The sequence below is a fragment of the Acanthopagrus latus genome, chromosome 1 (genome assembly GCF_904848185.1).
Source record: "Acanthopagrus latus isolate v.2019 chromosome 1, fAcaLat1.1, whole genome shotgun sequence".
Taxonomy (NCBI): Eukaryota; Metazoa; Chordata; class Actinopteri; order Spariformes; family Sparidae; genus Acanthopagrus; species Acanthopagrus latus.
In genome coordinates this window covers 12,205,193-12,347,559 of record NC_051039.1, presented here as the reverse complement: position 1 = coordinate 12,347,559, position 142,367 = coordinate 12,205,193, and the positions used below count along the sequence as shown (strand labels likewise).

General features: G+C 42.0%; 9 protein-coding genes and 1 long non-coding RNA gene across 15 annotated transcripts; 5 read left to right on the top strand and 5 right to left on the bottom strand.

Annotated features, from left to right (window-relative positions):
- Positions 1-6,497: 6,497 nt before the first annotated feature.
- Positions 6,498-14,248, bottom strand: mogs (mannosyl-oligosaccharide glucosidase). 3 transcript variants are annotated; one of them, XM_037079776.1, is made up of 5 exons: positions 14,137-14,248; positions 11,763-12,126; positions 10,743-10,966; positions 10,442-10,635; positions 6,498-9,376 (listed from the first exon to the last, which is right to left on the bottom strand). In XM_037079776.1, the coding sequence occupies exons 2-5, from the start codon at positions 12,109-12,111 to the stop codon at positions 7,606-7,608; spliced, it is 2,538 nt and encodes an 845-aa protein (XP_036935671.1). In that variant the 5' UTR covers positions 12,112-12,126; positions 14,137-14,248; the 3' UTR covers positions 6,498-7,605. The 3 variants fall into 3 exon arrangements, with proteins under 3 accessions (XP_036935671.1, XP_036935843.1, XP_036935759.1); XM_037079948.1 differs by lacking the exon at positions 14,137-14,248 and adding an exon at positions 13,912-13,999; XM_037079864.1 differs by lacking the exon at positions 14,137-14,248 and adding an exon at positions 13,807-13,930.
- A 730-nt stretch (positions 14,249-14,978) lies between these two features.
- Positions 14,979-32,631, bottom strand: pdcd4a (programmed cell death 4a). Of its 2 annotated transcripts, none has more exons than XM_037103647.1 (11): positions 32,158-32,631; positions 24,032-24,334; positions 23,848-23,945; positions 21,117-21,230; positions 20,772-20,993; positions 20,473-20,570; positions 20,171-20,285; positions 18,302-18,409; positions 17,322-17,432; positions 17,062-17,201; positions 14,979-16,170 (listed from the first exon to the last, which is right to left on the bottom strand). In XM_037103647.1, exons 1-11 carry the CDS (start codon positions 32,201-32,203, stop codon positions 16,119-16,121), a joined length of 1,407 nt encoding a protein of 468 aa, XP_036959542.1. In that variant the 5' UTR covers positions 32,204-32,631; the 3' UTR covers positions 14,979-16,118. The 2 variants fall into 2 exon arrangements, with proteins under 2 accessions (XP_036959542.1, XP_036959551.1); XM_037103656.1 differs by lacking the exon at positions 32,158-32,631 and adding an exon at positions 26,588-26,729.
- A 6,638-nt stretch (positions 32,632-39,269) lies between these two features.
- Positions 39,270-49,372, bottom strand: LOC119019640 (proline-, glutamic acid- and leucine-rich protein 1-like). Its single transcript, XM_037098463.1, has 6 exons — positions 48,881-49,372; positions 44,709-44,753; positions 44,239-44,283; positions 43,341-43,485; positions 41,924-42,085; positions 39,270-41,796 (listed from the first exon to the last, which is right to left on the bottom strand). The coding sequence occupies exons 1-6, from the start codon at positions 48,929-48,931 to the stop codon at positions 40,700-40,702; spliced, it is 1,545 nt and encodes a 514-aa protein (XP_036954358.1). The 5' UTR covers positions 48,932-49,372; the 3' UTR covers positions 39,270-40,699.
- A 23,245-nt stretch (positions 49,373-72,617) lies between these two features.
- On the top strand, positions 72,618-96,103 carry mxd4 (MAX dimerization protein 4). The gene is made up of 6 exons (XM_037107420.1): positions 72,618-72,868; positions 73,500-73,599; positions 77,222-77,251; positions 89,522-89,636; positions 91,315-91,477; positions 92,706-96,103. Exons 1-6 carry the CDS (start codon positions 72,805-72,807, stop codon positions 92,873-92,875), a joined length of 642 nt encoding a protein of 213 aa, XP_036963315.1. The 5' UTR covers positions 72,618-72,804; the 3' UTR covers positions 92,876-96,103.
- Positions 96,104-98,327: 2,224 nt separating this feature from the next.
- Positions 98,328-110,026, bottom strand: LOC119018217 (PRELI domain-containing protein 1, mitochondrial-like). Its single transcript, XM_037095734.1, has 6 exons — positions 109,817-110,026; positions 108,297-108,503; positions 107,181-107,406; positions 105,104-105,217; positions 104,493-104,571; positions 98,328-99,867 (listed from the first exon to the last, which is right to left on the bottom strand). The coding sequence occupies exons 2-6, from the start codon at positions 108,386-108,388 to the stop codon at positions 99,746-99,748; spliced, it is 633 nt and encodes a 210-aa protein (XP_036951629.1). The 5' UTR covers positions 108,389-108,503; positions 109,817-110,026; the 3' UTR covers positions 98,328-99,745.
- Positions 106,156-107,290, top strand: LOC119018236. The gene is made up of 3 exons (XR_005074686.1): positions 106,156-106,517; positions 106,804-106,986; positions 107,151-107,290. It is a non-coding gene; the product is annotated as an uncharacterized LOC119018236 (long non-coding RNA).
- A 1,430-nt stretch (positions 110,027-111,456) lies between the features above and the next one.
- ndufb6 (NADH:ubiquinone oxidoreductase subunit B) lies at positions 111,457-113,767 on the top strand. Its single transcript, XM_037095744.1, has 4 exons — positions 111,457-111,734; positions 112,997-113,089; positions 113,387-113,431; positions 113,633-113,767. Exons 1-4 carry the CDS (start codon positions 111,555-111,557, stop codon positions 113,696-113,698), a joined length of 384 nt encoding a protein of 127 aa, XP_036951639.1. The 5' UTR covers positions 111,457-111,554; the 3' UTR covers positions 113,699-113,767.
- Positions 113,768-114,338: 571 nt separating this feature from the next.
- Positions 114,339-118,937, top strand: toporsa (topoisomerase I binding, arginine/serine-rich a). Of its 2 annotated transcripts, none has more exons than XM_037095724.1 (2): positions 114,339-114,527; positions 115,867-118,937. In XM_037095724.1, exon 2 carries the CDS (start codon positions 115,870-115,872, stop codon positions 118,318-118,320), a length of 2,451 nt encoding a protein of 816 aa, XP_036951619.1. In that variant the 5' UTR covers positions 114,339-114,527; positions 115,867-115,869; the 3' UTR covers positions 118,321-118,937. The 2 variants fall into 2 exon arrangements, with proteins under 2 accessions (XP_036951619.1, XP_036951612.1); XM_037095717.1 differs by having other exon boundaries at positions 114,339-114,534.
- Positions 118,938-120,432: 1,495 nt separating this feature from the next.
- On the top strand, positions 120,433-133,625 carry LOC119021268 (methylthioadenosine phosphorylase). Of its 2 annotated transcripts, none has more exons than XM_037101463.1 (8): positions 120,433-120,590; positions 121,515-121,601; positions 122,012-122,070; positions 122,332-122,499; positions 126,429-126,531; positions 127,313-127,552; positions 131,201-131,323; positions 132,875-133,625. In XM_037101463.1, exons 1-8 carry the CDS (start codon positions 120,567-120,569, stop codon positions 132,911-132,913), a joined length of 843 nt encoding a protein of 280 aa, XP_036957358.1. In that variant the 5' UTR covers positions 120,433-120,566; the 3' UTR covers positions 132,914-133,625. The 2 variants fall into 2 exon arrangements, with proteins under 2 accessions (XP_036957358.1, XP_036957350.1); XM_037101455.1 differs by lacking the exons at positions 131,201-131,323; positions 132,875-133,625 and adding exons at positions 129,513-129,630; positions 129,956-130,041.
- Positions 133,626-133,979: 354 nt separating this feature from the next.
- On the bottom strand, positions 133,980-137,503 carry cdkn2a/b (cyclin-dependent kinase inhibitor 2A/B (p15, inhibits CDK4)). The gene is made up of 2 exons (XM_037101473.1): positions 137,054-137,503; positions 133,980-135,883 (listed from the first exon to the last, which is right to left on the bottom strand). The coding sequence occupies exons 1-2, from the start codon at positions 137,174-137,176 to the stop codon at positions 135,632-135,634; spliced, it is 375 nt and encodes a 124-aa protein (XP_036957368.1). The 5' UTR covers positions 137,177-137,503; the 3' UTR covers positions 133,980-135,631.
- Positions 137,504-142,367: the final 4,864 nt, after the last annotated feature.

Genomic DNA, 142,367 nt, shown 5'->3' with positions numbered 1-142,367 from the left:
ATCCATCCAATCGTTGTTATATGTCTTAACTGTCTAATTTGTGCCAACTAGTCAAATGCTGACATTATGGAATGGTGGGCGACCCATCATACAATCCAAGTGTCAGTATTTGACGAGCTGGAAACAAGACTCAAAAAATCAACTTTCTTACAAATTGGACCTTTAAATATCGTTATAATATCTCAGTCTGGACCAAAGTATTGGCCGATTGACAGGGCATTACTTGAGTCACACTGCAAGCATGGATAAAAATTCTCTTGGGCAGCAAAAACAACCCATTTTCACATAATATCCTGTATTTTGCTAAGTAGTTTAGTCTCTAGATGCTTTAGATATAAATGTCCTGACTACTGCAGACCCACTCTGACTCAACTGTCAAACAGAAAGTTTTCCCATGTCTGTTTACTAAATTGTTGATTACGTTATTCCAGCTTTACTGATTGTGTGCATGGTGCCTAATTACTCTCATAACTGAAGTGAAAGCTTCGCGACAGGTAAATATTTGTCTTTGTTCTGTATATGTAACCCCTAGGCCGTGTTATTTTCAGGTTCTCTCTTGGACAGGGTGTGGGAGTTCTGCTTACAGGTGGGTGCCTGATGGAGTTGAAGAGGCAGCGAGGAGTGACTGCCCTCTAAGATCGCTGCCTGCAAGATGAAGGCTCGGGTGGACAGTAATGTCTGTTCTATATTTTCTCATTTTTATTTTTTATATCACTCTTCAGTGTTCAGTAGTGTTGTAAAAAGAAGAGCTGTGGTTCTGACCATCATAAACTAATCTATCTAATATTGACAAACCGAGTCGTCTCTCGCCATATTTAGATTTTTAACAAGACACTGCACTTTTCAGATACACATCTAAGGAAGAAATCTACAAGCTGTGACGTGTTGATTTTGCAGAACTCTGCAGCAGTCAATCTATTGACTAAGGCGCATCAATGGACTGTATTAGATCTAATGTGGGATCAGGTCATGTTAGTTTTTGGATTAAGACCTTGAGCATGAGACCTCAAGTCTCAGCCAGGGCCCAGAGGTGACCAGTGGCCATTCAGCAGGAATAATCATTAGTTATTCTCATTCATACCATTATTGCTTTTATTCTGAAAAGCAGATTGCACAACTCCTGTCAGCTAAATCAAATAAGTGGAGGACTTTCAGCTGCTATTGAAAATCTTTGGCCGGTTTCTGTTCATCGATGGATTTGTAAAGAAAATTTTTAATTTAGAGGACCTTATAACTCCAACACTTTTTCTCAGACCTTAACCATTTGAAACCCAGACTAACGTTTGTCTTCATAAGAACTGAAGTGTTACATCCACATTACTACTCAACAGCACACAAGATGATGATTTAGCGCTCCAAAACTCTGTCTTCAAAATGAAATGCATCTCACTTGATGTACAGTAGCTCCTCAAAGTCTCAATGCCTTGGCATTCTGTCAACTAACTGTGCAGCCCACACTGTTTGAGAGTAAATAATAGAAGAACCTGATCCATACCAGGAAATCCACTGAGATGCAGAGGCTGCCATTGCTATTTGAAACAAAAAAGCACTTAAAACCTACCATGATCTAGAGAGGTTATGCAGGAAATACCGAACTGAATCTTCAAGGCAAATGCAAAAAAAACTGAGATTTAAAAAAAAAAAAAAGAAAGAAAGAAGGTAGGCTACAGCTTTGCCTGCATCCATGTAGTAATGAAATGCATGTATACATGTATTTACATTCAGCCTCAAGTGCTGTGTTGTACTTTTGACTAATACCTTTTTAAGTTTGTGGATGCAAAGCAGATTTTCTTCGGAGCAATCCCACGAAAGCCAGGGTTTCACAAGAGCCGGAGAAATCCATCTGCCTCCCCCAAATCACATTCTGACATGTCTCACAGTCAAATCTCCCCCCAAGGCGCTAGATGAGGGAACATCTTCAATCTAAACCTGGATACAATAGGGCCTGTAAGACACCGCAAAAATGGATTGGGAGTGCTAAAACCACAGAAACCTCTGCCGGAAACACGACTTTCTATAAATACAAGATACTCGCCTCAGCTGCCAAGTTCGTTATTTTCTCTCTCTCTCTCTCTCTCTCTCTCTCTCTCTCTCTCTCTCTCTCTCTCTCTCTCTCCCTCTTTCTCCCTTTCTCTCTCTCTCTGTCATGTTGGGCTCTGCATAGTTATATATACTACATCATCATTCAAACACTGGGCAATTGAAGGGAAAATAGAACGAATAAGAAAAATAAAAGCAGCGGAAGCGTGGTTCTTCTTTTGAAGGAACATCTCTCTCCTGCTCTTCCTCCGAGAGTGGGAGTGGGTTAGGGAAGCCCGGTACCAGGCCCCGATGCTGCTGCTGCTGTTGGTGTGGCAGGTTTCCCGTGCGATCCAAAAATACTTTCGCACTCGCCCACTTTGGTCCCCAGCCGCCTGTACTCTTTGGTTCTCCAACAGGGATGGGTGAGAATCATATTCAGCTCTCCAATCGTGATTGCGGAATGCCCCAGTGTTTCTTTAACCGTGCCCCCAGACTCCTCCACACGCATTGCACTTGCATGGCTCCCACCTTGCCCTCTTCTCTGCTGGATCCATGCTTGCAGCACTCTGACAGTCCAATTCTTGGGCCTGATCCAGCTACTGTACCTGCTGTTACCTAACTGCTTGGACATTTTAAAGAGAGAATCTGTGCAAACACAGCAGTGGATTTTTCATGCTTCTTACAACATCACAACTGATTAAAAAAAATGTTATTTTCAAACTAAGGAATGCCTTCAGACGTCAGATAATAGCAGATTAACTACGAGCATCTAGGTTATTTGCTTGACCAGATGCAGAAACAACCCCCTTAGACTGAAGCTCAATAACATCTACTACACTAAATCATTATCATGCAACATGGGACTAATTGCATGTACTTTTGACCAACAGAAGTTAATACGTCTACATATTCTAGTCTCTGACTCATCTGCACCCACACTGATTTCTATTTGTTGCTCTTTCCCCCAATCCATTGCCACCGCAGCATGTAAAAGATATGAATGTTAATAATCAGAAAACATTGTCTCCGTCACTGCTTCATCGATGCAGGTACAGTCATTACGGGGACGTGCAATGCAAACCGTTTCAAACAAATAGCTAACAGCAGACATGTGAGGAAACAGATGAAGAATGTTAAGAGCTTGCAGCTAACAAAAGTAACTATGGAAACGGCCAGCTCTACATTGCACTAGCTTCCACAGCTCTCTCCAGAAATAAAAACTGTTGGGCTAAGAGCGAATCAGGTAAAGACAAAAGATCCCGGGTGAACCTATTTATAGTGGGCCTTACATAACATACATAGACCTATGTTGGCTGAGGCAAGTTTGGTGCTCAACAGCAAGCTTCTGGGGGGCAAAGGCAGGGTACAGAGAGCCAGAGATGCTGGATCCTGGAGGGTATTTTACAGAGAGACATCTGAGTATAAACAGCAATTAGGCCAGTGTGGATGATGATGATGCTTATGGCAACAGAATTAAATAGAGAGAGGGAAAGGCTCGCTGTTCTGATGTGAGGGAGAATAAACACTGTTACACTGTCCTGGTAGGGCGGTGATGTCAAAGCTGGAGTTTCCGCAGAAAATTAATATGCGGCGGGCTAATGAAAAATGACACATTAAACAGGTCATAGCCACAAGGCCTTGAGGAATACACAAAGACAGGGGAAAACAATGCACACGTCACAAGGAGCATTAGTTCATAGCCAGTTTACCCAAAAGCCTGCTTTGTTTGTATGGGAGGCAAAAATCTTGTGTCATAGTAGGCCACACAAACTCACTCACACACACACACGCACACACACACACACACGCTCATATTATCATGTGGCCTGAGGACAAAACATCTGACATCTCAAGTGAGATGTTATGAACATACAAGCCCACATGCGCACAGAAAAACCTGTGTGAGAGCGGCTGTAATGCAGGAGAAGTGATCATCTAGAAATACAGCCTGCCACCATATCTTAAATCCAAATTGAGCCATTAGCATAATTATCCACTTATACTGCTTTAATTCTAAGTAGCTCTCCATTGTAAGTAAAATGATAGCTAAGCTGTATTCAAAAAGCCTCTTTTCCCACTCACAAATGCCTTATTAATTAGCTCCCTCTAGCATAAGTTCCCAGTAATTACATTCAGCACAGGAGTGAGCGCTACAAGGGGGGTATTTCCAACAACTCTTAGACAACTTTTTTTTCCCATCTTTTTTTAATTACTCTGCGGACGTATAATGATTTCAATCGTGAAAAAAAGAGATCCTATTTCAACACTGAGAAGCAGACATTTGGAGACCGTATTCGCACCATGTTCACCGCACTCACTAGCCAATTCATTGGCAGCAGGCAATCTCAAAAATATTCACTATATAGAAGCTCTGATAAGGCTGGGATGATATGCAAATGAATACTCCCTGACTCATCTGTTTATTATGCAGTCACATTAGTTAGCTCTGATGCTGTTTGGCTATTATCCCATCTCACTGTGAAAAAAGGGTCTTGGGTGAGGGGGATGGATTGCGCAGTGAGTGCTTTAGTCACACAGATTGTCCGCACTCTTCAAAGAAATAAATGCATTTCCAACTGTAGTTGCATTGAGGGGATGTGGAATCCATTTCCTCTGAGAGAAACAGCGAAAAAGGCAGGGGATATGGCTCATCTGTGTCGAAATCCCTTGATACCGAGCCGTGCGTTAACGGGTCAAAGGGTCAAATGATGAGCTTGCGTCTCCCACGAAACGGCCTGAAGGCGATTATCACACACTGATACATCATACGCTAATTAACAATCGTACAATTTTGTCAACTTCTGCAATGCAGAAAAAATACTACATGATGATGAGATGCACACAGGTAGGGACTTTGTGTTTATTCGTGTTTGCTGCTCTTAATTTTCACAATCTTCTTGTTTCATGAATAGAAGAACCACAGGGACATGCTGCATCTTCCAATAAACACGGTGAAACTACCGATCTGTGGTTTCACAGCCTATCTGCTGTTCTGCTAACTGATAGAGGCACTATTTTTAGCCGTGCAACCTTAATGCACCATGCTAAGCCTTCAACTATACAACTACACATCCAGCCCATTCAAAAGGATTCATACAAGTGCAGAGGTTGGAACCCTGTGGGTCATGCACACTGACTGAGAGCTCGTATCAGTGCTCTTAGTTCCCCACGTTTTATATTTTGGTGTCAAAGTATTAATAAGAACATTGCCACTGTGTGCTCTGCTGTGTGAATGTATGCCAGCATATGTCAAGGAGTGAAAAGAATTTATGTACTCCCCATCCCTTTTGATTTTAGCTAATTAAGCACCTAGCACACAGCAACTGCGCTCCATGGAAACCATGCAAAAAGGCAGACTGACGTCAGCTAGAGGCCTTCAACAGTGCCATCTGACAAAAGAAAGAGGACAGGGCTGCTATACTTAAGGTCACAGATTGTTGAAGCTACTGTCTGCTTTGACTGACAACAGGTTTCCTGACATCTGTACTGAGCTTGTGAAGAATGGAAGAAGTATTGTAATTTTAATTCTTCACATGCGTGAAAAACAGCAGTTTATGTCAATAGCAGGAACCATTTGAATACCTCCCATTAAAGCTGTACACTGAGTGTGAGGTTAAAATACCCTTAAAATACACTGTTAGATCTTAGGCTTATTACATTTTTTTTTTTTTTTTTGCACAACATGCACGCTAAGGCTTTTTAGAGGTACTGGAAGGATTTGAGAAATACAAGAAAAATGAGCCACAGTGGCATTTCACCTACTGGGAAAAAGAGCAATTTTAGTGATCCAACAATATACTTCGCATCCGAGTTATGGTATGGTCAGGGGACGCAATCAAAACCTACGCATGCAGACCGTTAATAACAATAATAGCAACAATAATGCATTATTTAAAGGCGCCTTTCAAAGCACTCAAGCACACCGCACATAGGAACAACAGCACAACAAAAACAGGAGACAATTTAGTGCAAATGAGGATAAATAAATAAATAAGAAGAAGCAATTACATAGTGCCAGGAGTTCGGCACAATGTGTTGTGTATTTACAGTATGAGAAAGATTACGGAGATGCCCGTTCTATTTATGAGAGACTCGACTGATTCTTTCACCCACAGAAACTCGTGAGTAGTGGAAGAATAATCTTCAATTACGAGCCACCATTGTGAAGTAGTGTCGGGGTCTGAGTAGTCTCACATAGCATGATCTATCTTCACAGCGTCGGCAACAATCCAGATTCACGCTAAGGCTTCTCTGTCTTTTAACAATCATCAGCTTGTTTATGTTAGGGATAGGGTAGCTTGCCATTTCAGCATGTAAGTTACTATCACAGAGGTTGTTTTCCATTGCATCTGGGATTTGGGAAAGAGAGAATAATATCACCTGAAGTAGGCGCCCAAAGGTAGGCTTATACCGACAGTCTGAATGCCGTGAGACAGGCTAGGGTCTGAGCCACAACAACAAACCAAATCATCAAGTACAGAAGAGCAAAAAGTATTTTTATAGGCTCAGATTCAATAAATCATTTGCTTACATGAATGAAACATACGGATATTACAAAAGAAAGTACAGTATAACAAAAACATATTGAAACCATTTATTGTTCTTAGCAAAACAAATCAATCTCACAGTCAGTGTTGATTTCCCTGCCAGTCAAAGGCTGTGTATTCAAAATATGGCTGCTTTTAGAAGCAGTAATTTTAGAAATGTTCAGCAAGACTGTACAGAACTTCTTTAATGATCAAACAATTAAATATCAAAATGACAAACCATTAAGACAAAGAGTTGAGGACACAGGATTGAAGAGAAATGGCACAACGAAGAGTAATGGCCTTCAAGTGAACGCACAATTGGCTCATTTAATCAATTATTTTCCAAGATAGAAACCGGCAAATCTGATGAGAGTTATTCACATACATCATCACACGTCAGAGAGGTGGTTGAGGTGTTTCCTGCATCTTGAAGAAAAACACTGTAATCACCCGTCTTGATATTTCCATATTAAAACACTGGTCTGGAAGCAATGAAGTTGCGTGTGTCTGAAGTTGTGATGGATACGAGTTCATTAAGTATCTTCTAAATGCATCTTAAGTATTCAACCGAAGCACTAGACTGTGCTTGGCTCCGCATACAGCGAAGACAAGGTAGCTGCACTTGTATAAAATAACCCTTCAGAATACCGGTGTGAAACCTGCTATTCTAATTAAAGGTTTATTGAGGAAATGTGATCATAAATTGCTATTCTTGAGGTGGTTCTTGCAGTTAAGTTTTTCAACGCTGAGTGGAGTTCTATCAACCAGACGGCATATTACTATATTTTAGCTAGAGCCCGACCAATATATCCATTGGCCAATTTTTTTGCCCAATATTTATTGGCCGTCTATAAATAAAATGTGTGTCAGCATATATATATTGTAAAACATGCTGATTTGACTTGATTTGAAGGATCATTGCAAAAAACAAAATATGAAACTAATATCAGTATTGGGGGGCTCTAGTCTTGACACTTGTTCTTGTTGTTGTATTAATGGCATCCAGATACATGAAGGCCAATATCTTAGAAAAGATGAGATGCATTCAACAGTGTCAGTACTGTTCAGCCATCATTAATACTGTTAGTGCTGACCAGCCAGTGAAGGGGTGGCTTCCTTGGCCCCTGCCGCTGCTGTCACTGTACTGTTCCCAGATATACCCTGTTTCAATGTACTGTCTATAAACATTATTGATGATGTTAGTCCTGAGTTCCTCATAAAGGGCAGTGGCCTTCTCTTGGTATGGCCCTTCTGTGTTGCTATAGTGGTGGAGGGCCCTGACTGCCAAGTAGTTGATGTTAATCCATATCGGTCCCCTCCAGTATGGGGCATCGTGTTCTGTGTTTCTCTGCATATACAGTTTATCGGCCTTGGAGAGAGAACGCAGGCCATAGGGTGTCCATAGCTTGTTAGAGTCTCTCATGTCACGGAGGATATGCTCTAGTTTGGGAGAGTCCGGTGACAGAATGTGCAGTAAGAAAGGGAACAGGCTGACGTAACCCAAAGCGTTAACATACTGCGGCTTGGGGGGCCGGAGGACTGAGCGCACAAGGCGCGCTACGGGGAACTGATGACGAGGTTGTCCAGGAGGCACGTAAACCTTCTCCTTCTGCAAGGCCACCATGTGGGTGTGGTTCCCCCAGTCACTGAAAGCATGAAGTTGTTCTGACCAGTGGAGCTCATTCAGCAGGTTGTTGTCACTGAGCACCTGATGGGAGAGTTCATAGTCCTGATGGGGCTCGCCTAGAAGCTGGGCTATACTTGCCATGATGCCTGAGGACAAAGCCATCCAGCAGTGTAAATCCACATGGCGCTCATCTGCTGACGGGTGTGAGGCCCGAGGGTAGTCATCCAGCCCAGAAGTCAGCGTTTTGGGATTGAGGAAAAGATTTGTGTCCTTGTCGCGTCCACGCCAGCGATAAGAGTTTGGTCGCTGCCCTTTCTGTGTGGTGTTGTACCATTCAAACCAGGTTTTCAGTCTTGGGAAGAGCCGTCGCAGGAAAGGCAAGGTCGGCTGAGATTCGACCTTCTCTGGATTTGAAGAGAGCTGCTCAATAAGTTCCTGAAGGGCTAAGAAAAGAGTGGGTGGGTTGGCATTCTCATTATGCTGAACAACAAACTCTGCTGGGACTTTACTGCGAGCCTCGTCACCGAGGATCTGCTCACGGGGGATCCAGCCCTCGATATTGATCAGGTCTATCCAGTGGGCAATGGCCTCCCTTGTAACCTGGGGATCCCATTTGCTCAGCAACAGCTGATGAAAGCCCTCATCCCAAAGGAACCCTCTGGGAAAAAATGAGCGTGACGGTACAGCGGTGAATAAAGCACCTTCAGGGTACAAGAGTGGGTATTCATTGTAGACTGACTGTACCACTGACTGGCCATAGAAGTAGCCCATTCCACCCAACATGTTGCTCAGCGCTGCCTTGCCAAACTTAACATGTGCCGGGCTGAAACCTTTGCTCTCAAGCCCAAAGGTCTTCTCGAACCTTGCGTCAAACTCAGCCTTCTGCTTCTCCAGCTCCTGAGTCATGATGGATCCCACAAGCTGGTTAGGACGGTTGTGAAAGCTCCCCGATTCAAACAAAACTTCGATCTGGAACGGTGTCTGGACAGTCACCTGGTAAACCACAAAATCGCTCTCTTTCCTTGTGTCAGCGGATTTCTGCTGGTTTGGGTGGTGAGGGGGCTTGTAGGTGTCTACAGCTATGTAATGCCTTTTCTCACCAGAGGGAGGGCTGTAGACAAACCTGCGGTTCAAACTGTGCTTCACAATGTCAGTCAGCTTCTCCAAACCAGGAGATTTAGTCTGAAGATAGTTGTAACTGAAAAGAGAAGGAACTATTGTTAACGCAAACCTCACACAAACGCTGAGAGTACTCTGAGAGAATTTAATGACACACAAGTGATCTTACTACACTAGCTATGTTTGTGAAGCCTTAGCATGCTTTGTCATAACCTGAAACTGGAGCATACTGTTTTGATGACTCAGAGGTTGTCACAGTAAAATCCAACTTTAAGCTCCCACTTACTCCTCATCATCCATCTTCCTACAATAGATCATAATCCGAACAGTTCTAATCCTTTCTATCAGTGCATACTGTACCTTAATGTTATGCTATGCTGGTCTTCTCTGGCCCTCATGAAAGTGTGAAATATCGGTGCTCCCTGTGAGTGCTGCTAGCAGAGACTTCTGATCCAGTCAATACAAAAATGCTGCGATGACTGTTCTTTCTGAAGGCGGATAAACACCTTCAATGATAAAATGACAGCTGTGCTGTTGCAGGAAAAGACTATAAACCTTATGGAAAGGCTCTGCTTTTCTTTGGCTTTTCAACCATTACATCCATATCAATAAGTTACTCCTACTATAATGTGTACCACAACTTTTAGAATTAAGAAAACTTAATTCCTTAGATGTTTTATTTGACTGATGAAACAAAAGCTGAAAATCCTGCTTTTGCTGCCATCAAGTGGTTGGACATTATTTTAAGCACACTACTAACATCAGTGATCACTCAACTGATTCAGGTAATCAAGAGAGGCGCAACTTTTATGGTAATACAGATAGAGCTTTTCTTCTGTAAAATATTTAGTGATTCATCACCACATGCATGAATTTGAACATGGATCTTTGGCACATATGCAGTTTAAACAGCCTGTCCCCTCACTTGTGTCCCATATGAGCACTGCAAACTAAAACTATATTCTATTCATTAAAACGATTCAGAACACCATATTCTTTGTGTCAGTGGTTGCAGGCAATTCTTAATTGTCAATTTTCTTTGCTGCATATCTGGCAGTTATTCAACAGTATATTCCCTCGTCCTTGATCATTCTCTTTGAAACTGCTGCTGACTTAAATGTCACTCCTGTATTCATGCATTTACCTGGCATATTTAGCACTAGATAATTCCCCAGTAACTGGCTTTCTGAAGGTGATCTTGAAGTTACCAAGCTCCTCTGAGAAACCGGTGATGGATGCAAGGCGGTTTCTCTCCTCAACATGAGCCTCCAGTGAGCCCTGTGTGTCTGCTGCTGCGTAAAACATCAGGGAGATGACTGGAGCTTGAGGTGCAGAGCTCTGGTGGGTAAAAACAGAAATAACACATAACAAGCAATTAAACTTATTTCTGTAGTTTTTAATAAATGGTACATTTTCACCACAGAAAAAAAAGAGTCAGCACTCACATGCTGTTTGGCAGTGATCCTCCACGTCCAGTCTCCTCCATGATCCCCTCCCATCCTCTTGACAAATTCTGTGGTTAGAGTGAAATCGTTGTCTCGGATTTCCTGGACGCCAAAGGTGATCCCATCATGCATCAGCCACCCGTAGCCTTGCAGTCGATCACCTTGCTCACATGTGTGCCTCAGGTTTACATCCACGTCTGAGAACTGACGCATCCACATCATGCCTGCACAAACCAAAGTAATTACCATTAATTGTGCAGCACAAAAGATGCACAAATGAATCATTTGAAAAACAACTAGTCAACAGTGCCACACAAAAGGTAAGTCCCAAAACTCACTGGCTATGTGCAGCATGTATCCTGCCAACTGGGTTTTGAGAACAGCAGTGCTTTAACTAACTGTTATTGGAAACTGTAGTGCACTCTGTCTTCAACTAATTAACAATATTGGTCATCCAAATTGGACAGTCCTAGGAAGTATGGCCAAAATTACTTGAATTTGACGAGTGTCTGGGCTTGTTTCCCACCCTGTCCCCGATCCAAAGCAATTAAATGTTGCAGATTTGATTAACGCAGCAAAGCAAGTATTTTATGAACGCAAACGATTAAATACAAAAATGGAAATCCATCCTCAAACAGAATTTCTATTGTGGTATTCCTATTAAATTGTCTTTGTATGATCTTGACAGCAACAACAGTATAAACAAAACAGAAAACTGTGGATAATATTCACATTCGTACAAAAGTCTTCTAATTTCAAACTGTCTGTCAGTATTATATATTTCTGTATTAGCTTATTGCAACTCATTGAAACGTTATGATATTTATTCTGAGTTAGGGATGGCACTAAATCGATATTGTATCTTATTGTGATTTCAGACTATATTGTACTTGTGTCTTTTGTTTTATGTTTTTATCGAGGGACCCCTAGCACCAGAAATAACATACTCTGTGTTTAACTGTTTTGCTACAGATTTAACTGACAAATGGCTTAGTCTTGACTCTGACCGTGTCAGCCTACCTGTCACAATCGACCTTGGACTCCGGGTTTTCATCCCAAAGTAGACCTGAGGCCTGTATGAGCCCCAGAACCTCTCCGGGGAAACTCTGGCACTGCTGCTGTTGGCATCCAGGACAGGAGGCGATGGGTGCAGGGTCACCACACGTTTGGCAAGACTGGTCCGCATGTAGAGGGCATAAAAGAACCAGATCAGGCTGAATATGCAGAGGCCAATGGAGATGTTGATGAAGACTTTGCCGATATCGACTTTCTTTTTCTTTTCTTTGCGGTGAAATGCAGAGGGCTTCTCATCCTTCCTTGGAGGGGGAGCAGCTTCACCAGTGACCACCCTCTTCCTCTGCCTGCCCATCCTGCTCTTCTGAAGCTGGAGAATTGAAAAGAGGAAAATATTTTTACTTGATAGTAAACAGTACCGTACAAAAGGACAAGATCCAATAATTATTCTATTTGATATCCCAAACGTATGCAGCACTTTAGCAGAATTCAGGTACTTAACATCTTTTGAACTGAATGAAATGCCAACAGCTCTCAACCTTGAGTTTTTCATTCCCATTAGAAATTTTGAGGATTTATTATCTGATGTGTTTTATGACTCTTGTGATGGGTTGTATTAAATACAGTATTTGTCTGTCTGCTCAGTTGACATTGACACTTATCTGCCAGTTTATTAGGTACACCTAGCAAAAACCAAGAGATTCATATTTATATCTACCCTCGCTCACATAAATAGACTAAACTACCAGGTAGACTAGATATCGGAACCACCAAAACACAAAAATAAAGTCGAATCATAACAGGTTCACAAAAAGTTGCATGTTTCTCCTCTCTGGATAAAAAAAAATTAAGTAAAAACAAACACACAAAACACACCTTATCTAAATAGAGTCTGAAGACAGAGGGTCTTGTAAGCCATACATATTGTAAAGCACTTTGAGGCGCACATATAATGAGTGTTTTTGGCTTTATCATGATGATACCATACCGTGAATCTCAATCCATGATCACACCCATTCAGTATTTCAATCTGATGGTTTAATTTTTAAAATCTTTTACATTACTGTACATCATCGTAAATTAGTGCCTGTGCTCTGTAAGATCTACTTGATCTACTTGAAATTGAGTTTCTTGAGTGCTAGTTGGTCAGCTCTTGATCTCTACTCCGTGATTAAATAAAAATTACACACAGGTTCACAAAATTCTAGTTTATTTAGAGCAACAACAACAAAAAACAGGCACCAAAAAGGTTCGTCCAGGGTGTAGGCTATGCTATTCCAACAAAGAGGCAGGTGTCCGATAGGACTAGATGGATTATTCAGCATTTTCCAGTTACCAGTATCTCCAATTTTTGTGTCACATTGCCAATATAATATAAACTAATCTAAAAATGTGCTACTTCTGCTCTGATGCAACATCCTCTCACAGGAACTCCTGCTCACAACATTATCTGATTGATAACACTTCACAATTTATAGTTTGTAAACACTGAACAATCTGAATTCCCCCCCTAAAAAAAAGCCATCAGTCAGCCCTGGCTATCCAACCAAAACACCAACAGGAATACAGGTTTTACAGCTTCTCTGTTTACACTTTAAACCGTGGTTACAGTCAGTGACCAGTTTATCCACAACAGTCATCATGTCATGCACTAAACTCATTAAGACTGTAATCTTACATTTAAGTTGCAACAGTTTTAAAGATATATGACTATGACTGAAATCATGTGTGGTGCATCAATGATGTAAAATGAGGTGGACAAAATGTAAAAAGCACTTATGCCCTTTTTTTACACACTACTAAAACATCTGAACATGTTCAATTCGAAGAAGGAGGATTTGTTTGCAACGCTGTTGTATTAGACTGTTTTTAGCTTTGAGTGTAGATTTTTTCCATTAACCCTCGCATCAGGAAAAACACTATTAAAACTCGAGTGTATCGAGTATAGACTTCTTTCTGGATCATAATGACACATGAGTTTAGAAGATACGTCCGTGAGCCCTGAAGGAGCACGTTCAGTTCGCGTCACCTAGCTTAGGTTAACGCTAACCTTGCGTGGTGTGTGATGGCAGAAAAGACGTTAATGCGTCGCCGAACATTTTATAAACTGAGCCCGGATTCTGTGATAAGCCACCACTAGACACCTGTTTATTACCCTGAACACATGCCGTTCTCGCCGCTACGCCCCGGCGATGCAACGTTCCCTCCAGGCAGCACGCTACTTCGCTAGTTTTAGGGTCGTAATGCTAACGTTAGCTTTTTTTTTTTTAGCGAAACCGGCTGTCGCAGTATAACGTGGCTTTGAATAGTCGTCGGCTGTTGAAATATGGAGTCAACTCGCAGTTCTAGCGTAATGTTCATTGAGCAAATAGTTACCGACCTGTCAAAATACCCGAATCTCAGCTGCTCATTATCCGGTGCTAGCTTGCTAGCTACTTCCTGGTTACTACTCGTTACCACTGACGTGTTCCTCGCTCCGTAGTGTATGTGTGTGACGTCATCAACCCCCTTGCTGCCCTGCTCATCATACTACTACACACACAAAAAAATGTATAACAATATATCAAAATGCATTTAAGAATATATAAATATCATGAAAAAAAAATGCAAATATCACATCTTAGAGGGAAATATGTCATTTTATTGAAATATATAATATGAAGTTCTTATGCAGGGGAGTGTGTTGTCAACAGTTTGCTGATCCAAAATATGTCAAGAGTACAAAGATTGACTATAGTAATACAAAACACTGACATTATAGCCTCTATTCGACAGTGGACAGCCGCATGCATGAAAGAGTGTGTGAATTACACCACCAGTTTCAAAATATGAACCATATAACATAAATTCCCTCGACCGGTTATTTACACAGTAGGCATGATAAAGCTCTGCTATGATGACATATAGCCAAGTATCTTAGATGTACCATAAATGGGGTCAAGAGTCAGAGCCTTCGGAGACAAAAAAAATAATAATCCCACCTTTGGCCTTAAACTGCTTTTCAGTTACAGGTTAAAATTCTTACGCCTGCTCTGAACATTAGTCGAGAGAACGACGGGACATGAGACAAACTGACAGGTGAAATATACATCAAAAGATCACAACTGATGACTGATGTACGTCTCTACTACCTTTGCCCAATCACTTACCCTAGTTACCCCTTCATCAGCACCGCTGACATGAGCAAAAACTCAAACAAACAAACAAAAAACAAAAACTTCATTTTGTTTCTTTTTTTTTTCTTTTTTAATGAATGCAATATATTTCTTAGCCACATAAACTTTGGTCAACATGTAAAACGGTTACAGACAGTTGCAAAAAAAAGTCTGAATATGCTTAACAAGTCGTCTACCAAGGTTGCCATTAAACAGACATTAACCAGATTCATTCTTTCAAGCTAACTCCATAATAATTCTGCCCTCTACAGAAGGTTTGGCTTTCTATTGTAAAGGTTACTGGTTCAGGGTCATTTACTGACAATGTGGATGTAGATGAATTAACTGCAAGCAAGATAAGAAATATTGCTTTTTTTTCCCCCATACATTCCAATTTATTCTTTTTTTTTTTGTAAAGTACATTTGCCAAAAATGAAAGTTTCAAATAAACACCAAAATAATTGCCAAAACACTTGTTGAGTGCTGTGCTTCACAAAGCGAACATTTGGCGTCAGAGACCAAGAGCCAAAGAAAAGAACAAAATAAAACTGTTCACAAAGGATCGACAGAACCAGTTGAACCAGAAGCTACAAAGCATGTTGAAATTATTTTCAAATAAATTGCGGCAGTAAAAAGTGTTACATCCTTTTTGTTGAGCTAAATTTACTAAGTGCTCATTGGCTGTACATATATGCTCTGTCTTTTAAGTGCCTTTTCCATTTGTAGTTGCTTTGCATGAACAAAAAAAAAAAAAAAAAAACAGATATGGCAACAGGTGAAGCAAAGCAAGAGATAAAACACCCTGAATCATCTCCCACATTCCCCTGCCCATCCCTCCCGTCATTCTGCCGCTCTGACTTGAATTATTCTTAAGAAACCGGTACAAAGACTGAGGCAAGAGGGGCGCATCAACCCCAGAAATAAAGAATACTCTTACAAAAAGAAAAAAAAAAAAGTCAAAAACAGTGATTAACAAGATGAAGAGAACTGAAGGCCCAGGCCACTCTTCAGCCTACTTTCACCGAACGTCAACGCTGGTTTGTGTAATGACAACATTATCAAGAGAGGAACAAGGAAACGTTAGACTGCCAGCATGACCGGTTTCAGAGGACACATGCTGGAGCGGAAACAGGGTGCAAGAACCTGAAGACACCCCTCCTCCTCCTCTCACTGCTGCCGCTGTCGTTCTTGCTCTTCCTCTTGTCGACTAGTTCTTGATCACGCCTCCGTCGCCTTCGCTTACGAAACGCTTACGCCCTCTAGTGGAGGAAAAGATAGTTTGAGAGCAGTGTTGGGAAGATTTTGGGTGACCTACAATATTATACATAGATTTTTGTTATTGTGGACAAATCTAAAGTCTGTTGACCCGAATAACAAGTTGTGGGCCAAAGGAGCCTGATACAGAATATTCCTCTGTGCCATAAAGAAGACAATTAAAAACACAAATGGATCATGGGGATTTCTGTACATGTACATGAATTACTATCGCTTAGCAACTGACAATCTTAACTGAACACTGACTACAATGGAGAGCTTCTTCTCACGCTGTTAATTATACTTGCCATTACTGGCTGGATGCTAAACCCAAGACCCAAGATAAACGTGATGCTTTAAAATCCAAAAAGGACGCAGTAAACTTTCAATCAACAGAACATTTTTTTAACAATAATTCTAGACTGTGGGCAACAAATTTGCGTTCAAATTCCTGAAATCTGCAGGAATGCTAGTCAGCTAGTTAGCTGTTAACAGCTGGTGAGCTGCTAACAATCCAACAGAGCTAACAGCTAATGGAGCTAAGCACACAGGAGAACATGAAGCATTAAACTGAAGGGCAGCTCAATGTAGAGTACTGTAAGTAAACAAATGTACTGAATTAGTTCAGCTGAGTAGACATAACAAGTACTTGAAACACTCATAATTTTAGCTGAGAACGAATGATGCTAACAAAGAAGCAACGTTTATGATATAATTATGATGCTTGCCTTGCGCACATACTAAAACATGCAGTAACACGTAGACACTAAAGATGTAGATGTGTGATACATAAAATAAGAATAAAATGCAAAAAAAATAAAAAATTCCAAGGAGGGTTCCAAGGAATCTATAAGTAAAACTAACATGTTTTCAGGTGCTTATTGATGCCAACTAACCTGGAGGGACAGGCATCCCTCAGCTGTTTGGTGATGACAGCCTCCTGGTAGCAGAGGTCCACAAAGGTCTCCATGATGGAGTGGGCATGTGGCACATCAAGGTTGATTTCAGGGAGCTCGGTATAGACACGCTGGAAGCCCTACATTGAAAACACGGTGGAACATAAACTAAAATGTCAAAACACACATGAATTTTCACTTACAATGTCTGTATTAAGCTTCAGTTAGGTTAAAAACTGGTAAACGACAAAGGCACTGACCCTGTTCATCTGATCCACAGTGATGAGGCCCGTCTTCCAGAAGGACTGCAGCAGCTTTATCATCATATGACTGGCGGTGTCTCCTTTCGACTCCAGCACCATCACCACAGCCTGAAACAATAATGATAAATAGTTTAATACATGTAAGAAAAAGCAGCGTGCAGCCATCATCTAACAATAAAAAGGCAAAGAACAGTAGAATCAACAAGTACTGATGAAAAACAACCTGACGGGGACAGCTGCTCATTTCGCCACAGGGTGGCAGCGTTTGCCATTTGCCATTAGTTTAGACCCAGAGGAGAAGCAGTTGTTTCCAAATTATGAACACATAAAAAAGGTTTCTTGTTTTAATTTGTGGTAAATTTGTTAGATGATAACAAAATCTAATGAGAAAGCCAGAAAGTCCAGCTGGGTGAGTTGTTCCGTCTGTGCTGCTCATGAACAACAACAGCAGCAGCAGCTCCGAATCAACACAGCACACTGTGTACATACAAAATATCAAAATCCAACCGGACATTTGGCAACCAACTCATCATCTGTTGTCACTTACAAAAAGGAGACGTCACAGAGAGGAACGTCCATTTTCTTTACTGAAATTAGCTCAAATACATTCATAAACCTCCCTGCGCTGAATCACAGAGCAGTGACATTTGTACGGTGGATGGACAGCTCCGTGTTTTGCAATGTGATTCGCCATTTTGGATCCATTGATCTGGACGGGGCTCTGTTCATAAAACAGAGAGCAAAAGAGAGAACATCTTTGCCAGACATACACATTGTCCTTGGCAGAAAAAAGAATTAATAGTCACCAGGAGGTTTTTTTTTAACCAGTTGTCCTCTGGAGTCGACGGGACCAAGCACCAGTAGGTGAAAAAAAAAACCAACAAAAAGTTCCCTTTCCAAATCCAATGAGGTCCTTTGATATTAGTCCTGTGCGAATTGGGCTCAAGACTGATACAACACCATCAAGTCTTAAATACCTCATAGACCAGCTCGTGGTGGAAGTGTGGGACTTCGAGGTCTCGCAGACAGCGCTCTGCCTCCTCCTTGTCTCCTGATATCAGGTACTCTTTGAGCAGAAGGTTCATCTGGAACGAGGACACACACAAAAGAAAACATTCATTCGGATTTTCTGCGTGAACACAGAACTCCTGAGCACAGCTGGAATGAAGTGCGACCTGCGACGACTGACAGTGGACGGAGTTGTTCTGCCTTAACGTCTTGTCACATGTCTGAAAAATAAACGACGAATTTCTGTGAGAACCACGCGGAGAGGCACGTCAAACCATGGACACTTTCTGTTAAAGAGGAGTGATGGTTGGAGGTATGACTATTGATGAGTTAATACTACATGAAAACACAGTTCATTTTATTTAGCACCGCAGCCATCATCGAGGAGAGAGACTATATTTGTTCTAACAGACGCTGGATTAATATGTTTGTACTCACAAGACAAGACTCACAGGGCTGAACTGAGAGTTCAGCAACACCCTGAAAATACATGTCTCCTAAAACTATTCCATCAAGCCACTGTACAGATGAAAGGGATTTACTCCAGCAATAACCTGACTTCCCTGGGAAATAAAATTGGCACACATGCCTGACGTGCCTGACAGCTGGAAGGCAGCGAGAACATTTCTTCCTCTCTTAGTCGCGGCTTCATTTGCTAGCATCGTTTGGTTATGTCACTCTCGCTGATGATCTGCACACACACACACACATCAACCATTTTGCCTCAAAATGTATTTATGGCACAATTACTCATTCTGCTTGAGATTTGAGAGGCGCTTGGTTGATGCAACAAGTTAAAAAGCCCTCAAAGCGAGACCAGCACTTGACGTGAGTCAGCTCCGGGTCTAATTCACCGAGCCGGGGGAATGTGTGGTCCTCTGAGCATTAGGGGGCGGGGACTAAAGAACACGAGGGGGCGGGATATGGTAAGGCAGGGTGGCGACGAGGGAGAGGACGAGAAAAACTGAGAGGATTAGAGGAAGCTGCAAAAGAGAGCACAACAGCAGGGCGAATCAGAAAGTCAAAAATGCCTCTTGCAGTGTTCCCCCCTGAGGCTGCACACAAGCAGGCAGGAAATCAAAACTGGACAGGAGAGCCCGTGGGTCTGAGGGTTACACAATGCTGCATGACTGACGGACCACTCTCCCATTTTTTTTAAACATTTTGCAAAAAAATTCCTTCTAGTGTTGCGTAACTTACAATTGACAAGATGTGCGCTTGAAAACTCCCACACTCGCACGCCCACATCAGAACGAATAATTCCAGTAAATCAAGATCATGGAACAATAATTATAAACAAACACAACGCATGCATGCATGCATGCCACTCTGGAAAAAAAAATACCCACAAATAAAAGTTGGTTTTTTTTGCATGGATAATCGAAAATAGTATGACTAATACAAAAATAACACCACAATAGAGATTTGGTGCCGTTTAAACATTATCAGATAAAAACACTGTCCTACAGCAGAATAGACAACATCTGTATCTGCTATTTGTCCATGTCTTTGCTCACCTGGCATGGTCACAGTGCATGCATGCATGTGTGTGTGTCTGTGTGCACATTTCTGTTAAAGTCCAGGGAGTGTATCTGTGTCAGCCCCTCCTGCGAACTCGTTTTTTTTTCGCTGTTCCCATTTCTCAGGGGAAAAGAGCGCTCTGCTGACTCAGCACCATAGCAGAGGGCTGGGCCTGCTGCTCTCTACCCAGCATGCATTCCTGCCTTCTGTTTATGTGTAGGACATTATATCAATAAAGAAGCAGAGCTTGTCAATACATACGCTCCTCTCCATCGTTTTACAAAGTGTAAGGTTCTACGCGTTTGGCCTGAGCTCACCTCTTTGACGAGATGTTTGACAGGTCTCTGGCCTCCGCCCACGCCCCACACGTTATCTAGACGAACCATCTTCCTCTTCATGGTCAGCAGCACGGCAGCGCGATCCAAAGCCACTCTGGAAAAAAAAATACCCACAAATAAAAGTTGTTTTTTTTGCACGGATAATCGAAAATAGTATGACTAATACAAAAATAACACCACAATAAAGATTTGGTGCCGTTTAAACATTATCAGATAAAAACACTGTCCTACAGCAGAATAGATGACATCTGTATCTGCTATTTGTCCATGTCTTTGCTCACCTGGCATGGTCACAGTCCACTTTGCCCTTGTAACAGTCCAGGAAAGACATGGGGAGGATGTGGTCTGCTATGGCTCTGGCAATGAACTGGCCTAACATCTGGGAGACAACAGGATCCACATCATGTACTTTTTAGTACAACGCATACAGCACTGTGACAAAATTTATACATTATGAAACTCCACTTAATACTTATTTAATAGCCGTTAACTTAAAGAACACCTTTTCCTGAATTATGCTTGAAAAACTGAACCATTAACGGAAATCTGTGGCCCTGACCGCCACCCCTGCAAAGTCTACCTGTGGAGCCTCTGGCGTGTCCAGTATGAGTTCTGGCAGCTCTTTGAGCATCTTGTCGAAGGCGCGGGCCATGTCGCTCTGTGACAGCATCTTGCCCGACAGGTCCGACAGCAGGCGGGAGGTCAGCTCCCTGTGGCTGGCCTTGCCTTCCAGGGACAGGGACACAGCCAGAGAGGAGAACTCGTACTTGTGTGGGCCCAGGTTGAGCTCCTTCAGCAGCATCTGACGGGCGGGAGGACAAAGTTGACTGTATAATACACAGAGTTTACAGAGCTATACAGGTATGGTTCATCCATCCATCCATCCAGATCAACAGGCATCGACTGGAGTGCAGCGATCGCTCACCTGGACCTCTTTTGTGTCTCCGTGTTCGAAGTACTCCTGTACAATTGGGTTGACCATCTTCTCCAGTTCCTTCTCATCTACTTCTGGCACAACTGTTGCATATACTGTGTCTCCCTGTGTGAGGGAAAAAAAACACACACTATCAGTCTAAACTGTGCACAAACAATTTGCATTACTTATTGTAGTTTGTTTTTGTTTTTTTTAAAAAAAAGGACAAGGGTGAAAAGGATTTAGTAGCCACTGCAGAGGAGGAGTGTTCAGTTGGTTGCAGTCCTCAACCCCTACAAACTGAGCTTTTCATTTGCTTCGTCTTTTCATTGTCACAGAAATTTAAGCGCTACGACTAGGGGGCAGCTTATCACCATAGTAAATGACAACTGCTGCTCTTTGCTAGCCATCCTCGGTTGTAGCTAGCTGCCGTCGGAGAGTGAGGAGTGTTTAGCAGTAAGTAAACAAAGCAAATGAGCTCGTCTTAGTTTGGTAAACAGAGAAATGTGAATTCGGAGGGCTGTAGAAGATAGCGTGATTCATTTCATGTGATGCTTTGAGTTTATTTAGTTTATTTATTGCGCTAACATAAGAGTTATCGGACCACCACCTCCTGCTGGTACGAAGTGGTTTTACGAGACAGGTTGGGGCGGGGCTAGTTCGTTAGCATGCTAACTCAATGTAGAGTAAACATAGTTTGATTTTTTTTTTAAGGTTTTAAACTGAAATTCTGTCCATATCTCACAAAACTGCTCCTTTAAATGATCGATATCCATCTCTTCTCAAAATAGCAGAAAAGCTAAAATTCACACTATCAAAGTTTTCAGGTGCGGGATAACAATTTGAGAATTATTTAACTGAGATTTCTTTGATTGTGTCTGTTGTTATCGTTCCCTTTTCTACCCTTCTGTGATAGTGTAACATGGACTTTTCTCCTTCTTTCAAACACTTGCATCATCGCCTTCATCGATTGCCAGGAATGTCAGTACAAACCTGACCAGTTAACTTTTCAGGTGTGGTTTTGGTAGACCTGGAGAACAATAGTACGCACTGACAAACTATTAATCTTCGCACAGTTTAGACCGAGAATAACTACTTTGACTTTTAACGTCCTGTCAAATGAAGAGCATAATAAGGAGTAAAATGCCTTGGCCTATTCTGAAAAGCCGAAGTTCATGTAACAGGAATACAAATATTAGTAGAAAGAAGGACTGTAGCCAAGAGTCCACAACTCTGATTCACTTCCTGTTTTCTGCTCATGTTGTATGCAGTGTCGGCGGACTGTGAGGGTGATGCAAGAGAACCAAAATCTTTTATGACCAAGCACAAGCAGACAAATGAACTTCCTGTGCAAGATCTTTGTTTTTGAATCAACGCGGAGGCCAGTTAGACTGAACACAAGGATTGGTCAAAAGGAGAGCAAGAGGGTTTTCTCAAGCAAATTTATTCTTGTCTTTTTCCCCACCGAGGACAAGGCGACCTGTACCGTACAGAAAGCCTTCTTCCCTCTCATTCTGATTCAAAGAGTACCGTCTGCACATGTTACTCTCCTGTACCACTCTGACCCAGTTCCCTGATAACATACTGACCTTTTTCCGCTACGCTCCCTCAATATCCAAGGCCAAATCACACCGGCTTCTCTGAGCCGTTCCCCAAACCATTATCACCTTCTTGCAGACAGAAGCGTAATTCCCACTCCACAAGTCGGTCAGCGCGACAGGAGACAAACAAATTTCAGCATCACTCAGAGCGTTTGTTTGATAAAGGGGTTAAAGATTGAAAACGCTGTTGATTGTGATGGGACAGAGCCATCTGGATGAATCATGTGAGTAGGCATTTTTTTTTATTTATTTATTTATTTATTTTTTATGAGCTTCGGCCAGATCATGTGGACTTTGATATGAAACACATTTCTCAATCTAATAAACAACACGGTTTAATTACAAAATTGTCTTTGATCTCATGCAAAATATTTCGTTTGTCGCAAGAGAGTAACACACTGTGTGATCCATTACAGATGCAGGAGTGCATACGCTCGCTGTCTGAGTGTGGACAGTCATTATCTTGTTCGCGGAGCAAAGCCTCGTTCATATTCAGTGCGTTTCGGCAGCAGCCTTTCAACATCAGCACGTTCGTTTGACACAAGACATAAAAGCTGTCAGCCAGTCGAAACAGCTTTGATCGGTGGGCCTCTTTGGGAACAAAAGGCTGCTGCGCACACCAGGTCAGCGCAACAACAACTGCCACAAACTAACCTCTGCTGCTGATGCTCTTTCACTGGTGGCGAAAAACAGTTGGAGCAGGTGTTTGTTTGTGCATACACAGGTTGCCGATGCACAGGTAATGCAAACACCAAAAAGAAGACCTTTCCCTTTAATGTCGAGTCGTAACTACAAATCGATTAGTTGGTTAATGGTCTGCAAGTAGTTTGCAAAAGTGAACAAAACAAGCAGTTTGAAAACGTCACCTTGGAAAAAAAATAAATAACAGACCCCATGATTAATCAATTAAATGATTAATCATATTCCTTAGCCTGAGATCAAGCCCTTTCCAAAACGAGACTTTTGGTCGACATGAGCCACAACGCCACCAGATCATATCCCAGCAGGGACGTATGTTGCGTTCAGTTTCCCCATCCCTCTCTCTCACACCTTGTTTCCTGCCATCCCTCTAATTAAGAGAAAATAGATAAATTACTCTATGAAGAGCTCAAAATCCAGACCGGTGTGCTACACTCACTCACCTGAGCAGCTTCATCATAGTTCGGGTCCCGTACATCAGGCTCCTCGACTTCATATACCATCCCAGCAGCCCCCCAAACTCCTTTACCACCTGCCCCACCTGCACACAAGCAGACAAACCACCAATCAGATTCTGAAAAACTAAAAAAAAAAAAAAAAGCAGAAAGCTGCATACACCAAACATACCTTTTTTGGGAAGGCCTCTGCCTTTGCCCGTCCTGGACTTGCGGTCATTGGTGTTGACTTTGCCCTTCGGACTGTTGGGGTCACCCCCTGCCACGTCTCCCGACTCGGAGAAGGACTCGCTGGTGGAGTTGCGGGACGAGGACTTGCGCAGGCGGCGCTTGGCTTTGGCTTTGAGCCGCGCCTCGTGGAGCGCCTTCTCCTGAGGCGTCCAGTTGCCGTTCACCTCTGCGTCATTCAGCGCGTCTTCGTCGCCGCTGTAGGCATGGTTAGGGTCTGCCAGCTTGTCGTCGAAAGAGAACATCCCTGCAGTCAGAAAATTAGAACAGATGATGTTTGTTATCATGCTGCCATACAACTGTGAAAGTCAGTGGAGACGTCATTTGTACACTATGTGGCTAAATGTTGACACAACAGCAACAGTTTCGCGGAACAAATAAAAAAGCCATCACAGACTATGTTTAGACCAAAAAGAAACGTTGTTTTGGTGTGGAGGAACCCAACTGTGTGACTCACAGCGCTGACCTCCACCCCATCCAACGCAACTGAGGTTGCGGTTGTGATGAATCAGCCGCTTTGGACCTCAACGATCCTCTTGAGGCTGAATAGGAGCAAATGCTTTTGGCCACTTTTCAATCTTACGGAAAGCCTTCCTGGAAGGATGGCAGCTTTTTCAGTCAACGGGGTGTATATGTTCAGGTGTTCACATAGTTTGGGTTAGGGGTCTGGTTTTTCCCTTGTATAACTACACTGATCAGCCACGGCATTAACAGGACTATGAGAAAGCTGATCATCTCGTTACAAAGCAGTGCTCTGCTGGGACACCTTGGGATGCCACTTGACACGCAACACTCCTCCCAACACTGGAGCAGACCATGGAGGCCACACCATGGACTAAACTTGGCTCTGACCCATCAAGACCTGGACACAGGACCTCTACGGGTGTCATGTGGTGTCTAGCAGCAGGGCGTTGGTTGGGGATGCTTAAGGTCCTGTGGGTTGGGGAGGGGTGGTACCTCCATTGGATTGGTCTTGTTCTGGCACGTCTCAAAGATGCTTGATCAGAACAGGATTTGGAGCATCTGAAGGCTGAGGCCTTGGGCTCTCTGTCATGGTCTTTGGGCCATTTCTCAGCAGGTTTTTGTGGTCTGGCCAGGACACATCGTCTTTGAGTAGTGCTCTTGTCATAAGGGGTATATTTGCTCTGCAATGTCATCTGGACTGGAGGTGCATCCAAATGAATGCCAGGAAGGTTTCCCAGCAAGACACTGTATTGTAACTACATGATCACTGTTTTCCACTTCAGTGGTTAGTCCTTTTAATGTCATGGCTGATCGATGTACATCTTTAATGTCACATGGGTGACAAGAGTAAGTATGTAAATCAAAAAAAAAAAAAAAGGAAATTCCAAATGGCTTATTTAGTCAGAAGTGTGCGGATTACTCCCAGAGATCATTTTTTCTCCATGTACAAATAAGAGTTATAATTAGTGGTCAAATAAGGACTTGGATCAATACTACATGGTTTCAATTGTCACACTAAACTGACATAAAATGAAGTAGCTGCGATGAAGGTGGACTGGTGCGTTGCCTCACATCTCCTGCACCTCGACCAAAAGGCCACACGTGAACAGACTTCAAATACTACAGCTGTCGGCCAACAACGTTCGTTGTATGTTCTGCGCCTGTGTGATAAGAATGACCCCTCTGCCGATATACAAACCGTTGTTATGACTTAGCAGCGTTTTTTTTTTAAACACCAAGTTGCCACTGGCGAAGAGGCAGGGGAGGAAAATACGGACAAACCCTGCTCAACAGGTGAAATCATAGATACTTCAGGACCTTTAAACCTTCACTCAAATGTTTATTTAAGCAAAAGTATTAACATCAAAAGATACTTGCTCATCCAGAATAGCCCATTTCATAATAATGTTTGCTATGTTTTTAGATTAAATCTTTTCACGCATTAATGTGTTGATACGTGCAGAAATATGCTGACAATCGCTGATTATCGGCCCTGATAATCGTCTACCCGCATAAAGTAGCATTAAAATGAAATACCCAAGGAAACCCAAGTACCTCAAATAATACAAATACTTTTTTACTCTAACACTGCTAATAATCTTAATTATACTTCAGATGATCCAGAGAGAGATTTTATGTCATCTACACAAGTCAATGGATTTTAAAAGTTTGCCATTTTTTCTGCTTCTGAAATAATGACAACATCCTGCGTATTACTGCTGTATGTGAAACATTCAGCGCATACCTATGATGAGACAGTGCTCATTAGTGTTCAACCTGCTTTCTGTTGTTTAGCTTTGATTATCTGCACCAACAGGTCCTCTCAGCGCATTCAGCACGACTGCACAAACCACCTCCACACGACAGCAACGCTGGTTCAAGGTGTGACAACAATGCTGTCCGACCACATGTGCTCCAGCCGCCTCTAGATGTCACGGCCACGATTTGCACGCCGAGCCAACGGTCGCACAGCACCCGCAGCATAACACAAGAAGACGGCAGCGCAAATTCACACATGCGTTCTCATGACACTCACCGGCTCTTTCAGCAAGTGTTACCAGCTGGACAAATTGGCAAGTGACTTTTAACAACAAGCTAACTTTTTCTTTTTTTCCTACTCTTCTGTAAATGTGTAGAAAACACAGTATTCAGTCATGAAACGGCTACCCGGGGAGAGACACAAACAACCCCAAGTGGGACTGGAGCGCTCCTGCAGGCATGGGAGGAGGCGGGGAGGGAGCAAAGGGGAACACATGGCGCAGAAATGCTGACACCAAATTTTTCTTGCACTCCTCCGTCTTCTCGCGATCGCTCCGCGGCGGCCGGAGCGGACCTGACTACATATGGCATGGTTGGGTCCATGAGCGGTCACATGACACAGGGCTGTCGGAGAGAGAGAGAGAGGGGAAAAGCAGGGAGGAGGAGGAGGAGGAGGAGGAGGAATGTCTGAGGGTGTAATGAATACTTGCATGGGCCCCAAATGGCAGTTTGAGGAGTTATGGCCCTATAGATTACAGGACATGCAGAAAATACACAGAGCGAGGAGAGAGGGGGGGAAAGGTTAAAAGCCATGGATAAAAACTAAAAACCTGAAAAAAATGGCTGCAGCAGTCTGTGTGTGGCAAAAGTCACAAAGAAGTGTAATTAGCATTCTTCTGGTGTAGAAGAAGAAAAGTGAATCTACTCAACAGATTTCAGACTTCTGCTCTGGAGTGCGATCAACAACTGAAAGGAAGCACCTTTGAGTAAAAGCAGGACGCCTCCCTGCATTAACCTGTCGCAGTGAGGCCAGCACCACACCCTTGGCCTTCACAATCTGTAAACAGGCAACCATGTGTCATCTCCCTCCGCTCCTCCTCTTCCCACCTAAGTAGGCCACGGTGCCAAACACACAACCGGCCAATCAGGAAGGAGAAAGAAAAAAAAAAATGGGGAGGCAGAAAAAAGTCAGGAGGTGTTTGCCAAGACAAAGAGTTGCAAAATAAGCAGAACAAAATGCAGCCAAGCTCAGCTCTTATCGTGTGCCTCCGTAACGCAGAGGTCCGCGAGGGCAGAGTTGCTTGTAGCTTCTGCGACAAACTCGCTCTGCCGTCTTTAACCCTGCACGCCCACCACAGCACACCAAAATGAACACCAAACCTCACAACGCTGTCATGATGGTTTTCAAAAACCGCCCACGCGGTTAACGAGCTTTTCAAAACACAGTCAGCTGCAGACCAGCAGAGGACCTCTGGCCTATATGCCGCGTGGGAGCTCTCCACAGTGTGTCAAGGTGTTTCGCTTCAGGTCTCCGTGCAGTAGCAGTGTTTATAAGGGAGATGGAGGTCAGTGGAGCACATTCCTCCTCAGGGCCAGGCTGTAACAGTGACTTTAAGTATGCAGTATTCATTTTTGGGGCGAATTACTTCAAATTCAGCAACATTTTTTTTTTTTTTTTTGTCTCTCACTGATTTATGAGAAGAGCTTCAAACTTAAAAGCTGGAGAAGATTCTCCGGGCTCGCTTTAATAATCGAAAGCCACGTTTCAAAAGCAAAGTAAAATTAAAAAGCATCTCGTCCAATGAATTACTTTCAAGGAGCTAAAAAGTTCCTTTGGCGTCCATCTGTCACATGCAACTGGTTTGAAAACATCCTAAGAACTCTTCCACTGTTTTAAAGTACTTACCCTCCAAACAGGGATTTTTTGAGGGGTTAAATAATGTCCCTGGAACTCAATTTAGACCCTGGTCCTTGCAAATGAAACGCAACGGTTCCCTCAGAAGGTTCCCCCTTGACCTTGGACAGGTCAGACATAGTGAAATACTCAATGTTCTCACAGATGGTCTTGTTAGCTTATGTAGGTCGTACTGAGGAGTCATTATTTAATTGAGATGATTTTATAGATAGTTAATGGAGTTGAGGATTTTGATTGTTGTCCAACTCGCACAGACTGAAGAAAGTTTACTGAAGTTTAGTTTACGTAAGGCGCGTTTCAGACACAAATCTCGACCTCAGTTGAACATCCTGGTTAGAACAAGGGTCAGCGGGGCAAAACAAAAATCTAATAACAGAGATCCTGCTCTGTCAACCCACGCACAGACCCAACTTAAGTACAAACATGTGTGGTGTCCTCCGCGGTCAAGCGAGCGTCTGCACAATGATAAAGGAACAAAACGAACACAGCCCTGCTGCATGTGGTCCTGTGGTGGTTAGCTATCAAAGGAGAACAGGGTGTGGATGGGGGGGGGTTTAACTGTCATTTCGTTTAATGAAAGGAGACTTGAGACTTAAAAACAAGCTTCAGACGCACCACCTTAACTTGCGCGCATGTGGTGATAGAGCGTTTAAATACACAAGGGTAAGATGAGCTGAGGAAGTGGCCACACATGAAACAAACAATCTCCTTTTGGCGGTTTTGCTGACTCTGCTCCTGTAGCAGCTGCAAAACAACAACACCACAGATTAAAGTCCATACAAGAGATTAGAGCCACTCGGTTCTGATAACATGTTTATTTATTCATTTATTTTCGTACAATCAGCCATCGCCCCGCACGGATGATGCACTGTAAAACACTGCTATGCACGAGAGGTTTGATCGGTTTTCCCAACTGAAGAACTTCAAGCCAGCGGACGGTGTGCGCAAACATGTTTTCATGAATGTATGTGGGAGGGAGGAGGGTTGGACAAAAAGAGGAGTGGGGGGGAGGGGGGGGGGGCGGCAGAGACTATAACATAATGTGTACTCAGCAGGCCACGAACAGATCTGGCTTGACATTTACTTCCGTGGGTTTTCTTCCACGATGCTCTTAACGCATGTATTTACCGAAGGAGTTATGCAAATGCTCTCACAGGTGGGGCTCTACACAGGCTTTAAGCATTTAAACAGGCTTCTGCACATATCGCCTGTTGATGAGAGAACAGACCTGCTCTGTGTCTCTCAGAAAATTCACCCAGGCCGAAAAGGTCATCTGTGGTGAAACGTACCTCGATAAGTCACTAAACCACGTGCAATTTCCAAGGCTTCAATCTGGCGTCCTTCGAGTCAAAATACCAAATTTGCATCTAAAAAGTTAACTTTTTTTGTAGGATTTTTGTGCTTCGCAAAGAAACGTATCATAGTCCTGACCAAAACTGTCTCAAGGCACAACTGCATGTCAAAACCATGAAACTACCCACCAGGGGCTTGTTATGTTTTGACTCGAAGCAATAAAAATAAAAGTTAATTGAAAAAAGACCCGACGATCAAGCAAATGCCACCTACTGCAACACTATGTGACTGTGAGTGATTCTGAGGAAAGACAGTTGAGTCCAATTTCCCAGGTTGTGAAACGGCAACAACCCAACGCATCCCTATTTATCTGGAAATGAGACTCAGCCCTGTGCAGACCAAGCGACCCGTCCCTGGCGTACCTCGCCACCAAACCAACGTCAGTGGGGATTTTTTCCTTTTCTCCAGACGATATTTCTTATAAATCAAGGACAATGAAGACACTATAGTTGGTGCCAAACAAAAACGAAACTCTTTGTGTCAACATGCAATGGAATAAACCCGAGTTCTGTCCCTAAGAAAAATGTTTCAGGTGCTTTACACGGGTATTTCCTTCTGCTTAATACTTCCTCTACATTTAGTTTCTAGCCCCTTTGCAGATTCAGAGTATTCAGTGTTTACAGGCTATTAACTGTGACTTGTTGCCGATCAGATGGTGCCGGTGGGACTTAGTGAGAGGGTGTTGCAGCAGGGCCAAAGTAGTACATTTCACATTAGTTTATCACAGCTACTGATAATCGGAATAATGCTGAATATCGGCTAGATAATTAGCCAGGGCAAATAATCGGTCCAACCCTAGTAAATACAACAGATTTCAAACTAAACACAACAGGGAGACGGCGTTACACACACGTCCTATCAGTAATGCAGTTAAAAATATCTGATCCCTAACAGACTGAAAGGTTTAAGTGATTCCAGTATATTTTCAGAGCAAATTTAGTTCTTATTTGGAAGTTTTTTAAGAACATTGCTGGAGAAAATAATCGTGACATGGACCTACGTTTTTCAAGACTTGTAAGGTTCACACGTTTCCCACACTGTTGAGTTCAGCGTTCAGGCTTGCCCCACAACGTATGGAGGAGCTGTTTGCCCCCTTTTTTTCCCTCGTCCAGGACAATAGAGTCTTTGACAGCGTGTGTGTGTGTGTGACCACCTCATCGACACAGACAGCTTGATCAAGCGTGGGTGACCTTCCTTGAGAAACGGGCCGGTCGAGCTCGTGCATAAAAAGCCCATCTGTGCACTGAAGCATGGGCTGGCTTTTTCTACAACAACACCACCACCACACACACACACACACAATGACATCCCAGATACCATGCGGTGTGTGTGAGTGTGTGCATGTGGCGTGCACAGATTTACCTCTGTGTCACCTCAGCTGAATCTATTGTGGGGAGTTTTGTTCCCTTTTTTTTTTTTTTAAAAACGCAAACACAATCAATGGCTTAATCCCACATGTGGGACTGACACATCAGGACAGGTTTCTAACTATACACTTGTGCCACTTATGTAAGCTTTAAATACACAACAGGGCAGAGATTATGTAAGGCTTTCCCATTGGCTCTTATAGTAGGCTATACATGTCGACGTCATCGCCAGGCTGAGAGAGAGAGAGAGAGAGAGAGAGAGAGAGAGAGAGAGAGAGAGAGAGAGAGAGAGAGAGAGAGAGAGAGAGAGACCACGTACAGAACTGAGTGTGCCGTGAGCTCCGATGTCAGTCAGGAAGAGCCACAGTGTTACGGTCTTACGCATCACCCTCCTCACAGTAAAAGACCGAGTGTATAACAAGAGAATCGATCCACTGGCGATCGCTGCTGTCTGGATCGATCGAGTTCAAATCGAACAGAAAGCATCATTTCATGCAGGAAAAGGGGCGTGTGGTGTGATCCTGGCAGCACAGAGGGCTTCATGACGGCTGACGACAAGGGGAAAGAAAAGTGGTGACACACAAGTGTGTGATTGAGGAACAATAACACCCCCAGCAGAAGAAAAATGAAGAAAAAAAACAGGAAGTAAAACAGCTCAATCTCAATCTCACTCATGCATGTACCCAAGAAGTGAACACATAGGACAAGTGTGTGTGTGTGTGTGTGTGTGTGTGTGTGTGTGTGTGTGTGTGTGTGTATAAGAATGCACTCAGCGTGCGTACACACACACACACACACACACACACACACACACACACACACAAAGGCGGAAGTAAGCGCTATGTCCTCGTCCAATCAGAAACGCGAAAGGGTTAAATGTAGGAGCAGCACAACAAACACACATCGAGCCCAAAGCTGCTAAAATGCCACAAAAAACAAATGGAGTTCGGCTCCAGGTGCAAAACCAGGCGTCTGTCCGCGCGCACCGAGTGTTGCTCCAGTGCTCGATGTGTGTGTGTGCGCGTGCATGTGCATGTGCATGTGTGTTTTTTAGCAGAGCACATGGTGGAGCATGGTTAGCTCTGCAGCCCATCCCATGCAGGGACAATGGATCCTGTAGAGAGCGCACGCCAGCAGGCCCAGCGGCGGCTCCGTGACACTCCACACCGATGCGGGCTGCACAAAGCGTGAAGGCCGAGTTCAGTCACTCACCGTCGGCTTGTGGCGCGGTGGACCACGTCTCCACTTCGGTCGCCATGGCTCTCTGCTCCCCCTTTCTCTCTCTCTCTCCTCCGACGGCTCGAATAAAAAAAAAACTCACAGTGCGCTCCTCCTTTTCCAGCAACAAATCCCCCCCAGAAAAAAAACACTGCAAGTCGTCAAACGTCTGCAGAACGAGATGTTCAGAGATCTTTGGACAAAAAAAACAACAGGAGTCCTCACTCGTGTTTTTATCGTGCGGCTGAAGAAAACACACACACACACACGCAAATAATGCTCAGGTTGAACTACAAAGAGAGCAGAAATGCTAAGTGGAGGAGACAAACGCGAAAAGGAAAAGAAAAAAGAAAAGGTTTCACGCTCCTCTCCGCGTGGACGGCCGGGAGAGAGTCGAGGCTGAGGAGAGACAGCAGGTTAACTGGTCGGAGGGAGCATGTCAAACAAACAGCGCTGCAAGATAAACAAAAGTCTGTTTTTAACTTTGCAAGAAGCGATCCGAGTCACGTGGGGGCGAAACACGGACGGGGACTGGTTGGAAGAGGGGGGTGGGTGCTGGTCCCTCTCGGCCAATCACGGAGCAGGATAAACCTGTCTGCTGTAGAGTGAAAAATACCCTCAAAATGTGGAGCTCCTCTGTTTGAATGACCTCATTGATGGTCCGATATGTTTGCTTTTACACAGCATAATGCCAGTTTATGTCCCCGAACATAACCTTTCATTAATTATTGATTGGTGGAGCTGAATGGAAAAAAAAACCTGCTGTTGTTGTTCATCCACCTTGCTTTTTCTCTGAGCATCAGTGCTTTCTTTGGCAAACATGACCCCTAAAAATATCCCCCCCTTATATTTAGGGCTAAATTTGCTATACATTTGAAAACCTTGCAATCCTCATTGAAGTATTTTTGTCATCCAGAGTCTCACCACCAGGTGGCGCTGAAAACACGTGCAGCTGAGCAGCATCCAGGTGGTAACTGAGCAGCATCAGCCAACTCTTTATACTGGGAAAACAAAAACAACAACAAAAAAAACATTATGGAAGCTGGTTGGGAAGGTTTAGTCTAAAAGGTCTGCAGAAAGTTTACTCCAGGCCAGGTATAAATGGTGGGATTTGAACAGAACTCGCAAACTTCACTCGAATTCGTGACGTTCTGTGAGTGAATTCCGGACATTTGAATTCAGATATGCCACTGAATGCACCAAAAACAATGTTGAAAATACATATGGGCAGTAATTAATTCACAAAATGTGGCATAAATTAAAATTTGTGTTCATTTGCGTCTGTATTTCTTTTAATTGTGAAAATTTTCCCCCAATTTATTTACTTTCCAGTGTAATTTTCCACTTTAATTCTCAGTGTTTTCATTTTTTGCTTTCATGTCTTTATTATTTTACCTCACCTCACCCTTTGAATGCCTCTTAAAAAAAATCACTACATTTAAGAAAAGAAAAACCTCAGCAACAAGTCTGTCTTTCTCACAATAGATTCAGTATAAATCAAACTGTATGAAATCTTCCTCCGGTCGTGGTCGTTATGAAGTTGTGTTTGTTTGATATAATGTGAGGAACAGAAGAGAGTGCAACATGGTGCGGAGTGACTGAGGAGCGTGAGGCCGCCAGCAGGTGCTCCAAACAATCGTGTGTGAAATTCTCTGTTCGGGCTCGATTATGCAGCGTGGATGTTCACTTAAAGGGGCAGTATGTGGGTTTTGAAATAGAAATTCAAAGTCAAAGTTTTAACATTTACAATATTGATGTGGTAATAATACAAACTCAGAAGTATTTGTTTATTTATTCCATATTGCATGACTGAATAAACAAGCTGTCCTCAGAAAATAAGGTCCCCAGAGCAGTGTTTGAAGCTAGACAGGTGGCAGATGTCAGTTTGTTTATTTAGTTAAATTATTTTAAATGCGAGCTGTTTGTCATATTTGTGCCTCGCAGGGCTGTATGACGACTCTTTTGTTTGGGGGGAAATCATCAAAAAAGTTTCTTTAAAGTGAAACTCTCGCCAACATGCAACCTGGGCTTTATTTGTGAATGTATATGAGTCAAACCTGCATGTAAAAGCATAATTACGACTAAAGAGGCACTTTTAAGATCTACCGTATTTTTGTTTTCGGGTGCATGGGGCACTTTTTTTAAAACGCCATTTTAAAAACACTAAGAAGGCTCGATACAACATGAATGCTTGTAGTATCACCAGGGTCTCTACACATGAACACGAGCATTGAGAACTTTGTTTGTGTACACAGAGTTCGCTTTCTGAACAACTCACGTTAACGGCTGTATCTTCGGCGCGCCGCCGTCATGGCAGACAAAAGGTGTCGATCCCAGAGTGTGACCTAACAGGCAGGCTTGAGGAGCGGTCCACCATTACTCTCCTTTATGCTTTTACAAGGTTTGACTCATATACATTCACAAATAAAGCCTAGGTTGCTTTTTGCCGAGAGTTTCACTTTAATTAGAGGCCTTGTTTCTTTTCTGAAACCTGAATCTGTCTTCTTAAACGGACGAACACTAGGACGCACATTTCGGCTCCACATCCGAACAATAACTAAATGGTTCTAGGCGGCAAATTCGGGGAGTGAAAGGAACGGATTCAAACAGACGGGTGTTGTCGAGGCATCTGGTAGCAGGTTGGTATAAAATGAGAATGTAAGACAACAAAAGACGGTTAATCTTCTCGTGTTGCATGTTGTGATTGTCCTCACTGATACACACTGCGGAGACAGAACTCAATCTCATTTTTCCCGAGCTCTCCTCCTGAAAAGATGAAGCTTTCAGAGCGGCGAGTGGTGCCTGGTGATTCATCCTGAGTCACAGTGACAGCAACTCATGAGTGGGTGTTTTTTTTTTTTTTTAGCTTGTTTCCCGAGTGCCGTGTTGCAAAGCAGAACATCACCAGTACCAGCAGACGCTGCACATATAGATGTGTATAAAGAGCTGAGAGAAAAAAAGCACAGACATGTGTTTGGTAGCACTTGTTAGCATTTATTTTTGACACAAAATCCACAGTTTCTTGTCGAATAAAGTAGCGTCGATGTCCAACGTGGTGGAATCTCAGTGAAAAAAAAAAAAAAAAACCTCAAATGGAAGAAAAACCTAAATACAACCTCACCTCCTGGGAAAAAAACCAAAACCAAAAACTGAAGCACCTGGATATGTGTAACCAAACAAAGGTTTAACAAGTGTGAGAGCGTCTCGTTGTTTGGATTTTACATCAGAAACCTCTATGCTATACACCGAGATATTTAAAAAAATAAAATAAAATCAACTTCGCGAGGACATGAAAATGTTTGGATATTCATATCGACAAGTATCATGTTAACAAATACCAACGACAGTCAACTTTGGCCTCATAATAACAAGCGGCAATGATCTAACACCACGACAACACGGCTGACGATAAACTCTCTCACACATGCGCACGACACACTGAAGAGCTGCAGGTCAGAATTGCACAAGGATACCCTCAAAGAACACCACGGTTTGTAGTAATATTAATCTGAACTACTCCACGTACAATCACATATAGATCACTTTTTTTTTTTTAATATATAAATCCTGCTGCCTCGTAGCTGCAGGAGGAAAAAGGTGAACGCTTCGTTTCCCCCGGGGAGTCGAACAGTCTAGATGTTTTTTTTTGTTTGTTTGGTTTTTTTTTTCCTGGCAAAAAAAAAAACGGAGTTCAGCCGTGCCGATGTGGGCTCTGTTAGTTTTTCTTCTTTTTTTTTTTTTTCTTCGCAATTCTTCAATTCTTGGCATTACAAAATAAAGTCAGTACAAATATAGAGTAAATACTATCTGGATAAGGAGAAGTAAACAGTCCTTTGCAGTCAAAACTCAGCGAGGTAACAGTCTTATATCAGGCCTTGGCCTTCAGTGGCATTGAGGGTAGAGCTTGGGCATTTTGTCTGTACATACTAGCTGCTGACAAGGCCGAAGAAAATCAAACCGGCTCTATATACACTGAACTGGGATCAGTTTGGCTTCTATGTGAAAGCAGAGTTGGAGTGGAACTAGCCTCCGTCTGTGCCTCTTGTGTGTCGCGCTCTTTGAAAAAAAGGTGATTTAACTTTCAGACTCCTCCAGCGGCTGTTTAAAACGTCTGGATGAACAAATATTCAGTCTGCTGCGTGAGGAAAAGATCCTCCTTTATCCCTCTCCCTCTTTTTTAAGTCTAGACTTAGACTTGCAGGTTTTTCTAATGTTTAGTATTAACATTTCGTCATTATATATCATACATACATCCTAAAAGATGCTACAAATTCAATAAAGATCACCTTCATAATGCTGCTTATACATATTCAAATGATAGTCTGAAAGTGCAGCGACCAATTTGAGCTTTTTTTTTTGTTTTTTTTAAGCTTTCATGTCTATAAAAAAACAATACAAATAATAATCAAACACTGACAAAACATGTACTGGAAAAATCTGAATAAATAGTGATGAAATAATCAACCTTGCCCCCTTTTTTTCCGTCTGAGACAAACTTGACACAGCCATTCCATTTTTAATGAGCTGCGTAACTTCATAATATTTTCATGGGTTTGTGGAGCCATTTCATGTATCACTAAGACTCACAAATCTTCATAGTGTCTACAACAAGAAGGGAAGGAAACGGGACGCACTTCCCACTTCCCCCAAATAACACTACGGACTACTCAGATGTTATTTCTGAATGTGCATAAACACGACAGGACACATGACTGAGGGTCAAATGACTAAATTCTCTGTATGAAAATATAAACAGTCGGAGAGAAACACCAATATAGAAAAATCTAACAAATAATGATGCTTTTACAGTGTGGTTCACGTCCTACACATGGAGAAATTACAGGAGGAGACGTTATCTCCTGCTCGCGTCTTTGTGTGGAAACAGCTTTAAAAAAAAAAAAAAAACCTTTTACATCAGCAGAAGGATGTTTGGTTTGATCCAGAAAAAGTCTTTAAGGAACCTGAAAACACCTACAGAACAGCGGTAAGTGTTGTCCCTTCTTTTTTTGTTGTTGTTGTTGTTTTTTTTTTTTATGCTTAACTCTGTGACCTGAACGTGATGTCAACACATGAGAGGCACAAAATGAGGCTAAAGTAAAAAACCAGATCATCCGAGTTTGCACTTGGGAGAAACCTTAAGCCGAAGGCATTTAAAAATGCAGTGTTATGTACAATCACAGGCCTCTGCCCAGCACAGCTCACGGATCAGTTATAAAGAGGTAAATGTCTTCTTTTTTTTTTTCACAACAGCTAATTTCCTATCGACCAGCATCGACTAGAGTAAGGAAACAAGTGTGAATACTATTGCTAAATACCATTTTTGCAGGTCTCACATGTACTACATACTGCGTATATTTTATAAAGAGACTGCTAAAAGCACTGCTAGAAAATGTTTGCCCATTTCATGTACGACTATACACAATTTACAGAAAACCCCCACGCGCACGCGCACACTCACACACACTCACATAGCAGCAGTAAACTATAGAATGCCTAACAGAAAAGTCTATTCTCATCTAGGCACCATTTACTTTGAGCGAGAGCCAGTGAGAAAAAAAAAACCAACCAACAACTGTCCATTCTCAAGCCCAAAAGTTGTACAGGAGCCGGAAAAAAAGGCTTTCATGACGATATGTTCAGAGGATAAAGAGTCAGCGCGTTGGTCTGAGCTCTGAGACAAACCGTCAGTCAGACGATCAGAAGACATCTACGTGACCTTCATGACCCCGCAACACAGACCCATCATTTGTCGAGCATCTCGATTCAAAAGTGTCAGGACGCTGTGTGAAAACGCCATGTGCTAACTTGCCAAACCCTCTCTTGACATAAACTCTGTCACGGTCTCTGATTTCGGTTAGTTATTTCCTGTTTTATTTTGTAGTTGTGTCTCGTTCCCAGTGTTCCCAGTGTTCAGCTCCCCTCCCGTCTTCCTGTGGTCTCCTCCAATCTGAATCTCCCCCCGACACCTGTCTCACATCAGCCTTGTTGGTTCAGTTTGTATTGTTGTCCCCTCAGTCTTTGTCGATTCGTCCGTTTCCATCCACACGTTCCCCCCCGGTCCTCGTGTGTTGCCTGTGTTCTCGATTTGTTCCTTCCTTGTGATTTTTCTACTTTGCCCTCAGTTTTGTATTTCTATTCTATTCTTTCTTTTATTACTTGCTTTTTTGGATCATTAGACATCGGCTCAGTAAAGCTCACTGTTTGTTTTTTAACTTGTCTGCCTCTCTGAGTTCACATGATTGTAAAAAGAAAAGGATATTACTAAATGGGCTCAGGAACACTTCTTAAAGGTTATTTGCAAATGATTGCATTCTGTTTTAATGTATGTATTACACAGCGTCCCAACCTCTTTTTTTTTGTATCTGGGTTGTATAACTAATATAGGTGTTATGAACCAAGAGTTTTCTGTCCACACAACTCTAAATGAGTTGAAAGCATTGCCTTCAGGCATTAGACAATTAAGTCGGCTCTTTGCTGAGTCAAGGACGCGGCAAAGTGGCCTCGAGTCAACGAACTATAGAGACGCATGCACATCAATGTGATGCGAGACATTCTTTCGTTCTAAACCTTGTTCTATGCTTTGGTACATTTTGTACTGTGAATCAAATACAAGACAGTACATGTGTGCTATTCCCACGACCAAGACCAGGAAGCGCAGAGCATCAATCAAGGGCATATCGACCGGCTGAGGCAGAGACTTCTCTCTGTGCGAAACAAACCGTAAAACTGGACATCGACTGACACGTTATTTCACATCCAAAAACAGGATCAACCAGGACGCATTTGGAGCATGACCACACCTTTAGCCACAGCGAGAATAAACTGCATTATCAACTCTTTAAACCCTCACTCCGTACATTTCGCAAGCGTTTACTTGACTCAGACAGACATTACAGTGGGCACTTCATTTCAAAGTGTCTGCTCAAAGCCTGCACTCGATGCAGTTTTTGGACACTTTTCCAGAGGTTTTCAGTCCAGCGTCATGCTATAAAAATTCTCCGTAAACGATTTAAGAATATATATATATATATATATATATATATATATATATATATATATATATATATATATATATATATATATATATATATATATATATATTTTGTTGCTGCATATATATATATATATTTTGTTGCTGCAATGCATAACCTTTTACATTCATTATCAGTGATGAGATTAGGCTTAAAGTTTCTGCCTCGTAAAAACTCAACAGTCCGTCCGTGAAGGAATCAAGATTTACATTGCCTTGCAAAAAAAAAAAAAATGGCAACAACCAACCAGGGAGTGTGTTCAGACACCATAAATCCAGAGTCAAACAGTCAGTTAATTAAACAGCATAATCATGTAACAATCTGATACAACAACGTGTAATCATCACTCCATCGTAAAGCTTTGCCACCTACACGTTTTAATCAGTGTTTGCACCCCCTTTTCTGTAGGGAGCAACGTAAGACACAATGTATAAAACACACTTACAGTAGTTGCCTTTTTCTCATGATTCCCTCTGATGAACAGAGAGAAGTAGGCTGGTGAAAGCAAAAATTCACCCCACAACATCAAGAAGGTCACAGGTTAGTCCTGTGACCTCCAACCATGGAGCTGTAATCCCTTTTCAAAAGTTAAAAAGTAAATAAAGTGATCCACGCACAGTTTGTTTGAGCTGCTCTTTTGAAAATGAATTGTTCAGCAATCTTACTATATATATATATATGTGTGTGTGTTTGTGTGTGTATGTATTTATTTTTTTCACTTCAAGAGGATGTCAGTTAATGATAAACAGTCATGGTCATTTGTGATTCTTGTTAATGCTAAATCAGGTGGTGGTTCCCAACCTTGTTGCGGCGTGACCCTTTAAAACGAAAGGATATACTGATGTGACCCCATCACGCATTGCATATGTCGACGCCGTGTGAACAGATCCCCCAAAGATCGATTTCCACCTCTCAGATGATCAGATTGTTTCATTTGAGTGTCCAGAGAGGTCATACAATCCATAACTAGATTAGAGAAACATCAAAAAAAAAATAAGCATATGATTGTTAAGTTAATCATTTAACTCTGAATCCTCAGACGGGTCCTTTCCCCCAGGTTGGGAACCACTGGCTATAAGGAAAATTCATTTCAAGAGCTAAAATGCTATTTCAGCAATGTTGCGTCATGCAGACAGCGAAAGGAGAGATCAGAAGTAAACGGGAGAGGGTTTGTGGGGAGAAACAGATTTGGTTAGCATGTGGGAAGATGGAAGAGGATGAGAAACTCGTTAGCATTTTCATCACTCTAGAGAAAAAGATATGCCTTCTCCTGAATCACAAATAAATGAACTACAAAATAGGACTTTCAGGTGTCAGCTTATCTTGGAGTTAGAAGAGACAGAGGAAAAAAAAAACCAAGAGGATGCATTCCTCTTTGTTTTGAAGACCTACAAGACTTTTCCTTCAGTGATTCAGCTTTTCACCTACTCGTCTTGATCTACGTGGATGCTATCAAGCATTAGCATCTCACTGTTGCCACTGATTACATCGCCCTTGCCGCCAGCTTACGAGGACTCCACAGTGATGATGGCCTCGCCTGTCTTCTGGATGATGCCGGAGGACGAGGAGTCGTCCAGGAGTGGCGAATGAGCGGCGATCTTCGCTCGGAGGGAACAGTCCACGCTGTCGTGCAGCACGTCTACCCTCTCCGCCTCCTTCGCAGCCTCTTTCCTTCCTTTACCAAAAGGCCCCTTCTGCAGTTCCTCTTCCTCTCGCTCCTCTCTCTTCACGTGGCAGCGGCACACCTCGATTCCCGAGTCGCCCGTCAGCCGTCGATGCCGGAAGTGGTCCTCCTCCTCGTCGTCTTCTTCCTCTTCCTCCTCATCTTTTTTGTGCTCCTCTTTGTTGTCGCAATGCACGAAAACTGCCACGTTGGAGGGGAAGAGAGCTTGTTTTGGGGGAGACAGAGCGGATCTGGGGATGGGACCACAGAGCGAGGCCTCTCCTTCTTGCTCTTTCTGGACGGCCACCGCTCCGAGAGGGTCCGATAGGACGAGAGGATGGATCTGACCAGGAGGGAGGGAGGACAACAGAATGAGAGGGGAGAGAGGGAGGCGAGAGGGGTGTGGGGGACGAGAGTGTAAAGGAAGAGAGAGTGGTGGAGCCAAGGGTGAGACTCCCTCGCTGCCACTTGAGGGCCGTCTCTGTACGGGTATGACATCAGGAGTCACCGCGGGTACGACATCGGGCGGAACCTGTGCCGGCGGCGGCGGGGAAGGTGTCGCGGTGAAGCGGGCCAGACCCCTCGGCAGGGCGACACAGTCGCCCCCTGCCTCACTGGGCGTGGAGATGTGGCTGCTGTCGTATGTTTCGTCTGTTACCTGGACAGAGAAGGAGGTGCTGCAGGGGGAGGTGAGAGAGCACGACTCGCAGGAGCAGCTCGTGTAGTTGTCAGAGCTCTGGGAGGAGGTCAGGGCACTTGGCCCGGGGCCCAGATAGGGAGGGCAGGGGTGACGGTGGTGGTGGTGGTGGGGGTAGGCGGAGCTAGGACCTCCCATGGCACCTCCCTGCAGGGCGAAGACGGAGCTGTAAGGCGGAGGAGGGGTGCTTGGCTGTGCCGCCACCTCCTCATAGGAGGGCAGCTTGAAGGAAGCCAGAAAACCTGCGACGGAAGGAACACGTCAGGTGAGATGTGCAGTCTGCTACTTGGCTCGTTAAAGGAACAGTTCACCCCCAAATTATATGTGAATAACTAAATATGTAGAGTAAAATATTCTAAGTGAACGTACTGAGGTCCAGCATTGAGGAAGGGTAGTTGCAGGCCCCATTGTAGGCGATCAGATTGATCTCCCTCTGTCTCTGCTGCTGTTGGATCCTCATCTTGGCCCGGCGGTGGCGATAAGCACAGAAACAGCTAAAGAGGATCAGCACCGTCCACAGCAGCCAGAACCCTGCACCAACATGAACCGTTCAAGCATTCATCATCATAAAAAACTAAATGTTAAACTGTCCAACTGGTATCTGGATTACATCTCAGATCTACTCAAGACTACATTCAGGCTAACAGTGTTTTGAATTGGCAATAACTGGTTTTATATAAGGGACAGGTGATTAATTTCAGTCCATAATTTGCTGCTTTTATTTTTTACCATATGTGTGTATGGTGGAGTTCTGGTCCTCAGTAGCCAAACAGTTGGAGGAGTGGCAAAAAAAAAAATTAAAAATCCTTTAATGTCAAACTTAGCCGTATAGTTAACATTTAGTCTTATCTGGAAATGTCTTTCTTTTTTATATGATCCTCTGATCTGACAAAGAAAAACACAGATTCAGACGTGATTTCAAAAAGGGATTTGTAAGATCTAACAATCAGTTTCAATTAGAGAGCGTTGCAACATGTAGCCTAAAACAGTTGTTTGGTGCCTCCTAGTGGTTATTGCAAATACTTGACTGTGGCAGTACAGTATTTTTTTTTTTATTATTTGCTTAGAGTTAAAATCAAACAAATCGGATAATGACAACAACCATGGTGAAGCACAAAAAGAGCTTATTCATCAACTATAACTAAATGTAATGATGCAATATTCAATATGTCAAAGATTGACAAGCTAGAAAAAAACAAAGTCATGTTACAACCACTGATGTATTTTTACACTGATGTATTTATGCTCTGTAAAATGTGGATTTCATTATAACCAAATGATAAATTGAGTTCCATATGTTCAGTGTTACATCCACTACATCTTTTCCCCACTTGGTAGATTTTGACATCGTCCCTCTCTGAAATTTCTCCTCTGCTCGTCTGCATATTATGTTTCGTATAACTGATCATGTCAACAGAGATCAAATCATGAGGAGAACTAAAACACTGTTATAACCTCTTCTAAATATGGAGTCGCAATTTAAGGAAAACATAATTTTTCTGTCTGGACTCAAAGTGTCCCCAAGATTCAAGATTCAGTTTACTTTCATTTCTTTGTGTACTTGCATTCAGATATAAAAACAGTCCTTAGCAGTGCGACGGACCAATACATATCTAAAAATGGTACCACAAGGTTGGTTACATAACAACACAACAATTAGCAGCACAGTGAGTTAAAGTGCATATGAAGTCTTGGCAGCACTGCAAGATAAATGTCACAAATTACAGCTTTAACCTCGGGAGCCCGTCTACGCTACAGAGGAGAAGAAGTCAGTCGGTCGACTCACACCAGAGTTCATAGTAGTAGGTACAGCAGCCCGTCTCTCCGCAGCAGTGCCCAGTTTCACACAGGTAACCTGGATTGTTCACCCCAGGACAGTACTTGGGGCTGACAACAGGCCGGCTACCAGAACCCCCCTGATGCTTTACCACCTGGTGGGCGAAACACAGCGTCACATATCAGCACAGTGAAGACAACAGACTCGGTGTGAGTATTAAAGTTTGTTCGTGACCGCCGCAAAAGTAGCTCGACAAAATACTCGACTTGACTTGACTGACACACTTGACTTATAATCCTTATCATCTTTTGTTTAGAGGTTTTAATCATGATAAAGCAGAGAAGGACAAAGAAGAACACAGACATTTCCTCCCTCCTCACCTGTTATCATCTGACTGAACTTATATAAAACAATATCTGCATTTACAGCACTAGAATTTATTTGGAGTCCTGTTTCTCATTTTGTGTTTTAGCTCCGTTTAGATATCTGGCTGTTAAATCCTTAGTTGGCGGCCGTAAAACCAAAACTGTAAGCTGGAAATATCAATTAATGCAGCTTTAAAGGCTCAGTGCACAGGATTTAGGGTTGACCTCTTGGCAAAAATGGAACATAATATTCATAATTATGTTTTCTTTCGTGTATTATCACGTGAAATTAAGAATTGTTACGTTTCTGAGATAGCCAAGAATGAGCAATGACTCTAGAGTGGTCCTTTTTTCCCCTCAGGGGAGAGGGTGAGACGAGGGGTGTTCAGTTGGTTGCAGTCTGCAACCTCACTGCCAGATGCCACTAAATCCTACACACGGGACCTTTGAGATTATTTTGTCAGATGACGGTATGTTTGTGTGCAGTGCAGCCACATGTTGTCGGGTAAATGTGGAAAAAAAAAAAAAAAAACATCTCACACCTTATTAACTGTGCGCATGTCAGCTTCCTTCTGAGGAACCGCCACCTAAAAATGACAAATGAAAGGACATCTGAGAGTTTTTACAGTGACATCTTAAATCATTAGCGAGTCGGCGTGAGGGCGAGAAAGCGAGTGAAGAATTAAACGCCGGCATTAAATATCAAACGTTTGACACGTCGTTGAGAGTCGTCACACTTTCGACGCTCGGGGAGAAGAGATGAGCCGAAATGAGCTCAGGCACCATAAGCTACGACAGTCATGCAGCAAGAGGACGAGGTTTCTAAATCTGTGTTATGTACATAGTTACCACACATGAGGCTGAGAAGTGCTAACAAATAATTATGCATTGCCATGGCAACCACCGTGGTTACGCTCTGAGGCTTTTTTTTTTTCCTACTCGTGTGGACAATGCTTTATATCATCCAGTGGTATGAAATGTTTAGCTGTGGCTGAAGGTCGAGCTCCCTTACCGTAGCAGCTTCAGTCACATGCAGCCCCTGCAGGGACATGGTCATCTGGTCAAAGACAAGAGACGCACAGTGAGAAAGATACAGCAGGGGAGAGAGTGAGACAAATGATACAGTGAATAATAAACACAAGATCTGCGCCAACGTGTTTCAACTGACAAGGGCACACGCTTCACGGGAAACAAATTACGCTGCTGCAATCAAGCATGACGAGGGAAAAAAAGCCCACTAAAGGCCCCTGTTCTCTCCCCCGTCTGAAGATGCTGGCTCTTCAAGGAGATGGGAAGGTCAATGGCTTTTTTAACAAAACCCATTTCTCCTCTGTGGGTCGAAGTGAGCAGACAGAAAGCGCCAATTCCCACTCAGGCTCTTAAAAACCTCGTCAGCTCTCTCCCTCTCTCTTTCAGAACTAGCAAGCTAAAAGGTACCTCACCCCTGAAACTGAATCCCACCAGTTGAAGGTTGCAATGACGGATCGTTTTTTCATGGCTGATTTGTCTCCAAACTAACCGTTTAAATCTGTAAAAATGTTTGAAAAATAGACGTGCACTATCCAGGTCCAAGATGTTGAAGTAGCTGGCTTTGTCTGCACAACAGTGGAACACTCACAGATTTTCAAAACGACAAAAAGAAAAAAAAAGAAATCTCAAACATTTGTGAGCCTGAAAAACGGATTCTGTTGGTCTGCCAATCGACGAGGCTCACACACACACACACACACACACAAGCATGAAACATCCAGTCATTTTGAAAAAGAACGGTCGTTTTCCACATGGGATTATTTTTGACATATCAGCAGGCAGTGAAACCTTAAAAGCTGTAAACGGGCTAACCTACCTATAAAGGATGGATGCTAGCACCGTTAGCGTCCAAATATCATCAGCAGCAGAGCGAATTAACACTACATGTGCTAGTCACTGTGCAGATTTTAAAAATTCTGTGTGTCACTCACACCTCTGCAAATGTCACTCAGGCTCACTGTGAGTAAAAATGGAAGGAAAAAAATGCCAGTGTGTGTGCTGCTGGCTGTGAGGCCACCGTCACAAACAATGTGAACACACACGCACACACACACCGAGGGGCTCGCTGGCTTGTCGTGCTCCAGGCCTGCAGCAATGTAAATTAGACCTCTTTTGTTAACAACTGGCTGCCGGTTGTGTACTCAGCATGGGGAACAATGTTGGCGCTGCAACTGCACACTGTGTCTGTACATGCATACAAGCCAATGCACACACAGCTATTAGCAGGTCCAGGACAAAAAAGTGTAAAAAAAAAAAAAAAAAAAAAAGGAAAAAAAAGAAAAGGGGTGCCAAAACTCAACAAGCAGCCAGATCCACATGCTGCCCTGAGGCTGGACAATGTGCAAAAAAAAAGTAGCTCTAAGTTAACTATATATACACTTCTTCAACAGCTGATGCATCCACAGTGTCACAGTTCCATATATTGATTTACATTTTGTAACCGATCGTAAATTCTATCAATATGACATTTTCAGTCTGTCCCAACATGTGAGTGCAGCTACGTTACATTTCATGAAAAATTTCAAGATTTCTTGTGTCATACTATGCATTTTCCCACAAATTCACCCTGTTGAATTTGATATTTCTGGAAAGGCTGGCGCCTTGTTTAGAATTTAAAATCATTTTCTGGGGGTTTTGAGCAACATTCGTCCACCCAACCTGTGACTGTTACGACGGAGCAGTCGTGGGATCCAGCGCGGTCAAGGGTTTTTGTTTTTTTTTTAACACTTTTGTACTTTTATTTAAGTAACAATGTCAACGCAGGACTTTAGGACAGGGATTTTAAATTGTGGTCATGTGTATTTGAATTTCAGGATTGCGTTGTTGCTTCTTTGTGTTTTAATATCTTTGAAACACATCGGAAATGAGTGTTTTAACTTGACGTGTTATCCTTCAGATTTGTGTCCTTTTCTCTGGTCATGCAGAAATAAAAACAATGACACTATGGTGGAGGAGCAATATCTAACCAAGGACATACTGCTGGTCCTTTCTGCTTAACATTGATCTGTGTAGACATGATACCTTCACAGGTAGTGTTATCTCAGCTGGGTACATGTTTCAATGCCACTGCTGATACAATACTCAAGTTTTGGTAGTGATACCAAATAAAATTAATATAATTCTTCTTGCAAACTTTCAAATTATTTAACACAAGAAGCCCACATGCTCAAATTTGGATTTCCAGGACAGAGAAGAAGCTTAATTACAATTAGGATTTTAAATGAGAAGCCATCTGATCCAAGAATAAGTGGAGTTCTGATGGTCGACTTTTAGCTTCAAGATTCACGGATCAAATCAGCTGATATTCACTTCGTTGACTGCAACCAGCTTATCGGCAAATAAGATGACAGTGGCTCCTGACGAGGCTTCAATACTGTTCTGAAAGTCAGGAGGGGAAGTGTCGATGTCGAGCTGAGTTCCTGTGGTTAAACCCACCACACGGCACTGAGGACAGGCACAGCGGTGTGAAGTGATCATTCAGACTTCCCCAGAGACCACGGGCCAAACCACGAATAACTTCCACCCCCCCACCTCCCTGGGTCCCAAACGTATCCAGGGGACCGCCACACTCATATATATACCCTCACTATACCCCTGCTGCACGAGAGAGCTGAAGAACACGATGCTTCTTGTCTGACTGTGAAACATTCGAAAAAATTCTATAAACTGTTACAACAAGACCATTGGGTCAACGATATTTCACCCAGTATTTCAGCTGCAATGGTAAGATTAAAATCAGAGCTGCAACCATTAGTTGAAAATGAACTGCCAACTATTTTGATGATCAATTTCAAGATAAAATGCCAAATATTTGCTGGTTTCAGCTTCCTAACTGTGAGGACTTCCTGCTTTTTTGTCATTTCTGATAGTCAATGACGAGTCTGTGGGTTTCTGGTCTGCTTGTTTGACAGAAGAGGCAACTTGAAGACGTCACTTCAGCAAAAATTAATCAATAATGAAGATAATCATAAGTTGTAGTCTTAGACAACAGAAGATGATGACGGAAGATGTAACTTATAAAAACTAATAGGAGTATCAGTTCATATTTTGTTTAGAGTTAAGACTGACGACTGTTGTCGTCATGCGGGTCTAAGAAATTCAATTTCAACGTCAAAATGTATTCAAGACATACAAATAAGATGCAGAAACAGCACGTTTTTGAACGGAAAAAAAATGACAAACTAATTTTACTTGGGGGGGGAAACCTCAGTTATGTCCTCAGACTGTAACTTTCTTCTTTCTTGATGAAAATCGAACTCCGACTGTAAATCTAGTACCACCTGTTTGGCACTGCAGTGCTTAATCGTGGTTATTATGCCGCTAATGCATATTTCGCAGTGCCAGAGGCTTTGTGGTCTGTGTTGTGTTTTACATGTCACAGTAACAGGCGGGACACAGATGTCTCTTCGAGAACTTTTTTAAAGTTTCCAGATCTGAGTCATCGCCATTTTTCGCTGTAGTGGCTAAATACATACAGACAACAAAAAACAGACTTTAAGTAGGAAACATTATCTTCCTGCGCTGAATCAGCAGTATTTTAGTTCTTCAGCCAGACAGGATATTGTACATTAGATGTACTAGGCTGTAATGGTCTGGCAGTAAAAAACTACTTTAATGCATTATCACTGACTTTCAAGGAATCCGCTTGAAATCAAATTGCAGCTTCAGCAACACAAATCAACAAGTCACAACACCTGAGGTCGTCTTAGGGCAGCAGTTGTGTTCATTTGGGAACAAAGTGAGTATTCCCATGATATTCTTTTGACATGTGGACGACTGTACAACTTCCTCACGTGTTCTGCATTGACTCCAAGCATCCTTCCACTGGGCACACAACAGTGCCAACACAACCCAGACCTGACTGACTGACTGACTTTACTGCTCACAAAACATTTGCTGCAGTGGTGCAAAAAAAAAAAAAAAAAAAAAAAAAAGATTAAAAAAAAATGCATCCATCGTTTCAGAGAAATATATCAACAGATTGTAAAGACTCGGAGATTAAGACGTGACAAATGGGTGAGACCACTGTTTGTCAACAACAACAACAACACAGGCCGAGGGGGAAGCGTGTTGCTCTGCAGGAGAGCTGAAGCCCAGCTGTTGGCCAGCGGTGCGCGCGTTGTGTGTGCGTGCGTGCGTGTGCAGCGCACTTACCTCCTCCGCCTTCAGCCCGAGGCAGAAAGTCAACGTTTTCTCTGGATCCATGGCGACGGCTGAATACCAAGCTACACAGAGAAAAGGATGAGGTGCAGAGGTGGGATGTTACTCCGCTGAGCCCCCATCACCGCTGTCCCGCTCCACAGACACGGTGGCCTCCCCATCCGCCATTGCCCGGACGGACAAGACGGACGCCCCTCCCCAGACTCCGCGGCGCACAGCGGGGGGGCGACCAGCGCGGTGTTTCTGACGGACGGAGGTGGGGATGTCACAGTGCGGAACGGTCCCGTCGTCGGCCGCGGTCTGCTGTGGTGTGATGAGGCTGTTTCACGCTTTGTTTTCGCGGAGAGGGTTGGAGCTGTGCATGATGTCATGCTCCTCCAGCCCCCAAACTACTTGTACGGGAGCGCTGCCGCCGCTTTGATTGGCCGGAGCTCCCAGCAACAGCCGCACAGAGGCCTCCTCCACCGGGCTGTCTCTCTCTCTCTCTCACACACACACACACACACACACACTGTTGATTTATTAACTACAGCAAGGACCGCAACACGTGTCTGTTGTGTTAAATGTAGTAAAAACACAATCATGATGTCTGATAGTGTGTGTGGCTTTTACAAACGTCAGCTTTGCCAGGTGCTGATTTGTAAAACGTAGTCTACAATAAACCCTGGATACATAAATTGCACTGAATAATAATAATAATAATAATAATAATAATAATAATAATAATAATAATAATAGTGGTTGCATTATGTACACATTTGCTGGAAGCTAAGTCTGAATATAATAATTTGTTTAAAAATAAACAATATAAATGGGGAATCAGTTTTGGATTCCTTTTAAGTATTTTACACTTGATGTACTTCAGGTATAAAAGGATTTTTTTTTTTTTTTTTTTTAAAGTTACCCTGCTGGAAAAACCAGCATAGACCAGCATCATGTTGTGTTGTGTTTTGGTGCTGGTCTATGCAGCAGGGTATCATTGCCCTCTGAAATACACATTCAGTATGAACTAGTTTCTTTAAAACTGGATATAAACCAACAGACTTGGTTGGCAGACTTTCAACTGAAGCAGTGGATAATTTAAAAAAACACTCCATCAAACTCTTGAATCATCATTAGTTTGCCAAACAGCTCCATGCAGGAAGGTCTTGTGAGCTGATGCTAACCAGCTTGTCAAATCTAGAGTCACACCTCTGATCCTAGCTCAGGAGTCATTATCGTCCTTCACCTCAGAGGTGAGCCTCCGTTCTTCCTGGACCTCTGTTCTGACCCTGAGTGTTTTTCCCTCAGACATTGGCTGTAATGTGAACTCATCATCGAGGATGTTTCCATTGTTGTGGAGTCAGTTTGGTTATTTGGAGCTTCTCAGTTTCTAGGCGGGGCTCCTGGTTGAAGGCCTCAGCATGTTGTTGTACAGAGCATTTGATAAAGCTATTTTCACAGAAATGTTACAGGTTGTATCCTACACTTTGAAACAGGGGCCCACTGTTAGTTTTTTTTTTCTAAACCTTTGCGTCATCGTCAAAGTCACTGTAAGCTAAACATTCAAAAAACAAAAACAAATCCTGACCAACTGATAGCCTATATATTTATCCACCCCAAGCCTGCATGTGTTCATGAATAATATCTGATTTTCCATGATTTATTTTGCCGTCTTGACCAGGACAGAAAATGAAAGTAAAACAAATCAATAAATCTGTGAAGTACATTCTTAAATATAGGTGTAATAGGCCTAATTATTATCATTATTTATTATTTTTGTCTTTCGTGGCATCTACAGGAAGTGGTTTACTGTCATGTGTCTTGATAGATTAGCTAAAACCCACCAGGGCAGATTACAGCAACATGCATCAGGAAACATTTATCAGTCCTCGCCACAAGAGGGCAGCAGACTACACACTTTTGCTTTATAGAGTCATTTCTCTGCACTAAGGCCCTGAAGTAGGATGAGTGACCTACAGTAGAAAGACCTGGACGTAAGAGTTACACTTGTGTTTATTTGGAATTATCCATCTGTATCTTATTAGTTAACTAATTATTGAATTATATGCCTCGGTGTGTGTGTGTGTCTCTGTGTGTACACCCCTTGACAAATAAGGGGAGCAAGGAATCTTAAGTATTTCCACCTCCCTGCCTATTGTTTTCCCCACGTCACGCTCACCAGTTTCGTTTGTTCACTTGAGTGTCAACCCATAAAACCACCTGGATTAAAAGGAAACACAAATAAACAGGGCGTGTTAACAGCTTAAAGGTGTTGTTGGTTAACTAGCAATTGGTGTTAATTGGTTGGTTAGATGTGTGGAAAAGGCCATTTGGTAGATTTTTTTTCACTGACAATCCAGTGATCAATGATTGAAATTGGGCTGATTCAATCAGCTGATGTACTGTAATTTTCCAACGCATCAGAGACGACACATGTGGTCAACTTGTCTGCTCACCCACGTAATGACACAGTGTGACAAAACACACTTCCTCTGACCCGTCTTAGCACATACACACGCACACCCGCGCGCAGACACGTACAAACAACCGACTCAGTAAATACTGTAAATGCAAGTGGGTGATGGAAGTTTCTATTTTTAAATTAGTCTTAGTTCAAGTCATGTTGACATAAATGCATTAGGCACAAGAAGAGAGCCCATTCTTTGCAGTGTAATTTAGGGGAAACTAAAAAAAAAAAAAATGAAGCTCTTGTTATGTTGTATTTTTCCTTCATGTGATCTATGCAGTCATGAATCCAGCTTTGCAATCACTCACCTGTGGCCTTAAGGAACATGTAGGTTGTGCAAATTGCATGCTGGCACTTGGAATTGTGGGATGTGGCCTTGCAGCACTTCGCTGCCTCTCTCTTATCTCACATCACAGTCATCACCCCTCTTTGGAACCACAGAGAGGGAGTAGCTTCAGCAGCAGCTACACGTCAATATATACATTAAAACGTACATGACATGTGAAGAATGTTTCATAAAGGAGGTTTGTGTGTGTTTAAGTGTTGCTCTAACACAAATACATGTTTGTCTGTTGTTGTTTTTTTTTTTTTCATTCAAACAGAAACTATTTGGGGGGGGCAGTTTAAAGTGACAGTTTAGGGGAGGCTTTGATCAAAGTTTGTTTGGCACCGAATCCTCCTGAGCCAGCAGGCACACGTGACGTTCAAAAGGCATGGTTACAACCACCAAAGCCTTCTCTTGGCACAAGTTCTCTTTTCCTCTCTCCAGAAAAGCAGACAGTGTCAAGAGCAGTTGTTAAAGTGGCTTGACATATTACGGACCTCTAAAAATAAGTCACTGCGTCCTGTAAACTGAAAAATGAAGTTGCGTGATTTTTAACTCATTTGTAGTGATATGACTCAGTTTTATGACTATGCATAATGTATTATTCTTAATTAGTTTGTAGATGTGACATGTAGTTACGTGTACATTATAGTAGACATCTGCGTCACTGTATTCCCCCTCCGCCTGAAACGCTCTGTTTTAGCTCTGTCTCTTTAAGGGCCTCCCCTCTCTCCGCTGATTGGTCAGCTCACACATGCCTGACCCAGCACAACTAACTAACTAACAACAGAGCAGCTGCGATAAATCAATTCTTAAGTGCAAAAAAACAACATAATTCTACACGTGTGACCTGGTGACGTAGTGTGATGTGCTTCCTGCAAGAGAGAGGCGCTTCAACCTTTTTTAACTTTCCAGATATTTGACATGCACAAGAACATTTATCAAGCACCGATGGAGAGGAAGAAACCAAAAAAAAAAAGCACAATAGGCATCTTTTAAAATATATAAAAATATATAAAAATGTTGCCTCTTCATTCCACCTTCTGATAAAATCTCACCTGCACAGCCAACATACTGTTAGTGCTTGTATGGAAATTCACTGTCATATCTACATCTGGGTGGGGTGGGATGACAGAACACAGGTTGTTTTGTGAGAGATTAGCGGCAGCCTGCACCTGAACTCAAGAGTTCATGGAGACTTTGACACAGCTGTCAGAAATAAAGCCCTCGCAAGACAGCGGGAGAATGTTTCCTGTGGCTGCGCTGTTGCTGAAAACCTGTCCATCAAACGATTCCCACACATGCGTCTTTACAGTGATGTCAGTCTGGAAAAGCTGATCAGTAAAAAAAAACAACTCAGCACTTCCCTTTTCTCTCTAAATGCCAAAAAAAAAGTCCACATATCGGCCAAAGCTTAATGATTTGCTAATGCCGGGAAATGCAAAGTGGTCTGGTGCTGCAAAAACAGCACGCATCTGCCTGCACTTACCACACTGTCAAGTCACATCCTGTGCCTCGTGGACATGTGACATTTAAAAATGCCACTATAAATGACAGCACGGTGCACGACGGGTCCCTGAAGGGGAGAGAAAAAATTCTGTATACTTTGCGGTATTACCAGCCATTTTCCAGGCGGTGAGGAGCACTGAGCTTTTTATGCACATCTGCATATAAAATTACAGCCACTTATGTTTGTCTTTTTTTTTGTGTCTGTGTGTGTGTGCTCGTCAGAAACCCCTCCGTATTATCTGCCGGGACGTAAGCTCTGTTCTCTTTATGTCGCTTCTTCCCCTTCGTGGAAGGCTGATTTGCACTGAATTTGACTTGGTACTCTAAAAGATGCAAAGCCAAAAGGTTAAAGAGGTTATGTATTCACTGCCAAGTGAGAGATCTCCAGATAAAGATTCAAATCAGTGTTGAACTCCAACACACCTCGACTGAGACTTTGATTGTCAGCGAAATCTTTTTCTGCATCGTCTGTTCTTGTTTTGTTTCTTCTAAATCTTGAACGAATTGCTAAAAGGCCCTAAAAAGTAATTTTCCTAATCAGCTTATAATAAATAGGCTCTCACATGAACACAGCAGTGTCTGTTTAAAATGATACCAGTTATTTTTAGATCAAATATTTCTATATTTGTATTTGTCCGTGATCCTCTCACTGGTTGAAATGCCCAGGAGCAGTCAGAATTCAACAGTACGGGAAGAAGTCAGATCTATAGATGAGGTGAGGACTCAAGATAAATCTGTCACTAGAGGATTAAAAGGATAAATAAAGTAAATTTGTGATGTTTCAGGGCATTATATGGTTCTTAGATTTCAAGTTAGAAGTAATTGAAGTGCACTATGTGGTGGACGGGAAGTGATTTCATAAGACCCATAAGCATCGGAATGTGATTTTTGTTTAGGTGAGTTGTTCTGTCTCCCTGGAGATGTCACTGTCATCTCTGATTAAACCACGCCCACACAGTACAGCGCTCACAGTACAGGTATAACTTGTAACATTTTCACATTCAAATGTCTAAAAATGACTTGAACTTTGCTCTGTACCTTGCTGAGCTTTGTACTCACATCGTCCAAAATCTTCCCAACTATGTTCAAACCCACAGAAATACCTTTATTCTGTCAGTGGTGCGGCCCTTCCTCACCAGAAACACGACTGCGTGTTGGTCGTCTTTGCCGGCAGCTTAGGCGGGCCTAAATTTACATATGTTGTCAGGCTTACAACCTCTGGTAGCAGCAGTATTTATGAGGGGAGCAAAAGAGGAAGTTAGGTGACATAGAGTGACAATGTCTGTGCAAGGAAAAGTTGAGGTTGCATACATAACCTAGGTGAAGTAACGTACCTCACATATCTTTTACGTTACGGATGAAACTTCAGCACAAACCATGAGCTTTTCCTAAACCTCACCAAGTAGTTTTTTGTGATTGAACCTAACCAAACTGTGGCTGTTTCAATATATTCACCACGTCATATAAGAACCGTCACGTATGTCATCCTGGTAGTCACTGACAGACGACCCATTCGGTCGTGTAGGTATAAGGACGTGTTGCAACGGTGTTACATTCCATTTACCCCCTCTAGTTGTTAAAGTGTCCGGTGACAAACATGAAACAGGAAAGGAAATTAGCTAGCTATCCACTCTTCTGTTTACTATCTGTCAATCAGTCAATCAATCAACCTGTGTTTGTACAGCGCCAGTTCACAGCAAGTGATCTCATGACACCCTCCAAATTTAGCAGGTCTAGACCGTACCCTTTAATTCATGTATTTACAGAGGCCCAGCACAATGTCGTTAAACTTAGTCTATTAGTTTAAATGTTTAATGTGATAAAGATAAAAAAAAAGTTCCTTAAAACTTGTCAGTGTGTACTTAGACACATCGTCATCACTTGTCCCGTCAATCAAGCCCCTGCCAGTGATACCTGACGTCTAGCTCGAGGCCTTCACATGCCCCCTAGAAGATCCCTCCACCAGCTGTCACTGGTTAAGGCGGACCAAGTCACCGGATCAGTGTCTTTGGCCTCTTTTGTTTGAAGTGCGACTGCAGTGTGTTATCATCAGCGTTGTAAATCAGCTGTGCCTGTGGTAATATCCTACAGCTGTCAAACAGAGAGGGGACACATACACAAAGCTATTCCTCTGATGTTTGTCGAAGGATCACGCATCTAATCCGGCTGCAAACATCTGACGTTATGAGGTGCAGCCCTACACAAACTGCACGCAAACCAAACACAGGAAAAACACAGCGCGGTGCTTAAGGTCAGTGCGGAGAGAGGCGCGACGGGCCTCGCCGCTCACAGGTTTGTGCTGTCCCACTTTATGATGCATCCTCATGTGAGCAGACATCATGCGATATTCTGTGGGAACCATGTTTTGGTTTTTTTTTTGGTTTTTTTTTGCTGATGCATGCCCAGTCAGTGTGCGGTATTTTGCTTCCACGGAGACACGACAGTTGTATCAATGTGAGTCACTATCCGTCCTGCTAAAAAGTGCATACTGCTAAATAATGAGCTGGCGGTGACAATCTGCTTAAGTTCTTCCCCCGACACAAAACAAAGATGTCCTCTGTCCTGACGTTTTCATGTTCCTCCCCTGAGCTTTTGCTGTTAATCAAAGTTTTGTTTTCCACACGAGAGCGGTCGAGGCAAAACGTAACATATTGCTCACGAGGAAACAAACTCTGGTTCCCACTCAGACAGAAAGCACATGTGACTGACAGGCTGTTTTGCACCCTACTCTCCTGTTCCTCTCTTTGACAGTGGATTAGACTGACTGACCCCCCCCCCCCCCGCTACCCCCAACACACACACAGCGTCTGGAACCACAGGACAAACAGAGGTTCATGACAAGTCCTGGCAAGTCATCTGTAGTTAACTTAATGAGGGTAGTAGAGACCTTGATGCACACACACACTCGCTTGCCATCAAACATGATTATCATGCCGTTGAGTGAAACGACCAAATCATATCATATGAGAAGGCTTGTATCAGGTTACCTCACGCTGCTGCTTGTAGCTGCACATCAGAGAATGATAAGCGAAGAACACAAACAAATGAGGTCATATTTACGCTGGGAAAATATGTATTTTTTTTAATCTAGAGAGCTTGTGGAAAGATGCGAGATAAAATCTCTTTTCCTCCAAAACATTACTATGATTGAGGATTACTTATATCAAAACATTCTGTCAGGTCTGAAAAAGGTGATTGTTTTTGTTTACGTCCGTATATGAATTCTGACAGCTGGTTCCAGCTTCTAACAAGGTTTGCGAGTCAATCGTATGAAGCCCTTGGTATCATGTGGTATCTGTGGTTTTTTTAGGTGCCAGTTTGTGAGAAAAAAAAAACTGACAATGGCTGATTTGTATGATATGCACCCAGCATACTGTACTACCCTAACGTTAGCTAGCCAGCGTTAGCGACGTTAGGTAGTGCAAGACATTTATCCAAAATGCAAAAAGGAAGTTTAGTTCTAGTGATAAAGATGTAATGTTTGAGAATTCAAAGGTATCTCGACAAGCATAGGTGGGCAGCACATCACCAGAGTAACCAACAACTGACGACAACGACTATCTAGCTATCTGTAGCTGTAGCTAGCCACCAACTGTTCATGGCTCAGTTAGCCATGAAGGTGGTAAGTTGTATTTTTCTGTTTAGTGAGGAAAATAGTTGGAGCAGGAAGTGGGAATATTTAACTTTCTTGACACTTTGTAAGGTGAAACTAAAACTAACACAACAACAAAAGTGGCATTAAGCAACAGGATAACTGGGGCTAGCTTGTTAGCGTGCTTACTCCTGTGGACATTTCCACATCTTCCTGTCGCTAATGTTGGTTTTCCATTTGTTGTTTTGGCCATATCTGACAAACTGCTCCAAAAAAAAAAACACCCAACAACGGTAGTGAGTAACAATGGAGGTTAGTTTGCAAGCAGCACATGCACTTGTATGAATAGAGAGCAATAATGTTTGTGACTCCCTGATGTAATATAAGGGAATTAATGGTCCCATTAGATATACGCTGCTTTTAGCCAGTCTATTTCTGATACACTCTAATGTGTACACAGCAGTGACACAAACAACAGTGGTTTACCCTGCTGAGCGCTGGAAAAATACAATATATCAAAGACAAAGGAGATTAAACCAGCCATTGGGATCAAAGCTTCCATCCCTTCCGAATGAATTATCCATGGAGGGGTCAGACTCAGGCCCAAAAGTTAAGACTCTGGTTAGAATAACTTAAACATCGGACGACATGCGGGCAGGGAATTGAAAGAACCACAGAGGAAAAACAGAGAGGGAAAAATTCATGAATAAGTTAAAAAAATAAATAAATTAAAAAAAGCCTCCATATCAGCACAGTTCCACCCTTCATTCCCCTGCTGATTCCACTCCCTCCGCAGGACCACGGTGTCTTTCTTTGGTGTTCGGCGTTGCTGCTGACACAAGGCTTTTGTCTCGGCCCGGCACAATAACAAGAGGAACCCGGAGGACCATCAGGGCCCAGAGAGGAACAGAGAAGCACGAGCAGGACAACAAGTGCAGCAAGCCAAGTTGCACCACCGACCATCAGCAGAGGAAACTCCAGCACAAGCGGAAAAGCTGGTTCCCAGTGCATGTCTGCAATCTGTCTGTTTCCCCATCTGCATGTCCTATTTGAGTTCAGTGACGCTGTTTGAAGGAGGACTAACTGATTCGAGTCTCCGTCGCCACAGAAACGCGCACGAAGAGAAAAACAAGTTTTCTGTTTCCACAGCCTGTTGCATCGTGAGAAACTGTTAATATGGCGTCTATAAAAAGGGACTGACTGATACTGAAACATGCCCCTTTGTGCTATTTTGCAAACAGCTTTTTGAGGCTTGCACTTTTCTGTGTCACACCTGTTTTGGGTGACACAAGATGAAACCCTGCGTACCAGGAGTGACGCTTCTGCAAACACCAATTTGTTATTTTCTCCCATTCTGACTCAGTAAAAGCATCTCTCAACTAATGCTGTGCTTCGCCCTCGTCCTCTTCCTCTCCTTGCAGATTTGTTGCTGCACATTTCAATCCAGTGAATAGTTGGCTGGCCGGCGTCCACAACTGACTCTCTCTCTCTCTCTCTCTCAGTTTTCCCTTCTCCCCCGCTCTGCTGCTCTCTATTTTCTTACTTTTTTTTTTTTTTTCTGAAGTCCTGAGACACAGTGACCCACTTCCAGTTCCTTCCTCTCTCTCCGTAGCGGTGTGTGCGCGTAAATGTTAGAGCTAACGGTTTTTGTTTTTGCAGCATTTTTTATTCCGAAGCCCCCCCAGCCCCAACCCCACCCCTTTCTCTTTCTCCCATACAACGCACTCACCCCCACCACTCACTCGCACTCTCTGCGTGACCCAGGGAAGCGTCCTGTTTGCAAGTGGGAGTGGATAGGGATCTTTGCCATGAGTCATTACCAGGGGACCCCTGGCACTCGGGTGTACCCCTCCTCTGCATGCAAGGAATGCTAGCTAGATGCACTCCAGCCTTAATGAAAGGGGGCACTCATTCAGATGCAGACAGCAGAACTTTATGAAAGTTTGATAGACAGCAGGGTGTTGACAAAGAGAAAGCAATTTTGAGAAGATGAGGATTTTCCGAGCGTTACGAGTCCATCCAGAGGACCAGAAAATTGACGGTCAGGCGGTTTTTATGAGCCCCCCCCCCCCCCCCCTTTTTTTTTTTTTTTCTTTTTTAGGTGTGCACAGCTGCACTTTAGGGATGTGGAAACATTCGCAGGCACACACAGAGCTCTGGCTCGCAGACAAACTCGTGTCATTAAACATGAATGCACGCCGCACAACCTATGTCAGACCCGTACCTGCAAAATCCATTACAACGTTAAAGCAGAACAAGAAAGTAAGGGGAAAAAAAAATCCTTTTTTTTCTCATCTTTTTTCCCTTGTTGTTCCTTTTACCCCTCTTGAATCCAGCCTCTCCTCCCTCTTGTTTTTCTCCTTCTTTCCCTCTACCTTCCCCCATGGCTGAGTCTAGCAGGGCCACGGGTTCAAAGACGTGCAAGCACCAGAATGTAGGTCAGCCATCGGTGCTGAGTTACCGATTAGAAACAGCTGTGCGTTTGTGGGCCATTCTCTCTGTCTGCTGAGGCCAGCAGCTATCGCAGAGCCTTACTGGGCTTGAACTGAATGCCGTTCAATTGCCCCCCCCCCTCCGAAAACCCCTGCACTCCGTTCCACTTTCCTCCTGTAAAAAAATGATGAATAAGGGGATTGCATGAGGACTTTTGGTCGGCTCTTATGAAACGCGACCTTGTGAATCCTGTGCATCACTGTTTGTCCCACTGATCTCTGTGCATGCAAAGGACTTTAAAAAATGCAGTAGCATGTTTCTGTCTTTTCCCAACATGCATTTTTTTTCTCCCTCTCTTGTTGTTCTTTCAGTTCCTACATTAAAAACACCCCTGGAGGTTCACTGCCCTCCTTTTCTCCTAGACCCTTCAAAAACAGCCGGGCATATCTGTGGTTCTGCCTATTGTTTTGCGATGAAAACATTGCTCAACTACAGAATGTGTTTCCCTCCTGCCGCTCCGAACAATAGCTGATGTGTAACATGAATTAACCAGCGAGTGCCTGAGCTGAATTCAAAGCCGCGGTGGTCCTGAAGGTGACACCATTCCAGCGTGTCTGGATTAGCCCTCGATGCCCCTCCAGACCTGCCCTAATTGCCAGCGCTGGTTCTTATATACATATATACACGAACAGCACCTGGGGGTGATTACCTGCCCCGGCCCACGGGGGACACCACCTGTCGGGGGCCTCCGCCATGTGTGCGGAGGGAAAGAAAGATGGCTTATTTTTGTGGAGTGGAGCGCCTCACGCATCAATCTTCACATTCAGTATTACACAAGAACACAAAGAGACCCCTCCCCAAAGCTGGGAACAAAACCACACAAGCATGAAAACACTGAACCACTGAAGCTGTGCGAGGCAATGGAAGAGTGCAGCAGGAAGAGAGGGCCGCGATGACTCTCCTCAGTCCGGAACCTTTAACACCCCTCCCTCCCTCCATCCACTGCCAGCTCAGCACCGGATATGAGCCAAACCCTGTACCTTGCAGCTGCGGGCCTAAAGTGCCAGACGGGCAAAATAATGCACACAGGCACCCAACTACAGTCATCCACATATAGCACACTCACAATGCAAGTGTGCGTGCCATGTAAAGGGTATAAACAAAGCATCACTTGAAGTCATTCACAATAACACATGTCACGCTATTTGACTGAGAGATGGTAGTAATTACAGTGGCGTGCCGCCTCTGACATTTGTCCCTGCCACGCCCATTTACCACTTGTGAGCTGTCTGATGAGAAGCTTAAGCTCGACATTCCAGCAGCGCAGGTATTCACTCATGCACGCATCCAGTTATTGGTGGAGCGCGTGGGCCTGTTTTCCTCTCCTAGCTAAGAAACTGAGCGATACTCTGACCACAGTTTCTCCAAAATAAAGCTACATAATTTGTGGATGTTTTAATTAGTGTTTCCCCCGTGTGATGACTGTTTTGCGTGACTGAATTGTCTTGTTTTGATGTTTTAAACAGTGTATGTAATTTGTTTCTCAGACCTGCAGCATACTTAGCTGTATTTAGGCGAGAACTTGGGTCGTGCTGCAGGAGTGGTTTGAGAAGTTTGTCACATTTTTTGCCCCCTTGCTAGCAGCATATCAGTAGAGTAAGAGCGACGGCTGCTGCTCTTTGCTAGCCCTCCTCGGCTGTAGCTAGCTACCGTTAGCTAATTATCTCATGGTCCAGTTTGACAACAGTGGATAAAGTACAGAGGTGATTTACAGCAGCTCTGACCAAGACTATGACTTTTGGGACAATTTCTGCGCTATAGATGCCACTTATGTTTTTAACCCTCTGCTCTCAGTCTCTGTGCTAAGCTAGGCTAACCCCCTGGCCCTGGCTTAACAAACAGACATGAGGGTGGTGTTGACTGTCACATCAAGTACTCAGTAAGAAACTGAATAAAAAATAATATTCATCCATGTTATATGATGAATATCCAAACTGACCACTGCTGCTGTTTTTTAGAATAACTCCAGAACTCCAAAGCCACCTTTCAAGTCCCCGGCGGCTGATACTCAAAGAAGGATTTAGGGTGGAGTAGCACGTCTCTGAATGCACGGAAATGCGCAGTAAACAAGGTTCGACGCAAAGGCACGGCAGGGATTTGTAAATCCAGACATCCTGACAAGGACTCTCAGTGGGATATCAGACTCAAGTCTTAAACCAGGACTGGGCCTTCACTTGTGCCTCTTGTTTCATCTGGAGAGCACTTTCATTTTCTAAAATTCATCCATTATCAGAGGAGAATGACATCCATTGGTGGGTGGTCTGTCACCATCCTTCTTGGCTGCCCACCCACTGGAGAAGATAGGCCTGGTTTGCATATTTATAGGGAGGATGTTTGTTGTTAGAGACCCGCTGTTTGAGTGTATGAATTAGCTTAAGTTCGCCAGTTGCCATGGTCACGGATATGGTTGTTTTATTTGAGCCCATTCAACCTCACATACACCCCCCACTTCAGACTTCAGACAGAGTTTCAGTGGCTGCACAGCTTCTTTTTTTAACACAGTTTTGGATGTTACCTCACTAGATAATCAGCACTAACAAAAAAATAAAAATTGTGTCACTGACATATCTAAATGCCCCATGCGCTCATGCTTTATCACCACTTGAGTCTCTGGTCCCATGGAGGACATATGCCACAGCAACATGGTGTTGTCATGTGGCATGTTGAGCACGAGAGGGGAAGAAGCAAGCGACAGTTGTTCTTCCGCAGAACCCATGCCAGGGGGCAGAGGGACTGAGGAACTGAGGAACTTGGGAAACTTGGGGAGATTCCAGGTGACCAGTGCCAGACCGAGAAATCGGTCCAGGCTAGCGCCACAGAAAGAATTCTGGACGACAAGACTGAAACGGTATTGTATAGACGGAGAGTTTGCCACATTTCAGCCTCTTGCTGTGTGAACAGCCGTCAGCTCTGTGGGCAGAACCACACCGATCTCGAAAAGCAGAACAGATGGGTGTGAGGGGAGGAAAGAGTCTTTTAAATGGGCTTTATGCACATGTACAGGCTTGGAACACGCTGCTGTGAGGGTGACAAGTAAATTACAAACAAAGAGATCGGAAGATGCTAAATCAGCTGTATGCAAATTGCAGAAGCAAAAACTGCAGCGCACGAAAATTGTCAAGGAGGAGTCTCCAAAATCACAATATCAAAAAGAAAGAATAGGGGGTTGTGATTACCAACAGTTGTGTTTCCATACATTTAATTCTATGCATATTTTGAAGAATCACCAAAGAAAAGGTTGACATAAATGGCAAAATTTGAAAGAAAAAAAAATGTTTTTTACGCTCAGCTTGAGATAAAAAAAATGGTAAATGTGCTTGATGAGAGACGTAAACACATGGATGAATAATGGGAACTGGATACATCATTGGAGGTGTTGCCCTGTTCACTGCTATGAAAGCTTCTCAGTGCATGAAACCAAAAAAGTTCGATGTCATGTAAAAAATGTCTCCACATCCTCCCCACTGTGGTAGTCTATTCATCCTGCCAAGTGGCTAAGGGCTAGCTGGATAGCATGCTCACTTCAGTCGATGTCTCTGCAACCGAACACAGGGCCGTATTTGATACAATGTCAAAAAATTGTAATTTCTTCACACATATTGCAGCTCCTCTGATAATGAACACATTATTTTAGCTCAAATAACTGCATCACTGTTTTACCACGGCCTCTTTCACATTGTAATCTTATGGGAAAAACAGTCTTTTGGGCCCCTGTGCATCATGTGATGAGGCAAAGCCATTATGTAAAATCGGCTTTAAGGCCTAGCACACTTCCTGAGCTTTTGTACACGACTGATAAGCTATTTTTCATTCACTCAAGAAGAAGAAGAAGAAGTAGAAGACGAAGCTGTTGCTGCGAAAACATGGCTGCTATAGAAACAAGAACGTGTGGGCCAATGAGGGGGCCAAATGATTTCTCGTGGATGGCCAAGATAACTGGTTTTCTTTCTTGTTCTTCTTCCTCTTAAAGCTTTATTGGGAGTTGATTAAAAACTGGTTTCGATATCCGGTCTGTGACCTACTTCTTCTCTGTTCATTACAGCTTATACCTCCAACTTCTGATGAAACCAAGTCTGGCATAGCCTAGATAATCACTCCGGGACAGAAGCACGCTTAACTGAATTTTCTTTTTTGCAACATCTCAAAAGTTTTTTTTCAATATTGCCTGACAATTAAATAGAAAGATGACTTGTGATATAATGGACATGTATACTTTTACACATAGTGATAACTGTCATGCAGCCTGTGGGCATTGGTGATATAACCAGCTCCAATTTACTAAAGTAAGATCCATTTAAATTTTCAGTCTACCCTTCTATGTCACTACAAAACAAACCCAGCTGTGACCTAAAAATATCTATCGTCAGCTCATCACACAGGCTGAGATAAGCACGGTAGATACAATTCAAACCGACGAGGCAGCCAGCATGTGGAAGCCGGGCTGTGAAAGCTAACAGGGTAAATATTGTCGCTGAAACAAAGACGGCCCTCTGAAGTCAGTTGACAGGGACACCACTAAATGTTGCTGCAAAACATAAACATAAAGATCGACCACAGCGAATGTGGAAGGAAAATGTCTAGACCGACAGCGACAATATGTGCGTGTGAACGTGCGTGGGTGAACTGCCCTCATACATGAGATATTCTGGCTGAAAGAATGAAATTAAAGCCCACGGACTGAGGTTTGAAGTGCCACGACATCAAAGCTTTCAGGTCAGGGCTGAGATGAGTCTCAGGCTTTACAGAGGTTTCGGTATGTGATGCAAGCTGCCAGCTTTACCATAAGAGCGCCCTGCCTTCAAATCAAAATAACATGATGCAGTGGGACTACGCAGAACCTCTTTGTGCTCTTCAGGGCTCAAACATTCGTTCGCCGTGACAGAAAAATTTCCAAAACAAACGATGGACTTTCGAGGTTAATTTTGTGCGATAACATTTGAGCTGTTTCAGTTGAACACTGAAAGGCAGATCACCTAGCACACACAGGATCACGCAATTGGATGCTTGGATTACAGAAGGCACACACACCCCACCTCGCCCTCTAAGAACATTTCCAGACAGTTAACCTGTCGGTATTTCACTGGTACGTCACCGCCTATGACACATAGGATGCTCCTGAAAACACACTGGGGGGAGGGGTGAGACGATTCGAGGTGTAACTTCAGTGACTAACGTGTCAGTGTCTGCGATGCAAACCGCCCGGTGTGTTGCATCAAGTAGAAGCTGAATGGAAAACTTGTGGATTTGCAGGTAGTCAGGAGCACCTTTTTGTCACAGGATGTGTAATTAGTACCGAGAGTGCGAGATTGTTGCTCTGGACTAATTGGACCGCGCTCTCGTAATACGACGTGACCTCGTTCAGTATGGGCATGAACGCTGGATTTCTGATCTTAGCCTTGTAATAGGCTTTACCTCCATCAGCTCAGGGTTTTAGCATCTATTTCAATGCAGCGAGACCTATAGGCTTGATTTGTATTTAAAAGAAAATTTTTAAAAAAGCTTCAACAGTAATCTGATCATGGGCCTGTGCGATGCAAAAATGTGTCCGTGGACTTTTGCTGTTACTGCATTTACACTATAGGGGCATTAATGGGCCTAATCCTGCTTACATGTGGAGCCAAAATGGTTGATAGCAGCCTACAGTAACTGACCTTTGGCCTAATTGATGCGCAGCATATGGGAGGAAGGTAGACAGTAAACCATCAACGTCAACAAGATAAACAATCTGCAGTCCCTCCTCCCTCGTCTCTCAATGGCTTCCTTTATCACTTAACAGTCACTGGGGTCATATTAGCACACTGTACCAGAGCTTGGCATGCTTTAAAGGAGACCTATTACGCTTCTTTTTTTTTTTTTTCTCATCGCCATCCGTTCTTGAGCACGTAGAGGGTTTCGAAAGCTAAAAAGCCCAAAGTCTGCCCAGGTGGGAGCTCATCCCCCCCCCCCCCCAAAAAAAATTCCATGGCCTGAAACGCCTCATCAGTAGTCCTGCCTTTAATGTTGTGACTTCTCGACATCACTATGTGACACAGTCGCATAATTTCATGGCAGGAGTAAAGCTAACTAGAAGCTGAAAACATGACAAAACTGACCAGCGACAGCGTGAATAGTGCTGGCTCAGGCACTCTGATTGGTCCGCTCTGACCAATCAGAGCGGAGTGGGTAATAAGGAGGAGGCCTTAAAGAGACAGCAGCTAAAAGAGAGCAACTCAGACAGAACTACTGTGTGAGAAAACTGATGCATGTTTTGGCATCAAGGCATGTAAACCTATTCTGTTAGCAACCTAAAATATTACGATCCGGAAGAAATAATTTTTCTCAGATGATTAGAAAACACTGCAGTAAAAGGGTTTTTAATATTGATGTTCAGCAAGTGGGCCTTATTTCGTCATCATGTCATAAAGCTATGGTTGCAGTGCGCACATTAAATCACTCAGGGTCTTCATTGAGATGGTGGTGATTAAGGTTTGGTTTTAAAAAACAATCCTTGTTAAAGACACAAACTGCTGATGACACACATTGCATGTCCGTCCTGGCTCCAGACTATTTACTGTCGTCTTTTAAAGACTGTAAGACTTGGGTAACTTCTGAGTCTCCCGACCGTTAACTGGTGAAGGTTTTATGAGCCAAACGCTCGACTGTAAATGCAGAGCGACAGAGGAGTCTCGTGTAAAAAAGGAACCACCCTCCAGTCGCATATTGGATGCATTTGGGTTATTTCCTGGGAACATCACTTTGATTGGGGGATTATCACTTCGAGACCGCCTGCTGTGGCTCAGGAAGCAGAAAACACATGTTGCTGATATTTGGTTCCTTGGTAATGCCTAAAAATGGAAATTGAATGAAACCTGATATTGTCATCTCATGAAGTTGACTCTTTTATATGATTGATGAATACTGCACATGGCTGAACTGTAAATGATTTCCAGTTTTTATTCATTCCTTAATTCAGGTATTTGTCATTTACCTTGTTTATATTTAACTTTAAATTTAAAATAGCTGTGAATGAAAATGTTGTTATTGTTTCATTCCTTAAAAAAGGGACCTTTGGTAGAGTCTCAGTTCTTGTTAGTTACATGTGGAAGACTTCTGCAGAGTTGCAGCACAAGCCTTAGTGTGGTGTGTATTAAATTTAACTCAAAACAGTTTGCCTAGTAACATACAAGTAAACAATGGAAAAGGGAAATGAGAAAATTATGATAGTGCCTTAAAAGACCACAATGGAGCCTGCGGTATATATATGTTTTATGCTCACAATTAACCAAATAAAAATATATAATAGTGGTGAGTGGTGCATGGTAGATTGCTCAATTTGCAGTTACTTAAATCTAAATATTAAAAATGATAATCCTCAATATTCAGTATTCAAATGTTCATCAAAATCCCCTCTCACTTTATATAATGACCCTCATTTTTAAAAGTATAGTCACAATGTGATCGGGTCACTGGTTACCAGCAGGATCGACAGGGCAGAGATGTTTGGCTAAGATGGACCAATAGATGGAGGAAAACAAAGAACGAGTGGAGAGAGTAGTCATTTGGCTGACAGGCCCGAGGCAATGAGCAATGCAAGGCCTGAGCCACTCTGATCATAGAGCATGCAGATGATAAGTCTATAAATAGAAACATGCAGCAGGAGGGACAAAAGCTATTTCCTTTCATATGATGCAATGGATGGCTGAATTTCGATAATGTAATGAGCATTTAAGAGCATGACATGACCTGTCATCATCGCAGTTTTTTTTCTACTTTGCTTCAACGACATAAAACATGCAAGCATGATGACTGTCCATATTATATTTAAATGAAAAGATTAGATAGCTACGTGCCAAACACACATCACCATGTGGGTTAGAGCAGCATATGAAGAACAGTTTACTCCAAAAACTACATTTTTTTGTCAGGGAATATTATTGTGCCAATAGAAAAACAATTAAAGCATCCTGAAAACACTGCAAAGTGCAACCACAACCATGAATACAGATACCGAGAAAATTAATGATCCATTTAGGCTATGACTGGGCTTCTTTATGGTGGTGAAAATGCTTCTGCTGATAAAAAGGATTTGCATTCGCAGATGTCTACATGTCAGTGGTACAGATTCCATTAAAGAAGTTATTATATGTGATATTAACCTTCCTTTCCCAAACAAGATTAGCATTTTGAATTGTTATTACCTTTATTTTAACAGGACAGTGTACATTTAAACCAATAAAACTATATTGTGATACATACAAAGCAAGAATTATAATAAAGCACCTACATTCGTAATGCTCACTGTCTATTAAATTAGATTTAAAGTAATTAAATGCATTCAAATGACTACATTTACATTGTTCAATATCTATTAAAAAAAACAACACTTACATGGATTAAAAGAGATCAACTTGTCAGGTTTTCAGAGATTGATCCATTTGTACGGTTGTTTAGAGCCATTTTCCAGATCTCAGTATTTACATGGTAGACTAGTCAATTGCGAGAGACAAATACATTTGTTATCCAGTTTGAACTGTGCCATGAATTACACATATGATGTCTACCAATTAAAGGTCATACTGATAGCATTGTTATGTAGACAAATTTTGTCTCATCCAAAAGGACTGTTTTGTTTATCTTAGTTGGTTCCATCCAAGGTTTGTAAGCCAATAATGAAAAAGTCATTGGTATCAAGTGTTTCATCAGGATCACCCTTAAAAGTAAGATTTCTACAATATATGCCCAGCATACTCTACTGCTTTAATGTTAGGTAGCTAGAGTTACTAATGTTAACGTTATCTAGCTAGTAAATGCTATCATTTGCTAGCTTGCATTAACAATGTTAATGTAAGCTTGATGGCATTACCAATGTTAATGGCGTTAACAACATTAACTTCCCTAACTTCATGGCCATTCACTACAGTACATATTGTTTTTGAAATATGGTCTTGAGACCTAGTGAGGTGTGATCTTAATTTGAAATTGAGAAGACGAAATTCTCAGGTATATTGCCAAAAAGTAGTGCTTTATAAACAGAACACACTGCTGTTCTCCTCTGGCTCGCTCATATAGTAAGTGACAATGTGCTCTAGAGCCATATCATCCAAAGGGCAGAGTGCTCGACTGTATAAAGCGGAGGCGGCAGAATTATGTAAATGAATGAAGAGCAGGCCTGAGTTTTCCTTCATGCCACTTGATCAGCATTCATCAACTGTACCAAGCCCTCTTCTAGAAGACTCTTGGCAAAAATGATCGCCGTAGCTGAGCTGATTGTCAAAGCAAATCAATGCAGGGAAAAGACTTTCTGATGCAGTCCACTTCATTAAGAGAGGAAACGGGTCTTCTAAAAGCAGTACAGGGTGGATAAATAGTCTTGATGAGCCATGTCCAAGATGATGAATGCCTGCTTACACAACAGATCCACGGAGGGTCAAGGTCAACTTGCTCATGACCCCGGCTGGGGTCAAACAAACGCTCACACAACGAAACCTGAAGAGACGCCGTGTGACTCAATAAACCTGTGACCTCCTGCGAAGCCTGAAATAAGCTACAGATGTACAAAGTCCAGCTCGGAGTGAATCGGCGTGACTGCATATGTGGGCCCTATGATAAGAAGTGCACAAGTGGCATAATGTCTCTGTAATTACGCAGGATAATAGTCATGAGGTGTAGTCCTAACACAGCATCAGGCTTGACCAGAAACGCAGTAGCTTGGCTGTTGTGAAATACTTGCTCTGTACGTGCGTCTGGGCTATATTCTCGTTATGACTGTGCAGCGGCTGCACGGCTCCAAACGAGGATGTTGTGCAGCTAATTTGGTCTCCTGTTGACTGTGTCTTCGGAGCACCGTGAAGATCGCGCGTGCAGACACGAAAAGCAAACAGTATTCTCCTGTGAAAAGCTGTCATACTTCCTCATAAATAAATCATTGTATTCTATTAAGCTCGAGGGAACAAAAGCAAAATAAATAAATAAATAAATAAATCTCCCCTATTCTGATGAGAACATAGTGAATTAAAACTGCACAGAAGGAGAGATCATTAATCAATTCACTTCACGAGCAGCCCCCCCCCGCCCACACCACCTCCATAAGAGGGTATTAAAAGGACAAACAAAAGATACCTAACACAACATGATCCCAGTCTGCAATCATGGCAACAACGAATAATTTGTGAATTACAAAAGGAGTTCAACAGAAGTTACCGCTCCATTCAGACGACACTTAAATTAAGTCATGCAAAATGAAGGCAGGCCCAGAAAAACAGGAAATAAAAGCCCCTTGATGTACACAAATTCATTTACAGTTTCTTTTGCAGCTGAATGTGGTTTCTGCATGGCTTCAGCTGGGTGGACCAAATATAATCACGATTTTCTGTAAATGTCAAACCATCCACATTCACCTGCATCCTGAACTGTCTTCTAAAGGTTTCGCTCACATTTAATATTTTCACTTGTTTATTCCTTACACCCAGCTAAAAAAAAAAAAAAAATTGGGCACACTACACGAGTTCTGCAAGTAATCCTGACCTTTGTGACATTTATAATGTTAAGTCTGGGTCAAACTGTTTCAGAGAGATGTTGATTTGACTTTTATAGAGACAGTATAAAGGATTGGCTTGATGTAAATAAACTGCCAAAATATGGAATTGCAGGTTCCATATTGTAGAAAGTGAGATTTCAATGTGTTTTTTGATTATAAAGCAGGTGCTACAGAAATACTGTGAAAGTATCAGAATGCTTTATCCACAGTTAAATGCTCACAGCTCTCATTCAGGAACTGTGACTTAAAACAAGCAGTCATGACCTCCGCCCATAGCCACGCCCCCGGCACAGCCGTGGTTGCAAACACGTGATCAGAGTGAAAGCAGAAACCATCCACTGTAAAGAAAATTTTGCCAAAGTGGAGCTCACTGTGGTAGGTACCAGTTGTGGAAATCTTGGCAAAAATGGGGAAAGAGTTAGAGCATCTGTAGAGCTTAAGCGAGTTTAGTTAGTTAAACAGGCCCCATCTAGATGGAAGGTTTCCAAGATAACTAAGGCTAACAAGTTATCAGCGTAGAAACACAAAGAAGCACATTTTTGCCTCACATTATTTGAAGAAATAACATGAGGCGTCTAATAACCAAAGTGAAGCTGTGTGAAGATAAATGCACTTTTTAATCCCAAAAGTTTGTTGACTCTGTAAAACTCTCCATGATTTTGGGTGTTTATGCCCCCAGACGCTACAGTCTCTACCCACAACTATCACCTCAAGAGCTTACAAAAACACTGGCGTCTGTCCCGCCATCCCAGCCTGTTAAACAAACCAACTGCTCAGAAAGCCATATTATTTGTCCAGTATCTGCATTAACAATTGTCCAAAAGGCATCAAACCAAAAGTGAAGATCAGTGACTGATATTACCTGAGTGGGGCCTTAAAGAGACAAGATATAATGGATACAGTACATTTTTAGCTGCCTGTTTTTATTCACACATCCCACTTGCAAAATTGTTCACTTGTAAAAAAGCTGACAGCAATAAACTTAACCAGCAATTTGCACTGACTGAAATCTTGCAATCTATGATCAACTGTCTGCAGTGCAGGCCCACTGGGATCCTGTGCGACACTTATTACCAAGAAACTACAACACAAACAATGTTTGTGGCTCTGGTCCTCAAGGGCCTTTTCCTCATCACTCATACTAAAAGTCGCTTCCCTCATTGTGACGCCTTTGTGATTTCTTCAGAATGCACTCCAACAATCTGAGACACAAACATCTGGCTGTGACATACAAACTGCCTGCCATGCAGATCAGCCCACGTTTAGACTCTTCAAGCACTCCTGCTAAGATATTCATAACCCTCCCATTGCTCTTGCAGAGTGTCATGTTTGCTCATGACCACAATTGAAGCATGATGCACAGTGAAAAAAACAAAATGAAGCAACATTACGTTCGACTCTGTTGGGATTGGTCCTCTGAAATGGAGCGCTCATGCTAAATCCGGAGGCAGAAGACGCTGCTTACTGAGGGGTAGACTCGAGTCACATGACTTGGCCCTCAGTCAGACGTGAGTCATGAATCTGATGACAATATGCATTAATAAAACATTAAAAGGACTTTGACCGAAACTCCAAACACTTATAACTTCACTTGGACTTTAGCCTCTCAACCTGAATTGTCATATATTCTCCCCAAGCAAATAAACGCAAACTTTTACACCATGCTAGTGTTGTATTTTGTCTGCTGTGATTTCATTTACAGTGAATACAGAAGTAGATTTTTGATGGTCAGCATTCACTGTGTTAATAATTTTGAATAATTTTAACCAGCATTTTTATATTATATATACATATTGCACCTTTAAACTTTTAAAAAGTGATCACTTACTAAAATTGTTGACGATGAATTTTCTGTCATTGTACCAATAAAGTGTTTCAGCTCTGTGTCACAGTAGTAACATACAGTACCAAGACACAACTAAAGTTATGCTTTTAATCGTTCAAAGTTGTTCTTTGAGTAATCTAGATCTGAGACAGAGCTGTTTTTGTAACAACTGATTTCTTTTAAAAGGGCTCATTTTTTAAGCGCTTATTATCCATGCAAATATATAATTCTGCTTAAAATAATGAAATGGCATTACTTTTTGTGAGATGCTTAATGGCTGGCAAAAGACTAAAGAAAAGACTAAATTCAAGACTTAATGGCAAAAACCTGAGACTATTTTGTGAGCTGCAGAGCAACAGCTCTGTCCCAGATCTAGATGTGGTTGTTTGAAAAAGTTCATAAGATCAGCTGCTGCAACCTCTATTGAAACTGCCTCTCCAAATGAGCTGTGTAATATTTAAAATCTACCGTGCAAGTACATGCAACTAGTGCTTCGGCTCCTCTTATACCTGCAGAGCTCATAAACCATTTCAGTTTCTGCAGCCTCACACAACACTCATGATGAGTTGGACAGGAAGTGAATACAAAACACAAAGCCTGTGGGTAATTCTGCTATGTCACACTCTCTTATGGGAAACAGCTGACGTATATTGTAACTGCCTTGCTGTCTGACTGGCCGTTGAGTATCGTTTACTCACGCTCCAGGTCCAAAAGCGTACTTTTTTGAGAAGTTATCACATTTGGCAACCAAAACAACACCCCAAGTTCAACTATGACACACGCCCAGAATTCATCCCAGCCAATCAGAGGACACCGCTGTCCGTGTCAAACCACTCAGCTGCGGAGGGGGCGGGCGGCTCGGGCTGTTGCTAGGGTATGTCCCTGATGACTTTTACACTCTCAAGCCAATCAAATCGCGCCTCATCGTTCTCAGCCTGCTCATAGGCTGAGGCACGTCCGGAGAGCCCGCCCATAGGCTTTTCTTATTGGCCAAAGGTGCGATCAGTCACCGCCCCTGAGTTTTAGTTAGGTGCTGTTGATACTGGCTTGTAGTTTGGAGTATGAAGACTCAGAACTGAATATAGCAGCGCTCATACATCGCTGTGACACAGTTTTTAAAACCTCCATTCCATTACTTCATGACGTGTACATTTGTGTAAATAGACTACTTCTAATTTTTTTTTTTTTTTATAACGAGACAACAACAAGATGGAACTTAATTCTCTTTTAATTCTGCTGGAGGCTGCAGAGTACTTGGAAAGAAGAGACAGAGGTATTTCAAAGCTTAACTGACAAGTTGACAGCATTTCTAAGCTAACGTTTTGTTCGTGAAAGGAGCTTTTGAGGGTAGCAGCTAGCTTAATATTCTCTCTGTGTGTGTATGTGTGTGTAAAGTTTTAACGTGCCCGGACACAGTGCAGGTATGATGTCACTTAGCAGACAATGGGACGTGGGTCAGGCGATTGGGAGCAAAGTGGACCTGGTAGCCTGTCTGCTAGAGGAGCACAGCGTTATTTTGTGGATTGGAAGCGTGTCATGTGTTTATGAGCTGTGTTTGCTGCACGTCGGACACGGGACGTGTGTTGTGCTCCCTCAGAATGCAGAGTGTTTCGTGCGTTAGCTCCTCGGAAATGAGTAAACAAGAGTGACATTGAAAATACGAGCCTGTTGTTAAAATGACAGATGCTTCAAAAATCCGCTCATGTAGCCTCGGATCGTGTGAAATTGACAGGCATCGGTCGGAGGCTGCATGGACGTATTGGAAGCGATTATTGGTGATCGATCACGTTTTTCGCTCCTCTAAGCCTCTCCCAGCTATGTCATGTTTTTGCCGTGTGGCTCACTGACAGCTTTATTCTGTGCACAGTGCATTAACATGTATCTTGTTTGTTTTCTCTCCATAGAGGCGGAGCACGGTTATGCGTCTGTTTTACCGTACAGTAGCGACTTTTCCAGAAAGAAAACGAAAGCCTCGACAATTTCCAGAAAAACTCAGAACAATAGGTAAATATAACTCTCGCTGTTTCTCTCTCCCCCACCACCACCACAACCACCATCATCATCATTTATTTCACCTTATAGGGTAAAAACACACGCACATAAGTGGAACAGGAGACCTGTTTTCATGCACACTGCCATGTCTCTGCTGCCTGCCTGGGCTGGGCTCTCTGTTTTGGTCTGTCCAATAAACACTGCCACGCGTACACTGTCAACTCTGCTGCTCCCACTCTCTCTCTCTGTTTCACACTCACACAGTCTCTCTCTCGCTCTCTCTCTCTCACGCACACACTCACACACCTTAAACCCTCCCCGAGCGAAGAAAACACACATGGACGTATAATAACCTTTCATTTCTGCACCCTGTCTCACACGGTTATCACTCAAACACCAGAGCAGAGCTTTGAAATGCCTTTTTATTTTCATGTGGGTTTTGGTGTGTGTGTGTGTGTGTGTGTGTGTGTGTGTTGTCAAATGAAAGTGTCCAGTGTCCTTCCTCCACCTCCTCACACCTTTTTTTTTTTTTTTTTTTTTTTAGATTTGCACCATTGCCACCTCAGATCGAATTATTGCTTTTCATGCTCTCCTCATTAAAGTGTGATTAAGGCGGTGTTCCTGCAGAGTTTGACCCCATTCGTGCGCAGTTACAGCCTGCAGATACTGCTGCAAGGCCATATAACAATACAGGAGGACATGAGTTTCACTTTCGGGTTGGGTCAGCTGGTTAAAGGTCATTAAAACCTCAGCACATTAACCTTGAATCCATCCATCAATCCATGAATCAATTCATTGTTTTGCTAATTAGGCAAAAAAAATTGGAATTTCCCACTCAGATCCCTTCTTTTGTCCAACCTTCAACCTAAAACGTTCTAAAAAGCAGTTATCGTACTATCGACTAACTGATTAATCCTTTCTTTCACTTTGTTTTTCTTTGAAACTGATTGGATCAACGTGGGGCGTGACCCCATCATGAAGCCCTTTTCTCTTGAAGTCACATGACCCTAACGTGGGGACTAGCTTTTTCATAGGATTGTTTCTTTTCTCATTCTCCCGTCAATGTTTTTTCGTTGAAATTCTCCTGAAACATTTACGTGAAGTTTCATCACCGAGAGCTCTGGCACGTCGAGATCTGATGAAAAAGGCAGATCTCCTGTTGGCTAATATTAGTTTAGGGAAGCGCGGTGTATTTCCTCAGTAGTGAGTTACGTCAGTGTGCGTACGGGATAGTATCACTATTGTCGTATACACTCCCTTTAAAGGCGTTGACTTTTGTGAATTTGAAACTGATATTGTTGTGAATGACAATGCAGTCTCCTCCACATTCCTTTCATTCAGTCTCTGACAGAGGAGCACGATTATTTTAAAGTGTGTGTTTGTGTGTGTGTGGCGATGTGGCAGGTGGGTGTGGTGGCTGAAACAGACACTTACACACTGTGACACACACCAGCACCAGGCCTGCCCCCCCCCCCCAACTTCTTCTAGTGGCTGCAATGAGGGCAAATTCCCCAATTCCCTTTATGCTCTCCTGCATTTTTTTTTTTTTTTTTTTTTTTTTTTTTAAACATCAACAGGATGCTGGGAGAAGTAAAGTAAAAACATGTTTCATGTTTGAACTTTAAAAGTATTTTCAGTTGAACAGGAGCTGGCTGTTGGTTGAGCAGCACAATGCTTCGCTTTGTAGATGCCGAAACTGGTGTTTCAGCGTTTGATGTCATGATTTAAATCTGCAAATTAAAACAGATAACATGTTTTGCCATGGTGCAATATTCAGAGCATGTGGAGGAAAAACAAAAGTCTGCACACAGAGAGAAGAAACCCTGCTGGAGATTCCTTTTTGTTTCTACTTGTAGACTGCTCTTAAATCAAAATGTTCCTTAAAACAGTTTTTTCTGCTGCACCCCCTTGTCACGCTAGATATGAAACTAAAAGTACAAATACAGCAGATGACATGAAAAGAAAACCTGCTTAGCTTCTTTCGGATCTATGAAGTCCTTCACTGGCAATGTGGGAGAACGTATGCGAGGTGCTCTGAGGACGAGCCGTGTTCCATAAAAAGGCTGATAAAAGGCTAATTCACGGGCCTTTGATCAGCAGGGCCAAGTTTATGACAGCAGAGACATTTGCATGCCACATCATTCTTTTACATAACATGTAAAGGTGTGTGTTAACCATGTGCATTCTCTTCCTTGTCAATCTGCTGTATGATTTCCTGGTCATGCCGTGTGCTTTGACTCAGGTGTTTCCCCAATTAGGGAAAAAAAACGTTTGAATAGCTAAACTTCTGGCATGGTGACATAAAGCTCTCTGTTGTCCTTTTTGGATCAAGTGTATTCGCAGCAGTGCGCCATCACGAGCTCCTTCTGGGATGTTTTTCTGCAGACGCCACATTATCCAAGTTGCACGTTCAACTGTAACCCGCCCTTTTTATTTCTTCTCTGCTGTGCAGAGGTCTCCTTGACACAGCTGTGGGAACCACTGCTTCATGAGCACAAGGGCTCTCAAACAGCGGAAAAAAAATCTGAAAAGGCTTGTTGTCTGTCTGGCCTTTTGTTGTTGCTGTTTTTGTTTTTATTGCCGTGGTGGTATCCATGGCGGTGTCATGAACAGAGGGCCTGTGTCAGATGGACTGCAGTGCCCTCGCTGCACATCAGGACAGGGGGCTCTCCTCGGAATAGCCCACAAGCTGAGGAATTCTGCAGCGTCTCGGCCTCCAGACGTCTGAGTGTGTTTTTTATTCTGCGTCCACGCTGCGTGCAGCAACACCAGCAGTCTGTGTGTGTGTGTGTGTGTGTGTGTTGTTTGTGTGTGAGGGTGGGGGGTTGTTGTGCAGTGTCACAGATACTGCTCTCTCTTTCTCTCCGTCTCCCAGGGTCATTTTTGCCCTCCGCTCACACTATCTGACAGATGTCACACAGACATGGAAAAAGATTTAAAAAGCTCTGTTTTTTCCACCCTTGTCCTGGGTGTTTGTGACCTTAATTCTAGGGCAAGACCAGTATTTATTTTTAAGGCCTGATAAAAATATGTAACCAAGGCAGGCGTGTTTTACAGTTTAACCATAAACCTTATTGTCAAAAATGACACCAGTGCACCGAAAGAGTAAACTTTACACCTTACACTTTTTTTGCATTGTAACATCCCCCCCCAAAATATATATATATGTGCATATCAAGCAACATATACACCAACAGTGATATATGTGTGATAGGCCATTTTCGACCAACAAATAAATCGGTCAGGCTCTGCTCAAATCCTCTGCAAGTCTGAACAATTGTGCAGCGTATAAAACCTGTTATTTAAAATTTCTCTCAGGCTCTCAAACTTTATTTTACAGCAGCACCTTAAAGCAACATTCAAAAGCCTTAAAGCCAGAAGCCAGAGACGGATCGACACAGTTCTTTGATGTCTTGACATATTTTTTCCAGAATTTATCTCAGATCTCGTGTTTCTTCCATACTTCTTACTTTCATCTGTCTCATGTTGAGATCAAAACGTTAACTAACCAGGCCTCTCACCTTGGGATTATTCATCACACCGCATCCTGGCTCTCATCTGATTTTAAGTTTTTGTGTGGTATTTCGGTGCTCCTGACGCTAATCCTCGTGCCTTTCTCTGTGTGTCCTTTCAGATCATCGCACAATGAGCTGGAGAAACACAGGTAAGGTGACATCTGCGACCCTTCGAGCTATCTCACGTTTGTCCAATTTTGCATGCGCCCAGCACCCCTCTGAGTTCCTGACAATTCTGAGAGCAGCTAAGGAGATTTAATCAATTAATTCCTTGTGTCTGAAAATGGATAGTAAGCTGATTTCAAAGAGCACCCTCATGTTGATGAGATCTGTCTTCATCTTTTACGGATGAAGCTCGTTAACCTTGTATAGAGAGGGAATCCTGTCAGTAATGTGATAATCCGGCCCAGACTGATGCCGTGAATGGAGGCTGGACAAATCTGGCCCTCTCCTGTAGACGGCACATGGCCACTCATGCATCTCACTCCATTTGACAAACATTGTTTTTTATTCAGCTCGTGGTGATGTGATATCCGCGCTCATTAAAGGCAAAGACGTCTGTTTTTGCTCTGTTTTGAATTCACCAACGGGGGAGGTGACTGTACAGATCTAAAGGGGTTTTCTTGTCAGGAAGCAGAAGCCTTGTCTTTGATACAAAGAAGCAGAGCTGCTTTCAGAAGAAAAAAAAAAGTTTTTTTCTTTGGTGCTTTTTTACATCAAGGTTATCCACAACTAAAACTGCCAGATACAGAGGATTTAGGAAACAGCTGATGTGACTATCAGCATGCGAGCAGGGGCTGAGAGGGGCGTGTCAGGGCCGTGTGTGCATGACACACTGTCAACCACGTCGAACGATCGGGGTTTGCCAGTCACATGTCTGCGAGTGAGTAATGGATGTGTTGTAGTGAAGAGAGAAACAAGTACAGACATATTCCTCCCTGACCTGAGAGACAGAGAAGGCCCCTGCTGATTATTACACACTGCAGGTGTTGAGACACGATGGTTACCTCACCGTCCGGTGACGGGTGTGGTCGTAGTTACCAGCAAAGCGACGTCCAGTCAAACTGACAAATGCAAGTGCCAGTAAATTCTTCCATAATCAGGTTACTCACTTCCTTTGCCATCACTAGTTTTCAGAGAATACTTTTTTTTTTTTTTTTTTTACATCTGGCACTGTGTCATGTAAAAGCCTGACTTCTCTTATTTTTGCTCTCTTTGCTTTGGCCGTGATGGAAGCATTTAAATAAAAAAACAAACACATGCAGGCCACTCTGCACTGCCTGCATGTAAATATTTCTTTATTCATAATGACAGACACTGCCATTGTGATCCAAGTTCACAAACCGGAAATTAATCAAACATTGTTTTAATGTTATTTTCAAGCAAAAAAAATGTTTTTTTCCGCACCTCAATTCTGAAGGTTTTTTGGGTTTTTTTGCAGATCAACTTAGTTTTGTATGAAGTGTATTGAAATCTTTTGGTTTTGTGATCTTAGTTGAACAAAACAAGCACCCAAAGGACATTCAACAGGCCTTTTTCAGTGTGTTGTTACAATTCAGAGACCAATAGAGGTGCAGTAAATAGATGATCAAAATACATTTAGCCTGGAAATAGACTAATCATTTGATACATTTTTTTGAGCGAGTTTGTCAAACACTTGCTGCTTTTTGAATGTGGACCATCGATGAGACAAACAAAGCAATTCGAGAGACGTCACTTTGGGCTCTGGTGAACTGTGATGAGCGTTTTTCACAATAATTTTACATTTTATATAATGATTATTTGATTCATTGTGAAATTAAGGAGCAGATTAACCAATAACCAAAAAAATGTGTTCAGTGCAGCCATAGACAGCAAATTACTGAACATCTGAAAAAGTGTACAAGAGAGTGATTCAAAGTGAAACATTTGCTTTGTTCCGGCCCTACTGGTATAGTACTCAAAGGAATTTTCAGTATCCTCGATTGATCTCTGTCCGTCTCTTGCTGATTCATAAGAAAAGTCCTGTTCCTTTTCTAGCCGTCCTGTTCAACCAGTTTAATGTGCATCTGCTGTGAGCTTCAGCCACGTCTAATCTACGGCAGTCCTGGTATCGTTTCAAAAAGCTCGACCTCCCTCACGCCCTCAAACACCACTCCAGGGAGGTGCTGCTGTTTGAGTCCTGACTCACTGTCTTTGTTTGGTCATGTGTCGGTGTGTTTGGTTCACGTTAGTGCAGCACAGAGCCATCCTTGTGTTTGTACGTTCACATGGCAAACAAGGTGACTGATGAATGTCTGGTTTAGACGCCGGAAGGCCCTGACCGTATTATGAATAGTCAAATAGTGGCTTACGAATGTTATCCTGTAAGTAAGGATGAGTCTACATGCAGCTGATACCGGATGTTCTGTGTGAATATCGGAATTATTTTAAATATCATCATTTTTTCCGACAAAACCCCTTTTCTTCTAACAAAACAAGCCAAAGTTCTTTTGATACCCAGCCCTCCTCTGACTCATCTGTCCATTTTAAGCCAGCGTCAGCGTCTAATGTGACAGCTTCCATATGTTTTCTTGCCTAAATTTATCTTCTTCCTGTGGACATCAGGCTCTAATATGCATGCTAGGTGTCGTCCCATGAAACTGACCGCTGCCTTGGCAGCCGTTCAGGAGGCGCCCTGAATATATTTGTGCCCTGCTATCAGAGTGAGACGTCTGGTCGGGTGCCAGCAGCGTCCCACTGGGCCGCCTGTCCTGACATAACCCGCTTATCTGCTGCAGCCCGAGTGCGGCCGTGACAGCTCTGTATAGACCATCTCGAGGGTGACTCGGCTGCTTTTTTATTCTCTTGTCATTGCATCGGCTGCACAGAATCAGCTTGACGTTTCCGTGCAACTAAACGCTACTGTGTGGTTGTTCTCGCTGGCATTGCTTCCTTCCCATTTCTGACTTCAACCGCTCTCGATCGTGCCTATGACGACTCTTCCACGCCACAAGTTTCCTTCTCTTGAAACGCCAAGACATTACGAAACTGCAGAGGTTTTGTTTTCCCACATATCACCTGTTTACAGGAAACCTGAGTCCAGCCGTGTCAGACCTCGGCATCTGGTACATTCGTGCTGCTTCCCTCAATTGAGAAAAGGATTTACAGTTTCTATTTTTACCTCTCCAGACACAGACACCGCCCATGGCCGTCAGGTGCTCTTGGTTTCATTTCTGAGATGAGCCAGAATGATGCTCAAAGTTTGCAAATGTACTTCAACAAACAGGATTCTCTTACAGCACGTGTCAGACGGCTGATAATGCGCAGCAACTGTGTGACACCTTTTGAACTTAACTTTTAGATTTACATGCACTTCATGGCCACAGGAGCAGGCACTCAGTTTGTCACGGTCTAATCTTCTCTCTAATTAAATTTACTCTCCCAGTGTCTCGTACTCCCAGCTGTGATGGATGATTTATTTGGCCTCGAGGAACTCCTTCCCCTCGAGTGAAGCTCAGCTCCTGTGTGTGTGTGTATGTGTGTGTGCGTGCGTGCGTCTGTGTTTGTGTGTATAGGCTGGGCCGGGCACTTCACTGAGCTGTTTGAGTTATGACGCTGTGTCGGTGGGAGGGAGAGCCGTCCTGTTACTTCACCTCCATGCCTTCTCTCTTTGTCTCCATCTTTCTCCGGAGACCACATCTGTTTTTTTTCTGTTATTTTTTTTCCCTCCTTCTCCTCATTGTGGCTCTCTTTTCTCACCCCTAAAAAGTGTCTGAGTCAGCAGAAACCTGAGGCAGTTAGGAGGAGAAAGGCGGCGCTCGCTCCTCACAGAGGGCCTTTATCGCTCTATACTGGCCCTCCTGCCAAAACTCATCTGTGCCCGTTTCTCTGCTTTTGAGGTATAAATCTTCTTTTGTGACAGGCCAGGCTTTGATGGACCTGTTAATCCTGTTAATCTGCATTTTAATGTGCATTATAAACTGCACAGCCGTTGTAAATACGTCTGAAGCTAAGGTCATACTGTGTCCACATCCTGCTTTTTAAAAAACTAAGGCATTCTTTAAAGAGTTAAATGTCACGTTTGTCTCTTACGGACAGCTATGTAAACAAAGTGGAAGGCTTCTTTATTCCTTCCAGTTTGGATTTTTTGGTGTGGCGTTCACATGCTCACATGATTGCACGCAGGGTTTTGTAGTTCCTCAAACGCCACACTGTCAGTTACATTCCTCACGTGTGTGCGCAGTGACCTGGAGTCATTAGGGCCTGCATAGGCAGCTTATGAGCCAGAGTAATGAATGTTGTCCTGTACATGCTTGGATCACAGGCCGTAATCTGTAGCGACAGGTATGTTTCACATGAAATCAGTGAACTTCAGGTAAAGTTGAAATGTACTTTATGTGGCCATATGGGTACAGTTTGCTAGCAAAGGTATATGAACTTTAAGATTGAGATACAAGTATAATAAAAACAATACTAATTCTTACTTTTAGCTTATTAAACACCAATAAAGACATAATAATGCATATTATATTAAATCCCTGCCAATAAAGCCTCTTAAATCCTATACACTGGACCTATAGATGAGTGTATTTTGTGATTGTGAATCATAATACAACTCAATTTCCAAAAAATTGTACTGCTCTCAAAAATAAATGATACAAGTTTATCTTGTGTGGAAAAACTGGTCGGCACATTTCTGTCCTCTCCTCATATATTTCGTCATATTGCCCAATCTTACGTCAGACTGGGCTTGTCCAAACTGTTCTTGTGCGTCTGCTGAAGTGGGTGAACGTGGCCTCAGGACAGTCTGGGCTGTAACTCTTCAGAGGCTGCTGTATATGGACAAAGAGTCGAGAAACCAGCCACAGCTGGAGGTCAGCAGCACAGGTCACATGTGGAATTTCTCCACCCGAAGGTCACCGGGCGCTGAGAAGCTCTCTTTGGCTTGCTCAGGTCACGCCCGGCCACGTATGTACGCCGTCTGTTGACGATTGGGTGTTTGCATAAGGCCCGTGGAGGATCTTCACGGGCTATTTGTTCACACGCGAGCACCGATATTCGAGAACGCAGACCTACATTTAGGTGGGAACACTCCTGCTCCCTCTCAGGTGTTGCTGCTGCAGGGTGCTGCGCATTTTCTGTGTCAGTAAACTTGTTTCGACGCCACAAAGCAGCTGATGCTCCTAAAACCCCCCCAACAAAAAAAAAATAAAAAAAAAATAAAAAAACAAGAGCGCAGGACACACTTTTAATGACAAAGTGCGTGCACAGCTTTGGGGCGGGTTTGAAGGGTGAGGAAAGACAGTTAGAGAGAGAAGTAAAAACGGCTGGGGGTCCCTCAGGCCTTGTGTGAGCCTGGAGAAGAGGAGACATTCTTGAGCGTTGCCGAAGGGAGCGACGGGAGGCAGTGCAGGACGTGGCTGCTCTGTGTGTCAAGCACGCAGCCTGAAATTCAGGTCAGCGGAGTATGCACACATACGCTGGAATGCAGAGTTAAGTAAGAGAGGCTGTTTTAGGGGGGAGAGTCGGTGGGTGGATGGGGGTCACATAGCTAGCGGGCCGAGCTGAATGCCCCGCTTCCACGTTCGCCGCTCGCTTGTGTTTTTGGCAGGCGGGGAGTCACAAGCGAATATTTGTTTGATTATGCATTGATGGAGCGGATTAGAGCTGCAGGCGGTCTGTCACTCGTCAATCTGTTTTTGTCTCTCCTTTTATTCGGTCTGGTGTGGTTTTTAGCTTCAAATACCACAGCAGCAGTTTGTGAGCTTTTTGGCTCGCAATCTGGATCATTTTGTGCAGCAGAAATGTTTCCTCCTCTCTTTTGTATGGAGACTCTCGGACTGGACCCCACCCCACCTCCTCTCAGACGTAAACAGACAAACTTTTACGCTAAACATGGAAGCTGGGAACATCCTCTCATGCCACCAGATTCCTCCATGTTAATCATTGACGAGGATTCATAATAGAGCCAGAGCTCCCCGCGTCAGGGGGAATGTGTTTATGGAGCTCGCTGAACTTGTCTCTGCTAGTCCTTCCGACGTGTGCAGATGTACTTTTCGGTGCACACTCAGCGGAAGGCAATTAATGTCCAGGTCTGTCATTTGACATTGTGTTGAAATGATTCAGAGATGCACAGGGAGACCTTTCCTCAGCCCTCCCTCTGTTTGCTCACACGCTCAGCTCTTTAAATTCTATCCGACATCTGTTTTTCTGTTAACACCAGTGTAAACCGGCTGTGCTAAGGAAGGGATTTTGTAATGATCCACTCTCTCTCACAGGGGATCGTTTCAGTACACGCCAGAAAAACTCAAATGAATCTAATTGCTAGGCATCCCCCTGCATGCCCGGTGGAAATTCCAGTTTGTTTTGTGGAAATACTACTACTACACAGAGTGCGCTAACTAATTCTGCAGTTTCCTGTGTTTAATCACCAGGAAAGTGGTGAAGTGAGCAGGCCCCTCCCCCTGTGCGCCGCCGCTGTTGTGGTTGTTTGCCGCTTGCGTGTGAGCGCAGAGTCATGTGAGAAGGAGCTCCATGTTCCTGCCGCCAGGAGAATGTGTTTATGGGGGGGGCGACTTGTATTTGTCTGTCTCGCCTCACAGTTGTCACTGCACACATTAGGTGGGTGCGGCGTCCTCGACGACAGAAAACAAATACAGCTCGACTTGTATCAGCGTGATAAAAGCCTCTCGTGACTCCCCTGTGTGTCTCCGGTGTCTCAGACGACGGGGGCGAGGCAAACCAGTTTCGTCTTATTTTTCTGCCCTCTGACGGCACATCAGAAATCTGTTAAATGTAAACATGTAGAGGGCAGGGCAGGATGGTGACTGATGAAGGGCTGCTGAAAGGCCCAGCGTGTGTGTGTGTGTGTGTGTGCCTGTGTGTGTCTGTGTGTGTCTGTGTCTGCGTGCCTGTGTTGTGTTTCTCGGCCGGCCCCTGGGTAGGGTCCCTCCATCTGCGTCGTACTCCCCCAGGAACCTGCCAGCCAGATGTGGAGCCACTTCACTGGCAACCCCAAATTCCACCACCTCAAACTTGGTGATCCACACTCACGCAACGCAGCCCCCACTTTCACTTCGCATAACGGAGCAGCGCTGTAAACAAGCAGCCAGATGCATGAAGTTTTTTTTGCTTTTGGGGATGTTGTTTCTGGATCCTGCTGAAAAGTCAAGTGATGAATGAAAAATAAAATAAAACATTTAAAAAAAAGAATTAGAATTAGTTAGTTATTATGTTACAAAAAAAAATGTTTTTTTCTAGAAAAATCTAGAAAAAGCAAGTCTGGTGCAGCCAGATGTTCATGCAGGCTTTGAACCAACTTGGTGGTTAAAGAATAGCATGTTCGGAGGTAAGACTTAAAGTGAAAACATCCGAACTGTAAGTTATCCTGTAAGTAGGAAAACACAGTGGATGAGACGTCTCTTTTTTTAGCGATGTTATCGTGTTTTCTGATCTCTGGCCCAAACTTTAAAAATGGGATCCACATTGCAATGAGCCAGAATCCTTTAAGCCCTTAAAAACACAGTTTAAGGGCTCAAAGTAATTTTGGAGACGTCAAATGGCAACTTGATAGATTGCATTTTCAGATTAAGTCACTATTGTTCCTGCTTAAAGCCGAGCAGGCCAGGCAGTGAATCCCTCACGCTGGTGTCTCGTGGGCTCGAGTCAAAACAACACCAGGGGCCTGGTATAGCATTTTCTTTTCTCTAGACTCAGCGGGGAACAAACCGAGTCAGCTCTGGCGGCGAGAGGAAACATTGCCGTGGTGTTTCTGATGACCTCCGACCTTAGTTTAGCGGCTTTGGCTCCTCGCCAGACAAGCCACTCGGCCCTGCGCGTATGGGTTGAGGAATGCGCTGGGCTGCAGCGAGCTCATTAAACAGTGCAGTGAGTGAAGGGTGAAGGCCCGTTGTTTGCACTGGTTTGCCTTCTCAGGCCCTGCAGCTCATTGTGTACCAATGGATCTCCAATCCCAGATCTGTGTGTGTGTGTGTGTGTGTTGTGTGTGTGGAGAAACTGTGAAAACTGGTCACGGTCACCTCTTTTCACTGGTGCAGAACACATAACTGTCCTTCCATTATGCGCAGGCTGCCGCAGATACACTGCTCGCCTTTGACTTAAGGAGCAAAACAAGATATTTCACGGTTCTTCCAAGGCCCAAAGTGAGTCGCGCACCCAGTAACCTTGAAGCGTAAGTCAGCAGTTTTAAGCGGCTCGTTCCAGTGTGAGAGGCGTGCAGCTTTTGGAGCAAAAGTTAACTTTCTGTCGCTCTCCCTCTCCTCTGCATTCGCTTTGTTTTGGCACCGATGGAGAGGGAGGAGGAGGGGGGAGGGAGGGAGATCAGACAGGAATCATCCCGTGGTACTCTGCACGTGAGAGCGGTCAGGTGGTCACTTCCCTGCAGACACGACTGCAGAGCAAATCAAATTTCAGATTTACTATAAAATCCTCAGCTGCAGAGGAATTACAGGCTGCTTTGTTTGGTTGTTGTTTTTTGCAGTTTTAATTTCTTGCAAAGTCGCAAAAACTTTTCAGTGCTAAAATGCAGCTTTTGCTTGCAACAGTGCACACGTTTTTACTATCTTATCAGAAAATTGCCTTAAAATGAGACTATTTGAGTTTTAACAACCTCTATCTTTAGCCTTTTCATCCATTGTACAGAAACATTGTTGACACACACGAGCCAGGAATCTGCCTTCACTACAAACCCTTGTGTGACTCCACACAAGTAGTGCCGCACTGTGACACTATTCATGACTGTAATATGAAAGGACCGTCCTATTTTCAAGGCAGACAAATTGGAAAATTTGATGTGATTCAGAACCACGTGGGCCGGGCGCTGCTGTTCACGTTCATCTGGTGCCACACTTTGCACGGCTGTTTGAGGCAATCTGATAAACATTGCGTGACCAGGGCTCGGCTCAGGAATAACAAACGTGAGGGAGGGGGGGTCCTGACCCCCGGCTCCAAATCTGCTGTGTGCACTCAAAGGAAAAAAAAAAGCGAGTGTGTCTCCCTCAACAGGGGAACGTGTGCTGCTGGGAGGGAGCTGTCAGGGACACACTGCCAGGTTTAACTAGGTCCTGTCTTAGTGCTATGCATCAGAAACATGAAGCTTTTGGATGGAAAGGGAGATGTGTAGCTCGGCCTAGGCTTGTTGAAACTTAAGCAAGAGAAATGTTTAAGTAGATCAACAATTAACAGCAAAAGCTTGTTGACGTCGATTCTAAAGTTGCAGTTGGGTAGTAGGGAGAGAAAAGTGCCACTAAGGAGTAGGTATTTCTATTTTTGATATTTATATTTTGGAAACTGGTAACATATGACCATAAACCAAAAGTAACATCTGTCGTACTGTATGCCACATTTCCAAGTCGTAACTTTCCCCAGAAACGAGGAACCTCTGGAGGATTTAACCTTCCAAAAAGTCCCTGCTCAAGGGTTAGTACTTCCAAACTGTACAGGATTTTTTTGGGGTAAAGCCTGCAGCTTGAACATTCCTGATCAAAGAAGTGATGATGCCTATCAGTCATCCATTGCAACATCGTTGTTGTAAATGTGTTAGTGGCAGCCACTGGAGTTAGACTTATTTGCTTAATCTTCAGGGGTCTTTAGACAGCAGTGGAAACACAGATGAAAACAAGCTTTGGGGAACCTTTTAGGTTCAACGTCAGCTACCGTTAGCGGTAGTTAGCGGTTACTTTGGCGATACGCTGCCCCCTATTTGTTTTGAAAATCATAATATTGAGACATTTCTCTTTTGAGACTCAACCTTATCCCACCTTTTTAGCTGGCCAGAAGCTATGTTTCCTTAATTGAGTAAATTCCTTCGTGTTCCTGAGATACTTTGGAGAACAGCTGTTAGGTGTGGCATATTCCATAATGCCATTAAAAACAAAACAAAAAATCAAAACATGGGTACGGTTTTCGTCCAGGTCACCGTGGCTGTTGAGCAGCAAGTTGTCTACTTTTGATTTAAGGTGTGATGAAAAGAAGTGGTATTTTCTGCAGGCTTGAATACCAAACAGTGCAGACATTCATGTTTGTTTTTTATGTGGTAAAAGCAATGGTGAAAGTGCATCTGTGCACATTTCTGTCCCTCTGCATGCCAGGTAAAATATGTGGTGAGCACACAGGTGAGGCCTGTGATGAAGAAGTTGGTAAAAAAAAATGCCCAAGTTTTCTTGGAGGGGGAGGAGGAGAGTCAGGCAGAGTATTCAGGGGAACGCCTTGTTTTTGTTTTTCATTACAAGAGAGGGAGAGCGGGGGGGGGGGCTAACAGGGTGCAAGATGGTGGCCCATTGGCTCAAGTTACCCTTTGGATGATGTGTGTGGAGCGCTGCCTAGTGCAGCTGAGCACACTGCACTCAAAGAGGCCTTTTTTCAACCCAAGTGAAAGTCATCCGCGAGCTCGGACCCCGCTCCCTTCCAAAAAAACACTCCTCGCTCTCCCCCAGACCCCCAGCTCCTTCCTGCCCTGCTTCCCCTGGCCAGAGTCCAAGTGCTTCATGTGGCTCGACTGGGGCAGGTTGGAGGTGGGCCCCCGCCCCTGTCCTAAGAAGACACTTGTTTTCCAGTGGGATGGGGGTGTGTTGGTGTTGGCAGGGTGGAGCGGAGGGGTTCGGCTCATGCCCCCTGGGAGAGGAGGAAATAAAAGACCAAGAGCACTTTCACACGCCCTGTTTTTGGGAGCGCCTGTGTGCACCTGTAGAGAGGTAGAGATGGTTTAAAGGGCGCTTTTGTTAATCCTCTTTATGTATATATAAATATATATATATAATATATAAAAAATCCGGTAAATTTTTATAGCTACAGCCAAATCCCAGGAAATGAAAGATGCAAGTATCATTTAAGGATTATAATATTTGGTCACTGAGACTCTCCTGTTGCCCAAAGGCCGTCTCTGCTGACCTCTAAATGAAACAGACGGGGCTAGTGAGAGGGTCCTATTCTATGTGGGAAACACAGACGACGCCCTTCCTGAAAAAGAAACAGGGAAAAGACTCTGTGTGTGTGTGTGCGTGCTTGTGTAAAGAGTGTGTTCTTGTGTACTCGCTGTGTTCCCCCGTGTGCTCTGCTCTGCTGCCGGCCCCAGAGAGCTTCATTTCTCTGATTAGGTTTATTGTGCTTGCAGCGATGGCCAGCAGAGACCTTGCATTGTTGGAGTTTGTTTACCGTTCAGACAGAGTTAGCCAAAGGAACGGGAGAAAATGGGGAAAGGCTAGCTCAGAACAAAGGAACGGGTCATGGACAAGCTCGACTAATGGATGATTGAAAGGCCTTTATGAACACATCTGAATGGACCAAGGACAGACGGGAGGGTAATCTGCTGATGAAAATGTTGTAAATAAAAAGCAGTCCTTTGGAATAACACACAATATCCACACAAAGTTAGTCAGCGGCCGCACCGGAGTTAACTTGGCCTTCTCGTCGCTATCACTGAATTAAATGCGGCGTCCAGGGAGCTGTTTACTCGTGAGGGTCCAGGGTTGTTGGCCTGCAGGACTTTGGCAGGGACGCAGGGTTTGCCGAGGCCACAGTTTGCGTCTTGAGCGACCAGAGCGGATGAGAAACTTCTCATGGCTGTCATTTTGGTCAAAAATGATTTTTGCACCTGGCCGCTGCGGGTTAAAGGATTCTTCCTCTGTTGCTTTGTGGTCAGTAGGTTGCACTGAGGCATCCGGCAACTACAAACCCCCAATTCTAAAAAAAAATGGGATGATGTATAAGATGTAAAATAAGAACAGAGTGCGATCATTTGCAGATGAAAGGTTTTTACGGTGTTCCTGAGCCCATGTGTTAATCATGTGTTTCTCATAGAGGTGAACCATGCCCCATCCTCGCTTATGAACGACTGAGTGAAAATGAAGATCTTGAGTTTTCAGAATCTCCAGAACGTGTCCGATTTATGAGTGAGATCCTGAGTCAGTTGTTCACGCACAGAAATTGAAGAGCTGTTTGGAAAGGACCCCGTTTGCAAATCTCTGCCCTTTCTGCAAAACTAAATATCCCCCTCATATCACGCTGTTCTGAATTAAATAACATGGGATTCAGACTATTTATCCTTTGGAACTTGTGATACGATAAAAAGTAATTCAATTTGAAGTTGAAAAGGGAAAAATGGAAGAGTAGGAAACCTCTCACAGGGATTTAAAACGGAGCCTCTGCAAAGCTTTTGAACATGTTTAACCAGCAACAACTCTGATTTCCTTCAACCCGCTCAACATGTAGCTTCTCACACTCAATCCTCAGAGTCACAAGTGAAACCAGACCAGCGGAAGCATCAATCCAGATCATGTAGTACTCAGTTTTCCATCATAAGAGGGGAACACGACACTGGAGAGTGTAGGAGGAACAGTATTTGTTTCTGCCCTTCAGGGACAATCTGTTTGTGTAGGTGCCTTCTCACTTTTCTGCTGGTGGATGTCTGCTGACTCACCCTTGTGTTTGTGTGTTTGCAGACGTGCCAAACTACGGCTGTACTTGGAGCAGCTGAAGAAGCTGGTGCCTTTAGGTCCAGACAGCACGAGACACACCACACTGAGCTTGCTGAAAAGGGCCAAGATGCACATCAAGGTACTTCAAACAAAACAAAAAAAAACAAACAAAAAAAAAAACCAACCCCAAAGCCATACAAAAGAAAAAAATGCTCGAGACATATCTGATTTGAAGTTAGCCTTTCAGAGCCATGATTTATTATTCGTTCACTAAAAAATGTCAAACATTTGCTGGCTCCCACCTCAAATCATCCTCAAATTATCTTTACATCTTTGGTTTCTTTTTCAAGCAGAACGAGCAATTTGAAGATGCCCCTGTTATGAAAGGCTCTTTACTACTATTTTCAGACGTTGTTAGACCTAAAAAAAAAATAAATCCATCAATGAAAAATAATTTAAAGAGGCACGGTAATTGTCAGTTGCAGCTCTAGTGTGAAGAAAAACGAATGCCAGACTCACGCTCTGTTTCTCCTGTTTCTCTGAGCTGTTTGGTTTTTCTGCCTTGCCTTCTTTAAGTGTTGTATTGTTGTCTAATCTTTCAATCAGAGCGGTTCAGGGCCTGCCGGAAAAAAAAAATTGCTCCCAAGACTGAAGGGGAAAAAAAACCCCCCTAACAAACGAGTCAACAAAGTGGAATATGCAGGACATTTGGTGGCTGATCTTCAGATATGTGAGAGCACATAATTGGATGTTAGGTCTGTTAAACTCCTCCTCTCTACGGTTCATTAACTGCTGCAGCTCGCTCACGCTGAGAGACATGGGAGATACTTTCAAGGGCTCAGCAAAACTTTGAACATCAGCGCTTGCAGAGTATTATCTGATGCACAACGTCACACAGAGGATGGGCTGTAAATCTTTAGTGCAGTTTGGGACATGCTGTACTGATCTGGCTGTTTACAAGCTGCAACAGTGCGGTCGGTGGAAAATCCAGACGTAGCGAGTTTTAACCCTTCATTTCCTGTTTATCATGTGTGTCCCCTCTGCTCCGACAGATTCCGCTAATTCTCGTAGCTGCTGTCGAGTCTTCTCGTTCAGAGAGGGGTGAGGCCTCGCTTTGATTCACCACCGAGAACTTTCACATGCAATAAATCTAGTCCCAAGTTGAGTCAAATCTTCACAAGATTTGATGTTTATTTTTACCCTCCAACCTGCAAACCTCACACAGCCACATGGCTGCTTCCTTAGTGTATGTTGAAATTTTGCTCTCGTTGGTGTCTTTGGCAGGAGATGATAGAAAACAAAAGCGATTTCATAAGCCTGCACATTTATAAGTCGAAACACCACGAACAGCACCTGGCACCTAGCACCAGCAACTCGAATCCTCGCAACAGAAATGATTCTTCAAAAACAATGTGATAATCTTCCCCCGTATTCTTGCGCTCACTTGTTACCTTTTAATGTACACCGACACTTTTAAATGGTGTCATTTAAAATTGTATTATGGGAAGATAAATTGCACAAAAAACAAAAAAATGTGGTTATATGTAGGTACGTAGGTAGGTAGTTTTTTCTGGTGTCAGCCTCGTGTGTGGGCGTAAAACATGTTTCACTTTTTTTTTTACTTCATTTTGGTGCAACGATAGATGTTAGCGACAGTAACATACCATGTTATACAACTTTTTCACATGTGGCAGTACTCCATAAGACCTGTAATCTCACTTTTAATGTGTAAAATTGGTGGAACCCTTTAAAAGAGAGAGTGAAGATGGCAAACTTCATCACTGACTCCTCTCCTTCATTTCCGTGTGTCACCGCAGAAACTGGAGGAGCAGGACAGGAAGGCTTTAAACGTGAAGGAGCAGCTGCAGAGAGAGCATCGCTACCTCAAACGCCGCCTGGAGCAGCTTTCTGTGTCCGGATCCGTTGAGCGCATCCGCACCGACAGCATGGGCTCCACCATCTCTACCGACTCAGAGCAAGGTACGCAGACTCAAATGTTGAAAGCGGACTTTAGACGGCGTGCCGTATTCTGAAACGCTTGAAATGAAAATGTAGCGACATTCTAGGGAAAAGTTTGCCACTCACGAAGCGTTCAGAAATTCACAATGTGCAGCCCGTGCTGTATCAGCCCTGAGCATTGTTGTGGTCCGAGCTTTACGTAACTAAGACATGGAAATCAAATGTAAAATCTTTTGATGCAAATCAGTAACGACCAAGGTATGGCTCAGGTTGACACGTACGCTGTGTACCCTGCAGCTACAGTATATATGGAAATAACTGCTATTCGCGCTTTCACCTCCAATGTAAACCCAGTCAGAGCTGTTTGCTGTTTGCACTCTGCTCGCTGTCTCCTGATAAAACTCTGAGCCTCGCTGTGATCCAAGTGAAAACGACTCGATGATTGGCCCCGGGCCTTGTTTGCAGGCGATGCCCCGGGGTTGGAGGTTAACACCTCGGACTGCAGGTGAAGAAATGTAGCTCTGCCCTTTAGCTACTGATGACAGGAGACTACATTTCATCTGGTCTGCCGTGGCCTGGTGCAGGCTGGATGGAATCTGTACTGGCGAGTAAATGAGTCTTTGCGCTGATCAGAAACCACGTAATTTATTCACTAGAAACGAGACCACTCTAATTCCCAGAAGCATTCCGTGCCAAATGTGTGCCAGGTCAGTATCCATAAACTGCTAGCGACTTGTACAGGATACGGTTTTAAAAATACAATATTACATTTTTCGATGCAGTAGTATCAGATCTGTGTCGGCCAATGCTCATCCTGTCTCACCCCGCCACGGTCGAGTGTGGCTGTCAGAACAGCTAGAAACGCTTCATGTGGTCGTATGATCCACTTCTTTTTGACCATGACCCGAGCCGGAGGGGCGCAACGTGCCGCACGCCGGTGTCACGGACTCCCCTGATGCGCTTAGCTCGGACTGTTACAGTATATTTACTAATCCTGGATGAGGTAAACACACATGCAGTTGTTTATCAATGGATGAGGATTAGCCGTGGGAGCACAAAGATCTGCCTGTTCGCCCAGAGTTAATGGCTGCCTAAATCCGGGTTTAATCCACAGGCGCAGCGGGCTCCCTAATAAACATGCCCACAGTTGGGTGGAAATAAATATTCCCCCCACCCCCCCTTGTTCCGTTTTTCGAGCAGCACCGGAAATAACCTGGTGTATTTTCTTCTTTATTTTTATTGCGTGCAGAGGTGGACATCGAGGGCATGGAGTTCACCCCTGTCGAGGCGGACAGCGTGGACAGCATCAGCGACGGCGAGGAGGAGGAGGAGGAGGACCACTACAGCCTCCAGAGCAGCTCCAGCGACACCAGCTACACAGCCACACATTCCCACAGACTGCAGCCGCACCACTGTTAAGACACCGCGTGGCCATCCGGCTTCCATCCCCACCCCCGCGCTTCCCTCCCCGACCATTTGCAACTGCCAACGCTGCCCGCTAGCGACATCAGACCAGTCCACGACGGCGGTACACCTTGAATCTGTTCCTCCTTTCCTGGCCCCGGCTCTCCAGGAAGCACATGGGGCTCAAATGCCACTCAAGCCTTCCTGACCCTCCTGACCACTGACCCTACCTCACCCTACTGTATCCTGCCTGAACCTGCCCCTCCTGACACGCCCTGCCCTCCCGCTGCCCTCACAATCCCTACCTAGTGTTGCCGCAGGCTCAGAGAGAGCGAGAGAGAGAGAGAGGGAGAAGGGGTTGGGGAGGGTATAATTTGTGGTTTTGATGGGGACTTCTGTGGTGTGGTGTACAGCTTTGACTTGTTAATCAGGATTTTTTTTTAAGGGATGCGTGCGTGCGTGTGTGTGTGTGAGAGAGAGAGAGAGTGTGTTTGTGTGCGCAAAAAAGAGAGAGAGAAACCAAGTGAGTTAAAGAGAGGTCAAAAACAAAATATAAGCTTTGTGTCCTCTCCATGAGGCAATAACACACGGATGAGGCTTTTGCACAACGTTTGTGATGTAGGAGGTGAAGCACTTCGGTTTGCTCAGCAATAAATGCAGCAAACAGTTATTTACATCACACAGTATCTTTCCTTTACACAAGATCAGCACGTCTTTATCACCAGATGTGGCCGACCTTTGGCCAGAGATGAGCTGAAAAAGTGACAGAGCTGTAGCAGAGAAGACAGAGTGTAAATAGATGTATAGTTACTGTCCAGACCCTCCTGTCTCCCCTACTGGTTGGGCTGCCTAACCACTACTCCACACTACTGACCACTACACTATACCACCCCATGGTGTGGATGGACTACTAAATCAAATTTAAAAAAAAAGAAAAAAGGAGTTGCCTCAGAACTAAAACTCTACTCCTGAAAAGATTGATCCAAATCTTGTGTTTCCTCAGTAGCGAATTGATGTAGCAATAAATACAAGGGGAAGGGTGCTTCCTCTGAGTGTTTAAACGATTCTGATGGACCACGAGGTGTCATGGGACTTTTTTTTTTTTTTACCCTATAGACGGCGCCCGCAGAAAGTGGACCTGCAGAAAAAAAGGGGCAGTTCTCCCTTTTCTTTCCTTCACTAATGGATCCCTTCTCTGCTCTCGCGACGCCGTTCACCCACAATTTGCGTTTCTCTATAGCTTTGTTACTTTTTCACGCCGCGTTCACTCATGTGTGTCTGGATTTTGCTTTTAGTTCCGATCAACAAGTCAAAGCTGTGAAAGTGGAGAAAAAATGCGAAAAGAGGAAAAAAAAAAAAAAAGGCGGTGTTCATCGTAGCTTAGTTGGCAAACTAATCGCATCGCAGTCGAGCTTTTGATTTCATTAAACAAGGCGAACGATCTTCTTTTCTCTCTGTTGCTTGTTCCTGGAGCTCGTGGGAGCTGCTGAAGACCAACGTAGATTGCAATTTCTTCTCTAACTCGTCTGTAACTCATGCACAATAGTCACTGTTGACGGAGGAGGCGCTTCTGTAGCTCTCTGACCATTTAATAATCATTAGGGCCTCAGTCTGTGGAAGTTCTTCGGAGCTTGGCGTCCCGACACAAACCCAAGGGCCGGTCCACCACGGCAGGTCTGACCAGAAAAAAAAAAATCAAAAAAAAAAAAAAAAAAAATCAAAAGACTCAAAAGAAAACAAAAAAAACTTGCATACAGAAGAAGCTACGCGTCACTGAAAGTGATATAAGCCAGTGTAGTCTATATTTCTTGTATTAAATTTTGTATTATATTTTCCTAAATGTTCTCTTGTAATGAAAAGACAAAAAAGAGTGAGTATATCTATCTATATATACAGTATATGAATAAATATATATATATATGAGAGACAGACAGACATGAGGCCAGGCTTGTTGAAGGGAGAGTGGGGACAGGGGAGCTGATACACTGGCCCCTCTCCCTTTGGGTGACTCTCCTGCTGTCATTCTGTGCCTTGGTGAGCCTTCGACTTCCCTCCTCCTCCTCCTCCTCCTCCTCCTGCGCCTCCTCCTCCCACCTCCCTTCTCAGGTCATACTCTCCCTTCCTCCTCCTCCCCCTCGTCCCTCCTCTGGCGGGGCTGAAAGCTTCCATTTCGTCCCCTCACCATGCCAAAACACTTCCATGAGCAAAAGGGGGGGGGGCACTTGAAGAGAAGACCTCATTTTAAAAAAAGTTTTACGAAAAGAACGAAGACGACAAAAGAAAGCCCCCTTCGGTCTCTACTGAGAAGCCGCTGTTGTAGTACGCCCTCGTCCAGGCACTCCCCGCCCTCTTGACGCCCGCTCATCTGCCAGTGCCGCCTCTGTCGCAGAAAAAGATCTATTTAAAAAAAACAAAACAAAAAAAACACACTGGTAAACTCCCATGGCAGCTTCCAGTCGCCCCGGATGGTCACCGACGGGGTTCAAAACTTCTGGGCTTGAAGCGCATGTTTGTTTTTGTTTTTTTTTTTTGTCATTTTACTATTATTGTATGTTGACTATGTGTTTGTTCAATTGGGAGTCACTGGGAGAGGAGCGATATAAAGAATAATCCAGTCGATGGCAGCTTAAGGTGTTATCCTCCGCAGCTCCCGGTGGTCCGTCCCAGAAATAGTGTTACCCGTTGATCAGGGGACCTCTTGAGACACAGCAATATTTACCATCGTGTGCTTTCTGAGGGGGAGGGTGGGCGGGCAGGGTTTTTTTTTTTTTTTCAAAAAGACAAGCAGGTGGTTTTGCTTTTGACTCTGTGGTGCATTTTATTTTTATTTTTTTTTTGCGACCAACTCGATATTTTATCTTGATGAATTTGACCTCCTATCTGCACTCTCTCCACACACTGCAGGAGGGCAAAAAAAAAAAAAAAAATCGAGATTTCTTTTGTTTTTTCTTTTATTTGGAGAAGCTGTTTTTATTCGTTTTCTGTCATTGAGAGTTTACAAAGGATTTGTACATGACTGTTTGTAGCAAAAAAAAAAAAGAGTCCTTTTTCAGTTTGTCGGTCAAAAATGAACAACATGGTAAACACGCATCGATGGCATAAAAGTTATTCTCTTGCACAGAACCTCCCCCAGCGGAAAAAAAAGCGACAAGAGTGAATGGGAATGAGCCGAGGTGGCCGGATATGAGATTATAATTTTTCAGTGCCGTCATTGAAAAATGAACATAGCACAAAAAAAAAAAAGAAAACGCTCAAGAATGAGTTGACTGGTAACATTTAGTTGGAACGCTGGACGGATAGTGTTTATGGAAATTCTTTTAATGATGTGCCTTGGAAAAAGTTATCTTCTTTTTTTAAAAAAAAAAAGCAGAGATTGTACCAATTAGTGAAGACTGTTCAGTCAGTCAGAGTTGCTCTTATTTTTTTAAAAAACACCTTGAAGAGGCAATGGAAGATGTTACCGCTTCCTTCTTTTACTGCGAAACATCCATGTCAAGCAGCTGAAGGGTCATCAGAGAGATTAGGGGGCGAGGGGTTTAGAGATTGTTGACTTCAGAGCGAGTACAGACGAGGTTTGAGATTTGCTTTCATGTCACTGTTGCACAGAGATTTTTACTTATGTGTGTTTTTTTTTTTTCACAAAAGCACAGTGTGATGTTTGGGGGGGGGGATCAGCAGGCCGAGGCAGAGAAGGAGGGGGGCGGTGGGGATGAAATCGGGTGAAGCGCGAACAGCAGGTTCAGGGCCGAGAAGAGTGCGTGCACGGATGAAATCGCACACCTTCCACTGCCTCGGCCTGCTGAGCAACGGTGCTTTACAAAATCAACACACGGACTTCCAAGAAATATTATTCCTGCCAAATAAATAGTCACTTTTTAAACCTTCCACGCTGAATGATTAGTTCCTTTTTTATGTGATTTCAGACGATAGCTTTAACTACTTGTAGGCTTTAGGTCAGCTTCCCTCTTTCCGGACTCCAAGCCTTTAATGTCTTTTTCTCCTTAGTTTGCATCTTTGTGTAATCGGGCGTCACACCAGCATTACAGTTCATCGTTTGTACCAGCGAGAACCTGGAGGTTGTAGAGGAGGGCGGGCTGGCTAGTTGAGAAAGAGGACGGTGGGGACTTTGTTTTGTGTGTGTGTGTGTGGGGGGGGGAGTAGGGAGAGTTCTGTGCCAGAGACCTGTGAATATGTTCCTTTTTAGTGGATGTGTAATATGCATTCAGAAGATGTTATATAAGTTCCTTTTTTTTTTGTTTTGTGTGTGTGAGCGCGTGTACACGACTACCTGGTGCTGGCTACATTTGAGCAAACACTTGAAGGTATTGTGTATTCTCTCATTGTAATATAATTAAAATGTTTTATACATAAAGTCGCTGCCGCCTGATTATTGTCTGTTAAATGATGTATAGATTTACACGCTGCTCCTCGTGGGGGGGGGGGGAACGGCACCGTGACAACCTTCAACTGAACAAAGCAGCAGGGATATGCAGATGTAACACGGCTTCCTGTTTGGTTTGTGCAGCTGTGACTGAAACTGAGCTGTCGCCTGGAATATTAAGTCGTTTATAAAGATCAGAGTTCATCTACTGACACTAGTATGGCAGAGAAACGTTGGTTACACTTATATAAAATAGTGTATAACATAATAACCATCATTGGTAAAAGGTACATTTTATTAAATGGCTTAAATATATATATTAAAATGATTAATTGGTATACATGAAAAATGGTATATATATATATATATATATATATATATATATATATATAGATAGATAGATAGATAGATAGATAGATATATAGATATATATAGATATATATAGATATAGATATAGATATATATATAGATATATATATAGATATATATATAGATATAGATATATATATATATATATAGATATAGAGATATATCTCTATATCTATATATAGATATATAGATATATATATATATATATATATATAGATATAGAGATATAGATAGATAGAGATATAGATAGATAGAGATATAGATAGATAGAGATATATATATAGATATAGATATAGATATAGATATAGATAGATATATATATAGATAGATATATATATAGATAGAGAGATATATATATATATATATATATATATATATATATATATATATATATATATATATATATAGATAGATAGATAGATAGATAGATAGAGAGAGCACATGGTGAAATGGTAAGTATATGAATAATTTTTAAAATGTTCTATAGTTTGTTTTGAACTTTATAAAACTTAATTATTATTAAAAAATTATTAAAAGTTATTTCACTATTATCAATCAAAAAAAACTTAATAAACCATTAATTAAACGATTGCTTATTGTAAAGTTGCAACTGATGTTTATAAGCAGTTTGTAAATAGTTATAAGTCTGTGTAGTTCATCTGTAAACATCTGGATGACCGTTAGAAAGTTGCAGCTGATGTTTATAAACCTTTACAATTGCTTGATAAATGGTTTATTAGACATTTCATTGAATACTGACAGTAAACAAACTATCAATGAAAGTTTATCTATCTATAAATATATCATTTATGAAAAGGTTTTTGCAGCGTCACTGAAATATAAACTAGTGAAACCAACAAAGCAACATTTTATCAATAACTTAACACGTTTTATTAAAGCTCAATTTGACACTGAGAAGAAATCACAAGACAAAAAACTTGACAGAAAAACATGTTCAACCCTTCAACAGAAACTCCAGTGGATTCGAGTTTGTACATAGTCCTTCAACAACCAACTACCGACTGGTTTAAATTAATCTACCCAATACCTCATATTAAAAATACTTAATGCTAAATAATTCTTCAAAGTACATATTTTAACTATTATTCAAGTCTTCCTTGTGAAAAATCCAGACAATTCCACCTAAGAGGGAATGCAATCACTGAAATGTTTACAATATCATCTCCACGTCAGCAGACTGAAATTACCTAAATGATTTTCACTACACGCCCCTCAGTCAGTGGAACAGTCATACCATTGCAGGCTGACTGCAGCACTGAGATAATCCGTGCACAGAAATGAGAAAATGTCACTCAAGCTGACTGTTCTGATATAAGTCACTTTGGTATGTTATGATTATCAACAGCTCGTTCACTGTTTAAATATCATTTGTGTGCGCATAAAACCAAAGGTAACACTGTACAATAACCATCATTAATAAACAGTGAAGTTAATAAAACTATAATGACTGTACTATAAACTGTTGAACTGTGAAATGTTTAATGAACCATTTATTAATCAACTGTAAAGGTTCATAAACATAATCTTCAACTTAATGATGAACAACTGCTTAATAAATGGTCTCATTTCATTGTTAACAGCCAAAACAATATCACCAAAGATTTAATTATCAACTACAAATGTATCATTTATCAATGATAGTTATTATAAAAGTGTTAGTCCTTCTGTATTTGAGTGAAAATGAACCTATACTGTCACAGTATAATGATTTGGTCTACTGTGAACGTGTTTAGGCCGGACCAAAACCTAGAGCATAAATATCATATACACTGAATTGCTGATTAATGTCACTTAAAGTTCTATATGCATGAATATAAGCTTACTTAAAATAGATGCATTAAATATATGGTAACGACACAAAAATGTGCGTTGGTTACAGCATTCATGGGTGCTGCTGGTCACAGTCTGAAAGTTTCCACAAAGGCAACATGTCTCATAGAAAGACTCAGAGACCTGAGATGTAGTGAAAGCAAAGGGAAGACAGGAATCTGAGAACAGTGAGAGAAAAAGTCCAAGTGAAGGAAAAAAAAATCGGCGAGATCCCAGAAATCTTCAGTCCAGTCAAGGTGATCTAAAAAAAGGCATTGTGTTGAGTTCATGTCACGCCGTCCCTGTCAGACGTACTGCTGGGGCTTCTGAGGGACAGCAGCGGCTGAAGCCAGGCTCTTGGCCGCCTCCTTGGCCTTCTCTGACGCGTCCTTCACCGAGTCCCTGGGCAGCCGCTGGGGCGTCTCTCCTGTGTGTCCAGAGAGGGACGGGCAGGACAGAATGAGGATGACAGAATGAGGATGACACGAGTGAGGATCACAGTATTTTTTTCTTAAACGCGACTACGTAACACTGTTACATGTAACACTCATTTAAAAGGAAATGTTCGCCCAAAAACAAAAAATGTGGTTATTATCTACTCGCCCCCATGCTGACAGAAAGTCAGGGGAATTTTCAGCTCCGCAGCAAAACAATGTTACGGTACTCTCCTAAACAACTCAAGTAGATGGGGACTAATAATAAAAAATAGGTAAATAAAATGGCTCCATAGAGCTTGTCCGGGATAATCCGAGTCTCACAATAACAACATCAAATCGATGTGGACTCTGATAACGCCTGACTGAGCCATTCTCTTTTTAAAACGAGTCCCCATCGATTTCACTTTCTTAGGAGAATGCTGTTTTGCTGTGAAACTGCACCCAACTCACCATCTGCGTGGTGGTGACAAGATAATGACTGAATTTCCATTTTTGGGTAAACTTATCCTTTAAGAAAGACAATCAGCTATTGGTGCATAGGAGGCAACGTAGACCCTGTTAGAAAACAGCCTGAGTGATGGATTTTCACATGTTGTGTTAAAACCTTCCTTAGTGATGACCCTGTTTCTCTGTGGTTTATTTTATAGTGTCTGACGGCACACAAGCTACAACTTATTGTTGAGTACAGTTTCAGTACAAAGTGTTCTCTAACCTCTTTTAACCTGGTGGTATTGCAAAACGGGGAAAACCGATCTGAAAATCGGCTCATTCAGTGTTTTATAATCGATTTAACTGCTTTTCTATAGGAGGTGATACTTTGTATACTTAGAATCAATATCATTCGTATAATATAGTAAGTGTTTTTACCTTAAGCTTTTGCAAACTTTACATTTATCTGACTGGATTCGATTTAGAGACGTGTCGACATTGTTATGGATATATGACCTGCTGTGCCTGGTAAGAAAGCCAACATGACTTCTATGTAAAAACGACCTGGTTGCCTGTTCACACACGTGACCCATATGCAAAGTTACTGTCATATTTATGTCTAACGAGGCTTTTTATAACACCATACAAGATGGAAACATTACGGATCTTCCTCTAAAAAGAGAAAATGTTTTTTAAAAAGCACTGAAGTGAGCGCTCCGATAAATGTCTGCTGTTACAAAGTGCCTCACATGGGATTCAGTGCCATGGGCCAAAGAGTCTATTTGCGCCCGACCTGGCTGTGAACCCTGAAACCCCTCAGAATACCTTACGTGAGAACGACAACCAGAATCATGATACCACTGAGCAGTTTCCCCTCAACTGTGAGAGAGACGGGAAGAGAGCAGAGTCGAGCGGTTTCCTTCACATTCAGGTAGATAAGTGGTTTTCCTGGGAGGGATGCAGAGGGAGAAGCCTCTTCATGTTCGGAGGCTGACAGTAACCGGAGGGAGAATTTATAGCGGCCAAAAACAAGGAAGCCAGCGTGTTATATGTTGATTTATACATCTTTTACACGATGAAAACAAACACAAGTAAGTGTGAATTGGCTTTAACTCCCTGAGTGATGTGATGCCTCTTTTGTCATCACCCATCGTTTGGTCACCGTGCGCGTCGGCCCGCACTAAAAATAAATTCTCCAGGAGGTGAAGTACTGGCAGCAGATTTCGCTTGTAACTGTCAAACTGGTTTTCACAGGTTTTTATTTTCCTCATTTCAGTTGAGTTTGATTCTTAGTTTGTGTTTGCTTTGCAGCGGCTCCACCAAACCCTTCCTGAAACTGAAAGGTGAACTGACAGCCGATATGAAAGCACCATACGTTTTTTTTTTTTTTTTTTTTAAGTTCATATCATCCGTTGGGTACTTTCAACGTATCAGAAAAATGGCAGCATTCCCACAGTTGATATTTGGCTCTTTACTATAATTATCTTATAATAAATACTTATAATTAGATGTTAATTTCACTCTAAAGAAAATTGCTTTGACACCACTGGATCGATTTTTGGTACATTACTGTTAAAAGTACAGTTAATAACGTTAACCCATATGTTGTGCCATAGAAGACGTTTATATAGAGTTTGTATTAATTATGATATTTCTCTGTCCCAACAATGAAATAGTTTCATTTTCAGACGGCTTTAATATTGTGTTAGGAAAGATGTTTCTGATTTCACTCTGCAGTGCAATATAACAGCTTAAAGGAGCTTTCAATCACCTTAATCAAACAACTGTGTCCCAGAAGTTTAGGATTTTATAACATTGTGAGTAAAAACTTAAGTGAACTTTAATTTTTTTTTTTTTTTTTTAATTTCAAAGTTTTGCATCAGCCTTTACTCGGGGCGTTTCTAGCAGACGACAGAATCAATGCCACGTAACTTACAATTTATTCATAGCAGAGATCACAAGACGGCTGCTCAGCTACATGTTAAGATGCTGTATATGGACCTGTGAGTTGAGATTTGTATCTGGCCATAAATCTTATCTATTCTATTCAGCTGACAGATCAGACACCTGTGACTCTGCTGTCTCACACTCCATGCTGTCCAAACAGATGTCTTTTAATTACAGATAGATAATGTCTACAAGTCATTAAAGCAACAACATGGGAGGTCTGCTCTGCTCACTTGGCATTGATTATACTGCCATGCAATGGCAGAATGCAGTTACTGACACCACAATGTTTGCCTCTCGCTACTGTAACATAACATATGATTTGTTTTTCAATGCCAATGTAACATGCGACTTGTCTACAAAAAAAATGTGGGACGTGCATTTTGATCCATGTCTGGGACTTTACTTATTTTGGTGTTTACTTAGCATACCATCTGCTACATGTAAAGATTTCTATATTAATATTAAAATATTAAAATCCTTTTCATATTAATCAGCCAGATCATGAGTGGAATGATCAAAGTTATGAGATTGTGATTACAAAATATAAAACACAATGTTGATTAGAAGCCTTTTTTCTGCAGTCATAACAAAACTTGATGATTCATTTGTTATCTGGTTATTATACATCATTCATGACTATAAAGAGAAGGTCACGACTTGTGTTCAGTTCATCTCAAACACACTACTGAACTATAAACTAACTCTACGCCAACTCCACACGAACTTTTCAGCCACTCTAACCGTGTGTATCCGCCTACACAACACACAAAGCGAGACAGTCACTACCTCTGCTACACACTCTACTGTGTGAGGCTCATTATTGGCATCATGTGACAACCCTGGGCAAGGCCCGGGATGGCAAACTGATGCCCCTCTGCTAACATACTCACCACAGCGCTCAGATGCCAATCCCTGCAGTGCCATCAACAAAGGGGCAGTGGGACAGAATCACAACAGTCCTTTCAGACAACAGTACGCTGCATCAGCACAACACACAGTCTGGAGCGTTACACAATCCTCACTGATCAGGGCCCACTGCCCAACAAGGCACAACCCTTTTCACATCGAATGGCTTCCCTTCCTTTATATCACCTCCCTGATGGTTAGAGTTAGCCTTTAAATCTATTTTCTGTTGTACTGATTTGTCTTTAAGTCAGCCAAAAACTGCTGTCACCGAGTCTGATGATGGACAACAGATTTGTGCAGGACCTATAAAGGGTTGTGATGAGAGCTGAATTAAAGTGGAAACAGAAGTTTTCTGTTGCAGCGTTCCCAAGTGGTGCTATTGTTGGCACTGCTGTCACAGGATTGTTTCCGTTTTCCTCAAACACAGGAAAACATGTGAGCTTCTTCATTCATTTAGTCTTTAATTGAGGGATTGAAATAAATAGAAATGGTACCCTGCTGCCAGCATGACTTCATACCTCATGTCAAACCAAATAATAAAGTGGTATCAAGTCTTATAAGGGACCAATCTAAAAACAGATGGTGTCATTATGTTATCACCATTATTTTGTGAAATCAACATTTACTTCATAATGATAAGTTAAAGCAAAACACTGGTTGAACACTGGCAAACACTACTTGTCTGTGTTTTTTTTTCTTGTGTGCACATTCCTGGTGGGTAAGACAAAGTTGTCTGACACTGCATCACTTTATGTTATCAGGTTAAGTGCCTTTCCTGCAGGATTTTGTATATGCAGCACTGACTACATAAATAATCTGGGTCTGAGCCTAAATTCAGAAATCCAAATGGTTTCTCACTGCAGTCGTCATGGTTTCATGTCTCCTCTCCAGTCATATGTTTTTTCTGATCAACAACAAGAACCTTTAAAAGCGTCTTGAATTAACCTGGTTTCAAGACAAACATTTAGGCAACGCTGAGAGGTTTAACTGAGACAAGTTTCCTACTCCAGAGTAATAACTGCTTCAAGCCGTTCGGTTACACAGCTGATCTTACACTAAAAGAAAGTGAATAATTTTTTCTCATCAGTATGTTTCACAAATATTCAGCCATGTCTCCAAAGCGCAGAAAGGTAAACATTAAGCCATAAATAAGTAAAATCTAATGCATGATGTGTCATATTCCGATGTATGGAGGGAAGAAAGCCCTAGTTCTTCTGTGTTTTGTTTTTTCATTTCCAGAAATGGCAACAGTTAAAAATGAACTGTTCTGTTTCCCCTTTTCTATTTCCCTTGCACTTTCCTCTCATCTCTGCTGCTGAAGTGTACGTACCCTGTAAGTTGGACAGCGCGTATTCCAGCCCTTTCATGGCCTTCACCTGGTTGCTCTTGAAGCGGGCCAATCCAAACTCCTGGGAAAAGACAGAACAGGAAATGGCTTTACATGGGGCGGGAGACGTCTGAAAAACAACGCTTAGCTAGCAGTCCTCTCCCTCCTATTCTCTGGGGAAATTAAAGTAAGCCTGGCATCTTCCACATCTAATAACAATTTTAGGTTGACATATTTTTGGCACCGTTTTCACTTCTCTCCTCATATCTCCAACTTCTTTATTTTGGCTTTTGCACACAGGCTCCCACGTCTCTGCTGCTCATACTGTGACCCACAAATCAAACTGAGGCTTTGAAAATAGGATTCTGTACATTCACTCAAGGCTAAAAACAAGTCAAGCTGACACTTCTACACTCTAGGCTGGATGATATTAATCTTACTGCTACAGAACCTCTATACTAATGAACTGTATAATGATAATGGCTGTTTGTAGCTGGGATCAGAAAGGTAAAAAAAATAAAGAAAGCAATGGAAAGAGCATTTTATTCTAATGTACATTACCCTCCTGAATAGTTAATGGGTAATTACTCACTGTAAAAAGAGGGTGAATGTACCTGAATCGGTCTGGAGAAGCCATAAACTCCTGAGGATATCCACGCTTCCCGTTTTAGCTGGGTGGTGGCTGGTTGCTCCACCGAGTCCCGGAAAATACAGCGCTCCTCCACTGACTGACATGGGAGAGAGAAAAGTGCCAGCAGGTTAAGATAAAGGAACACAGTTCAGGAATCAATGTAAAAGAACATTTTTATGAACATATAAGGGCTTGAGAGACGATTTATAGCAAAAACACATGCTGGAAGCAAATAAATCCACTTTTCTTCTCTTCTTCAAATTTGATATGAATGTGGCGAGATTTTTCTTGTGAGATTCTTTGTTAGGTTTAGCTTTAATACATTTGAGAACACATTTTAACTTACATAATCTATATAAAACACACGAGTAAGGCCAAATATAGGTGGGATTTTATCATTTCATTTGGATTAACATGGTCATAACTGGATCTAAATAATTTCTCTAGTGATGCAGGATGCATATTGGGAAATTTACATTATCGGCGACTACTCAATTTACTGGCTTTAGCTTCACCAATACCAATTAAACAGTATGAAGTCAGATTGCTTACACTGCCTTTAAAAGTGCAGCATTTGCACACTGATGCAGTAGTGGGCAGCACGCTCCTCTAAAGGGGGTCTGCAGTAGTAGCTGTACTGGTAGTAGTCAAGCCTGCAGTTGTCACGCTCATGAAATCAAGATTGTCGTCATGCAAGTCGTCAAGCAAGTTGTCACCGGTGTGGACAACATGTTCCACAAGAGAGGTCTAAGAATTTTAACACATCAAATCTTAATAAAGCTATGGAATATCAAATCATCCATTACTGCTCGTTACAATTTGGCCTTTCTTGTGCTCAGATATGCAGAGATCACAGGTTATGAAGTCATTCTTTAAATATACAAATTTGTGAAATTATTAGTTTGGATATCCCTATTGACTGAAAGAAAGAGAAAAATCAATATCTTGCATCTCTAAATTTCTCAATATAAAATCTATTTTAACTTTGAAAAGTCTCCTACCAAGCTTTATCACTGTTTTTTATTAAGACATCTCCCCATTTGTCTTGAAGATTCTACTAAATAGTTTCCATAACTCTTCCCACCCAGAAGATCAAAGAACCAGATTCTTCGTGGCTGTATTTGTCAATGCTTTGATCACACGAGTTAGTTGGTCTAACTTCCAGTTATGTTTCATGCTGCAGTAGATTAAAAGATGAGTAAAATAAATCCCTCATGCTTTAGCATAAGGGATACAGCAGTAAGAGAGGGAAAACAGCACATCTTAAAGCTGCATAATGTATAACTCATGTCAAGGTCCTTCTTCCCGGGGAGATTATTACATCTGAACTGTGTTCAAACGTTTGCCTCCTTTGAACATCAGGCTGGATTAATTAGTATTTCCTCATCCGTTCTGAGGTAAGCAGCTACATGTGACTGCAGTCATGGCACACAGTTCGGTCTTTTCTACTCTGTCTTCACTTGACACTGTACACTGTGTTGGCAAACTGCAATACTCATAGAATTGATTTGTTTTTAAATTTTGAACTGCTTTTGAGTTATAATGTTTGCAATACTGCATCTACTATGGCATTTAACAATGATGTCAAACAACATTTCTCTGAAGCAGAACTTCATCTTTAAATCCACAATAACTGAATTTTCAGACCATTTGAGGGTGTAAACCAAATATTTTCTGTTTAAGGTTTGTCTCTACACGTTTCTGATGGAAACATCTGCCTCTTCGTCTTTTAAATGCTCCACCATCTCTCCACTAAGTGTGTCTGCCTGCTGTTTGGTGCTGACAGGTTAGCATACAGTGGGTTTTTAGAGCATTTTAGTTGAAAACATCTGCCTGCTGAGCCTGAAAAATGACACTATCCGAATGGTGAGAGTGCACCAAAACAGTACATTTACAACCAGCTGACAAAGCTCTGAAAAGCTGAGATGAACTTAAGATTTGGCTGATAAAGTCATAGACAGATTTAGATTTTTTGCAAAGGCTCATGGGAAATTTGCAGCAAAAAAAGCTCATTTTTTTTCTCCTAAAAGCAACAAACCACAGAGAATCAGACACCTCACCATCAGAGTTGTGTGGTTGAGGTTCCAAGTGTAGGTGGTCAGGCTCCTGTTCACAGGGTCCACGATGGAGTCCTCAATGATGTATACGGAGCGAGACATGCCGGTGGGGAAGAGAACCTCTGCCCAACGAGGCAAACGATTGGTCTTCATCAGGAGGCGTCTGGAGAGGAGCCGGTTGTCTGCAGTCACCTCCCGGTACACAACGTCCTCTGTGAGAACGTGGGTGCTGATCAAAAAACCACAAAAGCACACATCCATGTCAGACATTTATTTGTTCATGTTTTAGGATCACTTCCCACCAATGAAAGTGATAGGAGGAAGAATCCTCAGTGGTTTGGGTCAAGTTAGAGATACTATACCTCCATTGCAGCGCAGCAAGTAAACATCTGGAAATGGGGAGTTCTATACTAAAATGATTAACTTTGACTCACAGTTCAACTCTGGAACATATTTTTGCACAGACGGAGAACAGTGGATTTTATCTGGAGGCACTTCCTCTGAATGCATGTGAGAAGGAGACCTCTTTATGGCCAGTATGAATATTAGGAATGATTACAGCAAACACAAAATGTCATTTAACAACACTCACGTGTCCAAATGTAAACTCAAACAGACTTGAGAAAATGTGAGCCCATCCTTTAACTTTCAAGTTTCGTATCAGTTTGTGATTAATTTCACTTCTGTTTAAAACAATAGTTCCATCTGTTTCAAACAGTCAATTAAAATAAATTATGTTTGTGTGTTTTTTGGTCCCGGTGCTACATTATGTTCATTGACTGCTACTGTAATGTTTGTGAGATGTAATAGGACACAGATCTCTAGATTGTGACATTTGTTAGGTCAGGTCAAATGCAAATGAAAACAGGTCGACCACACAACTATTAATATGCTGAACTTAGTTTTACTTCTCTGATGTGTTTTCTCAGTTCACTATCTCAGTCATGACCAAGGATTCTTTTTAGCTCTTGGTTGCCAAGCAGTGTTTATGATTAAGTTGTTATAAATTATAGTTGCTGGTGAAAAAACAGATTCAAACACAAGAATATCTTCACGACTGTGTTGACACCAACACATTCACAATGACCATCTGTTAAAATACTGAAAATACTACAATACCTGAACGGATTGGGGTACCTCTGCCAAAAAGCAGAGACAACATGGTCCCACGTACTCCTGATGTCTGCCGTGTTACAGAAATACTTGACCATTCTTCCCTTGCTGAATTACACGATGGCCTGAATCATGAGCCCTGAGGTCCCTCGCTGTGACTACACAAGAAAATGAGAACCTGGGTGCTGACTCCATTCAAAATCTGGCACGGTCCTGCAGAGGTGAAGAGAAAGAGATTTAACAAATGTATCAACCTTCAGTGAAAAGCAAAATTAGATTAGTTTAAATTCCAAATTGTGGAATAACGTGTAAATCTGAATGTACATTATATCCCTTTATTCTCAAATACATTTGTTGGCATCTGTTGCTGCTGTTGGCTGCATATCAGTGACCACGAATGCTTTATGGCACCATTAGATTTTTATAGAATTGTTTTTATATATGATAATGGACCTTCATTTCCTATATATTTAATTTTGCAGTTCTTTCTGATTATTTTATGGATAAAAGCTTTATCCTATTTCTATTTTCAAGAATTTGTTTTCACACCGTCTGTATTGATATCACCTCATAAAATGATTTATATCATGACATTTTTTCCTGACTGCACACCCCTGCTGTGCATACATCACTACATGCATGCATAGATTAACCTATTACATTAACAATAAATAAATAGTTAATCCGGCTCTACACACCGCCATGAAGTCATATAGTGAGTTGATCAGTGTTCGTACATCGTGGAGCGTGGCAGACTGTAAGAGCTGCTATCGTCATGTGATCTAATGTATCTTTTCCCAATTAAATCAGCATGTACCTGTTATTAATGACAATCAAAAAGTTTTAGAACATCCTTGGCGCTATATATTACTTTTACATTCACAACAGATCCTCTAAGATATACTTCCCTGCTTTTAAAGGTCCACTTTGTTGTTTGGGGGAAGACATTTTAATCAGAAGGGATATTCAGTGAGTTTTTTTTTTTTTTTTTTTTGCTTGAATAATTATCTATTTAATGTTTTATATATTAAATATCCTGAAATTATTTTCCAACATAACCTAGTGCCCCTATAAGTCTCAATTCTTCTAACAGCCGGATAATCACTTAAACAGACAATTACTGATTATTACGGTCTCTTGCGCAATTCGTACACATGTCACCTTGACGTATGGCTTTACATTGCCCTACAGGTGAGGTTGTGCCTTGTTATTGCAAGCTGGGTGGCTTAAAGCCACAGCTAACAACATGTGAGTTCCTTGACAGCTAACACTTAGCTAACTAGCTTCTTGAAGCTGACTTATAATGCTCAACTAATTTAACTGTTTCGACGTGTTACAGTGGCGATGACACTGAGCAGCAAGCGTTGCATTACTTATTTTACAGATCGATCCCGGCTCTAGAGAATTTGACAGCTAGTTTAGCATAACGACAACTCAGTTACGTTCAGCTAGCAGTAACGCTCAGTACAGTTCAACTCAGGTGGAGTTTCAAAACCTTTGGGTTAACGAGATACAAGAGCTCTTACCTGAAGTCACTGCTAATGGAATGCTGAGCTACTACATATCCGCAGACACTCTGCTTTTTGTGCCTGTAGTAAGTGACCCGACAAAATTATCTAACGTTAGCTAATTACATCCATTATCCTACGTTTGACCGACAGGGCAGTGAGGCGGAGGGTCGGAGAGTCGCACAAATACGGCTCCTCTTCTTCGTCTTCTTCTTCTACGACTTCTTCTGCTTCTTCTTCGTGTGGTAGCGAACTCACGTGAACGCTGTATGTCGCCACATACTGTACCGGAGTGTGCATAACAATGACTTCATGAGGAGTTTATAAAGTGGATTTTAGACCGGTTTCTTGTTAATAAATCTCTACCACCACCTCTATTTCCGCAACAAGTCTTTAATACTCTACTCTAAGTCTTATTGAGTGGAACATCAAAAGTGTATCAAGAATACAATAATTTACTCCTGTCAAAATAGTGTAATCATATCACGAAGACCCTACTAGTGAGCAGGTCAAATTAAAAACATTGTAACTCAATAAACAAGATACAAATACTTGGAGTGGTGTCAGCGTAAAGGGTTTGGTAGTACTAAAAGTATCATGAGCGTGAAAGAGTTAAACTTGCCCTGGTGGGGTTATGAATAGGACCCATTACATTTTTAACAACATCTCCTTTTTGAAAATGGACACTGCAGCCGTAGAAATACACTAAGTGACTAAACAAACAGATAAAGTGTGCTGCATTTTTTGTTTTAAATGAACAAAATTTAAATGAATAAATGACTATCAACCAGATGCTGGATTACACCTGAATCAAACTTGGAGGAGCTAAAGATGCTACATGTGAGTTTTTGCCTTAGATGAATACATGAAATGTGACATTATCTGTGACATCATTAGTGCCTCCCAAACACACCCCTTCAATTTACTGCACTGGCTTTCCGTTCGAAATTTGTTGTCTTGAGACCAAATCTGGGATAACCCTGATGACATACCTATGATATCACTATGACATCATGGGAGCAAATCTGAGAGGTTTTAAAAGAAATCTCCTTCATTTAGGATACATTTTTTTTCTGACAATGCCCTGCCACAGTCACTCGCCCTTATAACACATGCTTTCTGTTAGCCCTCAAACCCAAGATGGGATAACCATGATGACATTACTATGACATCAACCAGGGATTATATTTTGTCAGACATCAAGCTCCTCGAGAACCTAATTATACCATTTTTTTTTTAAAGGCAGTGGGGTACTAACCAAGACTAGCAATTATGACGTGAAATAACTGGTGTCTTTTTGAAAGGCCCATTGCTCATGAAAATGTTGGCTTTTGCCATCTAGTAGATAAAAGTGGGCAGAAAGACCAAACATGATATGCTGTTGATAATAAAGTCATTAATGCAAATTGTCACCACATCTGCCACATAACACTAAACCATTTACTTGCAATAAATAAACCTAACCAGCAAAGAGTCAGATGACATAACTCTCATACAACATCTTGTCGCTCCCCGAGTAAATAAGTTTTATAATTGCGTACGAAATTAGAGAATTAAATAAAACAAAACAAAACAAAACAAAACTTGACAAAATTACTCTTCCGGTCCAGCAGATGTCGCACCAGAATTCGTCGGACTCTCTAAGCTGTGACACGTTTCCTGTTTTTCTTCTTCGTTGGTGCGCTCGCCTGCTAAGGGAAGTGTCCTCCATGGTGTCATTGTAGGTATCTCGAGGTTGAACGTCCAGAAATAAGCGATGTCTGGTTACACACCAGACGAGAAGCTCCGCGTCGAGCAGCTCTCGAAGCTCCGGAAACAGTGGCTGAAGGACCAGGAGCTCAGCCCGAGGGAGCCCGTGCTACCGGCCAAAGCTCCCGGCGCCGTCGCCAAGTTCTGGGCTGGCTTTCTGGAGCCCAAGAGCCTGTGGAGACTTTACGTGAGTCCTGATACACAGCTAATGCTAGCTAGCTAGCACAACAAGCACTGGTGATAACGGTGTACATCCGATATACCAGTAAAAAACAAACAAACAGTTAACTTGAAGTGGACACTGTCCATTTGAATAAAGATAACATATTTAGAGCGATACAGCTAAAGGTTAATCTGCCCCCAATGTGGTGAACCAGCTAATGCTAACCCACTGTAGACTGCAGCTGCCTCTGGCTACAGACTCTCAGAACTGTCATTTTGAGTCTTTGTCAAAATAATAAAACGTTTGCGTGTTGTAACTACTACATTTATCAGTGGACTGTTTAGTTCAGAGGGCTTTGTCGCTATATTACATTCTTCTGTGACTACGTATGGTTAGATAAAGTCAAATAAACCTGCTGCTGTTTGACTGAATAGTTTAAGTCAGTCTGCGTTAGATGGATTTTTTTTTTTTACATGCGAGCTGCATGGTGGCCTGTTATTCTGTTCATTTCAATGAAAGGAAAAACTCTGGATCACCTTTATTTAAAAGGCCCTAAGTCACAAGCACATTGCCTCAGTGAGCTTTACAGTATGGACAGTGAACGCCACATTATAATTTGGTACAAAGGTCTTCCTAAGTTATCTTATGTTCTAAATATGAATGACATTTTAGAGAATGTGGATACTGTTTGAATTTACCTATCAGTAAGTCTACAGAACATTAATAACTTGATAACATGATAGTACATGGTTTAGTTCAATATCGCAAATGTGCCTCAGCAACCCTTAGATAAGTTATCTATGATGCTGAAATATTAAGTGTGCTCTGATTCCAATTTTTAACATTTGGATTTTTTCCATTGTTAACTAGTTATGGTTCACATTTGGACTGTTAGATTGACAAAACCCAAACAGGCCTTTTTCTCACCAAGAAAGGAATTAATCAGGCAAATAAAATGTGTGCCTGTCTAATCTCTAAAAAAAAATAATAAAAACAGTAGATGCAGCAGGTATTTCCAAGACAAATGACTTTTCATGAAAAGGTTGAAGCCATTAATTAATTATTATAATAAATATTATGTGGCTGGTCAAAGTAGAACATTCATTATACATTTGGCCAGTGGACAAGAGTTCATTTTGAACCCCGCCTGCATACATAAACTTCTTGCCTGGCTCCATTCATGTTGAAGTATGAGTTATCTGTTTGAAATGTATAGAAAAGACTCTGTCATTCATTATGTATTTCTCTTCTGTTAATATTTCCCTTTAATGTGTATCTCCTTACAGACCTACAAAGCATACAAAGGTGGAGTTTTCACATTAACACGCCTCTTGCTACCTGCCTGGGTTGTTCACTACTATGTGAAATACCATGTGGCTGTAAGTCAACAGAATTGTTTCACATTATTTGTAATATTAGTAAAAAAGATGTAACAAATGTGATACATACTGAAAATTGTATGCATTGTGTCTAAAGTGTTTGCCATTGTTTAGGTAGCATGCAAGTAGATAGACATGCAAAGAAAGCAAAAGTCCTCATGAGAATAACAGACATGTAGCAGTGACTTTATTTCATGTTCTTTGATTCTCTTGCATTTACTGTCAATAGATAAATGGTTATGTGACAATGTATTGATCAGTAATCATATTAAATAACAAGGTTTTTGTCGCCCGCAGCAAAAGCCATATGGCATTGTGGAATTGAAGCCCAGGTTGTTCCCAGTAAGTATGACTCATTTATTAAATCTAACATGTGGTTACTGTAAAAGTTCTTTTCATTTTTCTATGTACAGCTGCATTTTAGCTTGCTTTACCTGTCATGGCAGGTGATTCCATGCAATGATTCCACGTCTTAAGAGCTGCTCTCTGATGGAGGAAAAGGGTATTTTTTAAAAATGTTTCTGTCCTTGTTCTTGTGTTTAGGGTGACACCATCCTGGAAACTGGTGAAGTTGTTCCAGATCTGCCTGAGTCCCATGGTCATCACTGAAGTTGAAATGTTTCAATCATTTTTCTGTTGTAAAAACTGTGTATATGCCAATAAAATATTACAAAGTCATTAACGAGTATTAGTGATGTAAATGGTGACATATTGATGCTTTCAGAAGTCAGAAGGGTCAGCGGAAGTATTTCTTAGAAAATATTTTATTCAGTTCACTGACAAATGGCAGCAGAATGCTTGGGTGGGGTGTAATGTGAGGAAAACAGCATTCAAATGTGACACATATCAGACTGCAGTATATTATGTAAGACTCAAAATTTTATTTTGGTTGTACATTAGAACATAAACCGACTTGAAATATGTTTCAGACATGCCATAGATTACTTTCAACTGGATTTAGACCCGTCATCTAATAAATAACTATGAATGTACAATATTTTGTATGTCACATAAAAAAACAAGACCTCAGACACTTATTCTGTTAACTATCCACCGGAAGTGTGCTTCCTGCGAGTTACAATACATCAAGAACATGATTAAATAGCTATTATCCCTAACAAAAAAGATTGCAAAAACTATTGCATCCTTATAAAACATCTTAATATATCTTGTAACATCTATGATATTCGTGTGTGATAATAATAATTCTTCCCAATGTGAAGACGGCGCTTTTATTCTGAAGGGCGGTAGTGGCTTTTAGCTTGTAGCTGGATGAATAGAAAAATGCAGCGCAGGTTCCGACATGGAAGGATTGTTATGAAGTCAAGCTGTTGGTCTCTTAAACAGTTGCTCCGGAATAACATTCATGTAAAAATGACTGGGCGCACACGAAACAGAGGGAGCATATCAGTTGCCAGCTGTGTACGTGTTTGAGGAGGTCAGAGGTAAATATTGTACAACTTTTCCCTAATGTTAGCCCCCTTAGCTACATAGCTACAACGCCCTAGCCTAGCCTGCTAAGCTAGCTTGCTAATTTAGCAAACCAAGTTCACCAGTTCTCTAACTAATAATATAGCAAGTGTCCGCCGTTTGGATCAGCGATAATGTGAAAATACTTTAAAATACCGAATATTCTTTGTATATGTCACGGACTGTTCAATATATATTAGCCTTTATTTCTTAGTGTTTACCGACACTATCGTTTCTCACTTTTGGGAGGTAACTAGGTGCTGTATTAGCCGAACCTGCTAAGCTAACAAACCGAAAACAACAAGGCAGTTCAAGGTGACGAAGGACCAAAACTAGTATCAAATCAAATGATAGCTTTATACTTACGTGTTTTTTTTAAGTGGTGGCATGTCTGCCAATGGTAGCGACAGATGAGTAAGACATTTTTCAGGATCTAACATGGACAACGACCCAATATAACGTAAGGACCGTCACAGTACCAGATAAGGTTATGTATCATGGATTATCATAACGGTGTCACATATCTGTTGTCTATTCGAGTTAACCACCACCTTTCTGTTATGGACTACAGTCCTCACCGTGAGAAACAATTAGGCTTCTTGTTAACACACGATTTTCTTGTCGTTATTAAAAGATAGGTCACATATGGTGAGAGTAAGGACACACGGGGATTTGAATATGTAAGTTAGATATGCATGGTTCTGAACTGTTTACATTTTGGAGAGGAGACTAAAGTAATGTTCCTGTGATAGAATGTATCAGAACAAAAATAGACGTGACAGTTTTGTCCACAGAGAAACGTATATGATGTGTAGATAATAATATTTTGAAGTATTTTTTAATGTTATGTGATGAGACAATGTGCATGATAACGAGAGAGAATATCTGTCAACAGCAGCAGGTCATAGTCATCCACAAGAATCTGGTGCATGCTGTATTTGAAAAATTAGAATATCTGTTTTCATGTGCCGAGCAGGGGTACTAGAAATAGAAAAATAAAAATAAAAAGAATTTATTACTATGCAGTTTAATATGGCACAAGAATGCAGACCCTTCTGTTCCGTATAAATCTGCAGTCACATAAACCTGAAATGCATTTTTCCCCATAAACTGAATGACGAGGAATTGTAAGGATAATCCTTGAATTAAGCTTCTTAACTTTACAGTTTTGATTTTTAACTTAGCTCTGTCACTTAAATAGAACCTCCTAGGTTACTCTATGGTTGCCATACCATTCTGATTGGTTAGGTTGTAAATTTTCCCATTTCATAGAAATTCAAACTTGGAAATGTTTTCTTTTTTGTCAGATCATGTCAGCAATCAAGATTGCCCTGCAGCAGAGCCAGAAGAGGGGCAGAAGGAAAACCTCTGAAACAATGTCTGCAGAGGTGTCACCAGACTCAAAGTGTCCCATCTGTTTGGACTTGTTTAACAACATTTCTTACCTGGACCTCTGCCTGCACAAGTTCTGTTTCCGCTGCATTCATGAGTGGTCCAAGAACAAAGCCGAGTGCCCTCTATGCAAGCAGCCATTTAATTCAATCTATCACAGTATAAAATCAGAGCAAAACTTTAAGAAGTATGACCTGAAGCCAGTGGATAATGGCTCTTTTGGGACTTTTGGGGGAGTGCGCTTTAGATACCGCACAACTGTCACCGGAGTCCATCGACAGATGCAGGGAAGGACCTCTTCACCTCCAGACAATGGAGTGATGTTTGAAGCCTCAACAAACCTTCCCCAGCAGCCACAGGACCGTTACATCCGGCGCATGATGATGAGGTTGGCAGCCAAGAGGAAAGCGGCAAGTGAAGGGAGGGCAGTGAATCGTATCAGAGAGCAGGAAATGGTAAACTTCAGGAGGGAACTGTACCGACAGGGGGTGAGGGTTCGGAATGTACGCGATGGTGGACGCTGTCGAGACACCTCAGCCGAGTTCTTCAGAAGAAATCCTGCCTGCCTGCACAGACTGATCCCCTGGCTAAAGAGAGAACTCATAGTGCTATATGGGGCCCACGGCACTTTAGTCAACATTGTTCAACACATCATCATGTCCCGCATTACACGTTTTGACATGGAGGATGGAGCCATTCAGGAAGAGCTCAGGCCGTTCCTCCAGGGGCGCACAGAGCACTTTCTGCATGAGTTCATCAGCTTTGCAAAGGCCCCCTACAATATGGAGGCCTATGACCAGCATGCTGTTTACGACTGCCCAGCCCCTTCCTCTAATGAAGACAGCAGCTCCAACTCTTCTGTAATAGCCATCTCAGAGGATGAGGAGCACTTGGTGGAGTTGGATACTCCAGGAAATGCCACATCTACTCTGAGCCACTCTGTGTGGGATGATGAGACTCCTGGGCCATCATATTCAACAACAGCAGAGCAGAGCAGAGCAGAGTGTCTGTCAGTCCTCGACTCGGACTCAGACAGCAGTTCAGAGGACGAGACACGAGAGTTTGGGGCTTCTCCACAGCAAATTAGTCTTTTAAACCAAACAGATGTGACTCAGGCTGAAGGTCACAAAGATGATTGTTTGTCTTCTGACAGCGATGACTGTGTCATTGTAGGTTTTGTTAAGCCGACATCAGAGCGGACTCCTGAGCTGGTTAAGCTCTCCTCAGACTCTGATGAATCTGCCTGTGAAGATACTAAAGAAGTGCCGCTGCTACCTCAACACATCCGCTTCTCCAGTCTCAGTCCTGTAGCATCACAGAGTAGTGATCGAAGCGGTGCTGGACAGACAGAAAATGTAGAAACAGACCGCTGTCACTCGTTGGATACAAAAGAAAGATGTAGCTCCTCAACATCTAGCAGGCACAGGAAGTCCAGTAAGTCTGACAGAAAAGACTCAGATAGAAGATTTGATGGTAATGATGGCTCTAGAGAGAGGCGCTGGTCAAAGGACAGAGACCAAAGGAGAAAAAGGTGGTCAAAAATTGGAGAGAATTGGCACTCAAGCAAGAACCCAGCAGTCTCCCACAGCAGCATCAGCGCTCTGTCCAGAGAGAGTGGTTATTCTCACTCTACTGGCAGAGACTATTCAAAATGTGACAGTAAATATAAAAGCAGGGATGGTGCTCACAGCTATCAGCCATATACGCATTACAGACAAGGGAGAAATGATAGTGGGATGCATTACACAGAGAGACAGTCCTATTATTACAGTAGCCGCAAATACTCAGATCAACACTCGTACTCTCGCTCCAGGAGCCGCAGCAGGGATTCACGGAGACGGGACAGGAGGCATTCCCGATCTAGGTCTTATTCCAGCAGTCGCTCCACTTCTGCAAAAAAGAGATCTCACCATGACAAGCCTGGTGGAAAGAGGAAATACAAAACAAGGCATTTGGAAGAACCGTCAGAAGACGCGCTTCCCAACTCACATGCGGAAGGTCACTCCCCCGCGTTGTCAACAAAACATAAGAAAAAGAGCAAAGAGAAACGGCGTAAAAAATCCAAAGAGAGGTCAAAGACTAGCAGGAGCCTCAGTGTGGAGCTCGTCAATGAGGGAAACTTGAATGAGCGAAGCAAACGTCACCATAAGAAAAGGAAGAAACACAAGAAGAAAAGCAAAAGGCACAAGAGTAGTGAACGCAGAGAGAAGGGCTCACCCTCTGTCATTACCATTGACAGTGACAGTGATTCTGTTGCTAACGACAGTGTCCCCCAGGACAGCAGCACTAACCAGGACAAACTGATGGATAATACCACGGATGACCCATTGGCCGCTGCCTCTCCCTCCACCAATGCAGAGTTAAATTGAAATTCCTGCTGTGTAGGATGGGCACAGATGGCATTTCCCTGAGCTGATGATGCCTGCAAGCAGTATTTTAGATCAAAACAAAGATTAATATGTCAAAGTACATCAAACCTTTAAAGGATATGATGAATTCACATACCCTTTTACACACCACCTTAAGTGTTTATTACAGCAGCAGTTTTTTGGACGCTGATTTTCATGACACACATATCCATTTTGAATAGGAGAGTATTGATAATTGGGTTAAAGGACCATTTAAGACCATCTAGGTTGAGTTTCGTGACTGAGTTATCACAGAAAAAAAATCCAATTTTACTTTCAAGTGCCACTATGTACATGGACTAATGGACTAATAATGTTCACACATCTTTTTTAAGTGTCAATAGATATTCTTGAAAATAATTTTCTTTAATGGATTTATTTTATTTCTAAGGTGCTCTCAGGGATATTGTTGATTACGGTGATTTTGTTGTTAATATAAGTCGGCCATATTCTTGAGACAATACACTTTCTACCTGTGGCTCACCAAGTAATACCTATTATGGATTTCAGAGTGGGTTCTTTTGTAATGGATTTTATTTAAAATAAATTGTCATGAGCATATGTGATGTGCCAATTAATTAATGTTGTTTTTTTGTTTGTTTGTTTATGTAGGTTGTATTGTGTTGATTTCAGATTAATAATAACGAGTTGGCAAATTGGCCATACAGTTTCTAAGCGCAATTGGTATTCACCTCGACTAAAGCTTTGTTCATAGTTTCAGCTGCACAAGAATTGCAGTGAAGCAGCTGTAATCAATGAAATTTTCTCTCTCTCTCTCTCTCTCTCTCTCTCTCTCTCTCTCTCTCTCTCTCTCTCTCTCTCTCTCTCTCTCTCTCTATATATATATATATATATATATATATATATATATATATATATATATATATATATATATATATATATATATATATATATATATATATATATATATATATATAAAATATATATATAAACATAAAAATGTGAAAATAACGTTCAAATGAATTGCGATCGAAGACTTGAAAAGTAAGAAGGTCAGCGAGAGAACAGCTTGTAAATTATATTAAAATAAGTATATACTGTAGTGATAAATATATATCCTGAGATATAAAGAGGTTGTAAACAGGATGCAGGTGTAGACAGTACAGTAGAATATGTATATAAAGTAAAAGTGTTAGAATTATGTATTCAAACTTGCTGGTTGCGTAACAGGTAGTTCAAATGTGCTTGCATATTTTTTTCTTTATATATTCTGTAATAATAGAATTGTTGAGGACTGGTGTTTCCACAAAGCACACAGATAAATGACATGGTACCCTGATATCTTGATACTAAACTATTAAAAAAAGAGTTGCTATAGGGTTGTGACGGAGAAAAGAGAAATTGGAACAGTGGCAAAGACCTTACCTGAGTAAGGTTAGTATAATATTACAAATCACATACCATTCCATTTACTTAACCACAGATCATTTCAGGAACATTGCCTTATGTTTGGGCTTTCACTCTAAATTTTTTCTACTTTCCAGCATTCATTTTTAATATGATATGAAAGTCAGTTATCAACTTGGTTGAGACGGGTAATAAGTACAAAAACAAGTAAATGTTGTTGGAGATGCAGAATAAGCTGTCTTCTTCACTTTGGTACTTTTCTACAAAAATACTCAAGAAACGCTCTGTTCCCTGATGGATCACTGGGTGCTTCAAGCATTGAGTGGATGTACTGTAGTCAAGTGAACGTAAAACAGCACATTTCTTTTATGGGGCACTATGTCATATTGGAGAAAAACATTGAAACTTTTTTTACAGTAGGACTGAGATGATAATAACTCAATATATCATAGATCATTGATATACAATTATTTTGTCCATAACTGAATAAACAAAGAGTTCTCAAGAATAAATAGGGTCCCCAGAACTCTGTTTGAAGCTAGAAAGGTTTGTTTGTTTATTCAGTCATGAAAACAAAGAGTGTAGTTTGCTTAGGTATCATAAGAAAGATCTTTCTCGTCTGATCTAAATTTCTTCCCAAAAACGACATAGTGCACCTTTAAGTTAAATGTTTCTTTTGGAGTACAAGGTAAAAGCCATGCTTTTATTTTGAATTCGAGCAAATCAAAGAGGAAACGGGAGATGGCCGCGTGCTGGCGGATGTGAACGGTACAGGCTACAAAGCGCTTTCCTCACAAGTTAGCCAAATTCACACTTTTACAGCAAAGAACCGTTTCAACATGGCCTCCGCGCAACCTATTAAGGTAAAAACCTAAAACAGAGTGTCAGTCGAGACGTTTTACTGTCGGAACGTGGTGCGTTTAAACAGAGCTGGGTGGGCAGAGGGGTAATCAATGCGAGAGCAGCTAGCTAAACAAGTTAGCGTACTTCCTACCAGATGCGCAGCTATGGCCAACCTGGAAGTGCGGGAAAAGCCTCTTAGCTCTTAGCGTAGAATTTCCAAAGCTGTACTCAAAATGTGCAGCCCTTAAAGAAAACGGCTACAGTTGAATAACACAAGCTAACGTGTTCATGCTAACTGCAGGGCTGCTGTAGTTGTACTGTAAAGAAGCCATATGTAAACCACCTCAGGTACTGTTAATTTGGCACGTGGCCCGGTACAGCTTGGACTGGCTCCAGTGAAACCTGTCAGCGGGTAGTTAAACGGTGCTGCGGTTAAAATAACAGGTCCACACCTTACACAAATGCACGTATGATCAGCAAAGTGCTTGAAGTAGCCTATTGGCAGAACACAAAGGTTTGAACGAACAAACATTCACACAAACAATTCACGAACCCATCAAGGTGCCATCTATTTATAATATGGGTAAACTACAAAAGTGTTAAAGATGTATTCAAAATAAAACTAGCAAATCATTAAAACGTGTGTGAATTATGTGAATAAAGAATTGTGTGAATAGATTATGTGTAGAATTGGAGGTAAATTGGCTTGGACAGGTTCCCTCCTGTCTAGAAACTCTATAAACAATTTCCACATCTTCTGAGTATTTATTAATTTAATGTTTATTGTCATGGGACATTTGTTTGGTTCTGTAACAAACCAACATATTTTCTACATCTGGAAAACAGGATATGTGGGACCGAGCATCTCTGGAGCACTACATGCTTGGCCGTGTTGTGATTCATGTCCTCAACGGTTGATGATTTTCTCACATTCTTTCTTTTAGATTGGAATAATCGGTGGTTCAGGACTTGATGATCCAGATATCTTGGAGGGAAGGACTGAGCGTTATGTTGACACACCCTATGGAAAGGTCAGTTTTGTTTTGTGAGGTCTTCATGGGTGGCGGCTGAAGTCCAGCACAGTCCACAGTACGAAGGTTGGACTGGTAGACGTGCCAGTGCACCGCCTGAGCACTTCTGAGTTACCCATGAGCAAGGCACTTAACCTCTAACTACTTGGAGCACCAACTGTGTGGCAACTCTATGACTCTAAAATGACTCCACAATTGATGCATGTCTGTATGTTGTGACTGTGTGTGTATGACCAGTATTTAGGGTCTGTGTGTCTGTAATGAAAATGGCAGTTAACATTTTTATTTCTCCAATTCATTTTTGCCTCAAGAACTTCTAATATCTGTCTTGTCAAATAAAACGGTGCGTATTGGCTTACCAACAGTAGTGTTTTTATCTATAATTGGATTATTCTGCTCTTCTTGGACAGCCGTCCGATGCTCTTATCCTGGGGAAGATAAAAAACGTGGAATGTGTGCTTCTTGCAAGGTGAGAAATGGTATATATTACAGTTATATAGTTATAAATGGTAATTATTTGGTGTTCTACCTCACTTGTGACTTATGAAAATGTGAGCTCTTAGCACCATCTAGTGGAAAAACCTCACCATAAAACTTACAGAGCACTATTTATTAACTCAGTCTCATAGCAAAGTGCATTTGTTAGGTAAATGCATTTGTATGTTTCTGACATTGACCCAAAAATCAATACAAACAATATATAATGAATAATTCTTTTCCTTGTACTCAGGCATGGGAGGCAACACACTATAATGCCGTCTAATGTGAACTTCCAGGCCAACATCTGGGCACTGAGAGAAGAGGGCTGCACACATTTGCTGGCTACCACGGCCTGTGGCTCACTCAGGGAGGAGATTCAGCCAGGAGACATCGTCATCATAGATCAGTTCATTGACAGGTGAGTGGGCTGTGACCACAACATATAATTTATGTGTCTTTCTACATACTCTCAGAACGTATATGAAACAGAGAAGGTCAAAAAATGTAACTTGTGATCTTAATTCTGCTTTTATTTTTTTTTAAAGTTATCATCCTTTGTTTTCAAAAAAGAGGATATATGCTTTTGATCAGTTTACAGGTATTTATCAGTTTTTTTGTTGCCTATATGTGAACAGATTGTAACGTGACTCTAAAAAGTCTGACTTCCTTTGCTTCTCTCAGTTGCCCACATGAGCCTGTGGGTGATTTGTTTAAGCTGCTTAAAGTTACTGGACTGTGGACAACCAGCTTCCAGCACAACACAAAAGTTCCACAGAGCCCCTTTAAGTCCATCCGACCGCTTTTATTTCAGTTTATACAGTAGAAGACCCTTAAATCATTTATCAGCCATATTTTTACACAATCTGCAATCTTTAACCACACCACTAGATGCCACTAAATGCTATACACTGGAACTTTGAATGTGTACCTTAAAATAGTTTCATCCTCTGTCAGAGGTTTTGGTTGGTTGTTATCGCATGAAAATTCTACAGGAGGTTTCTTGTGCAAATATTCAAGCATCTTCCCACACATCTCACTGACAGGATTCAAGTTACTGTGTGACTAGAGTGTCCAGATGTCTGAGTGAGGGAGAGCTTGACTCACCACAGTTTACATTTTCATCAAAGCCAATTTGTGTGTACTATCATGTCCAGTGGGAAGACTTGTTAACCCCTGTCTGATGTTTTGTTGAGCTCTCAAGTGTCATCTTTTGCTTGGTGAGAGTTGTACACGCCAATGTATAATGACTTTATTTTCTGGAGCATGAACTTTGCAAAGAGATTATTTTATGTAAACATTCAGGATTCCTTCCTGTCTGTCTCAGTTTTCATTCTATATATCACTTTCACTGAGTTGTTGGAATTCCGGCATTCAGTTCTCATTCAAGTCACTGAGCTAACACCCACTATCACCTTTGAGTGGCTGCAATGGAGAGCGCTCGTTCACACAATGATGTTCTTTCCCTCCCTGATTTTGGAGTTTATTAGTAAAGGTCACATTATGCCCATTTATGGTGCATCACTTTTGTTGTGCCACTACTAGAATAGGTTTAAAATTTTAAATGCTCAAAAAAGCACTTCAGCTTTCTCCTACAGCAGCACCATATTCCACTTCCACCCTCTTTTAACTAGCGTTTCTTTAAGGCCTCCCTCCCAGATGCCCAGTCTGCTCAGTTTGGTCAGTTCACACACCTGAGCCAGCACCGCTCACCATCTCTGGTCGGCTCAGTTGCGTTTTCAGATTCCAGTTATCTTCAATTTTACTGTTTTTAAGCAATGTGTCAAATGGTGAGGAAGTGATGTCAAGAAGAAGAGTTATAAGCTGGGCTGCTGATGAGGTATTTCAGATGAGGTGTTCTCTGTGTGAGATGGGAGCTACCACTGTGGTTACTTGGGAATTTTCCATGCACAAGAACCTATATAATTGAAGGAAAGGGGAAAACATAATAAGTCTACTTAAAGTTCTACAAAATAATGATTAAATGTTGATATTGAATGTAGCAATGTGGTTTTGATACTCAGAGCTGACCCCAAATTAACTTGCCTGACTAATTCTATGATATCTATAACAAATACCAGCTGCAGCACAACCCTTGTAAATAATCTTGTATTTCTGGGTTTTAATCACCAGAAAGTGACACTCAGAGTTAGTCACACATGCTGGTAAACCTGAGAGTGTCTTTCTCATTTATTGACATGGGAAAACTCAGCAGTGTCTGTCCTCCAGGCATATGCATATATACTTTCCGTGTAGTATGAGCCTGTGGGAGTGTGGTGATCTCTCATAGCTGATTGTACAAATTCCTTTAAATGACTCGATATGTGCAGTTTAAATAGGATGGCTTATTTGTTACCAATGAGTTTGCATCCAGCTGGTTAAGCTGCCTTCTCACAGTTGTGTCACTGTTTTCTCCAGTACGCTCGTAATCACCTCCGTCACGCTGCCTGTGGTTGTGCCTGCCTGTGTTGGTGAAGCCGATGAATGGCTCAAATAGTACCTACATCAAGTGAGCACAGACAACATCTTTTTATCAGAGATGAGGAAGTTTCTTGTTGGGACTTGTTCAGACTTGTCCAACAGCATGTGACAACATGTTTTCTGAAGGCCTAGCTGTGATGATGTCACATCATCAGCTGTCATGCCAGCTCTGGCTGCATACTTTTTCTCAGTGTCAACAAGTTAGTGCAGCTGACTTTGTCCAGCTTGTTTTTTGTTTTTCATATTCACTTTGTTTATTTGCAAAGTTAATCTTGACATCTGATAAAAGTGTGTACTTTGCTCTTACTGACCAAGTGGCATCTCAGAGTCACTAATACCTATATGTAAGAAGTATCAGTATCAAAAAATGTAAACACAATACATGCTTGTTGCATGGTAAACCAGAATGATCTGATGCATTCAGGTACACATCTTAAAAAAAAAAACCTCTTTGTATGCTTTACTAAGATATTATAGTTACTGTATTCTGCTCTAAACACCAAACACATACTCTTAATTATTGGATTATCATTCAAGTGAAGAGCCGGACTTCAGACCTGGAATTGTTTTGAAATTGATCTTGGAAGTTTCACCACATAAATCTTGTTATTTGTCCGTAGTGGTGGGAGCCATTATTTGCAACAACCATTCTGAAATCACATTACTAATGAAATGCCAGGATAACTCAATTTCTATAACATAAACAGGCATTGTCCTCTGCTCATAGTTTATATCTCACACACCGCTGTTCATGATTTTTTTGTTTTTTTGCAGCAGCAGCAGGGTGGAGCTGCAGCTGGCTCGAACTATTTAAACACTGAGTTAAGTCTTCTGCTGCCAGTGTTATGAGTAAGAGATGGGGTTGGGCATCAACTTGAAAGATTACCATCAATGGAGAGATTCATATTTTGGATGTTTGAGATAGTTGTGGTACGACTAGGTAATCCCAGGGAAGATGGAAGAAAACCAAAGTTATGCCATAGACAAGCCCTTTTTTCCCTCATTAATTCCTCTTTTGGGGGAGAGTTTTCCTTATCCATATTGATTGTCCGAGGACATAGGGTATTGTATGCTGTACAAAAGACTTTACAAGACTGAATTATTTTTGATGACACAATGATCTACATACCTTTACAGAACTGCACATGCTAAATATGATTCAGTAAGTAGCAAACAAGCTGAAGAGATGCAGGCAGACACAGAATCTTGAATTTTCTCAGGTCACTGGGCTAATTGAGTCAGTCTCTTGTGGTTTCCCGACCAGTCTCCATACAGAACTGAAGGGAGGCATGCTGGCGCCGTGCTTGGTGGAACTCCACTGACTCGGCAGAAATGTGAATTGAACAACCATTGTTGCCGAGGTGCAAGAGACCAGCATGCTGCTGGTGTCTGTAAATGCTTTCATTATAGCCCTGGAAAGCTGTGAAAGGACTGTTCATAACGTGTTAAATAGTTTAATGATGAAAAAATTCATCCACTTATAAACGTGTAGTCTTTCATTAAACTGTGGCTGCTTTAGAAGATTTTAAACGGGCAAAGAAACGGGTTAAGATTACGATTGTGACACTAATTACTATTGCTTAACGCTTGGTTCTTATTGTTTTGTTTGTTAGTATTTTAAAGTTTATTTACTTATTCAATCCAACATAAAGTTAAATGTTTGAAAATATAAATAATAAAACTGTAGAAAGGTGATATATTTATCTGGACAGCACCATAACTAAGGTTGGGATTTGCAAAACAAACTAAACTGCAATTTCATATGGATTTGGTCAGTCTGCAAAAACTTAACCCAGCTACGTCTGCGTCTGAATTGGCCTCATGTTGCCTTGACGATAACTATCAGTGCTGTTCATTCCTTTTGTCCAGGACTACCAAGAGAGCTCAGACGCTGCATGATGGACAGCCTACCAGTCCCCCAGGAGTGTGTCACATCCCCATGGCTGAACCTTTCTGCAACAGAACCAGAGAGGTAAGTCTGTACCACATTTCCCTCGTCGTTCAGTTGCTACTCTGACACTTTATACAGTTATTTGTTTCTATGAAATTGGCCTTCAATGAAACGTCTCCACTACTGAACTGTGACCCCTGCAAGTAAAACATATCAACATAAAAGAGAGGATGCCTTCTTATAATTTTAGAAGCTAAGGTTCTATTATTTTGCACTGTCACACTTGGTAAAACATAGAAACGGAAACCTTAGAAACTAAAGTGAGATATTTCCTTGCTACCGGTGCTTCATAGTCAGGTCAATTCCCACACATAAACAATTAAGTGTATAAACAAGGAACTTTGCGTACCTGAATATGCCTGCTCAATGATTAAAACAACAAGCATTGGGTTAGTGACAACTCTGAAGCAGCAATACTGAACACAGATTCATGATTGTCGTTCTCTCAGGAGGGGAAAAAACAACTATTTATCAATTTCACGTGAACATTGCACAGTAACGTTACCGCAAATGCATTTATTTAGGAATGATGTTACGCGAGTAAACACTAACCTGCATTAGATGCAGGTCACTGTTTTCAGTGGTATAAAACAGTCATTTGGAATAGATGGTTAAAAAGTGGAATAAATGGTTTTAAAAAGAACCGAAGATTGCAGTTGAATGGATCCATAAAAATGTTGTTATTCCTTCAACACAGCAGGATAGAGATTGTTATGAATGTATCATAACTGTGTCAACAGTCCACCCCCTCCTCTGTCACTGGCCTTAAGGAGATGGTTACTAACTCTCTGTCCTGGTGCAGGTTTTGGTGGAGGTGGCGCGGACCCTGGGGATTAAGTGCCATGTGCGAGGGACTATGCTGACAATCGAGGGGCCCCGCTTCTCATCGCGGGCTGAGAGCCTGATGTTCCGCCAGTGGGGTGCCGACGTCATCAACATGACCACTGTGCCAGAGGTGATCCTCGCCAAGGAGGCCGGCTTGTGCTATGCCAGCATCGCCATGGCAACAGACTATGACTGTTGGAAGGAACATGAGGAGGCGGTGAGTGGCAGGCTAGAGGACCTAACAGTCGTTTTTTTTTATTACTTTAAGTCTCTGCTGTTTGTTTATGCCATGTGTGAGTCAGTGTCAACAAAGGGTGATGCACGGTTGCTGCACTTTAGGTGATATGCCTTCCTTCCTGTTCTGTTTGGACTATATTCCTGAATGTAGTTTACTCCTTTTGGTTTGACAGACAAAGCGTGCTGAAGCACAAGGAGCAAGACAACACATTCTGTTCATTGACTAGTGTTTCGATGCATGTGTGTCTTCATCAGAGTCAGAGTCTGATCAAACTTAGTCATTGATACCATCCAAAGGTTCAGTCTCATCAAAACTTGACATAGTTGTTAACATTATATGTTCATTTCATCTTATTATCTCTATACCGGATTTGCCCTCCCTATTTTCCCTTTTCCTTCTAATCAGACAGCTGATTTTCTAAACTGAACAGCAGTGGCCAAGGTCCCCCTAGCCAGTGATATGAAATAAAGTCCAGAAACCCCCGAGGATCTATGACACATAACCATTGGCTCTGCAAAATAATCTCTTCAGATAAAGTTGTGCTGAGCCATTGAAATGTGCAGGTGTGGGGCACTTGTGCCAAAGTATGCAATAAAACAATTATTGCTCAATTATCCCCTGTCCTCCCACGTTTACTCAGTCGTTTCTGTGATTGCAACACAGCACATCACGGTAGTAAGCACTGATCTTTATTTTCTTTTGAATAAGAATAAATTCATTTTTGTATTTTTACACAACCACTGATAGACTGTGGTGCTTTTATGCATACTATAATAGCTAGCTTGTTTTTCTCTTCACTTTCTTCAAATGGAAGATTTTCTGAGTTGTGCTTATAACAAAACGACTTTGTTCACTGTAATCTGTAATGATCAGTGTCCTCTCGCGGCAGGAAATGTTTGCGTGCATGAGGTCCTCCTCACTTTATGCTTCAGAGAGTTCTATTTTTAATCGCTTTATGCTGATTTATTATGGGGGAGTCATTGCCGCTGCGAGCCATTCTCTCTCCCTCTTCTGCCTTTCTGTCTCTCTAATATCACTATCATGTAAAGCAGAAACGCCTAATAGAATAAATCAAATTAATATTAATAAATAATAATTTTATAAATAGTTACACATTGTTTTGGGCAGTAAGTCATGTGGGACAGTATCACATTTTCATGTAAAAATCAGTTTGCTATAATAATAATGATAATAATAATAATAATAGCAGCACTGTTTCAGTGTTTATGAAGGAGCTTCGACAAAAGGTGACACAGGTGCTACAGAAATGTCTAAATAAAGGTGTATGACAAAAATGATATGGATTGATTTTTTTCACTTTGCGTTGATGATGTACGATTGTTGAATCGACACATCAGTCTGGATCAGTGGATTCTTGCACTCATGATGTGTATGTTTCCAGGACATTTAATGAAAACAAACAAACAAAAACAAGCAATTAGACATAAACAGCCAATATGATGATGGTCAGGATAATAAAAATGAACTTTTTGATCAGTTTTTGGGCAGTCTTGTATGAAGATTAACTTTTCTTTCTTGCCTTCAGAGCTGATTTGCAGAAGTATTGAATTGTAGGTGAGATCAAAATAACAAGGCTTCTTCTGTGTTAAGTTTAAATTATTTTAAGTAACATTTTGGTACAAGTTGGTACATCACTAAAACATTACATTTTTAAGAACAGAATAACTAGATGATTAGATTTCTATTTGTATGATGTGTTCTCAGCAGAGGTTTTTACCATTTGCGCTCTGCCAGCAGACGAGAGTATCTGTGGCTTCCAATGGCTTCCGAGTGACCCATGCTCTGTGTCAGACACTCTGGATAGTGCAGTTGATACACTGCATGTGGGCGAGTTTCGGCTTATTTGTCACGGATCCAACCAAACTCACAACTCCACTTCCGAGTTCCTGCAGCTGACCTCTTCCCCCTCCTGTTGCAGAACGCTCGCCACATCCTTCCGCCCCCCCCTTTCTGTCTACTCCGTCCCAGCCTCATACTACCTCCTGCCCCCCCAGTCAGCTTGCTGCCAGCCTCCGGTGGAAGCCCTGCCAGAGGAGGTTGAGTCACACTGAGTCATCAGCTTCACTGTCTTCATCCTGGCAAACACCACAAAAACATGAATCTAGTCAGCGTGTTTGACATGAAAACAAAGCACTTAAGGAAGGAATGGGTTAATGAAGGTTAGCGGAGGTAAACACGAGCAAAGGACGGAAGTAATGTTGTAACTTGCTGTGCTGCAAACACATGTCTGGCTGAGTAGTTATCACACAATATAATGCAGATAAACGTATCTTGAACATATGACTCAAGCCTCTGTTTAGCAGCAGATGAATAAACATGCTTATTGCAATGTTTTGATTTTTATTTCCCCTCTCTTTGCAGTGCTGAATAATATGAATACTGTGATGATTGCCAGTGTCCAAGACATGGCAGGTGAAAAGGCTCGAGACTAAACGCATTATTAATACCACATAATGACATGAGTCACGTGGAGTACAAGGCACAGCTGGCTACATTAAAAACAGTGTACTGCTCCTCACATCTGCACTGATGTGAATTGTTTGTTTTTTTGACGATTGTTGGTGTGGCTGAGATCTGGTTGTGATTTGGTTAAACTTGAGATTAAACTAACAAACTTTCACTGGCCCGTCTGGTTGCCCATGACTAAACTCGAGTTCTGCTTGACATCTGTGCAGTAGCATGTGCTTCGTCTCTACTGCAACTTGAGCCTGGGTGATAAATCAGTATTATTGTTTTTTGAATTTCAGAGTTTTCTGACTGTCTTATGTTGCACAAAAGTCATTAACAGTTCATTTTGCAGTTGAACACTGACATTTTTAAAATTCGCCATGTTTTGTACTTACTATTTATAAATTGTTGTTGTGTACTGTATGTTAGGCACACCAGCATTAAAGAAAGATTTACTCAAGTTTTGTTACATCTTACAACATAGTATTGAATATCTTTTTTTTAAGGTCTTGTTAAGAAATTTAAAAAATCCAGTGTCATGATAACAGTTGCCCTTCACTAATACACTAAGTATCATTCAGCCTGGTAACACAAAATGATGCATAAATAACACATAAATGTCTCAAGTTATTATCATTCAGCATTTCTCACATGTGAATGTGTCGCCCAAACCATGAACTTTTCCCTAAAACCAATTAAGTAGGTTTGGTCCTATACCTAACTAAAGTTTTGACAACATTATGCATATGTATATTTTTGTTACCATGACAGCAGTCACCTGAAAATATGACCCGACTTTGACTGTTCCTGCATGTCTGAAAAAAAATCACTGTTAAATGACTCATTAAAAGCTTAAATTGTGTAGACATGACAAAATGGCGTGCTATTTCTATGGCATCCCATGATATCACAGTCTACTGGATTGCTATTACAGCTTTCCCTTTAACTTCCTGTAAAAGTGTAAACTTGTAAACTGTATGTCATGAAAGATATATAAACACATCTGTTATTCAGGTCTGATCACAGTGCAGATGTTCTTTTAGACACAAGTGAAAGTACATTTTCGGGAAATACAGTGTGACCGAGTCTTTATAGGAAGTGAAATTTGTGTTGCTGTACAAGATTCTGAACACACGGCTGCCTTTTTTCCCCCCCTAGGTCTGTGTTGACAACGTGCTGAAGACGATGAAGGAAAACGCCAACAAAGCCAGCAGCATCCTGCTAACTGCAATACCACAGATTAGTCAGATGGATTGGGCTCAGACAATGAAGACCTTGAAAGTAAGTTGTCAGCTTTATGATGATTCATTTCCATTCAGTAAGTCTTTGGGGAGGTTGTGAAAGAGGGTCTGTTTACTTTTTTCAGCTGAGATCTAATGTATAATTATTCAGCCACCTCCTTAAACTGTGAGAAAATCAGACCGTCTGGAGCATGACCGCTCTCTAAACACAGCCTTTTTATGAAGGTGGTTATTACAGTTATTTTCACGAGGCACAAGTGAGTTGATGACAGTTAACCTCCGTGAGTGAGGCTTACTCACTGTCATTGTGCACCTTTTTGTGCTATTAAAAAGTAAAACTCAGCTGGTTTAACTTTGAGTGGAAGTGTATTTGACAGAACTGAGCATGAAAACACCCATATTACAGTGTTGACTCAATATATTTAGCATTTGTATATAAATGCATAAGTAAAGGATAAGTTGCTCCACAAATAAAAATGTAGCATTATTTACTCACACTGATGCCAGTAGAAAATCAGGTGAAGTTTACTTTGAGTTTGACAGGAAAGCAGCATTGCAGCATTCTCCTAAATAACTGGGGGGGATCCTAAAATGGCTCCATACAGCTAATCCGAAGTAATCTATTTTCCAGACTGATCTGAAAAGACGCTATTTACACCCTCTACACAACTGAATGTGTGCACCCACTTTAGACAGGGCATGTGCTAATACTCTTAGCTTGGCAGCTAAAGTGAAGGTTTCAGTGTCAATAAGGGTGTAAAGGACGTCTGTTCAAATCAATTTGGAATCTCGGGGCTTCTGTGTACTTGGATTATGCCAGATGAGCTGTATGGAAGCATTACGTTCCTCTAAGTAGTTTTTTTTAAACACTTTAAAACAAGTCCCCATCTACTTTAAGCGAATGCTACAACTGTGTTTTGCTGTGAGGCTCCAGAAATGGCTTGTGAAGCTCGAAACTTCACTCAGCTTTCCATCAGCATGAGGGTTAATAGATAATGACTAAATTACAGGTAGGGAGGGCAATTATGGAGGAAGATAGTTGATTGTTGAGACTCATTCCCAGGTTGTCAAATTCTAATGCTTTCGGCCTGAAATTCTAACCTGAGGCATTGGTATTTGACAACCTGGAGACTATCTCTCTTCAGAATTGTTTTCCCTAGCATTTTAATCGTACTTCAGGTAACCACGAGTGTTTTTAGACTGGGTCCAGTATTTGCATCCATTTTCAACAATAGTTTTGAACATATTTGAAGTACTTTGAGGATACAGGAAGGTAAGTAATTACATTTATATTTAAAATCTTTCAAAATATTATTAATTTGTTGCATTAATATTCCTTAATATGTATTTTTTTCTGTATTTTTCTATCACTATCACTATATCACTATAAACTTTTAGAAACAGATTTTTTTATTATGCAATATGTTTTTGTCATTGACTGTCTAACCAAATTAACTTACTTCTGAATACTTTTGGCCCCGGGCTGCCCTGAAACTAATGCTACTCAACTTTAACATAACCCGTGTAGTTACTGTTGTCTTACATCGTGGACGTACATGGGAAATGAGCTGTCTGGTTTCTTCTGTTACAGTCAATGGCACAATCTTCAGTAATGTTACCAAAACACTGAGAAAACAATGAAGAAGAAAACGTTCGCGGATCCCAGACACCTCCTGCACCAACACGGACAACAGACTCAACCCTGCCTGTGGATTTGTCATCAGTGAATCACAAGAAAGTGCCTCACATAATAATGCATGTGCTCTGTCTTCAGCAGGAGTTTCCTTGTTTTTCTTGACCCAAAATACACATATAACCCCCCCCGTACTGATTCACAGGTCACGACATTTCTCTGGAACACTCGTCAGTATCATCAGTTTCCAGATGTTTTATGTACAAAACCACCTGAGAGATTAAAAAAAAAAAGATTTTAATAATTGTGGATTTATATTTTTTGTGATCTTTTCAAGTTTCTATTTGCTGCCAGTAAACCACTGGTGTCTTTATTGCCATTAATGCCGGTTTCAATCCAAAATACAAGTGTAGCACATGGAAACTTTGTTTACAGCCTTAAGAACAACTGATACCCTTCTAAATGTCAAATCTGATGTCTTAAACGTTTGTTGTATGTACTCCAGTAAAATCTCTTCAGTGACTGGCTACATTCCAGGAAATCGAGTTAGGCTGTAAAATCGTGTTATTAACAGTGGCATGTTTACAGCTTTCCTTTTTTGAGCACAATTTATTTTATATCTTGTCAGGTACTTTCATTTTTGTTTCTTATCTGTTACTGTTAGATGTGATTCATGAATTAAAACCCATCGTTTCACTTTTTATACACATGTACTGACAGAGGTGACAGACTTCTTTTGCCAGCCTGAAATGTTTTACATATTGCAAGATGAAACCTTTTTAAGGAGTATCTGGACTTCCTGTTGCCACTCATGTTTGCTGCACCTAAACTCACCACACTGCTCATCATCTGAAAATGTGGTTCTTTCTGTATTTCCTCTTTAGAGCAACGTACATGGAAAATGAGCGACAAACAGCACATTTCTGACGTGGTCACCTCTAAGAGGAAATACACAAAGACCACATTTTTATTTTCTGTTTGTCTTGTCTCAACAATATGAATGCTGTATACACAGCATAAATTCACTTAATGAAAACTGGACATTTGAAGAGATGTATGTTATTTTTTTGTTTTTTGTTTTTGATTAACCTTTTTAGCACAGAAACTAATGTGCAATGAATAATAGGAATTAAAAAGGGAAAAAAAGTGGTTTACAGTAATGGTGCAATTATGTCCCTCTGACATGAGAGCTCAAGATTAGAATTTCTGGTCTTGAAGCATGAATGTCTTTAGGGAGATAAGTTTTGTCAGTGCTTTAATTGATCATGACCTCCACATCATTATTGTTGAGATAAAGACGGCCTGTAAAAACTCCTTCTAAAAGGAGACCGGAGTGTCAGTTACGCCGCTTGTGGTTTTGCGAACTTTTCTGCTCGCTTAAAATCTTATTTTGGTTTCATTAAGCCATAAGAAAAAAACAAAACAAAACAACAAACGGCATGGTTCAAACTGAATGCAAATGTTCAACTAGATGCGCATCCTGTGTTATGAATCATGTTTGTATATTATTTTTGGTTCTCTTCGCAGCTGTGCGGTATTAACTCTTTTGTACCTGGAGGATTCAGTTTCATACTGTTATTCTACTAAAAAAAAAAAAAAAAAGCTCCTGTCAGCTAAACCATGTAGATTATAATATTCAAACTCTGTACACGCATGTTTCATTCTCATCTGAACTGACACGTCGCCTCGAACATTTCACAGAGAATAAATAAATTCTCACATCTGCATCGATCTTATTTGCGTGTTTAACTGAAGTAGCCTGCAGCCTGTTTACCGTGCAGAGTTGAGGAAATACCCTTGTCTCTGTCTCTGTCAATAACACAAATACATTTAATAACAAAAGCAAACCCCGAAGAGAAGTCAGCAAACGGCGAGTTTTTTTTAAATCGTCGCCCGGGGCTGATTTCTCTCGTTCAGACGTTCAAACTCTCAACTGAAACAAACTCAAACGACCATCGCTCGTTTTCCTGTTTCTGACGCATTTTATTTCTTTTATTCTCTGGTACCGATCAGCAATCATCCATCACATAATATCGGAAGCATGGGAGTATAATCGCTGCGTCTAACCTTAAAACACTTTAAAAATAAATCTCAACATCTTAAATAAATCGCATCATGTCCGAGCTCCGAGTCTCACGTTGTACAAACAGGACATCGGACTCCGCAGAATAATGCTTAAAGAATAGTGCGTAAAATGTGCAAAAATATTTTTGAATGGCTTTTATGTTATTTGGTGAAATACTTGATATTGAAAGATATTTAAAAAAAAAAAACTCATAGGTTTATGATGACGATCGCAATGATCCTATTTTAAAAATAGCCTACAATATTGTAGAAACACGACAGTATAACTTTACACTTTATAAGTGAGATTCCTCACAGGCTTATCTGAATATTTCAGTGGTACAACGGAAGATGTAATAACAATAAATTGTACTAAAGTCGCTGTCGAAGCAGGACTAAATGATCCGACAGCCTCTCTTCAGATCATCATCGAGGCTGTTTTTGTCTGAACCTCTCACATCCTAGATAACCCTGATTTCGTTAGAAATAAAAATAATGATGCCTATTCAGCATAGAAGACAAATAAATACAAACATTTCTTTACAGCAAAAAACAGTCAAATGTGCATAAATGAGGCTGCAGGCCTCACCAGGCCCCGTTTTGTCCCCCCCCTCAGAGCTCAGAGTTCGAGACCAGCAGCAGGAAACGATCTCACACGGACTCCAGGAAAGCGACCACGTCTGCGTGGCCGTGTTCACCGGCCAGATCCACGGGCCGACAGTTCGCATTGTCCCTGGCCTGCGGGTCCGCCTGGTACTCCACCAGCAGCCGCACCGTGTCCAGGTAGCCCGTCCTGGCCGCGTCGTGCAGCGGGGTGGTCCCGGTGCTGCTGTCCGCCACGTTGGGATCCGCTCCGTGGTTCAGCAACACCTTCGCCACCGACGTGCTGCCCATCATCATCACCTTTGTGACAACACAACAACAGGTACACACACACAACATCTTAAAGCAGGAAAAAAAAATGAGTCATTTATAGTTTATAACGAATATTACAGAGGAGCGTTCAGGAGCAGTGAGTGGATGGTAAAAAAAAAAAAAAACAACAACTCTTGACCAAATGATTATTTTATTGTCACGTCTTTATTAATGGACATGTCACACTGGAAGGACCGAACCAGGGCTCAAAACAACAGGTATCACACTGACTCCAGCGAGCTTCATCTGAACTCATATTTCTGAGTAGATACATGAGAATAAAAAGCCACTGGAAGCGTCACACAAAACAATACCTGCTGTGCGCAAATAAACGCCCCAAGTGTGGACATAAAAGGGGCTCGCTATGACAAACATGTAGTTTCGTTTTCTTTAATCATAAAGACAAAATAATACTGTGTGAAACTGGCATGAGAGAGAAGGAGGGTTGCGTTTTTCCTCAAGTTCGGATCGCTTGAAATTGTGGCGCAGAGACGGCGCTTTCTTTGGCAGCCTCTCCAATAAAGTAAGATGGAAAGACAAAAAAAATATAAACACATAAAACACACATTTTTATTGCTTTAAGATTATGTGTTGCAGTAATGTCATTTTGTAGAGATAAAGGCATGAAATGGGGAAGAGGATTTAGCTTGTTTCCTGAGTGTGTTATGATGACCTGGACGCGTTATTATAACACGAATATTCCTACTTTTAATACAACACACGACCCTGGATATTATTCAAACAGCTCGATTTAAAACTGGTAACAAAGCGAGAAAAAATGACCAGTAACGCAGCAACAACATTCAGTATCTGAGCAAGTGACCTGTTCAGTCGTCTTAATGGCTCAAAACAAACTTACAGTTTCGTTTCATTTAGCTTGATGAGATTTATTTTTAGCGCACATTACCTCTAAAGTTATGCTGCGTAGTGTTCGTAATTTATTTTTCCTCATTTAGACAAGCAGAAGTTTGATCCCGACGGCGCTGCGCGTCATTTCCACATGCGTATATAGTTGGTTTTTAGTTATAATCTGGGTTAAAATGTCTCCCCTCCAACTTTTAGCTGTGCGTATTGTCATCTGAAGAGGTTGATGATGTCGCGGATCACTGATTCCTGCGTGTAAACTTGCTTTGTCTCGGCGCATCTGGTGACACTGACCTGGAGAGCGGTTCGTCCAAAACAGTTCGGCCCGTTAACTTCGGCTCCGGCCCGCAGCAGATTCTCCACATCTGCGGTGTTCCCGGTCGCCGCGGCTGTTGTCAGATCATCCTCCAGAGTCATCGTCAGCCGCCCGCAGATCCGCAGCGATAACCCCGTGTGACAGATTGCTCTGACAGGTAGCCCGATGATGCCTGTTTGAGGATCAAGTACAGCACTAAAGGAAAAACAAAGAATAAAATAAAGCAACAACGCGCCGCACTGCGCGGTTTGAACAGTCGCGGCTGGGTGACGGTGCGCTGCCTCCGGTCTTCAACCATCCGAGGATCGTCAGCTCGTCCGGAGCCAGAGGCGGTCTGGGTCGCGGGAGTAAAAGCGGGCTTACATCGCCCTGTCCAGCAGTCCTCAGTCGGTGTGTATGCCTAGACTTGTCTGTGTTTTGAATGGGTGACGTCATGTGGTGCAGTGGCGCGATCGTGCGCATGCGCCTGACGCTTCCCCCCCCTTGTCCCTCCTCGGCGCTCATGTTGTGTCGCTGAGGTGGAAACCAGCCTCCTCCCGATAAATGCGAAATAAACGCAGCTCTCCGGGAGTTTGTGTTTTTCAACCAGAAATTCAGCCGCGCACGTGTGAAGGCGAAGTGAAAGCCTCGACTTATTTCGAGTATGAAAGAGCCGTTTTAATCCTTCAACTCAAAAGAACTCACTTGAGATCAGTGTTATGAAAAGTCCCCAGAAGTAAAGATATCATTATACAATATGACTTTAAAAAGTGAAAGTCAAGCTTACAAATAGTCTTAAAACATCTGTTATAAAATGTACTTCAGTATCAAAAGTAATTTTCTGGCAATAAACGGACATGAGTATAAAGAGTGCAAGTAAAAGTAAAATGCATATATTTGCATATACTATGAGTCGACCTATTATTGAACTGGCTGATTATGGAATCTGATACTCAGCATTTTTTGATTATTGGTATCAGTTTTTTTGAAATGTTTTTGTCTAAACTGGCTCTGAGGGAGTATGCAAACTGCAAAGGATCTAATAACTAAAGCATTCAAATAAAGGCAGTGGAAAAAGTGCGGTATTTGCCTCCAAAATGTCATGAGTGGAAGTATAAAGTAGCAGAACAATACAAGTATTGTTCTGCTACTTTCTACTTACATACTTCATACTTTATACTAATTCATACTTCCCCTTACTCTTATTATAGTCGAGTCAAGTACAGGTACCACAAAATGTTAGTTACTTAACTACATCTCATCATGGTCAAAGGTCAATCTGACCCCTGCATGATATTGTCATAATATCATATTGACAGATATTGTGGTTGCAGTATAATTTAGTGATATCACTCGATGGTTAAGTGATGCATTGTGGGAAATGTAGGCACCAGGTTATATATGTGGATCTACTGTATTTGATAATTTGTTTGAGTCCAAGACCAGGGGACTGCTTTTTCAAAAACATGGTGTCTACCTTACCCACAATGCAATTAGCCAAAAAAGGCTTTATACTACTTTTTCCACATATGTAGCAGTGCTCCTCTCTTAAGAGCTGTTAACAAACGTAGAAATGACGAAAATTGGTGGATTTATCCTTTAAGGCCTTGATCAGTACTCTTGTGTTTTCGTGCTGCATATTTACAAATCCATTTTAATTTAAATGAATTAAAACAAGTGAACACATACAAAGCTTTAGTCTTTTGTGGAACCCTGGGTTCTTTGAAAAGATGGTTTTTGTTAAAAGCATTTTAAGCTTAAAATGTGATTTTAAAAATAGCTTGTACCAAGAAATGCTAACTAACAAATGAGATAAAATTAATTATGAACCACCATTATGTAATCTCCATTCCAGCAGTGATTATTTAGCCTGACCTCGTATGATCCTGTCTAATCCCATACACTTAATATATATTTGTTTTTTTTTCCATTGGAGCCCTTCTATCTCACTTAATTGGTGACTTGATGGCTGCTCTAAAATTTACAAAAAAGCAAACTTCTGTAAAATATAACACAACAGTTGTTTGAGGTCAGCCGTGACAAACTGAAACAAGCACAAGTTGTAAGTGGGTCTGTTTTTGTTGCTTAGACTGAAATACATTTTTTAACAGGGTGCTGTTTATGACAGCTAGGCTGTGGACCTAAAGAGAGATGAGAATGGCTGTCTGCCTCCAGGATGAAAAAGACAGCAGCCAATATGTGTAAATCAGAGGGTTTTTTTCTAATGTCTAACAGAACTAAGACCGAGTGTCATACGTGTCGTCTTAATAAGTCATAACGAAACTGTAACATAGTTACTCTCCGTCGTCTAACCTGCTTGACCACTGCTGCACAAGGAATTTTCTTTTGTGTGTGTGTGTGTGATCTCCAGTAATTACACGTGGCCACTGGAACAGTGTGCGTGGGCCTGTGTTATAGGAATGTGACCTATAATTGATCAGTAAATGGAATGTGTGTTGCCTGAGGTGAGGGTGGATGCACTGATTGTTTGGCATGGATGGAATAATGGCTGCCTCTGTATCAAAATAAAATGCATCACGTTTGCCATCAGATTGAATGGGCGGTGGCGCTGGGGCGGCGATCGAGGAAGTTTAGTCTGAAATGTGATTCACTGCAGCGTCTTCCTTTTTAATTAAACAGGATTTAAAGTCAGTTCAGGATTCATTTGTTTAGTCAGACCTTTGCTAGTCGGTCTGTACTCGGTGTGTCTGCTGATCTGAAGCGTCAGGCCATTAGTCATCCCATTTTTCGTCATTACAAAGCACACTGAGACAAAACTTATGACCAGCCGGCAGACTCTTCCGCCTATAGTTCCTTAGGAATGGGACAAATTATGCAAGTCTCCTTCAAAGTATGACACACGCAGTACCAGTCTTATGATAAGATGTATGATAATCATTTGTTGTTGATTATTCAGCATAGTTGTGGGCGACTGTGCACTTCCTGATTTTATTCCTCGTATGAATAATGTGTGGTGATGCTGCGTTCAGGGTCACGCGTAAGCATAAAACCAAAACGGAAAGTTTAAAGTTATATTTCCGAGATGGAATAATGACTTAAGTTGGATATTTTACATAATTCAAAGCTTTAAATACTCCATGTGTATTCAGGTCAATAACATCTGAATGTGATAAATTATTATGGAAATGAAATGAAAACAAAAACCTCTGAAGCATCTCTCAGAAAACAGATGGTAAACTCTTAAATGCCCTACTTTTGTTTTTTTTTATTACCAGTGGGGCAAACAGTTATGAGATCCTTTACTCAGAGACACTATGTAGTTTTGGCAGCAGAAATTTTAAGAGAAGAGAACTTTTACAACTGAATTAACTAAATAAACAAACCATCCTCAAAGGAAAACACAATTTTAAAACGTTTGACTTAGTTTATATTTGTAGGACTCTTTAAAATGGCTATCTGTTTAGCTTCACACAGTATTCTGAGGAGTTATTCCCCTCAAAGATGGCTTGTTTATATGAAAATATATCAGATGACTATTTCTGAGTTTGTATCACTGCCTTATCGCTATTGTACATATTAAATTCCTGAGTTTGAATATTTTTCCTCTGAAGCTACATAGTTCACCTTTAGGTAAAAAATAGTCATTACATAGAAAGTAAAAGTTCTGGATTAAAAATCAGAGAGTTATTTTTACTTCTGTTAATACAGCAAAAAAACCTCTGTTTGAGTTGGTGTCACCAGATGAGGATGGCTGAAATCTTGGACAGGGGCGTTTGGTGGTGGGTGTGGTCACGGTGGCAATGAAAACCAAAACACACCCTGAGTCAAAAATGTATGTCATTAGAAAAAAAACACAATTACTGTGATGTGTGTAGGCCAATTCACCAGGGTTCTTGGACACAAGGCTGGATGCATGGTTTCTTTTCTTTGTTATATTTTTTAAAAAATTCAACCACATCATGGCGTCGCCCTCGCACGAGCCAGAAGCCATGTAGGATATGAACTGCTATAGACAATGCAGAGCCGGCTGCAGGGTGACACCAAAAAAAAAGTCTTTCACAACAGTCAGTATTTAGTGTTTTATTAGCTACACAAAACTCTGGTTTAGTCTAAATTCACAAGAATTTGAACAAGTCAGAGTTATGTCATGCATTGTATTTTAATTGGATTATTATTACTGTCGCATTGCTGCATTAATAGCATGCTGCTGTTGTAGCTCATTTTACCTACACATGTTTCATATGCTGGCTCCTTCACACATACACAAAGTTATCAGCTCGTGTAAGATGTTCATATATTTTGTACATAAAAATTTTAATGTGCAAAGTCATTAAAGCTGTTAAGCAAATATACACAACTTTCCTCAGTAGCAATAAAAAGTAGCATTAAACGGAAAGTGCGTGAGTGTGTGAAGGCAATGAAATGATGCAAATGGTTATTGATCATCACATGACTTCCCTCCCCGCTTGCTGGCAGCTGTTGACTCGACTGTGTGATGAAGCTGCAGCTGTAGTGTGTTTGGTCAGACAGTAACAGAGTGTGGCAGTGGTGTGTGTGTGTGTGTGTCAATAGTCTTAATTGTCAGTTTATCTGTGTAACTGTGAGCAGACCTGTGTGGAATGTGGGTTCGTCGCGGGGTTCACAGCCTGTAGCGACGGAAGGTTTGAGTGTGGGTGGAGGTGTGTTGGTCTGGAAGTCCCCTGGGTGCGCACGCATGTGTGTCTGTGCTTGTGTGTTTGTCTGTGTGTGTGCGTGTGTTTGGTGTGAAAAAAAAAGGGCACTGTGAATGATTACAGACGTTATGGCTTATGCCTTTTATGTTCTGTTTAAAGTATAGAAGAGTAAACAGATCACAGTTTTGCACAGTAAAAAAAAAAAAAAACGGGAAGGACTTTGTAGGGGACAATTAAAGCTTGCTTTTAATAACAACCAAGGCCATCATCAAACATGTCTTACACAGCGGTTTTTCTTTGTAGGGCTCGACTTCATGACATCAGTGCATTTGGAACGTTCTTTTGGTCAGGAAAATGCTCTAGGAAGAAAGTCCTCCCCTTCATTGCTAAATTTAGCAGCTCAGTTTGAAGAAAAGTGGTCAATAGTGATGTGGGCATCATTGTAATCTGTCAGAGTCGGATGGTGTTTCCCACAGAACCTCCTCTGAGTTACATACCTCAGTTGGTTGCTCGGTATTTTGATGTTCCCAGGATTTGAATGAATGAAACTTGATTTATTTTTTAGAAATTTCCTATCATTCACGCTTCGCTCTGTACCGAACCACAATTTGTGATCCAACCACTGTCTTCGACAGCCGAGAAGGGGAATACCTCGCTCTGATTCCAGGCAAATGAAATC

Coding starts and splice junctions, on each gene's coding strand:
- cdkn2a/b (XM_037101473.1), bottom strand. CDS start 137,176: ATGACTCTGGAGGATGATCTGACAACAGCCGCGGCGACCGGGAACACC. Junction 135,884..137,053: donor TTGGACGAACCGCTCTCCAG/GTCAGTGTCACC, acceptor GTTGTCACAAAG/GTGATGATGATGGGCAGCAC.
- LOC119018217 (XM_037095734.1), bottom strand. CDS start 108,388: ATGGTCAAGTATTTCTGTAACACGGCAGACATCAGGAGTACGTGGGAC. Junction 105,218..107,180: donor TCAACCACACAACTCTGATG/GTGAGGTGTCTG, acceptor CTCCCATGTCAG/TCAGTGGAGGAGCGCTGTAT. Junction 99,868..104,492: donor CGCGCTGTCCAACTTACAGG/GTACGTACACTT, acceptor CTGGACACACAG/GAGAGACGCCCCAGCGGCTG.
- ndufb6 (XM_037095744.1), top strand. CDS start 111,555: ATGTCTGGTTACACACCAGACGAGAAGCTCCGCGTCGAGCAGCTCTCG. Junction 111,735..112,996: donor AGAGCCTGTGGAGACTTTAC/GTGAGTCCTGAT, acceptor ATCTCCTTACAG/ACCTACAAAGCATACAAAGG. Junction 113,090..113,386: donor ATGTGAAATACCATGTGGCT/GTAAGTCAACAG, acceptor TGTCGCCCGCAG/CAAAAGCCATATGGCATTGT.
- mxd4 (XM_037107420.1), top strand. CDS start 72,805: ATGGAACTTAATTCTCTTTTAATTCTGCTGGAGGCTGCAGAGTACTTG. Junction 77,252..89,521: donor AATGAGCTGGAGAAACACAG/GTAAGGTGACAT, acceptor GTGTGTTTGCAG/ACGTGCCAAACTACGGCTGT. Junction 91,478..92,705: donor CTCTACCGACTCAGAGCAAG/GTACGCAGACTC, acceptor TATTGCGTGCAG/AGGTGGACATCGAGGGCATG.
- toporsa (XM_037095724.1), top strand. CDS start 115,870: ATGTCAGCAATCAAGATTGCCCTGCAGCAGAGCCAGAAGAGGGGCAGA.
- LOC119021268 (XM_037101455.1), top strand. CDS start 120,567: ATGGCCTCCGCGCAACCTATTAAG. Junction 120,591..121,514: donor CCTCCGCGCAACCTATTAAG/GTAAAAACCTAA, acceptor TCTTTCTTTTAG/ATTGGAATAATCGGTGGTTC. Junction 126,532..127,312: donor TCTGCAACAGAACCAGAGAG/GTAAGTCTGTAC, acceptor GTCCTGGTGCAG/GTTTTGGTGGAGGTGGCGCG.
- mogs (XM_037079776.1), bottom strand. CDS start 12,111: ATGGGCAGGCAGAGGAAGAGGGTGGTCACTGGTGAAGCTGCTCCCCCT. Junction 10,967..11,762: donor TCCAAGGTCGATTGTGACAG/GTAGGCTGACAC, acceptor TGGTTTGTGCAG/GCATGATGTGGATGCGTCAG. Junction 9,377..10,441: donor TCTAGTGCTAAATATGCCAG/GTAAATGCATGA, acceptor TTCTCTTTTCAG/TTACAACTATCTTCAGACTA.
- LOC119019640 (XM_037098463.1), bottom strand. CDS start 48,931: ATGGATCCAGAGAAAACGTTGACTTTCTGCCTCGGGCTGAAGGCGGAG. Junction 44,284..44,708: donor ATGTGACTGAAGCTGCTACG/GTAAGGGAGCTC, acceptor TGTCATTTTTAG/GTGGCGGTTCCTCAGAAGGA. Junction 42,086..43,340: donor CTACTACTATGAACTCTGGT/GTGAGTCGACCG, acceptor ATGTTGGTGCAG/GGTTCTGGCTGCTGTGGACG.
- pdcd4a (XM_037103647.1), bottom strand. CDS start 32,203: ATGGCGACCGAAGTGGAGACGTGGTCCACCGCGCCACAAGCCGACG. Junction 23,946..24,031: donor CAGAGGCCTTCCCAAAAAAG/GTATGTTTGGTG, acceptor GCTTGTGTGCAG/GTGGGGCAGGTGGTAAAGGA. Junction 16,171..17,061: donor AGGGATGCCTGTCCCTCCAG/GTTAGTTGGCAT, acceptor TTCCTCCACTAG/AGGGCGTAAGCGTTTCGTAA.